Below are 144,179 nucleotides of genomic sequence, written 5' to 3'. Positions count from 1 at the left end.
TTCCCCCTCAGACTAGTGGCAGAGTTGATCAGTACTGGAATTAGCAGGTCTCCCTCCAGTTTCCAGTTAAGGAAACAAAGAATTTTATTTTGCCTGGAGCTATCTGCACCATTTCAGGCTAACTGGGGGTTGCACTGTTTATTCCTTCTGTAGGTCTGGATCATCCTACACCCTGTAAGGCTCTGACACATGAGCTACTGCCCCACAGCAGCCCCTCCATGGGAAGACCTCAAGGAGAGCCCTTCTTTAACAGAAGAAGGGAAGGAAGCTGCTGGAAGTGATTATATAGAAGGATATGGAAACCCCTGGACTTTGGCTCAGTTTAAAACCTTGTCCTCTTGCTTCTTGCTCTTCTGGAAAACTGGCACAGTGTTCCCTAAAACCAGCACAGTGGTGCCTCCAAGTCTCAGCAAGAGAAAGGAGGTAAAAGAGGGCTGACAGTGCCAGAGCTGACTGGGAAGCCCCACTTCCTTGAAATTATGCTGGGATTTGCAGAGTTATTTTCATGTGGGATTAGAAGGGAACCTCAAACAAAATTAAAGAAAGCAAAATCCTGCAGTTTTGTTTTGGAAACACGGAATATTTTGGAAGCAAATCTGGCTTCCCAGATACCTGGCAGCTTTTTGGATCAAAATAACAGAATGCCCAGGGGTCTCAGGGCTGCTCAGGGGATGGGCAGCTGCCAGGAGAGACCATGGCAGATGCCTCTGTTCAGTACAGCAGCTGCATGGAGACTTTTTACTGATTGCAGGGTTTGTTGTTTTATTATAGATATCCTCAGAATGTGGCATGAGATTTTGAAGAAGTCCAGTGGTGGAGGTTTTGGGAGGGGAAGGAGGACTAGTAGGAAAGGGAATAATCAATTTCATACCCTTCAGTGCATTTAGCCAGGCCCACCTGAAGAGCACATAGGTGCAGACAAGGCTGGGAGTGAGACTGGTACGGATGAACAAACAATTCTTTCCAATGGGTTTTTCCCTTTCAATCCTGCACTCATGGGCAGCCAGTCTGCACCACAGGAATGCTCCCACATCCCTCCCCTTGCTGCTGAGGGTCTCTGAGACACGTCAGGTTCCACTCATCCAACAGAACAGGAGCTGCTGTGAGCACAAACCCAAAATCTGCTCTCCCTCCTTCTGCTCCTCCACCCTGTGGGCCCTCACTGTGCACAAGCCCAGGTGTCCCAGTGCTAATTTGAGGCTGGGGGCTAAAGTCAGGAGTAAATATGACTGATTAAGCAGGGATAGGAGCTCTACTGCTGAGAAAGCAGCTCCATATCAGCTCCTCCATATCAGAACTTAAAATCACAGCCATGCACAGCTGTGCTGGTGCTGCTCAGCAATGAAGGAGCTGATGCATTCCCTGCTGCTGATGTGAAGATTGTACTCAAGGAGGGAAATGTTTTAAGGAAAGTGGAGGCTCAGCAGAGCTTTTGATTACAGATTTCAGTCCCTGAGTGATAACACAGTGAGGGTCCTGAAACAATTTGACACAGGAGGTTTTTAGACACAGGCTGTTATCCTTCAGGGCTGATTTGAAACAAATCTTGGGGGCTAATTCTAAAAGAGTGAACACATTGCACATCAGGGCACAGCAGGCATTAACACGTTAAAGCCTAGTCATCAAACACACCTTTCACTCATAAACACCTGAGAACTTTGCCATTTACCAATCAGCCCAGCCCAGGATGCTTTTGAGATGCCTTTGTCTGGCAGCCCAGGGCCCAGTACAGAGAGCAAGGCTCCTTTTCATTGCAGTGAGTCACGAAGGCATCCTTAGGCAATAGATCCTCCAACGATTTCAGTGCTCTTCAGGCTGGCCCTTTACAAGGCACCAAGCATCTTCCTTGTGCAACTTTACCCTGTCCTATCCTGCCCAAGCTGCATGAGTAATGATGAAACCCAGCACGGAGGCCAGCCCCTGTTTGCTTGGGTTCTCAACAAGACTGAGCCTGGGGAGAAGGGCCCCAGCACAGGTTCTGACCTTGGTGTCAATGTGGAGCCTGCCAGGGCACAGGCAGAGCTCAGTGTGCAGCTCAGCTCAGGGGGAAGGAGATGGGCACCAGAAAAAGGGGAAAGGAGTGGCTGGAGGGCACATGGAGATGGAAGGGGAGAGAGGCACTGCTGCTCATTCCCAAGGCTGCTGCCCCTGAAGCACTGCCCTCACACTATGCAGGGCTGTCCTGGCTTGAGTTATGGGGTTGCTTATTCCTCCTAGACAGCCTGACCAAATGGCAGGAGGAGCCTCTTTCCCTGTGCTCAGTGGTGAAGAAATGAGGCATGGTAAGGCTGAGGATCTCAGGGAGCAACAGCCCAGGCAACCCCAGCAGCAAATTGCTCTTGGCTTGGGCAGCCCTTTTGGAACTATGGGGCTGCCCCGGAGACCTTGAGGCTTTTTGCAAATTTTGTGGTAAGAGCAGAAATGTGAGCAGTCACTGAAGGCCCCTGGTGATGGCTGCCATGGGTGGCTTACCCATGACAGCTGCATTCAGGGATGGAATTCCTGGGATGCATCCTGGAGTCTGGGCCCTTGTGCCACACCAGCTGCCCAATCCAGCCGTGGTGCCTGGCACTGTTCCTGTGCCACCCTGTTGTGGCCATGCCTTCTGCCAAAGCAGAGCAGGTGGGACAGGAGGGAAGGCACCTGGTGCCTTCCACAGCTCCACATTTCCACCAAACTGGCCCATGAAGTGGTCTGCACTGAGATGCCTGAAGCACAGCCCTGCCCAGCCACGGTGTGGACACAGGTTCTGCACAGTCAGATCTGTCTGGGAGCTGAGGCTCCAGGGAGGATGGGAGACTGAGTTGAAAAGCAGGGCAGTGGCTCTGTAGATGGATGTAGCTATTTTTATAGTGCATGTGAGCTGGAGCTCTTTCCATTTCCCTTCCAAATGGTGCCCTGCAGTGCCCATGGGACATCCCCCAGAGAAGCTGACCCTGCTGAACACAGGGCTCTGGTGGGCAGGTGGGAATAGGCAGAGCATGGTTTGTTCTGTGTGCTGGGCATGCTGTGCCAGCTTCCCTGAAGGAATGGCTTTCAGCCACTGTCTGTCCAAATGAGCACGCTCTTGCCTTGATTTGTCTGGAATTTGTCAAGGGAGCCAAAGCTCAGCATTGCTGAGAGAGAGCATTTTTATTTCCATTTTGAAACATCATCACTTTCAGTTTTGTCTTATAGAAGTGTTCTTTGCCTTTTCCCTGACCTTGAGGTTGCATGGTATGATAAGGCTGCATCCATCCCGTTACACTTTTACCTTTTAAAGGAATGTGTGCATCCAGTTTGCTGCTGGGCATGGCTCCTGTGTTGGTAAAGTCCTGAATCCACCCCAGGAACTGCCTGGGGAGAGCTGTGGCCAAGTTTGTGTCTAGGGCTGTCCCACCAAGATGAGCATGCAGACAGCTGGGCACCAGTGCCTGGGCACTGCATTCACACAGATGGGGCCTTTGTGTCCCTCCTTGGGACCAGGCATGCTGCCACCATGCAAGGATCTTCTCTGGCAGCTCAGGGTCAAGGATTTGCCTTTGTGGAAATTCAAGTGGGAAAGTTTCTCACTTTCATTTCTCTGTGTCTTTTATCTTCATAAATTAAAACACTCAGACATAGAGGAAATAAATAGAAAAGTGGAGGTAGTGGGAGGAAAGGCAGAAGGGTTTAAAAAGAAACAACAAAACATTGGTAACAGGGTTGTAGTACCAGTTTAAGGTGAGGTTCCAGCTGAGAAATGCTCTGCAGAGGCAGAACAGTGTGTGTCCCTTGGGGATGGAAGGGCTTTGAAGGGGCTCAGTGTGGATAAAGGGGGGGTCTTTTCAGCCCAGATCCAAGGATGTGACCAAGTCCCCCATTCACAGGCAACCTCCTTCAAGTCAGCTTCAACCCTCTGAGGAAAATTTTTCTGTGCCTCTTCAGTGTAGAAATGGTGCCATCCCCTACCTTCAGAGGGGACGCAACTTCAGAGACCTTTTTAGTCATACTCTGTGTGGTGAGGGAGAGCACAAAAACCACTGTTACAGTGTCATACAAATTCCTGAAGGGGAGGGAGAGCACAAAAACCACTGTTACAGTGTAGTACCAGATTCCTGAAGGACAAAGGGGTCCAGGTCATTCTCCAGGGAGGAAATCCTAGAAGTGCAGGAGCATGCTGTCCCCATGTGACAGAAGAGGAGCTGGTGGAGAAGACCTGGCCTGGCTGAAAAGACAGCTTTGGCTGGAACTCAGGCTAAATAAATGACTTTACCAGCTCTGGAAGAAGGAGCAGGCAAGTCAGAAGGACTACAAGAATGTTGTGGGGTTATACAGGGAGAAAATTACAAGGGCCAAAGCCCAACTAGAAATTAATCTGGCTACTGCTGTAATGGACAATACAAAATATTTCTATAAATGTATTCACAACAAAAAGAAGACTAAGGAGAATCTCTGTACTTTATTGGATGCAGGTGACACATAGTGACAAAGGCTGAGGTACTTAATGCCTTATTACCTCAATATTTAAGTATTTTAAGACCAGTTGTTCTCCAGACAGCCAGGCCCCTGAGATGGAAAACAGAGATGAGGAGGAAATTAAGCCCCCCAAATCCAGGGGGAAATGGTCAGTGACCTGCTACACCACATGGACAAACAGTAGCCTCTGGGGCTGGATGGGGTCACTACCCCTGGAGGTATTTAAAAGATGTATAGATGTGGTGCTTGGAGGCATGGTTTAGTGCTGGGCTTGGCAGTGTTGGGTTAAAGGTTGGACTTGAGGACCTTAAGGGTTTTTTCCAACCTAAATAACTCTATGATTCTATTTTTAGAGAAGAAACTCAGGTTTTTTTAGATAACAGGTAAAGCTGCAGCCCCTTTTGCCAGCCTGGATGCTACTGTGTAGGTAAAAATCTGTTTATATGATTTAATCTACTCAGGCATTTGCCACCCTTGACAAACCTTCCTGATATCTCCATAGCAATCTAGGTGGAAAGGCTGCACTTTCCCCTGACTGTTCCAAGCCTGTGCTGTTCCATAAGAGTGCTTTTGGCTCGCATCCCCAACCTAAACGTGTTCTCTACGAAATGCAATTTTTGACTCTGCACGGTCACAGGAGACAAACGCCAGTAAAATGAGCTGCCAGATAAGAAAAAATGTCAAGTAGATTGGACCTCTAGAGGCTTCCAGCGTCAGGCATGGGAGGAGATGCTACAAGCCTTTATTCTGAGCTGTGTTTTCTGCAGTGTGGAGGATGGCAGCTGCCTGTTTAACCTCCCGGGGCACAGCCTGGGCAGCTGCGGTGCCTGCAGCGCTCTGGGATGCGATGCCGCTCCCGAGATGCAGCCGAGGTGCCGGGGATGCTGCGGGCAGGAGGGCAGGGCTGCTGTGCTGAGGTACCCACCCAGAGAGTGCCATCAGCGCTCAGCTGAAGCGGGATGGGCAGCGAGGGATGACTCTGCTCATCCTGGGCTGGACCTCCGGAGCCAGCAGGGCGGGATGGGCGTCAGCTAAAAAAAGAATAAAGTCGGGTTGGGAAAGATGCCAGAGAGAACAGTGGCTAGACAGAACCCGTGGGTTTTTGCAGGTTTTGGGGCACCAGGCAGGAGGCAGGAGCTGCAGCAGCGCCGCAGCCAGGCTGCCTCCCGCCCATCCCAGCCCCGGCCGCCCGCGCAGCTCCACAGCGATAAACCCGGCAGCGCCACGGCTTGCAGAGCCACCTACTGACAGAGCCTTGCAGCACAAGGAGGAATTTCTAATGGTTTTTTCCTCTCCTGTAGGTTTTTTTCAACTTTGTCCATGCAGTTGAGGGGTTTTTTGCAATACAGCCCATGGGCAGTACAGACTGTGTGGTCTGGCTCCTGCCCACAATCAGCACAGGAATTGTTTTACTCTGCCAGCCTGATACCTGCTCTTCTCTCTAAGAAATGTTCCAACATTGCCCCATCTTTAGCTATGGATCTGTTGTGCAAGACAAAGAAGGAAGAAATGAAATATTTTTTGAAGCATCCTTGGAAGCCAGGAGACAGATCCTTCCCTCCTGAAGCAGGAGCTCTGCTTGGAATCCCAGCACTGTGAAATAACACAAAACGTGGACACAGACCTGGAAGTTGCTTGAGGACACGGCAGCATCTGGAGCAAGAGGGACAGGCTGAGCAGAGCTGTGCTGAGACCACAGGGCTGCAGTCCCTGAGTTACCAAGGAGGCAGGGCCACATCTGCTCTAACAAAGTTTCTTTCCATACCTTTTCTCTGGGCGGTTTTTTATCTGCTGTAAATGTACACAAGCCCCAGCACTTTCATTTTGCATCGCATCATACGGATCGCTGCCTGCTCTCCAAGAGCAGCACAAACAAACCTCTTCTGCCTGACCTGGGTCTGAAAAACAGATTGTGTGTTTATTCCACCACAATACCCACTTCTTTATTTGTGTGCAAACAGCAGGCTTCAGAAGAAGCATGATTCTCCTTTGCAAAGTGCCCTGTGCCTTTGGGGTAGAAACTCACCTTTCCTTTCAAGCTATAAACAGATGTTGCCATTCTTGGGTTTGCAGGGTGGCTGCTTCACAGAAAGCAGAGCTTACAGCAGGCTGGAAAGAGCTGCTTTTGTAGCAAAATGTGGACATTAGGATGGGGTTTGAGAGGATCATAGAATGGTTTGGGTTGGAAGGAGTCTTTAAAAATTACTGTATTCCAACCTCCCTGCCATGAAGTTTTCCCTTAGATCAGGTTGCTCAAGCTGACCTTAGGGTGACTCTTGCTCTCATGACTGCTCTAGTTGGTGCTCATCTTGTCCCAGGTGAGCACCTATGGGTGGCTCATCTCCCCTCTGCTCCCACCCTGGCTCACATTGTTGTTTCCAGCTGCATCTATCTCCATCTAAGAGCCTCTTTTCCACCAGGAGCTCACTTGCTTTTGCAGTTTGGAGGACCCCTGGCAATTCAGTTTGTGATACTTTGGCAGAGGTGAAATGAAATCAGAAATAGAGATGAAAAAAATTAGTGACCAGGCTCAAAAAGTCATATTAGACATTCCCCTAGGAAAAACAGGGGGGGAAGAAGAAAACTTTTAAAAGGAAGGTGAGAGAAAGCTGAATCTTTGTGCTATTTTTGGCTTGCCCAGAGTGGTACAGGGTGGAAGACTGCTGCTGACTAATTAGAATATGCAGAAAAGGTGAAACTGGATCATGCTCCTGACACAAAGTCTCTCCCCATGGCACAGAGCACATGTCTGGCCTCTTTTCCCTGAGCCTGGCATATTTACACTTCTGTGGACAGGCACTGATATGCATTGAACAAATATTTCAGTTCCATGTCTGCACAGAATACTGATAGGAATGGGCGGGTTCTATGTATTGCATAAATAATAAACATGTTCATTCTCTCAAAAAATAAAGAAGTGTGAAATAGCACTTTACATACTCCAAGAAAGAGCCTTAACTTTGCCCATTATATTGAAATGCACCTTCATTCTGTGTGTCATCAGTGCATTTCAAGACCAAAGTGTGAAAAATGCCCTTTATGCATTTGTTACTTACTTATAACATTTTATTTGTTTGATTTTAAGGATTTTTTTTAAATGACCCCATAGTAAGCCCGGGCTGACCCATGGTATTTCTGGAGTATTTTCACTAAGGCAGCTGTCACTGAAGTGCTTTATTTGCCTCCCTGATGTGACACATCTGTCTTTTGCACCACATTCCCTCTAAGGTTTTATTGTCTTATTTGGTGTTACATTAAAGAACATTTGCAAGTCGGAGACATTCTCCAGTGCCATCTAACAAAAGTGGGACAGTGCTGCTCTCAGCCTGCTGCCAGTGGGAGACACCCAAAGGGACTGGTGCTGCAGGTGCCCTTCTTTGCTGGGTGATGAGAATCCTTCATTCCCTCTGGGAAGGTCTGTGTGGCTTAGGAAAATATGGAGCTGGTAACAAATTAGGATCAGAAAAGCACTGGAGGGAATCAGACAGCAGATCATAGAATCATTTAGGTTGGAAAGGACCCTTGAGATCTAATTCAGCCATTGAGCTAACACACCAAGCCCACTACTGAATCATGTCCCTGAGTGCCATGTTCTACACATCCTTTAAATGCCTCCAGGAATGGTGGCTCCACCACTTCCCTGCTCTGAGCTGGGCCACTCATCTTCATCTACTTTGCACCATCTTGGTCTGAATTGTCAATACAGACTTGTTTTCCATTTTCACTTGACACCTTTCCCAGAACTGCTGCATGCCAAAGGTGACAAACACTTGGCAGGGCCACCTGCTTCCCTCCAGCCCTGCTGAGACCTCCCTGCACTCCCAGGAAAACATCTCAGGAAAACATCTCTGAAATATTCCCAGGGAGCATTGGAGGCTGGGTCCCCACAGGCTGCTGTGGCTTTTGCAGCCTCCAGTCTCTGCTTTGTCCCTGGCAGAATGCAGCGGAGAGCACCAGGATCACATGGAGGTGGCATTGGTTAGCTTGGGAAGTACAGGACATCTCTCCAAACAACCTCCCACACATTTGTTTGCAGCCAGCCCTGCTCAGCTTTCCTCTTAGATCCATCTGGACAGGGAGCTCTCAGTTTTCCTGGTGAATTTCACTCAGTTTGCCTTGATCAGGCGACAGCACTCCAAGACAACAACCAACAATATCAGATTCCTTTTGGCCTGACCCACTGCCCCACATGAATCAGCTGGTGATGGCCCCACAGAGCTGTGCAGGAGGGCCTTGACCAAACTGGACAGCTCTGCATGGTGGGAAACTCAGGTTTGCAGGATCAGCTTCAGGCAGGTGGGTTTTGATAACACACAGGTACATCATATGAGTAAAATCATCACATTGGTTAGGTTGGAAAAGACCTTTAAGACCATTAAGCCCAACCTTTAATCCAGGAGTTGAGGGATGAATGTGCTGCCTGCCCAGCAGGAGCACCATGGGGTGGTGAAGATGGTCCCTCCTCATCTCTGGGGTCTTCTTGCATGGCCAGGGTTTGTGGGCAGGCCACAATGCTCAGCCAACCAAAAGGGCTCAGCACCTAGCTGTGGGACCAGCAGTGTGCAGAGCTCAAGCAGAAATCAGCTGTGGGGATGCTCTCCTGCTGGGTTCATGGTATTCACAGACTGAGGGAGGCTGAAAAATGTGAAGGCTTCTTGTGACTGCCTCTCCTCCATGGTCAGGAGCTACAGTGAACCTCGGTATAATAAATACCATTCCTTTGATCTTTCAGATAATTTTTTTCAGGCAGCTTCTCCATTCTAAAATCCTTTTTGAATGAGTGCCATGACCAAGACACCATGGAAAAATATGGAGGTTTTTTTTTTTTTGCCAAATACTTCCTTCCTCAGGGGACTTCTTGTGAGATTCTAAGGTTGACATGGTTTTGGATGTGTTTTTTCAAGTAATGTGACATCATCTAAGACAATGAGCAGATTGTACTTTGGGGACCAAGCCCCCTGCTGGATGTGAAAAAATGGCCAAGTGCCCTCTTAAGTGGGGTTGTGATTACATGGAAAGAATTTTTGGCATAAGGCTAACTCTGTGCCTCTAGTTTTGCTTGGAGAGCTTTCCCAATATTTACACCTAGGAAAGGATGCACAGAGACAAACACATCCCTCTAGAGAGCAATGCTGGAAGGCAAATTATTCATGCATTTACTTAACACAAGATCTTTCCTACATTAAAGTAACTTTAATATTCTGTCCTGGGGTGACTTTACAAGCAAAAATTTACCCAAGAAATTTCTCATTAAAGACATCATGTTCTATAAAATCTCCATGGTTAATTAAGGGTTGCACACGCCAGCGTTAATTATACTTTGTTAGATTATAGTTTAAAAAGGTTTAATTTCAAAAATTATGTAATTAGTGCAATTTAATCTTTGGCGTAACTTCATTAAATCATTATGAATAGGAAAAGTATTTTAAAATTAGAAAATAATATTTTTAATGCTATTTTGAGATTCATTGGCTTCCAGTCTTACTTGACTCTGTTGTACCAGAACATATGTTAGAAAGAAGATTTCAAAATTCCATAAAAGAAGGGGCTGCATGGTGGGAATGGATCAAGTTTTGCCTGTGATTAACAGAACTCCAGGCTTGGAAAATGCTAAAATGTTTATGTTCTGGGTCACATTTGATTCTGAAAAGCACAGGGATTTATTTCTGCCAGGTGATGAAAAACTGGCATTTAAAGGGTGAGCGTGGACACCTGTAAGATGTCTCATGGCAGAGCTGCCAAGCAGGTGGGAAATGACCCGGGGTTAGCAGTGAATCCTGCAGGCAGAGATGAGGAATCCCTTTTCTTGGCTCAGCCCACACAGAGGTGCTGCAGACCCAGGAACAGAGCAGTTCACCCCCAAGCAGACACAGACCATGCAGAGACCCAGCACCACAAGTTATTTGCTCTTTTTTAAAAAAGTTTTTTGTTTGGTTGGTTAGTTTTGTTTTGTTGTTGTTGGTTTTAGGGGTTTTTTGTTTGGTTGGGTTTTTTGTGAAACATTAGAACACTTTCACTTTATCTTTTCCCATATTTATTTAGAAATGATGCATTCAAAAAGGAAAGGAAGTATCAGCTGGTGTTCTTTAGCTCAAACAATATATTTCTTCTAAAACTTCATAAGCAATTCATATCTGATTAAAGTTGAGCAAAACACTTTTTTCCCCTGACTTCAAAACTGCCTTTCTATTATGCTTCTCATGAAGGAAAATGTTTGTTGTGAACAATAAAAGGAAAGTCCCACTTTCCTGTGAATAGCTGTAACATCAAACCTCAGGCTTTCATATAATGGGCTCCTGTTCTTTCCCTGGACTGAAGGGCAGAATAAGTGAAACATTCCCAAAAAGAGATGTGGAAAAAAATCCCCTAGAAACAATAAAAAATTTCCATAAAACCAAACACTCAGACTTTGTCTTGTGCCAAATCTCTCTGCTTTGCTTTTACCTGATTGTCTGCCAACAAATGCAGAGATTATCCCAGAGCAAGACACAGGATCCTTTTCCCTGCACCACAGCTTTCACAGAGAAAGTAGAGACCAAGCAGATGGGAAAAAAAAAATTAAATAGAATTTCTTTGTAAAAAGCAAGAGGACAAAGATGTGCAACATAGATGTGAAAGAGATGGATGACTCATTGACTAAAAGGGAAGATGCAGCCATTTTTACCGTCATGTAAAGATTAATTAAACCATGTTCTGTATGGGGGCACTGATGGGACTCCCTCTGTGCCTCTTCAACTCACTGTACTATTTTGTCTCTTCCTGCCAGGCAGGAAGAAAGAACTTTACCTGCATTGCTGAGCTGTGAGAGATCAGTTAATGATTGAAGAGGATTTTAAAGATGGGAAGTGTGCAGCAATAAAACCGGTAAATACCAGGTGGCCCAAGCTTTGCCCTCAGCTCACAAAGGCAATCAAGCATCTGGACTTTCATATTTTCATTCATTTTTGAACAGGCTCAGTTTGTGCTTTGAATCATGCTTAGAGAAATGTTGCAAAAAACTACGGTCAAAACTCTCAATTATGTTTAAATAAAAACATATTAAATAGTAGAAATAAGAAATATCAGAGAAAAACAGTATTATGGAGGCACTTCAGAACTGTCAAAATACTGTTTCCTGGCTAGTGTGGGAAACATTCAGAAAATACTCAGAAAATATTTGAGTTTGGGTTTATCCAACCTTTGCTAGAGCAGCTGTTTAATCACACAGTTAGCTTTCAGATATTCAAACAGAATAAAATGTGCTTTCAGTGGTCAAACTGTTCCTCTCTTGCATGACTATTTATAAAAATGAAAAACTACTATTGCAAAAAAAATCAGTGGTATTTTAGTTAAAATATACTTGCTTACTGTTATCTGTCAGAGAAAAGCTAAGCTGCTGCTCTGTGTGACAGAAGTCCTGAATCAAATAGGTTTGGGCATGATGAATTCCTATGACTACTTTAAATACAGGGACAAATATGAAGAGCAGAATAAGATACAACTAGGAAATGGAATTAAAAATAACACTAAGACATTCTTCAAAGATATGAAAGATAAGTTAGTCCAACATGTGATGGGAAAGGAGAAATAATAATGGGTGACAGGTTTAAGGCCTTTTTTCCTTCTGTAGTCACTTAAAAAAAGGAAGTTTATTTAAAATGGTAAAGTAGCTGTAGCAAGCAGGATGAGATGTTAGTGATCCTCCCTGAGAACAGTGTGGTGAGGACAGATGAGGGTCCAGGGCACTGGAGAGGAACAATCAGGGTGACTGTTTTCAGAAAAGAAGGAAGGGAGGTATATCAGGATTGTCACTAATCAACCTCATTGCATTTCCTGAAAAAAGAACAGAACAGTGTTTGTGAGATGCAGGAAACCTCTAACTAAGAAAAGTCAAGGCAGGTTTGTGGACAATCAGTTGGTTCCACCAGGAAGATGCTGAAATATCCTTGCCAGTCTAGATAGCATGGACAAGGCTGCAGAGGGAATACATGTCCTTGGTTTGGGAAAAACACTTCAGGAAAGGTATAACCAACTAATCAATTTCTAGAAACTTCTAGACATTTCTAGAAAAGAGAGCAGCTGGAAAATATTTTAACAATCCTTAAACATAAAAAGACTCCTGAGAAGAGGAAAATAATTGGTCTTGTTGTACATTGTGAAGGGAGATAGAATAATCAAATTACAGAAATTACACTTGCACTGATGTTTTGAAGTCCCAAGTGACTGGACTGTTCCAGTTTGCATTTGCTGCAGTAAATTCTGTCCTGTCTTGCACTGCAAACCAGTCCTGCTCCACAGTAAGTGATTTGTTTACACTAAATGCTCTCCTTTGTGGGAAGTTGGTCTGGCAAAAGTCATTGTTATATCTCAAACAGTGAGTCACTGAGCTTCCTCTGTAGCAGGATAAATGAAACACTTTTCACCATCAACCAAATAATCCCTGCGGATCATGAGTTCTGATTGCTGGAAATCCTTGCAGACAAGAATTATAAAATTTCCTTCCTCTGTACAGAGGCTCCTTCTGAATAATAAAGATTGCAAGGGAACCAGGATAACCATATGGTGCTGCTCCCGGTCAAAGAATATCTTCCTATGATCTTTTTTCTTTGAACCTATGCAAAAGAGGGTGGAAGATGGCAGGAACAGGGGCAGTAGTCTGGAAATCTGAAGATCTTTGGTTTCTTTCCACAGCAGGCTCCTGAGACAGACCTGCAAGGCAGATGGTAGCAGCAGACAGTTCAGGAGCATAATTCACAAAGCCTAAATTCTCTGTGGGCTGAATGGGGAAGTTTCCAGACCAGTGGATGGTGACCACCAGGAGGATGCTCCCAAGGGTAGGAGCTTCCTGAAGGTCTCTCTTTTCTTTTTGCCAAATTTTGGCTTTACAGGGCCACATAAAAAATCCATCAGGCGATTCCTTAAGGAGCTCCAGCCCCAAATAAACACCTCCCCAGTCAGAAAAAGGGCTGCATGCCATGGATGTTTGGCCCATAGGGGCCTTCCCTTACCAGAGGTGGAGTCTTTGCTGAGACAGTCCTGTAAATTAGAGTACAGTACAGGAAAACTGTACTGTAAAAAACATTTAAAAAAAAAAAGTTACTGTAAAAACTTTTTTCAGGAAAAACTTCAGCTGTAATATGAAGTCTTCCTCCTTGGCAAGAGATCTGGGCAAGAGTGGGGTTCCTACAAAAGATAGGCATTGCTCCTGCCTGTGAATGGGGGACCACATACCTGCATTCATGTTACACAACTGGAGTGAACCAGGTCTGCTGAGGGTGGCCCAATTTCTCAATTCTAAGTAGCCCTTAAATTAAGTCCAGAGAGGTTTAATCCAGACCAGTGTTTACTGTAAAACATGTGAGTAACCCTGGAATTCACATGTACCATGTTCCCACTGAAAATGCTAGGAGCTCCAAAGCAGGCTGTGTGCTTCAAATGTCCTCAGTGCTAGTAAGACTCTTGATTTTTTAAGCATCAGAATTTTAACTGAGCTTGCTGTGGTATGGAGCCCCTGACAATTAATTTTAGGTTGTGCTCCTGTGAACAGAATTGTGCCATTCTGGTGCAGCATGTGTGCAGTGGAGATATGGGCATTTTATTACTGCCACATCACCTTATTATTGTCCCTTGAGGAGGAAAAAATGTAGATTTATGTTTTGCTTGAATTCTTTATTTTGGTTGTTTTTTTCTGCCTGTTTTTTTTAGGGCAAAAATGTTCCAAATTATGTCAAGGACAGGAGAAGTTGAACTAAAACCATGATGGAAAGTTCTGCTGTCTGTGAGGGATGTTTCTGTGAACAACAGAAAGAGCCAGAGATATGTTCTGTTGCACAACTCTAAAGAGATCTATAGAGAGTGAAGCGCTGCCTCTGTTATCTCCAGAGTCCACATTCCAGCCCATCCTGGTGTGAAAAAGCTGGCTGTCAATTTTAGCAGCTGCGGGATCACATTCTCTGATGTGAAACAGCCAAATTCAAGAAAAAACACATCTGTGTAAGGACATGAGTTAGCTGGCATAGTCTCTCCCCTTCCACTGCTTTTGAAGGATACACAGTATTCAAACCCTGAAATCACTTGCAGGTTTACATCCTCTGCTCAAGACATTTAACATCACCCTGGGCTATTTGTTTTTGGAGAGAGACCCGTGGCGTTTCCCAGAAATTAATTAACAAATTCACAACCTCTTTTGCTGGCTTGGGAAACAGCAGCATGGATGAATGCTCCACGGATAAGGTTTTAATGTTGAGTTGTCAGAGGCACAGGTACCTGACAGCTCTTGGAGATTAATTACGGAGCACAGCTTTCCCTGTTCCTGTCTGCCTGCTCCGAAGAGACAACTGTGTTTCCTTCCCTTTAATGAATGTGTGCTGTAATAACAGCTTGCAAATATTTTACCTCTGGAAGCAATTACTGAGTTTGTTTTAAAAGCTGAGCTAACACTGAAGACGTGTTTACTCTCCAAGTAGACACCCTGTGTTTGAGCTATTACATTTCTCTTTACTATTTTTAAACCAGTGTTGTGAATGCAAGTTGCTTCATCTGCTACAGCAAACACCCTAATTTGTTAATAAATTAGCAAAAGGGGAATTGAGGGAGAGGTTTTAAGATCAAAACAATGTGTTGGGAAATCACCTCAATTCCAAATTCAATTAGAAGTGTGTGATGCTGCCAGACGTTGTGGAAGCCATAATGAGCTGTGTAATGCTTGAAGCCCCTCTGAATACTTCTCCATTCCCTGGTGTCTGCAGCTCCTGCTCAAGACATCTTACACTTCCTGGGCTCTTTGCTTGGGTCTATCACTTTCTGTCTCCTGTGGGAAAACAGTGGCAGCAGCCAAGGGCAAGGCTGGGACATGTTGGCCTCCACTGGTACTTTCTAAATCTTTCTATAGCACTGTAAACCTTAATCTCAAACAATCTGTACAGATTAGGGCCAATCTCCATTAGTCTGCTCTTGGGAGTAGCCTCAGACAGGTTTTCTTCTCAATTAATAATTGCCACAGGCTCTTATGTCAGGGATTACTGACTTAGTGGAGACCACCTTTGGAAGTGACCCCTGGCAGGTGTCTGAGCAACAGACAGAGTCTCAAGGGAAATTGTTCTTTTCTGAATATGAGGGAGTTTAGGAAGATGCAAACTAGACAAATGAAGTTATTTCCAATTTTTTTCTGTGTTATTTTTCCTTCCTTTCCTGGGGGGGAAGCTTGCTGTCAAAATCTTTCTGTAGCAATTAGGAAATGTAGGCAGTGTATCACACATTTTGCGTTCATGGCTCTCTGCATAAGAACCAATGGCACACCTTTGAGAAGAAGGAGGCAGCATTATATCCACAATGGGTGACATTGGATTTTGGGAAGTGGTATCCCGTTTCCCCTCAAAAATACTGTGCTACAATATCAACACTGTGTGGGAGGCATCAGAGCCACGTCCTCTCTGCCACCACCATGGCACATTCAAGGTCAGGTTGAATGGGGCTTTCAGCAACCTGATGTAGTTCAGGATGTCCCTGCTCATTGCAGGGGCCATGGACTTCAAAGTTCCCTTACAACCTAAACCCCTCTAAGATTTTATGGTGCTATTTCAACTCAGTAGAGCTCTCTACCGCCATCCTTCTTTTGCTCCTTTCCCTTGTACCTCCACTGATCCTATTTGCTCCATTGCTTGTCTCCTTTTGGCATTTTGGTGAAGAAAGGAAAAAGGACAACAGATGGAAAATAGAGGTGCAGCTCCTCCTGTCCCTGGGAGCAGAAAGCCAGTGCAACACAGCCCTGGCTCTGTTTCCTTCCTACATGGAGGAGTTTTTAGGATTCCATCGCACAGAAAAAGTACAAAACTGCCTCATTGTACTAAAAAGCCATGTAAGAATCTGAAGTAATTTTTTTTGCACAATCAAAGTTGATGGAGGTCTTCCTACCAAATTCACAAGCAGCAGGACCAAGCCTGTACAATTAAAATGGGAGCTCCAACATCAAAGGCAGACAAAGAAAGGGCACAGCATGAGCTCATGGGATTGTTTACTATGCAACTGTGCTCTCCACATTTTTAAACCTTTCGCTTGATTTTAAAATGGTTGTTTTTTTTCCTTTGAACTCCAGGCAATGTGCATGTTTAGGCCCACAAAAATACATGATGTTTTGTAACAAACTACAATGCAGATTAGCTCAATTCTTTAATCTCATGTTTTCCTCTTGAGCACTGCAATCAACCATTTTATGCTCACTTGGATATAAAATTAACCCAAGCACTTTAGTGTTATTTCAGAATGTTTTAAACTGTCTAATTTTAATGGGAATATGCCAGGGTCTTCTCATCCATAAAGGTGACCATAGCCCAGATCTAAACAGAAGGTGCACAGTTACGTTACTGTGAAAATACTGGGTGAGGTAGAATCACACAACATTTTGATAGATATTAAAGAGAGGCCACAATCACAAACAAATTTTTTGAGGGAAAATGAACAACATGGAATATGCTGGTGAATCTGAATAAATAACTTCTGAAGAAAAACCAGCTCAAGAAATTATTTTAAAGATCTGAAAACCCCAACAACAAGACCACCACTGACAATGTGAACCATTTGCAGTTACTGCTCCAGCTACTCTCTGCTAGTGACTGTCTCCTATGGGCAAGTGTTTTCCCTTAGCACATGGATAGTGTATGGTAAGAGTCAGAGAGCTCTTCTATTCTGTAAAAAAAGGTCTCAAAAGTATTGGGAAGCTTGTGATATCACAAGGTCCTTGTGATACTGGAAGACAGACCTTTATGTAATTTACAGGAAGTGCTTTTAGCAACTTTATGACTACGATTTCTATAAATATCTGTTGTAGAAAAAACACAAGGACAAAGGAAGCTTTCTCAGAAAAACAATAAACTGTCGTAGGCTGACTACACTTTGCAAAAACCATACTCAGAAGCTTGGTTTATATTTTGAAGAAGTAACCTGCAGCCTTCAGATCCTACTGGGCTAAACTTTGTTTTTCTAAAATCTGCCTGTTGCTGGATTCCTCTTTTTCCATTAAGTCAGTTTTATTCTCTTCCTGGGCTGGACTAGTACTGTTTTCTTGTACTTGGAATAAAGTTTGACCCTGGGCAGAACTGTGGCCTGTGTCATTTCCCACATTTTGGACTTTTGGGAGCAGGTTTTTGGGGACAGGTTCTTAATGCAGCTGCAGCCTTTTTCCAACACCCAAATAAACCATAAAATGCTCTCAGCTTTTCTATAATATTTCTGGAGGGCCCTGGATGGCCGCCATAAGGGCTGGCTTTGATTATCTGTGAAGGACTGTTGTAAAGATTGGTTTGAGCCCCAGCCCAGACACCTGGGAAAATTTCCTTTCCCATCACACTAATGAATCACTGTGTTAAATATGACAGCAACTTGTTAAAGGTGGAGAAGATAAAAAAATAGCATGTAATGACCAGGAGCACTTCTCCCAGAGTTAAGCAATAAACCAAAGTAAAACAATTTGAAGTTTCCTTCTGTAATTTCAGGGTTTGTGTCTCTAGTACTAACACCCCCCAGGGCAGACTCTGAGCCCTGACTCTCCTCCCAGGATAAAAAAAGCTGATGACTCAATTCTGAACAACTCTTCAGCCAACCCAAGCTCCTTCTCTCTTCTGGCTCCTCTAGTAAGCAGCCCCTTTCTGACCATTATTCCTCATCTTCAATCATTTCTACCCCAAGACCAAAGTTCCCCCTAAGATCCTTCTTACTGTAATTCCTTCTGTCTCTTGTTTAATATGAACTTTCATGCCCTAAAGCTGCAAGCTGTGAAAGATCAGACCAGTCACTCCAGGCCTGTTTTGGCTTGGTGAATTGGCTCAGGTTTTTCTTGTGTTGTAGTAATTGCGTAATTTCCTCCCCTTTCTCACGTCTTTTTATTTTCTTAATTTTTTTAACAAAAATTCTCCAAATATTAAGAACTTAAATGAAAATCCAACATGTTCCAGATGGCATCCTCAAACTCAAAAATTTATCCACTTCCCTAGGTGAAAGCCTTTGGTCTCCAAGGCTCAACTCAGATCTATCTGATACAAAGCTCTTGTGTGAGGTAAGTTTCCCCTCCAACACTTGTGCTCATTTCCTGGAGAAGGCCTTTGTTTCCCTGGTCTGTGCTGTGTGAGCTACAACTCCTTATCAGTCTTTTCCTCCCTCTGACCTCCTGTCTTTTCAGCTTCTCTGGTTTGCAAAGGAGCCTGGAGCTCCTTTGCCTTCCCAGATCATGGACTTTCTATTCTCCTGCTCTGGTATTGGCCCACTGCTGCTGGGATCAAGCTGTGCTCCCACGTGCACACTGTCTGAAATTGAGGCTAGAGGTTACTTTATGAAAACCAAGTGACTTATAAAATTGGACACTCAAAATTACAGGCAGTTATGACACATTTGTGACTGTTACAACTTCTTTGGGGAATGACTTGAGAGGGTTTTTAAGGTAGCAGGTGAATAGCTGGTACTTCAAAGACAGTCATCATCCTGAAGCTTATTGCAAAAATTATCAGCATTTCCTACAAATGGCAAGATACATAGAACAGACCTGTGGATTAGATACCAACTCTTTTGTAAATGGTTTTACAGAAAGAAATAAAAATGGATACAGAATTTAAACAAAAATGAATAGTGAATGTAGAGATGAGAAGGACAAGAAGAAAACTGGAATGGGCAAAGGGAGATTAAGCTGTTAAAAAAACCCCAAATACATGTGAAAGGTGACACAGCAGAGCAATAGGAGACTGAGGACTGCGTAGGGCAGTGCTGTTGTACTGACAAAAATAAGTAAGTAGAAGGAATAAAGATCTCATTTTTTAAGAAAAGAAGTCACCATGTAAAAATGACATAATGGCTCTTGTTTTTTTTTCTCCCTCCCTCCCTGCAAATGCAGTCTAGGAGAGTGTGATTACTACATCACATGCATCACATTTTCTCATGGAAGTTACGATGCTGTTACCAGATAATGCCATGACACTCATCCCACTACAACTTTCTTCAAGGACCTTGTAGAGCAAAACTTCAGAGTGTAGTAAAATTAGGCATATTTTGTGTCTCTTTCTTGTCTTTGGTAGGGGTGAAATTCATCCCTGTGCATACTTAATGTGTCTCGTAATAACACCCACTCATTCATTGCAGAAGAGGCATTCTATTGTCCTCCTGTGACACTTCCTTGGGATTGCAGCTGGAAGATGTGTCACTGGGACTTCCCTTTGTCCCCTTGCTCTGAGCTAGACACTTGTGGCAGGTGCTGGATTGGCACCTCACAGAAAGAGACACTCTAGGTCACAGCTTGCACAAGTGGAGACAGTTTAAGTGTCTGGCGCCTATGACTGCTGCTCGAGCACCGGGGTTAATCAGCAGCTGTCAAACAGCACCGTTCAGCACTCCTGGGCTGGGGTGGTAACACAGTATTGTGGGGCGACAGCCAAAGCTGAGAGAAGATTGCAGTTCTTGATTTCAGCCTTTTTTTTTTTCCTCTTTTTTTACCTTTTAGAGCAGGAGAGAGTTGTGGTCATTACTACAGGTCTGTGCCTCTACCTGCCCCTTTAAGGATGCCCTTCTGGCAATCTGAAGACTGTCCTTCCTGGGAAAAAGAAACAGAGGGAAAGTGGGACTGTGATAACCCATTAATAAACCCAGTCTGATGAGGAGCAGCTGAGGGAGCTTGGGGTGTTCAGACTGGAAAGAGGGAGGCTCAGGGGGAACCTTCTCACTCTCCACATCTCCCTGACAGGAGGTGGCAGCCAGGTGGGGAGATGCTTTGTCCTCTCAAGTAGAAAGCGACAGGACTAAAGGAAATGGCCTCAGGTTGCACTGGGGAGATTTAGATTTGACATTATGAAAAAAATTCTTCCCAAAAAGGTTGTCAAGCATTGGAACAGGCTGCCCAGGGAGGGGTTGTGTCACCATCCCTGGGGATATTTAAAAGATGAGTAAATGTGGCCCTTGCAGACATGGTTTGTTGGTTGTGTGAACTTGGCAGTGCTGGGTGAAGGGTTGGACTTGATGCTCTCAGAGGTATTTTCCAAACTAAACAATTCCATCCTTCCATGCTATGACTTCAGACTGCAGACTGCCCAGCTTGTTGAGATCTTTACCATGACTGCTGTCACCAGGACTCAGATTTGGCACTGCTAAGCTTGCTCTGGCACCTGTGTGCTGTGTTGGAGTTACTCCTGCATGTTTGGACCTCAAAGGCAAAACGGGAATAGAGAAAGCCACGCTGTACATTGTATCAGCCTGTGAAGGTACACAGGTGCCTGGGCCCTTTGTTTTCCATGGACTGGTAAGAGCTTGACCCTTGTGCCCAGGACTTCCAAAAGATGAATAAAGGGCTGTATACATACAGCACATGCACACATACAAACACACATTTGATATGTGTGTATGTTAATACATGGACTTAGGGAACAATGTAACCAAGCCCTTTTTCCTGCTACTAAAGCAAATCAGTGAATAATAATCCATTACGTAAAAGGAACAAGCATCATCTTGAGAACTATTAATGTCACTTCTCTTCAAACTCCTCTATGAATGTTGTTCTAGAATATCATGGCAGTGCTCTCCCATAATATCTATTTTTTAATTTCCAGTCTAAGCACATCCACCACCATTTTGTGTCTATTGATTCTGATTAGTGCTGCTTGTAAGCTTTAGTCATGAGCTAAATCTAATTCTGGATTGTCTGCACTGCACTGTTGATTTTGTTTGCAAGCAAAACAGAAGTTTAGCAGAACTTAAAGGCAAACAGAGATACTGCAAAAGGAATTTGTATGGTGGCCTTTGGTTTATCCAATTTTAGTCAAGTCCAAGGTGGTTTTTCCCTCCACAACCATCAGAAAGATACTGGAACCTCTCCAGGGTTTTTATCACTCAGGCACTTATTTGAGGATCTGGTGAAGTTTCCCATCAGTGCCTGCTTCTTCCTTTCCTTTCCACAGATTGTCAAGTGAATCTGCATCAGCAGAGTAGCTGAAGCATGCACCTAAAAGCAGATTAAATCAACCTCTCCTCACTGTTTATTTTAAAATCCAAAAGATTTTGGATTCAGAGAACGTCAGAGAACTTTATTTTAAAATCCAAAAGATTTTGGATTTTATTCTAGTCAATGACACTTGGATTTTTTGTTCATTGAGAAGAAAAGGGATCACAGGGAAGACACCTGGGACGTCAGAGAACTGTTTTAAATGAACTAACCTCCCTAAATATGGTCTTTATCAACAAGTCATGAAACAAACATAAACACTGAAAGAAAACCATGGAATGTTTAAACCAGTTTTTCTTTCCTCAGAAGCAAGTGGCTTTTAGACTATTCATTGCACAAATTTCTTTAATTACAAATTGAAACAAGAGTAAGTTTTGGAATTCTGATTTTACATGACAGAGCTCTGATTCTATGGTGAAAAAATTGCTGAAACAAGAAATTTCCTTCCTTCAACAATGTGCTGCTCTCTGCCCTTGTATCAGACAATTCTATCTTATAGGACCTCACTCTGAAAAAAACCATGATCTTTTAGCAGACCAGTGTGTTTAAACAAAACTATTCCCCCTCTTGTTTGTGGGAAAAGGTAATGAATGGAGACTGGGAGTTCCTGAATACAGCAGAAGCTCTGGAATAATATTAACATGAATTTCTGAAAAAGAACGAATTTGATGTGAACGGCCGAAGCATAAGGACAAATTAGATAAAAGAAGATATGCTGATTTTCCAGTCTGAGCTGGAAATAACACAGATGGAGAAGTGAAAAAGAATAGGAAACATCGTGTCTGCAAACTGTCCTCTCAGTGGGTGTTTTTGGGAGAGTGTCAGCTAAAGGATTCAACTTTTGATAGATAAGTATGTGTTACCCATGCCCAAATTTATGGGTAACCAACTCACAAATCAGCTGATGAGTTAGTTAAATGTTTCTTCCTTAGAAAAAACACTCAGGTTTGCAAATACCTTTGATGGTACACTTTTGGCAACTCAGGGACGTGCTGGAGCAGGTTCCCCTTCACTGTCACACATTCCCCTCTGCACTTCCCCATGGGCAAATGCAAGTCCAAAAATGCAACAAACTATTCCATATTAATTTCTTTGTCGTGTTTTCCTCTACAAACAAAAACTTGCAGTTCTTTGCACACTTATCAGGAGAAGCAGCAATTATCTCAATTCATCATCCCACTTAGAATGGGAATTCAGAAATATTTTATTTATCAGGCTGTGAATCCAATCTTCTGTTGGTGTCTCTAACTTCATTGGCTCTGAAAGCAGAACGGGAGCTGCTTTTCCCCCTTAAGGCTGAGATTTTGGTAACAGTTAAAGTGGGAATACAGAGTCAAAATTGACACTTGTAGCCAATGAGTGAAACAGAAAACATATTCTGTTGCTTTTGTGGGAGGGAATACACTGTGGCAAAATGAATAATCCCCAATACTTTAACTTCTTAGGAGGGAATATATAAGGTAATCAGGTGCTCCTGAAGTACTCAGTCTGTTGTTTGGCTCAGTTTGCTGCCTCTCTAGAAAACCTGATGTGTATTCTTGGCAGCAGGCATCAGTGCCCCGAGGGAGAGGATATACAAGCCTGCAGGAATGTAGATAAATATCTAAGTTCTTACTCTGCATAACAACAACAAAAAATAATCAGTGAAAGCCTTCAAAGTGCTGCCAAGAGGCCCTTCTTCATAGTCACAAGTACCATACTAAGAGGAGAACTTACACTTCTCATTGAAAATATTTCATATTTAATAGATTAAATCATAATTCTGACTTTTTTGACAACAGAAAAAAAATAATCTATAGGGTTTTATTTTTTCTGGGGCCAAGCAGGAAGAAATGTGTTCTTTTTCTAGCACTGGGCAATGTTTTCCTTGTAGTAATGCCTAATGGTTTCGTCAGTTGTTATTTACAAAATAACTTTCAGAACAAAAATGCAGGATACATTATTTTGTAAAATTTAGTAGCTTGTTGGGAATAATTATACACTTCACAGAAGCATCTACTGAAGCATTTACTCTAGCAGCACACACAGTTCAGCTGGTATAACTGAAGGTGAGGGTGTGTAATTGTCAGGGGAAATAGTGGTTTATTATAGAATTTTCTAACAGTGGGGATTTGGTCAACTCTGGCAATTCCACAGACGTACAGAATGACTGCCCTTTGGGAGTGCTATTTACAAACTCAAAAGCGCCTGAACAGCATTCACCAAAAGGCTGCCAGTTTCAAGAAAATTAATGACAATCTGACATGTTGGAGGATGAAGAGAAGAAGCTTTGTGCTGAGTTTAAGGCACGAAGGGTGTTTGCACTGCTTTGTCTTGGCCTCTCCGTGGAAGCCTGGGGTATTGATGGGAGCATCCCGCTCATGGCATTGTCAGCTTAGGCAGATCAATACAGGAAAATGTAAACCTACAGGTAACCTCACATCCCTTTCTCCTAAAAGCTCCCGAGAGAAAACTGTGTCTTTGTGTCCTGGAGCTTTCAGGGTGTGTCTTTGCTGTACTTCCATTAAAAAACAATCCACAAGAAAACCACAAAACCCACCCCACAAGACAATCACACCCAAAATAGTTCCCTGAGTGCAAGTAGTTTGTGCAGAGCTTCTGCACCTAATCCAGTCTTTTCGTGATAGACTGGTTTTATTTGGAATTTTAAAAATTCCAGTCAGACATAGTTCAACTACAAGTCCACACTGCTCTAAAGACTAACAATTCCCTGCTTTAAATTTTCCCAACAGATGTCAAAACTGAATTTACTGAGCACAACCATCAGATGAGCACCAGAACCAGCACAGGAGTGAGAGAGCCAGAAAGAAAAGTTCAGTGTCAAAGAGTGACACATTCCAGTTGCTGTGTCAGTGCCTCAGCTGCTGTTGGCAACCACAGCACAGCTTCCAGCACAAAGGGCCTGTACAGGTATCAGTGACTGTCTCTGAATAAAAAAGCACTTTCAGTTGATACCATCATCCTGCCTGTGGCACAGAAATGCAGGCACATATGTAATGTGTGTGCATTTACTGTGATGTGAGTATTTATGTATCAAATGTTTTAATAAAACTCACTGACTTCTGAGAAACTTTTTATCTTCTGATCACTTCAAGTTGGGCTACATTGCTGTTACTGAGTGAGGGGAAAATTATATTTCTAATGCTGTATGTTTTGTGGGAAGTCATCTCCCCAGAAAAAAGGCTTTGTATCCTCCTCGCAGAGCATGTGTGAGAACTGTTACAACAACAACAAGCAGCTTCCCCTTACTTTTATTTTGGAAAGACAAAATGGCTGAAGGCCACAGCTGTTGATTTATTCAGATGCCGAAGGAAACCATTAGCCCATTGGACCCTGAAGATGAGATTCCTTTGTGCTAAATGTTAATATAAGGAAATCCCAAACAGGGGCTGCCAAAAGGACATAATACAAATGCAAAACGCCAAATGTACCCAGAAAGGAAGGAGGTAGAGGGTTGTTTATTAGAGAAGAGAAAAAAATCCAGTGAAAAGCAGTTTGCTTCTTTTCTCCTTGTTCTTAAGAACAGTGTGATTTACAAACTGTGGGATGAAAACTCTCCTGTGTTCAAATCAAACAGAATATCTCTGAAACACACAGCTACACATATGGTTCTATGTTAACGACTGCATGTCCATGTGAACTGGTTTTTATCAGCATAATGCAGATGGAGCTGCTCCACATACTCCCTGCTGTTTGCAGCTTTGTTTTAATTAGTTGTAATAGCCCAGTATAAATGAAGAGAGGTCAAACAAAAAACATAATAGCTGTCATCAGGGTAAGGCAACTCCTCTTTCAGATTGCTGCTGTAATGGCCTCATGGCAGAAACATGATTAATCATTGCCTATACTTAGCCTGAATTTCACAAACCTCTCCATTTCCCCCAGCTCTTTTCTTTCAAGATTCAACAGTTACAAGTATTTTATTTCATACCTGTGCAGGAGTGACATTTCTAATACTTCATTCAGAACTTTAAAAATATTTAGTATGGGACAAGCTGTCATCTGCAACAGTGCTTAAATCAACATGGGATCCTGTTTGAAAAATGGATTTTTATATGTTACAATGAGACCACAGAATTGAAACTTGTCCTGGCTCCCTGTCTTATTGTCAGCCCACCAAAATGCAGCTTTTGGCACATGGCAAAGAAATGACATGAGGAAAAGGAACAGTACTCACTAGTCAAGGCTGAACTGATTATAGCAAAGAGAATGTGATTGACTGAGGAGGTTGATAATAATAGATGAAATACACCAAGAGTGGTTGAAGCAAAGGACCGAGGAATTTGTTTCCACTGGCTGATGTTCCTCCACTTTTCCAACTAAGATTTTAACCAATAAAAAACAAACCATGTTTGTGGTGCTGTCACAACAGTTTCCAGTTAAATCAAACCAGGATAAACTTCCAGCGTCCATATAATTTCCCTCATTTTGGTTGGTTGCTTGCCAAATGAGTGAGAATACAACATATAGTTGGTTTACAGTCATTTGCAATTATTTGCAGACCACTTCTTATAGAGTTCTTATAGATCAGCATTGACCCACATTCCATAGTTTGAAAAATATGGCACTAGGACTTGATTATTTCAGCAGCTTGAAAAATGGCCCCACAAATTCCTTAGTATCACTGGCTGTATTCTGGTGATCCTTGCTGTGTCCAGCTGGTGACAGTTTTTCACTGTCCTTTAGCAATCATCTTCCAGACAGACTTTGACCAGCAGCTCTTGACCAGGCTGGAGGGAGCTGTGCTGTACCCAAAGGTCACAGCCTGTGACCCTGTGTAGCTGCTAAAATGTCCCTAATGGAGAGTCTGCAGCAGGTGGGAAGAGCAGGAAAAAGCGAGTTTGCTTTCTTTTTTGAATAATGATAGAATCTGAGAATCACTGAAGTTGGTACGGACCCCCAAGATCATTGAGTCCAGCCTTTGACTGGACACCACCATGTCAAGTAAACCAAAGCACTGAGTACCACATCCAGTCTTCCTTAAGGAGTTCCAGGGATGGTGACTCCACAGCCTCCCTGGTGGCCCCTTCCAGTGCCTGACAACCCTTTCATTGATGAAATTCTTCCTGATGTCAGTCTGAACCTCCCCTGGCACAGTTTGAGGCCATTTCCTTTTGTTCTGTCCATCCCCCACCTGGCTGTCCCCTCCTGTCAGGGAGCTCTGCAGAGCCAGAATATTTCCCTGAGCCTCCTTTTCTCCAGGCTGAGCCCCTTTCCCAGCTCCCTCAGCTGCTCCTTACCAGACCTGTGCTCCAGAGCCTTTCCCAGCTCCATTCCCTTCTCTGGACATGCTTTATGTAACCACCTCCACAACAGGAAAAAAAAAAAAAAAAAGGTTCAATATTAGTATGCAACCTTCTTTTTCCCCTTGCTTGAAAATCTGCATTTTGATAAAATTTTTAATTACAAAAAACCCTGCTTTGTGGCTTTTTATTTTCTCCTTATTTTTTTTTAATAAGAGTCTTGTCTCCTTCTGTGGAATAAACAGATTCACTCTTCGCTGATTATGCAGTGAAGGGAAAAGTACTGTCTGCATTGAATGAATATTTTCCCAGTTTGTATGTTTTTAAATGAAATATATCTGCTGCTGCTTGAAACCAGCAGAGGGAGTTTGCTCATCCAAATAATTTTTAAACTTCTCAACACAATCCTATTTTTTCAGTACTATTGTTACCTGGCAAGAACTGCTGCTGAAAAGAAAAGGTGAAATTTTACCATCCAGACTGTTTAACTCAGTGCTAGAGGCTGCTTGTTTGCAGTCAATGGATGACGGATGTTATTGTGCAGGAAGTTGCTGCAATGAAAAATGCATTAGAGAACTAAAAACGTGAAAAATCAATTCAGCTGGAATCTTTGGGAGCAAGCTATTTGGTTAAAGGGGAATGCACAATTATTGCAGTGCATGTGCCGTTCAAAAGTGCATGAAACCACTGTGTGGCAACAGCTGACATACTTTTTTTTGGGAAAAAAAACCCCAGTCAGTTCCTTTATTTTTTGCACTCTAGAGAGAAGCTTTGAAAGTTCCTGGTTTAGGTTTCTTTATTTGGAAATACTGGAGTAATTTTAAGACAACCACAGTGGCAAAAAAGGTCAAGTGAAATGTTCACTTGAGGGAAAGAGTCTCATTATTATTATTAGTTAGTTAGTTAGTTTGTTTGTTTTTTGTTTTTTTGTGAGAGAAGAAGAAATCAGCTCTAGTGGTGACAAATTGTATGATTCTTATCTTGTGCTATAAACCTGCATAGCAGGAACTATACCATGTCTTGTAAAATAAAATTTTACAGTATTTATTTTACAGTAGCAGTTAGATGTTAACAGTGGATGTTATCTGGCTCTGCAAGTATATCACAACTCTTTTTCTCTCAAAAGCAAGGTAGAAATTCAGATATTCCATTAAGCTCAATCATAAAACACTTAAAATGCGAATCTTTCATTTTAAAAAAGTTTTCTTGAACAAATTTGTGAGATGATTGTGCTATTTTTGGGAACCTAATTGGATTTGAAAATACTCTGAACCAAATATATACTTTTATAATTCCATAAAGTCAGAATATCAGTTCTCTACACCTGGAACTGAAAAGAAGGTTGGAATAAAAAGCAAGAGCCAGAGTTCCCTGTACATCTGTCTGAATATGAGTACAACTGTTCTCAAAGGACTGCATAAATACCAATTATTGATTAATATTCAAAGGAAAATGGCTCATTACAATTTCAGCTTTTACTGAAGTGGAAAGTGAGGAAGGAACTCATTGTAGGCGATTTAGAAGGCAATTTTCGGTAAATAAGCATTTAGCACATCTCACCAGACAGAGCATAGAGAAAAGAAATGAAGTGGTCACATCATTTAACAGTTGAGTGAAAATAGTCAATGGCCTGGCACAGATGTATTTTCTTTACATGTGTTACAATCGCCAGCCCATATGAGATTGCTAAACACAGGTCCCCACGCTGCTCTGAGTCCCACATGAGCAGACTCTTGCACTTTTGCAAACCTCAGCGCCGTGAAGTCTTGTCAGACTCGGCAAAGCGTGGGGCAGACCCAGCTGCCAGTGCCACACACCTCACAGGGCACAGCCCAGCTCTGGACAGAAAACTGCTCAGGCTGCAGGGGATGGATTCAGCAGCGCCGCAGGCACCCACCCACAGAGAGAGACTGGGGCTCAGCGGCCTCCCACAGGGGCTCCCAAAGGAGCCATCCCATTTCTGGTACTGGAAAGAGGACGGAGGCTGAAGCACAGCGCCAGCAGATGCTGGTGCTTTATCATCAGAGCAGATGACTCAGAATAAAACTCAGGTTTTGTACTCAGGCTGCTAAGAAGCTTTGAGCCAGACCTGGCTGGAGTTCTCAAGGCATGTTGAAATGAAACAGAATTTCACAAAACCACTCTCTTACCTGTACACAGCGTAAGAACCAAGAACCAGGGCTTTTCTCTCCAGCCTGTTCTAGGCTGAAGGGAGGGGCAAAGGCAGCTTTATGTCAGCACAAGTGAATATAAACTGGAATGAGATTTGGCCAGCTTCCAGAAAGAAGCTTCCAGAAAGAAGCTTCCAGAAAGAAGGCTACATGGAGCTCCCTCAATGCTCTCTAAACATGTACACTATTGACATTTTATTTCTCACATCTTGTTCATGCGCTCTTAGCTTTGTAGCAGAGTTTAAAAAAGTAAAAACCGCTACATCAGATACAATTTATAATTCCTCTTATCATTTATCCTTCTTTTTTAGCACGTAGCTCTACAAAGGAAGTGGAAAAAAGTGGTACATTAGACAGATGAGGATAATTCATTCTCATGGAAGTTATTTTCTGAATTTTTATTGGAAGAGACTTCAAACTCTAAGGCTGATGTTTTCTTTCTGTCCCAAACCTCCTCTTAAGTACTTTAAACCTTGGGGTGTAAGAGGGTTGTAGTTTTATCAAAAATAAAATTTCCTTTTAAAGGTATCATAATGGGGCCATTTATCAGCAAACACTGCACCTGCTTCAAGGAAATTCTGACTATGACTTGGATATTCTCAGTGCTGCAGTTGAAAGAAATGGAAGCACCTGCCTCAAAGTATGGTGAAGCAGATAAAATACCATAATAAAATGTGATATATAGATGTTTATACACTCAGACTTCATGTTTTGTCTTTAGTGGTCATGATCTGACTCATTTCCCTTTCTGTGCCATGAGAAAGATGTGAAGCAAAAGCTGACTCCTGGAAATACTTGACATTCTTTTCAGGCTAATTTTGTCCTGAGCTTGGCTGAAACAGCTCATTTGGAATCACTCATAAAAGGATGTCTGCAGCAAAGAAGAGGGAATATTTTCACTTCAGAGAGCCCTGCTGTGTTATATTCCCTGATTTTCATCAAAACCAGACCATGTTTACTTGTCCTTTTGGCCTCAGGGTCAGGGTTTTTTCTTTAAATTGCTTCAGTTCTAAGTAGTTGTTTCACTCATTCTTGAGTTTCCCACAAAAACCTGCACAGTGGCAGCCTGATATAGCTTGGAGCACTTTCCTACATGCATCTGAAGTAAAAAGAAAACCCTCCCAACAAGAAAGACCCCTACCCTAAAAACTCTTCAAAAGCAGTGCACAAGCCCACAAACACGTGCATGATGTTAATGGCATTGGCCAAGGGGATGGTTAGGTTGGAAAAGTCCTCTCAGATCATCCAGCCCAGGCTGTAACCAGACAGCACCATGTCAGCTTGACCCTGGCGCTAAGTGCCACATCCAGTCTTTGCTGAACATCCCTCCAGGGATGAGACTCCACTGTCTCTGAGCTGCCCATTGCAGTGGGTAATCAACCTTTGTGTGAAGGACTCCAACCTGAGCGCCCTCAGCCTTTCCTCATGAGATTTGTGCTCCAGACCCAGAGGAAGAGGAGGACTTTGTGCTGGGAAGCAGTGCAGGGATGTGAGGTGGCCCCAGTGCTTTCCTCATGAGATTTGTGCTCCAGACCCAGAGGAAGAGGAGGACTGTGCTGGGAAGCAGGGCAGGGATGTGAGGTGGCTCCAGCAGTGAAGGGAGTGGTGAGGGGGATAGTGCTGTTCATGAGTCCTTGAGGCCAAAAAGGTGAAAGGAATCCTGTGTGCATTAGGAAGAACATTGCCAGCACATCACAGAGGTGATCCTGCGCCTCTGCTCAGCCCTGCTGAGGCATATCTGGAGTGCTGTGTCCTGTTCTGGGTTGTGTGAGAGACATGGAGCTCCTGAAGTGAGTCCAGTGGAGACTGTGGAGATGATGAAGGGAGTGGATCACCTTTCTTACAAGGAAAGGCTGAGGGAGCTGAGGGTGTTCAGCCTTGAGAGGGGCCTCATCCCGGTCTGTCCCTTCTGCAGGGAGGGCTCAGAGCAAGGCCCAGGTTCTTCTCCAGGGCCCAGTAGTGGCACCAGAGGAACAGGCAGGGACTGATCCCAGCAAGTTCCACCAGAACACGAGGAAGAACTTCCTTACTGTGCAGTGACCAAGCACTAACAGATTGTCCAGAGGGGCTGTGGAGTCTCCCTCACCGGAGATCTTCCAGAACTGTCTGGACACACTCCCATGCCATGTACTCTGGGTAATTCTGCTTGAGCAGGGAGGTGGAACCACCGCGGTCCCTTCCGACATGACCTATTCTGTGATTGCGTGAAGGGGGTGATGAGGGGAGTGATGAGGAGACTGAAGAAGGGGCTGTGAGGGGGCTGTGAGGGGGGTGATGAAGGGGCTGTGAGGGGAGGTGAGTGGGTTATGAGAGGGCTGTGAGGAGGCTGGCTGGGGAGCGATGAGGGAGCTGTGAGAGGGTTATGAGGAAGGGTTTGATGAGGGCGGTGATGACAGGAGCGCTGAAGGGCGGCTGAGGCGCCCATCGCGCCTCTAACCCGGGGGCGATGAGGGTGTGGCGCGGGGGCGGGGCCGGGCCGTGCCCTCAGGGGCGGCTCCGGGGGCGGAGCGATTTCCCCTCGCGGGGCGGAGCCCCGGCGGTGGCGTCACCCCCCTCCTGGCAACGGCGTGGGGGCGGTGGCGGCGCGCGGCTCTCGCGGGACTTGGCGCCCGCGGGACGGGACGGGCGAGCGAGCGGCGCCTCTGCCCCGGGCCGCCCGCGGCTCGGAGCCGCCCCTTTCACGCCCGCAGCGCCACGGATGGAGCCGCAGTGCCCGGCTTGAGCGTGTCGGCGGGACCCGGAGCCGCTCCGCCGAGCCTGGGCGGGCGGTCGCAGCATGGGTGAGCGCGGCGGGGCGGGCGGCGGGACCGGCCCCCTCTTCCCGCTTCCTCGGGGGCGCCTTCGCCGCCCTTTGTCTGAGGGGAGGGCGCGGAGCCGCGGGGCGCGGGGCAGCCCCCGAGATGCCCGGGCGGGAGCGGTGTCGGTGCCGGGGGACGGTGGCGGAGCCGCCGGGCGCGGCAGGTGCTCGGTGAGGTGCTCGGTGAGCGCTCCCTCCCGCCCGGCCGGGCCGGGGGCTGCGGAGGGGCCGGGCTGGGAAGAGGCTCTGTAAGTTTCCGTGGGGAGAGCGAGGTGTGCAGCAGTGCCCGGTGCTGCTTGCAGGGAGTGGCTTGGTGAGCGTAAAAGTTTTCATGGCTAAATCCAGCCCTTTCGCCTTTTTTTTTTTCCTTTTTTTTTTTTTTTCCACTCAGCGTCAATTTGAGCTGCGTCTTCGCCCATTTCTCCACCCAGGCGGAAGCACTCTGTATTTTGAAGGGAGCGAGTGTAGAACCGCTGGGAATGTTGCTGTGTTCAGGTTCACGCTGGAAACAGTCATTTGTGATGGGTCTGGTTTTTAGTGTAAGCGTCGGCATAGGGAAGTATCAGCGAGTGAACTTAAACACCGCTCTTGAGAGCTGTCTTTGCTTATAGCGACTTCCCCTTTATGGAGACTTCGGACCTCTCTGGGGTCCAGAGCGGGGCGCGGATCATTTTGTCCGTCTCTCGCACCTGCAGCCTGCTCTGCTCTGCTGTGCTGTGCAGCTCCGCTGTGTGCAGGGGCACGGGTGGCCGTGGCTTCAGTGTCCTGTGTGTTTATGCTGCTCTGTGCAAACATGCTCCATCAGAACGGGGGTAAAGCTTTTTAAGTGGAAGGATACCTGGGTTTTGGATAGCTTCTCTGCCTCCCCGTTGTGCATGAAAATGAAGAAGTGCACGGTGAGCAGATCAAACGTGCAGTTAGTGAAGCGAGAGACGCTCCTCCTGGCTGGTGTTTTGCTGATTATCAAGATCTGCTTTCAGTTGTTCAGCTCAGTGGAAGTTGTCTTATGAGGGTCAAAGCACACTTAAAATGAAATCTGAAAATAGAAAATGAAATTAGTGTTTCAAATTATGGTAGAAACCAAGCGTCTCACTTTTTGATGCTTTTTGTGATTATTCAGAATAGGTAAGACTTGCTCTTAATTTATATTCAGGCTGCATTGTTTTATTTGCAAGTGAGAAATGTCTGCCCAGGTCATTGTAGTGGCTGGTGATGGCAGTTCCTAAAGCTAAAGGCTTAGTGTGCTAATTAAACATATTGAACTCGGGCTGTAATGCTGAAATGAGAAATACCTCAGGACTGACCTATGGTAGGTTTGGGTTGTTAAAATCCTTCGTATGCTCAGTTAGTACTGTTAGGAATACTGTAGTCCAGTTCATGACTGTATATGATTTTTCTATGACATAGTTTTATGTAGTTTTGTCCTCAAGTTTCCTTTTCTAAAGGAAATCCTCTTCTGATGAGCACAATCAGCATGTTATTACTGTTCTAGATGTGACTGAACTGAGTGGGTGCACACACTGTGTCGAGTATTGCTGTTGTGTGGGTTATTTACTACCATAACAATTTGTGAGTATGTGCAGTTACAGAGCAGTTCCTGCCAGGATGGTGGCCAAGCTCTAGAAAGGATTGTGTAATAATTCCAGAATCTTTTAAGCAGATTTTCTCTGAAGGTGTTGTCCTTTATTCAGATTTCCAGGTACTTCCTTATCATGGTCAAAAGGGGTGAGGAATGTACAATAAAACATCACTAAAAAGAAGAATGGAAAAAGTAACTGTAGCTTGCTCTGCACTCAGTGTAATTAGTAGTTGCCTCCCAATTTAGCTTGAGAAGTCATTAGTTGATTATTTTATTACTGGTGTCATAGTGGAGCTGGCTCTTGATAAGAGCTTGTCTTTTATGTCAGCTTGGGGAAGGGATTTTACATGTAAGAGGCGGATTAGAGGGGAGTGTTGAGGTTTTTTTGATGAACTCAAGGATTTTTGAGCTTTATGGAGAAGTAAGAACAGCCAGTATGACTCTGGAGGAACCAAAAGGAGAAGGGCAGAAGTACAGAATGCCTTGGAAACAAGTTCTTTCATGTTCTTCTGGTAGCTGGAAATTAATGTTTCAGGAGCACGTGTCATTCAGGCATCTGAAGATGGGGAGGGGGATGTGATCAGAGGTGATACACACAAGACCATATAAAGTTATTTGCAATGTCTAGTGACACCCTTGAGCCCTGTCATTACAATTTCTACCTTCTGCACTAGATTAATCATGTGTGTATGACTATAGAAACAGCTTGGTAAACAGATTAATGGGAAAAATGTATTCAGATGTCCTAGGTAGAAAAGATTTTATTGAATTGTCTTTTGCTGTCTTGGGTTGATATTAACTTGGGGAGATTAGCTTCCAGTTAACTGTCATATGGCTTTATAACTGAGAAGGAAACATTCCAGCAGCAGCTGATAAATTGCCACAGTGGAAAGCTGCAATCCACTGAACATCTGTCAATATCTTCTTAGCTATATGTATCCCCCCATCTTTTTTATTTCCAAAAATTTGTGCAGATTTTGATTTGTGGTTCCCATGATTAGTATATCTGAATTTGCTACATGTTATCTTCAGAAAAAAATTTAATTTTGGAATACTTTAAGTAGCCAGATATACTTCTTCTTTGCCAACAGAATAAGTATAAATATATTTGGTCTACAGAGTACGTTCACTGAACATTAAACTCGTGTGAAGCCTTTTGCTAGCTTTATGTTGGCAACAAAAAACAATCTAGAAGGTTTTTGTAAGCAGGCTTAATGCTTTTAACATATTGCTGTGGGGACAGTGGCAGTTTCAGTATTCCTCAGTAATATTCCAAGAACCTGTTAGAACATTACTTCAGGATTTGTTCTTCAATTAATAAAGAAAAAAACAAACAACACAAACAAACCCTCACAGAACAATCCCAATCAAAAATCTACTTCATACACCCCTGAGCAAATGAGACAGGATAGATGAAGAGTCCTGCTGCTGCTATTTTTACCAAGAAATATGTAAGGTGGGGTGTGCAGTTGAGCTTCAGTCAGACTTTATTGTAGAGAAAAATGATTATCAGGAGTTCAAGTTGTTCAACCCTTCTGTACTCAGGTACTTGATGAGCCTGATGTTGACCAGCTGTACTTGTGGAGGTCAGCAAAGTGGCCATTTTCTTTACTGTAGACAAAGCCATAAGGGAGGGTGATGTAAAATTGACTTCGGAAGATACATGCCTAAGCTACTGGGAAACCAGTTACTGGTTGATGGATCCTGACTTTGGGTGAAGACGAGCAGAAATTGCATCAAAAGGTGCTGGAGATTCTGTCAGCTCAGCTCTTGCCTTTTTTGTATTTTGGGTTTTGTCCCCCAAGATTGTAAGAACTGCTGTGCTGAAGGTTCTGATTGTGGAGACAGGTAGGAAGGAAAGGGATATGGAAAGCAGATTTGTAGTGGAAAGTTTTTTTAGTTTCTTTTTTTTTTCTTTTAATAAAAGCCCCATGTCTGGCAGTAAGTGATTTATGAACTTTCTCAGAGGTGTTTGTGGTTTCACAAGGTCTTTTTTTATACCTAGTTCAAGTCTGTGGTTGTCCATCCCTAAGGGGTCAAAAAAGCCTTGTGGTTTTTGCCAGCCACTGTCTGTGACAGTGGCAATCCCTGTTTAACATGTATGGGAATGAGTGGGGAAAATACATCCTTTCAGCGTGAGTTTTTTTTACCCTGAAACTGCTCCTTGTTCTGCCAGACTTCTTTGTGTTTTTGAGGAATGGTGGGCGATGGTTTGGTGGCTTCATACTGAGAAGTCTCTCTATATGTACTTTTATCATGTGCCAGTCATTCCAGGTGCTGTCACCTTTACTGGACAGTTATTTTAGTATTGATCATGTTTTCATCTTGTTGAAAAGAGTTTTTCCTGTTATTCAAGAGTTAACTTCATGCAGGAATTATACTTGCTGTCTTGATTTCTTTTTTTATTTCTAACAGTTCTTAAGAGCTTTAGTTTCATCTAGGTAGAACCTTGCCCTTGAATTATCCTCACCTTCATGGGCTTTCTCCATTGTCTCCCTGTGCTTTTTTTTTTTTTTTTTTTTTTTTCCCTTAGTGGGTTTTTGTTGCATAAACACAGGAAATGTGTGGTCGGGCACACTGAGCTGTCTGGGCTCAGTGAGGTGGCTGCCTGCTCTGTCCTGCTCTGGCTGTCACAGCTCTGCTCTTCCCATTTGTTTTGCTTCCTCGAGATGCTGTCACATATGACTGCTAGTCTGGTAGATCCTTAACCTAGCTTGCTAAAAATGATTTGTTTGGAAAGAGCAGCAATGAAAATGCTTGAAGTGACTGAAATAATTTTGACAGAAGTGGTGAGTCAGTCAGGTGAAATTTGTTGCTAGTGGGTCTGGGGTGTAACGATTTCTATCAGCTGTGATTGCTGCCTGGGCACTCAAAATATATTCTGGTCCCTGGCAGGGGTTTAACCTTTTTCTTCTGCTCCTTTTAAACTGTGTGTTTGTCTTTTTTTTTTAAACTGGATCATGTATTTTGTAAGGTAGTTAAATTCCATTTGGCTTTTTCTTTCCATAACTAGACTTTCCAAACTAGACTTTCCATAATGTTGCTTTTTGTTTCTGCTCTGAGCTGTGAATGTGCCAATGATCTAAAATGTTCCCAGTGATCAGTGGAGATGGTGCCTGAGCCTTTGCTGTCCTTTGCTTTGGATCTGGGGTGGTGGGAAACAGATTTCCCCAGTGCTGTGGTGGTGGCAGCACAGCCCTGCTTGAGCAGCACCCGTGGCTGTCCTGGTGCACTGCTGACAGCAGCACTGAAGCACTAAAACTGCCTTTCCAGTTGCCTCTTTTCTGGTGTGAACTCTTGCTGTGTCAATAAGTGTCCTTTCACCCTAAATTATTCCCTGTTTCCCAGCATAAACTTCAGCCTTCATTTCACCAGCACTGCTATTTACTGTCTCTGACTAATGCCAGCAAGAGTTTTTGGGTAGGATTGTGTTTTACTTCGCTACTTCCATGCAGAATTGACTTCTTCATATACAATCACTATGAAATATTTCTTTTTTAGAAATCTTGAACAAAGAAAATGATGCATTGTAGATATTTTTGAACAAAAATTTGTGTCTTGCCACTGGCAGAGTCCTAAATCAGACTGAAGGAAAAATCACAGTATGTGCCTGTCTGCCAAATGAGTTAAATCTTTCCACTTTCAGGGTGATGTACACTGTACAGAATATAATATGAGGTAATTTAGAATATTAAGTTCACTTTTCTTAAAGGAATATTTATTGCCTATAATGTGCTCATGACCCTGAGATTGGCTCAGCTCATCAGAGCCTGGTGCTAAAAACAGCAAGGTTATGAGTTTAGTCCCTGTATGGACCATTTATTTAAAAGTTGGACTCAATGATCCTTGTGGGTCCCTTCCAACTCAGAACATTCTGTGAAATCTGTATTAGGGCAGGACTGCTTTCAGCAGAATAAATTAAAATATAATATTTTGAATAATTAAAAAATGAAGCATTTCCCTGTAATTTCAGCAGTTTGTGCAGTGCTGACCTGCCATGTTGCAGGTGAGGGCTGCAGTTGCTCTCCACTTAGTGCTGAAGAACTTTGTGATTGCAAATTGAGTTTAAATTTGACGTTATTGTTGAAGAAACTCAAAATGAATGTTATTGCTTTCTAGTTTTAACTAGATAAAGAGCTGCTTGAATTATTTAAATGGCTTAAGATTGTACTGTTTCTTAACAGTAAATAAATCTCTGTAAACATGGTACTTTTTGTCATTAGTGGCAAATGGTTTTGGAATTAAGCAGTGCTAGGCAATCTCATTATTTTTGCTTCTGCAGCCGCTGTGAATAGATTTTTGTGGATGGCAGTTATTAATGATTTTTACTTTAATTTTAAATAAGGCAGTTTTGCTAGAGTTCCTGGAAACTTGCCTGACTTACTATTTAAAGAAGACTTTTAAGTCATCAGTTTCTGCCTCCTTGACAAAATTACTAAGTGGTTGGCTTTTGTCAAATGTTTTTGACTGTGGATTTAGTTTGATCTTTTTAAGCTGGCACTGAAGTTTAGTCAGAGCCTTTGCTTACCTCTGGCTAATGAGCATTGTTCTCTTCCCTTGCTTGTATGAACTAAATAATCTGAAACTTCCCTGTCTTCCTGAATCAGCTTTCAGCCAGGCTGGCTGTCCAAAAACTGAGAGTGAGCTCATGGCTGCAGGAGGAGGATGAGGATGCTACTGACACTGATGTCAGCTGCAGCACACTTACAGCAGTTGTTTGGCCCTGATTGAAATTTTTTGTCTTCCAATTTTGGCTCTTCAGTTCAATTGTGGCTTTATTGGTAACATACCAGTGTACCTTCATTCCTCTTAGTGTGTTATTTCCCCAAGTTGCACTGTTTCTTTATTTTTTAGGAAAAACATAAAAGCAAACTTGTCAGAATGTTTCAAGTTGTTTCTTCTCAATGCATCTTTGGCACTCAGGGAGAAGGGTCTCCATCTTTGCTGCTTGAAGAAATAAAACCACTAATTTGATGAAGTGGGGAAGAATCTCATCCCTTAACTCTGAACTTGTACCTTGAGCTACGAACAGATTTGTTTTAAGGCTGCTTTGCATTTAATCTCCCTTGTCACACTGTGGGTGCAGTTCCAGGCTGTGCTTTGCAGATAACTCCAGGCTGCTGCTGGCCAGGGCCCGAGCTGTGCCGTGCCTGTGCCTGGCCCTGGCTCCAGTGAGCCCTGCCGCCTGGTGGGTGCCAGCTTTGCCATCATGCCAGCAAGCTGGATGGTCTCACTGGCTGCAGTCCTTACCTCCTGGGCAAGAGAGTGGATGGGACAGAATTTCAGGAGTCAGGGAATGTAGCGTTTTTCCTTTTCCATTTTAACCTGCGGTTACTTTGCACTGCACCCATGCTATAATTTCCTAAGTTTCTTCAGTGTGCCTGTATTAGTTGTTCTCCCTAAATGTTCATGATCCACCAAAATGGTTATTTCACAGCATTTTTTTCTGTATCTTTAAAGGTTTTTTTTATTCCTCCCAATCCATTTTAAGCCAGCCAAATGTTCCTTTTAAACTGTACCTCTAATTTGCAATTTTTTAATTGATTTAATAATACCTTTAAAGAGAAAATAGATTCTAAACAGCTAGAACCTGTTACTGAGGTGCCTTTTGTATTTCTGTAGGTGTTGATTTTGGTTGTTCTCAATAATGTTTGTCTAGAGAAGAGGAATGAGCACAGTATGTAAAAGTATGCATCTGTTCTTCTGTATCCTGAGTTTCTGCAGTTGGGCTGGACTTGCAACGTTCCCATCACTTAAATGCTTTTATGTAGTTTGGCTTTTTTAGCACTATCATAAACCAGTAAATGCAAGATTAAGTAGAATAAGCCTGCCTAAAACTTGAGGTAAATCACATTGCTATTTGCACTCATTTTAACATCTAAATGTTTCTGTCAGGGAAGTTATTAATTGCTAGAACAAACTGCCAGGAGAATGCTAGATCCATAATTTCTTGCTATGGTCAATCCCTGGATAATGCAAATATCAGTGTGTTCTTTAATCTCCCCTTTTGGCAGGTTTAGTGATCATGTGTCCATACAATGATCTAGTTCAAGACTCTGGCTAAGGCTGAATCCATCTGGAAGAGAACCAGCTGGCTGATTTGGCAGCAAGCTAGACTGACACACCCTGGAGCAGCACAACTGTGAGAGCAGCACAGGGGAAGAGGTGGTGAAATGAGAATGAGGAGGGAGAGCCCATGCAGGGTCACTCCTGTAGCCTCAGACTGCTGGAGTCAGTGTAAAAGTCTGGTCTCTGTAAGCGACTAAAGCAGTCGATCCTGAAAAGCCCTAGGGAGGTGAAGTGAACAATATTCTTTTGTTAAGAGATTTTGGGGTAAGACTTGACAAAATTAGCAGGATTTACAAGCTGCATGAGCGTCTGCAGGGTGGGCCATGGGCTGTTGGTTTGAAACCACAGTGTCCCAAACAACACTTCTTGCTGTGTTCAGCTGAGTTGGTGCTGTTCAGAAGCCAGGTGGATTGAGATGCTGTGCTGCAAGTGGGGCAGTGGAAGTGCTGAGGTGAGCAAGGCTTTTGAAGCCATGAAGATAAAAGCAAATATGTTAATCACATGCTCTCGTGGGTATGGTAGATAAAGAGGCAGCAGATTTTCTTGAGAAGTGCAAACAGCAGAGTGTAGCCTTTTAATTAAGGATAAATTATCATGAACTGTGCTGTTTTGCTCTTGAAAATCAAATACAGGGCTTCCGTTGCCTGACCCACAGGTTACTGAAAATGCATCTCATCCTTCAGCACAGGGAAGGACAGTGTCTGTGAAGGGGAAGATTATACTAAAAACCATTATATTGACACATTCACATTATCAGAAGCCTGAGTATAGCAGGGTCTGCTTTTAAAGCCTACCAGTATCTGAATTAGGATGTGGGGTCAGGAAGTAGGGAAATTGGAAACTATCTCAGCTGACACCCTTTGCAGGTTGAGGAGAGCTTGAAGGCATTTTTAAAATCATTGTGTGTTATAGGGATATATATATATATAAAATTTAACACTGTGAGGTTGTCAAGTAAAAGCACAATTAAGAGTGTATAAAATTGCTTCCCCTTGTTTTCGTGTGCTCATCACCTTACTAGATGCTTATTTTGTGGGAAGGGTTTGCTGTTTCAATCTTAGTGCTTCATCTTTACTGAGACAGAACTATAAGGCACATGTATGGATTGTAATGTAAATAGCTTCTAATATGTAGGTTGTAGGAGAAAACCTGCCCTGGTAGATAACCAGTAACAGAAAGCCTCAGGCTGGATGAACAGCAGATGAAATAAAGCTGTTTATGAAACAGGAGATGTGCTGTCAGTACAATAAGGCACAGCCTGCCATCTCCATGCAGCAAGGAGACTGTACTGATTTCCCATCAACACAGAGCTGCTGGATCCTGCTGTTCACTGCTGGATCCTGGATTTTCAGTTCTGAGCAGCGACTGAAGTGCTCAATCCTGACCTTGGTGTTTGAAAAAGCCGAGGTTGCATTGCTGGCTTCTCTCTTGATTTCACTTTTTTTTTTTTTTGTATATGTAGCTGGGTCTCCAGGATTATGCCTGTACTTGTGAATATGTGGGAGCAACTGAGAGTATTTCCTTTGTGTTTCTGAAATCCAAACTACTCCTTCAAGTGACTGTGTTGAGAACAGTGGAGGTGAGGGTTGGCTTTCTGTGAACTTGCCTTAGGTGCTTTGTCTCCTGATGGCAGCAGCTGCTGTCCCTTGCTTTTCTGCTATCCCCGACTGCTTTTCATGAACTCCTGTAAGGCCTCTGATCCCTTCTCAAATTCTTCAAATACCAATCGTGGTGTTACTATCAATTAGCTCTTCCAGACACTGCACATGCTGTAGCTACTTCCAAGCTGCATATTTGGTGATCGGCCAGCCATCAGGTTAGAAGGGCAAGTGTTGGGGCAGCCCTGAAGTCTTCCTTGGAAGGACTGAGATTTGAGTGCTTCTGTCCTGACTCTGCAAAAAACCCTAAAAATAAAAGATGTACAGCTCTTACTATAGAGATGCTGCTCTTCTGATATGTTAATCACATGCTCTCGTGGGTATGCTCTTCTGCATGTTTCAGCCACATGGGTGTACTGGGAAAGAATTATTGGGAGTGAATGGGTATGCTCTTCTGCATGTTTCAGCCACATGGGTGTACTGGGAAAGAATTACTGGGAGTGAAGCAGGAGGATGGGCAGGTAGGGGTGCTCACATAACACTGATTTATTCAAATGCTCAAGATTATGACCAGGTACATAAAAAACTCCACAGTGAATGGAAGTGCTGCAGTAGTAATGAACTACCCTACTGTCTGCCAGGGGGCACGAGCAGGGCAGTAGCCAGCAGGTGATGGGAAGTGGTTGTTCCCTACTCTAATACTGTGTCCAGTTTTGCTCCTCCCTCCCCTCAAATGCAGCTGGAATGCCCCTGAGCTGGGGAGTTGAGGGTGGTTGGGAGGCTGGTGCATGTGGTGTGCAAGAAGCAGGTGTAGCCTGGAGAGGAGAGCAACCTGCTCTCCTTGGAGGCACAGTGCAAAATTATAAACCAATGCCTGCAAGTTAGGACAGAGGTAATTCCCACTGAATATAATGTGGGAAAATTATGAGAATTCAGTATCAGAAAAGGTGCTTGGGGTGGCTGTTTTATCTCCATCCTTTCCATTTAGGTGGACAAAGCCTTGAGCAACCTGATTTGACTTTGGGATTAACCTTGCTCTGAGCAGTTTGGAATAAGTAACCTCCAGAGGTCTTTTCAAACCCTATTTTCCTGTGATTGGAAGCATTGCAAACCATGCAGATTGAAATAACGATCTTAATGAGAATTACTTAAATCCTTCTAAATACATGTGGAAATAGATATTTGAAGGGCTTGATCTCTGAACTTTTAGAACATAATTGACCTAATGAAACAATTTTGCCTCCTTTAAAACTGTCTGATTGAGATTGTAGGGTGCCCTTGAGCATTTGCTGTTTTGACTGGCTTTTGTAAAATCCATTTTGTAGGGATTTCTTTCTGTGCTTATCCATCAGATGTTGAGTTTATTGTCTTGACTAAAATGTCCACACTAAAAAATAAATTAACTTTGTGTCACAATGAGTATGCCCTGACAGCATGGAGTCAGATACAAACACTTGTTCCTGTTGTAATGCTAAGAATATTTTGTGGTTTTTGCAAAATTCCAATCTGGGACCATTCAGACTCTTGCATCATGTCTGTTTTTACAGATGAAGAGAACACTTTGTGCATGCTCCTAATAATGCTTTTAAGTTCCTGTAAATTTATTTCAAAGCCAGATTCTTGCCATGTTTGCACAAGTACTAATTGTCATTCAGAATTAGAGATGTGCCAAATTGTAGGCTGTCTGTCAAAGCATTTCTGCATTTCTTTGGAGCGTAAAAGGAGTTTTCATTTAAACCCAAAAGGCTTTCAGAGATTTTCTTGTTTTCATAACTCTTGAATTCATAACCTGGGGCTGTGATCATGATGTCCTTTTTGGCTAGGAGAATCCTGAAAAAAAAATCTGCAGGAGAATCTGAAGCTTTTATAGTAGTGTGGAGTCCTGACAGAAGAAAGGAAACTTCAAATACAATTTTTTATTTTTCAGGGGAATGACTTTGTAAAAAGAGTTCTCAGATAAGCAACAGAGTCTTCAGCTTCAAACTTATTTTTGTGAGCTAATTATCTAGTGAAGGCTTTAAGGGAACACGTACAAATACAGTGTTGACCTCAAGGTACTTTCACTGTTTATTTGGTGCTTTGGATTTGAACAAAATGTAGGTGAGGTATGATTCTTTTGTTCTTCATGGCTTTGTTTTAGCAGAATTTGTAATTCAGTGTTTTGTGACTCACCTTGAATGTTTTGCCAAATAGATGTTATAAAATTAACTTAAGGGAAGGAACAGAGGAAGAGGCATAAATCTATATATGGAACAATGTCTGAGTCATGGCTTCAAAAAAGGTTGTGTGGTTTTTTTTAAATACGTTCCCCTGTGCCCTCAAAGATCCCTGGTTTTCTCTGCAATGTGAATTAGTAACATTTTTTCACTTCCGCTTGTGGAGACATTTGCTGCCTTTCCTGCAGGTGTCACCTCTCATTTCCAGGCTGGTTTCTTGCTCTGAGCTCTGCTCATGCTGAGGGAAACAGCATGCAGCACAAACCATCACTTTCTGCTCTGTGTCACTTCCCAGGCAAAACATTTTGACCTCCTCTATCCTTATAAAGTATTAAATACCTGGGGGTGGTTGAGATTTTATTCTAATACTTCCCATTTCATGTCTTGGGCTGTAAATGGAAGAGCCCAGCAATTCTGCTCATAGAAGTGAGGGGGTAAATTAAATCCACAATTAATCACATTTATGACTGAATTTAAGACAAGTATTTCTGATAATATTGGAGGAGACATGATGGGGTACTTCTTCTAGAGTTGTTAAATCTGGAGTGAGGTATCCCTAAAACATGTTTCTTCCCATCTGGTTGTCAATGGTGACTTATCTACAGCACAGTTGTAAAACTGAGGGCATGTGTGAACACAGTTTGCTTTAGGTAAGTGAAAATTGACAAACATTCAGTTTTCACTTGTGTTTTATATACAGTGTTAAGCACTATAATGCACTCCAGAAAATTACAGGAGCCTGGAGTGGGAAAAGGAGGCATATGTGGTTTGTGTCTTTCAGAGCAGGCTGCTGGGCGGGGTTTCTGCTATACTGTTTAATTTCCTTCCCAAAGTCTCTTGCTAATTGCACCCAAACCAGCACAAGAAACTGATGTTTGAGGTGGTTGCTGTTAGAACGCAATGAGTTTCTCATTAGTTGAAATAATTTGCGAGGAAAAATCTACATTTCAAACTGTTTTCAACTGTTCATTGTCCTAATTATTCCAGGCATTCTTACTGAGCTGTAAAATTCAAGACAAACTTTTTATTAAAAATGCATGGTGAGTCATATCTTGGAGAATGCACCATTGCCTTACCCAGTCTGAAAATGCCAGGCGGATCCAGGCGGCTTCCAGATGGACGAGGTCTGTGCTGACAGAACCAAGTCTCCTGGCTTTAGACTGTCTCAAGGGTACACTGCTATTTTTATTTTGTTTTTATTTTCCTTTTTTTAGGCCAGCTATGGATGTAGAAGAATTGTTGCTTTAAGCAGAAAATATTTGTGCTAGAACTAGGTGATGCAGCACAGAGCAAGTTACAAAAGAAGTGAGGAAAAATAACAGATACTGCAGGGTGGACAGAAAGAAAAGGAAAAAGAAACTTTATTCAAGTTGCCCTGTTACAGACTTGAGACACTGGCACAGTCTGCTTGGAGAAGCTGCAGATGTTTCATCCCCGAAAGTGTACCAGGCCAGGCTGGATGGAGCTCGCAGCTACCAGGTCTGGTGGCAGGTGTCCCTGTCCATGGATGTTCTTTAAAGGTCCCTTCCCACCCAAGCTATCCTGTGATTCAGGCACAAATGTATTTTATGATGTTTTTTGTTATAAAACATACAAATAAATTAACAAATCCCTGTCATTAGCATGTTCTTTTTCAGAGACATCCTGTAACTTTCACAGATTTCTTCTGATCCGTAAGATCTCTCATATCTGTCACTGAAGTTTTTTACTTACACTTTTGATTTTACCTTTACAGCTGACAGGAAATTCTGCAGAAGTTGGCCAAACTGAAATTAGTTTCATCCACTGAATGTTTCTCACAAAAATACCTTCTCACTGCAATGCCACTGACATCCAAATTATGAACTCTCAGACAATACAATCCCCAGCCAGCTCCAGGTGCTGTCTCACCACCCTCAGCAGCAGGAGTTCCTTCCTGAGGTCTAATCTGAATTTCCCCTCTGTCAGTTTAAAACCAGTGCCTCTAGTGCTGTCACTACAGACCTTGGGAAAAAGCATATACTGAAAGGATGTAATAAGGTGCCTGTTATCTTTAGAAAGTAGAAAATGTGGTGAGACCTCATAGGAAAATAGCAGAAGTGCCTTTGTGCAGCTTGTTCCTTCCTCTCTTGCAATGGTAGTTTTTTCCCTTTAAGCTCACAGAACTTAATCAACATGGGAAGCTGACAGTAGCTGGGCTCTTGGAGCTCAAGAGGGGAGAAGCAAAGGCTTGCATGAGATGTGGGATATTGTGAGAGTTTCAAAGTTGCTTTGTTGCCACTAAGCTCACAGAACTTAACATGGGAAGCTGACAGTAGCTGGGCTCTTGGAGCTCAAGAGTGGGGAAGCAAAGGCTTGCAATGACATGTGGGATATTGTGAGAGTGTCAAAGTTGCTTTGTTGCCATTTTTTGGTTTGCTTGTTGTTGCTCGTTTTCTCTGGAGTGTGTGTTTATTCTGACTTCTTTCTTTTTTTCCTAAAAGCTATCTTTACAGCAGTTTAAAATACCCTCAGCTAAGCACTGGAGAGTACTTCCTAAGTTTTTAACAGGTCTTATAAACCATCACATATCCAACAGCTCTGGCTGGTCACCCCATCGCTGAGAAAGTGGAAAGGGGCTTGTTGGGAATTTAGTGTTATAGGGATAGTGTCTGACTGCCCTTGCTCATCTAATGCTGTTTTGAACCTGCTGAGCCTTCTGAGATGGGGTGTGTTGAAGAGAGAGTGAAGGCTCATACTCACTTCAACATGAAATGACTAGAGTACTTCCTAAGTTTTTAACAGGTCTTATAAACCATCACATATCCAACAGCTCTGGCTGGTCACCCCATCGCTGAGAAAGTGGAAAGGGGCTTGTTGGGAATTTATCCTGAGTGCAGCAGTGTCTGACTGCCCTTGCTCATCTAATGCTGTTTTGAACCTGCTGAGCCTTCTGAGATGGGGTGTGTTGAAGAGAGTGAAGGCTCACACTCACTTCAACATGAAATGACATTAAACAGAGCAAATCCTGTTGGCATCCAAACTGAGTCCCCACTGGGTGACAGCAGGATGTTTGTGGTGTTTCCAGAGACTGGGTGGACATGGCTGAGCTGGTTTTATGTAGAATCAGCTTGTGTCCAACACTGTGTGTTTGTATGTATTGGAGGCATCTTTAGTGCTTTGAAAGGATTGTTTGCTTGCCCAACAACCTGAACTAATAAATTGTATAGATGTAGGTTCTCTGTCTTTGAAATAATCCATGACTGGAATAATTAGCTTACAGCAAATTGGGAATTAATTGTGTATGCTTCAAAGAAAATGTACATAGAATGACATGAAAATATTTCTGTTGTATTGGCATTGTGTTGTATTATTATGAACTAACGAAAGAATTCTCATGGATCTGGGCATTTTGCTTTAAAGTAAGACCGTAAGTCAAAATTTGAATAAATGAGGTCAGCATTGTCTTAAACTGCAGAGAACCTCCTCTGCCACATCCCTTCCTTGTGACAGCAGAGTGTGCTTGGCTGGCACCTGGGATCAAAGCTTCAGGAGCTGGAGGAGGTGTGACTGCTTTGGTACAGAGCTGTTTGTCTGGGCTGGAGCTGGCATGACTGGTGGCTCCCTTGGGAGGAGGCACAGGTAGAAATGGCTCTGCCATGTGTCACTGCCACTCCAGGGGCTGTACAGGGCCCCTGACCTCCTTCTGAGCTCCTGTGAAGGTAAAACATCTCACTGGTGATGCTTGATGCTTGCAGTAGCCCGTGTGATGCAACTATTTGTGGTTCCTCCACGTGGAAGGTGAGTGTGATGGCTCTGCATGGCTCAGCTCAGTGAAATGTCTGCTCTTCTGTGTGGTGTGGCTCAAAACTGGTGACTGTACAGTTAAATATGTGTGGACTGTGTGGTCTCCATTAGCTAATTACACTTGTTCAGTTTCTTAATAGCATGGAACTGCATCCTTACCATCAGAGTTGACAGGAATTCAGTGGCTTTGTGTCAGTAATGTGTTATATTAGGATGTGGTTTCATGGCAGATTTTGGCTTTGAGCAAAGCAGCAAGTGGTGAGGGGCAAGATGAGTGGATCTGTAGGGGGAAATTACTTGTGTGAGGGACTATATTCAGGTTTCAAGTTTTGGACATTTTTATATCATTGTAGTTTTGGTCTTGTCCCATGGACACAATGCCTGTTAAAGATTACTGTGCATTAAGTGTGTTCCTGGGCTTAGTTTCAGTGAAAATTCCAGATTACTTTGTGAGACTTTTCCACACTGAATTGAACCACCACAAACGAGGGTGGTTTGGAGCTTTACTGAGCAGTGTGCTCCTGATCTGGGATGTAACAGGGATGTAGAGGTTGATCTAAAGTGGGTTTGAAGCAGTCCTATGTCTGACCTGCAGTGAGACATATTAAGGAGATAAACTTATAGAAAGTTGTCACTGCAAGCTTTCTCTTGGGCTGTTTTCTTTATCTGATTCACCAATGCTATAAATTACTACTAATTTAAGCAGAGGGAAAGGACTCCTGAATGAATGCACACAGAAGAAAGCAGGGGATCACAACATCTTTGGCTTAAGATGTGTTGGAAATACAGCTCCGTGGGTTTCCCACTCTCTGTTGGTGATGTAGCTTTATTGGGCACCATGAGAAGGGAAGTAGGAAGTACTGAATGTTTCCATCTGTTCAAGGTTCAGTCCCTCGGCTGTTCTCAGCTGGATGGTTATTGGGGTGTGAAAGGAAGGCAAGGACTCTTGCACAAGACCAGTGCTCAGAGTGGTTTCCCTGATAGTGGGAAATGTGAGGCACTCCCCTACTCAGCTTGAGGGAGAGCAAACCTACATCTGTACCCCAAAGGAATACTTGGATCTTGGGGGAACTGGTCATTCTGGTAATTTGTAATCAGGAGTGTGAAGCAGATGCAGAGCCTGGAGAGAGAGCCTGGCTGCAGAGCAGTGGGAGCTCTTGGCCAGGAGGGATTTGTCTTTGGTTCCCAAACCCTGGTGCTCACCTCGTGTGTGTCTTTACAGGAGAGCTTTGTAGACAAAGCTCACAGTTTTGGGGTCAGGAACTAGAATTTTAAGGGCAGTGGGAAGTCTGTCAAGCCCTTCTATTTAAGCATCTGGGTTGTCATCAGTGACTCAGGTCAGGGTGACAGGAAATTATATGGTATTGAAGTGGAAAGAAAACACTCTTACAACCACATCTTATGTTTAACACTTACGGAAGTGCTTTCATTATTCGGCGTTTAAACACCTGAGCTACTTTTTCAGTGTTAAGGTCAGTCTTAAGTGGCTGAACATATACTGTTATATTAGTATTAAACCAGCTGGAAATTCCTATAGCTCATAAGTGGTAGAAGGATTTTTGTGGGAAAGCAGTTGGAAGGATCATTCTCCTTAAGTTCAGCACCCGATTTTGAAACAGTTGTGAAGAAGAGTATGTAGTGAAAAGGGTAAGATTTTGTCCTCTGTGGTCTTTTGTCTTTGCTCTAAACTTGGTCTGCTATAAAATAAAATATCTTTGTAACTATACATACATAATAACAAAATTGATAGGCTTTGTTTCATAGGAGACTAAACTTTGCAGGTTTTACATGATAAATGTGCAAGTGGAAATAACAGTACTAATGAAGTTTCTTTTAGCCATCTAGCAACTGTCTGTTTTGCTAAATTGGAAAAGCAAAAGCTCAGTTTCTAACATAACTGCAGTTCTGCTGGCAAGGTACTTCTGGAGGTCACACGATTTTCCAGGGTTGTTGTTCCAATAAATTACTTTGAACTGGCCTGAAACCTGCCTGAAGAGACCTATATGGAGCACTGCAGCAATTCTTGCTGCTTCACATTGGACTCTGTCCCTCCAGGCCTGCAGCAAGTTTCAGCAAGGCTTCCCAGTATATACAAGGATTTCAGTTATCAGATGAATTCCTCTCCCCTCTTTTTTAAAAAAATGTATAAGCTATTAAAGTGTGTTTTTAATGGAATTTATTTTAGATCTGGCTTGTCTTTTTTTTGTCTACTACAGAAAAGTCACTGGGTTCTCACAACATTGTAATACCCTAAACAAAGTACCAAGAATGTGAAATTGTGCTCTTTGCTGGATGAGTGCCTATTTCTATTGAAGACACAGGCATGCTAAAATTTTGATATATTTTCCACTCTTCCTTGATTTATGTTTTGATTTCTGTTTTAGGGCTACCAGAGGGCCTTAGTTACCTCTTATAGACAACTTCAGAAAGGGTCTGAGTAGCTGAAGGCATCCTTTGTTTAAAACCAGAGGAGATAGGTATAATGTGGCTGTGCTTTTTGGGAGACTTAGCCTCTGCCTTGGCACTGGGATGTGGTTGGCAGAAGAGCTGGTTGTGTAATTTTGGACAAGTGGGGAGTCCAGCTGTGCCAGCAGTGACTGAATGCCTGCTGCAGGCAGTGTTGCTGTCTTGGCTGTTTTGTCAAAGAAGTGGTAGGTAGCACAGCACTTTGTGCTGTGGGGAATAATGTGGTCTGTAGCTGCTGAGTGGCTTTGAGGGTTTGGTGTGTTTTATTACAGAATCAGCCAGGTTGGAAAAGACCTCTGAGATCATTGAATCCAACCTGTGAGCAAACACCATCGCATCAGCCCGACCACGGCACTAAGTGCCACATCCAGTCTCTCCTTAAACACCTCCCTGGGCTGGCCATTCCAATATATGATCACTCTTTTCACCCTTTTGTGAAGAATTTCTTCCTAATGTCCAACCCAGTTGTTTCATTCGTGTTTTGTTAATGAGGTTGTCATCCTGCTAAAGAGCAAGGGGTGAGCAGACCTTTCCCATAGAGCCGTCTTCCCCCAGATATGTCCAGGCAATAATTTTTTTTGTAGCTGTGTTGATTTTAATCAGTCAATTGCCCCTGAAAATGGGTCAGCACCTTCAAAAAACACCATCTGGAAGGTTTCCTGAGTGTGTTGGAAAGCTGTCATTGCTGGATGACAGTGTATTTATAGATGTTTAAGTGGCATTTGTTTGTTTTCATTTCGTCCCACTGCCTCTTGTGTTTTCATTGGGCACTGCTTGATCTTTTCCAATGACTTTCCACCCTGATTGATGAGATATCCCTGAGCCTTTTCCCAGCTCTTTCAGCCTTTCCTTGTATGCAGATACTGTGAAAACTCAGGAGAAAGTTCTCTGCCCCTCTCTGGTGAACTTTAGTGTTTCCTGGATGTGCTAGAAAAGCACAGTAAACCTCAGTGTTCCTGCTTAAGCCTAAGACTATTTTTCATTTGAGACTTGATTGTTATGGACTTTAAGCTCCAGATAATTGATTTGAGTGAGGTTTGAAAAGGAGACAGCAGTGTAAAAAGCACAGGGGAGATAAGATAGGGGGGTTTGATAGCTTGTGTTGCTGAGGAGTTCTGCTGTACCTTCTACCAGCTGAGAATTTTTAAAAACAACTTTGACAAGCTTATATTACTGGAGTTCACCTTACTGCTGACTGATTGCAGTGTATCTGTTCTTGAGTAAAGCTTTTAAGTGAGAACCTGAAGCATTCAGAACTAGTACAAGCATTAAGAAGTATGATCAGTAAACTAATGTAATGTCTAGTTAGTGTTATTATAAGGAGTTGCGATTCCTTAAAAACATTTTCTGTCATCTCTGGACTCTGTTTTTACTTGGGTAAATATTATACTTCAGTATTTTTCAGAGGTTTATTTAATCTGGACTGTATTGACAGTACAGAGCTTTCTTGCCCATCACCCAGATGATTTAACTAGTGCTACTTGCTAATATTGAAAAGCAAAAGTAAGTGTTCTTGAGGACCACATGGTAGCAAGGCATGGGATGTGTAGCTCCTTGCTGATCCTCTGCCATCATATGAAAAAAATCTGTGGGATGACTGTTTTAACATTCCCCATGGTCCCTTCCACAGCTGAGGCAACAGAATTCCTGTTTTGTGTATGCATCCATGAGAATAAGAGTGGCTTTGGGTATCACTCACAAATACAGGAGGAAATTCAGCACCTCAATTTCAAGTGTAAGAGGCTGATGTCTGTTTACTGCTGTTTGTCTTTGGAACATAAAGACGTGTGGATGGTGACTGGGAGGTTCTTCAGGTTCTCGATTTGTTGTTGGCATGACCAAGTTGATGTTTTGTAGTCTGGAAAGGTGACCAAATGAATGTGCTGTGCATTTCAAACACAAATATAGAAATGTTCTCCCAAGGGAATAAATAAGCTTTCAATAGAATTGGTTCATGTTGACACAGTGTGGCTGTGATTATCTACTGCTGCTGTGGAAAAAGGACCAGGTGTTTGGCAGTTCAGTCACTGCTGTGAGCATTTGCCATGACTGGCACTCAGTTGTGATCCATTTTCCATGTTTAGCTTTGTAAAGCTGTTCTGTAGATATGCTACCTGCTTATGTGCTTCAAAACAGTGTATCATGAAAGAAATATGTCACATGGGTATTTCTTACATTTTCTGCATTTATAGGTCTCCAGAATGGCTGGGTTGAGTTGCTTGGAAGGTGATGTTTTCGTTTGCAGACTCTTAGGTGATGAATGGCTGTTGTCTTTATGATTTGTGACTGCCAGAATTCCCGGTATGTTTGGCAATATTTTGTCAGCCACTCAAGAGACAATTGTGTGCAGAAGCAAGACAGAACTACTCTGCTTGCTGCAGGCAGTAGTGGGGGAACATGATGATTTGAAACAAGTTTAAAGAGTACATTTGGCAAAGATAAATGTCAACAGTACCAAAAGTGTGCTAGAAGTTCCAGGTGTGTATCATAGGCAGGTAACTCTGATGATGATTTCTCTTCATTAGGAAGAAAATTATTGTTTTTTGTTAAAGGACGAAAGTTTAAAAATTAAGTCTTCAAATTAAGTCTGGCAAAATTAAGTCTTCATGTTTATGTCTACTGGTTCCTGTGTTAATGGGTGCATTCAGAAAATATTTTGCCTGATATATCATTCAAGCATCTCTTGAATTCATGGCACCATCATGTAGTTTTTACTAAGGGTTTTCTGGCTATCCATAGGCAGCAGAGGGATAAAGGTCAAGCATCTCTTGAATTCATGGCACCATCATGTAGTTTTGTTTTTTACTAAGGGTTTTCTGGCTGTCCATAGGCAGCAGAGGGATAAAGACTTAATTGCAATCACTGCAGCTGCACTTGTGATTAAAACTGCCCACAGATTGGAATTACATATTGGTTTAATGCAGCTGTAAGTTCAATAACAAGGAAATAATGCTTCTTCCTTTTTAATACCTTCATTTTTTGACTAATTGTTGGGTATTATTATGCACTGATAAAATAGATTAACCTGGGAAAAAAACCATAAAAAAACCAAACTTCTACAACCTAATTGTTGGGTATTATTATGCACTGATAAAATAGATTAACCTGGAAAAAACCCAAAAAACCCCAAACTTCTACAACTTTTCAGGATTTCTGTCTTTTACCCTTGTGCTCTTGTGCATTGTGATCTGCAGAGGAGAGGGAGGTTTCAGTGAGGACAGCATTTTAACATTTGGCAGTGCCTGGATATTTGACTGAATAGGGAGGGATGATGGGGACTGAGCTCTTGTGCATTGTGATCTGCAGAGGAGAGGGAGGTTTCAGTGAGGACAGCATTTTAACATTTGGCAGTGCCTGGATATTTGACTGAATTTGAGTGGTGGGGAAGATTATTTGATTGCTGCAGGTTTGTGGAAATTTCAGGCACGATCAGAATTTTTTGATGAACAAATGGGTCTTTATTACCAAACAAGCCTTAAGCTGCCAGTGAGCAACTCTCATGGATCTTGTGCAACAGATGGACAAGTGTGTGAATACACTGCTGTGTTCCTCTGAGTCTTAATTGTATCAAAAATAAAGCTCATTTGCTTATTCTACTTCACACAAATCAAATTACTCTGAAGGAGCTTTGTTACATATTTGCAATTTATGTTGTGTGATGGTAAACTTAATTGTATCAAAAATAAAGCTCATTTGCTTATTCTACTTCACACAAACCAAATGACTCTGAAGGAAGGTGCTTTGTTACGTATTTGCAATTTATGTTGTGTGATATTGTCAATCACACACCTTCAGGCTGTATTGCCTTTCTTGGCTCAAACCTGCAAAGATTCTGTGTGTGCACCAGTTAGTTTTTTGCAAACATAGTAGCAGGCTCGAGTATGAGGATTAACAAAGCACTGGAAGTATGTCCACACACAGTGTCTGATCCTTGGCCCCGGATGGGCACTGAGTCAGAAGCGCTTGCCCTGTGGGCAGTGATTCACAATTGGTAAATCTTCAGCTGGAACTTGGTAGGGAAAAAGAAAACATTGCCAGCAATTCCTTCCACCAGACATGAACAAAAGCCTACCACCACCACCAAAATATGACCTGGTGTCCTCTTCCTAAATTTACTTTATTCTAATATTCCAATTTTTTCTCCCTCTCAAAAATACGTGGGACTGTCACAGTTCACAAATGAGCATTGCTGTGAGGGAGACGCCTGTTTTTAGCATTAATTGTTAGGTTTGCCTTTTGAACATGCATGGATTTCAAGTTGCATTTCTCAGTCTGGGTTGTATTCATTGTACATGGTTTTTTTTATTTTTTTATTTCTTTTTTAGTGGACTATATTGTGGAATATGACTACGATGCAGTGCATGATGATGAGTTAACAATCCGAGTTGGGGAAATCATCAGGAATGTGAAAAAACTGGAAGAAGAAGGATGGTTGGAAGGGGAGTTAAATGGCAGAAGGGGCATGTTCCCTGACAATTTTGTGAAGGTGAGTTTTTTGCATTGGATTGATTTTACTGTGATGGTGTGGCTGGGTCATTGTTAATGAACTAGTTGAAATACACAAAAGTTGTATTTGTAACAGGATGATTTTTTTAATGGGAAGACATTCAAGGTGCTGATATTTTTAAAAATATGCTTGTGAAGATTTTTAAAATTTAAGTTCTGCTGTCTATTCTTACTTCAGCATTTATTTTGGCCTGTATCCTTGCATTGTGTTCTGTGTCACTCTGACTTCAACTAAGTTGTCTGTAGCCATGGTTACCTGCTTTAGTGGGATGAACTGATTAAGAAAACAAGAATATAAAAAATCCCTAAACCTACACCTACAGAAGACATCCAGCCATGAGAAAGTTGGCAAAGTGGGGTCACAGCTCAGCTCATCTGTAATGAAAACTGCATCCTCAGGCTGTGCTGATCTGGGTTCTTCAGCCTGGATCAAGCTGTTTTATTTGATGGGGCAATTCTGCTTTACCCTGGGCTCTGCTGCTGGCACTGCCTTTTTTTGTGAGTCTGCAAACACCTTGTTGTAACACTTCCATGTAGTCCAAGTGAATGTAGGTATTCCTGCCCCTTTTGAAGTGAAATTAGTTCTTTGCAAACCAAACTATCCAGTGTATCTTACTGTGATGCTTTCATGTTGTAAAACCTAAGGGGATATTGGTCCAGTGCTATAAACACTTCTTTACATTTACTTTAAATTTGACAATTTTTCTGAAAAAGTGAGATTATTATTTTCTGGTTTGCTGTGAGGGGTTTTAAGATTTTCCTTTTAAAACTGATGGGAACCGTCCAGTTGTTCTTACAGAGGGTCTCCTACCAAGGGAAAGTTTGTACAAATGCTTTTCACTTATCTAACATTTTGAAGTTGTTCGTAGTTTAGTTTGAAGTAATTTTTGGGTTTTGAGTCCTTTATAAATAGGAATTTGACCTCAAGTGGTGTTTGATGATCACTGTGTTGATGTTCCTTAATTAGCTCTCAAGTGCTGTATAGGGAGAAAGCATCAGCCTCGGTTCTTTGCTGGTTTGTGTGTCAGCAACTTGTCCTGCTGCAAAGATGGGTTGGATGTGACATGTTTGTGTTAATTACCATGTTTGTTGGGTGTTTTCTTGTCCTTCTGCAGCTGTGGCTTTTATAAACTTTGTTTAAAATTATTTCCATCCTGGCATCTCAGCTGCAGGTATTTTTAACTTTCCAGCTGTTCATACGTGCATGGCATGGTTGGATGTCCTGAATTACAGGGGACAGTCAGTTTTCTAGAAGGTGTAGGGGTTTGGAGAAGCAGAAGGGAAGTTGTGTAGAAGAAAATGGTCACTTTTGTTTCATGACAACAGGGGTAACTTGCTCTTGAACTTTTCTTCAAGATGGTATGTTTAGGCTGGAAGGTTGTTGTGCAGTGGTGAGATCATGGGAAAGCATTAGTTGTTAGAGAGGTGAAAGTTGGGTGTTTTATTCATGGTCAATTTAATTATGGTTTCTTTGTAAAAGTTAATTTACAGGTAGCGATAGTTTGAGAGAATATTTCTGGGAAAGCTGTAGCAGAAAAGTATTTTGGTGGTGTGTAGTTTGTTGGTTGTGCCTCCTCTCAAACCATTCTCATTGCTGCTGTAGTTGGATCATGCTGCAGGATCTATGGGATGTTACTATGACCAGACTGCTGCAAGTGCCGAGCCTCAGCAACTAAACTCAAATGCCCCTTCTTGGCCTGGTGTGCTGTTAACACCTGCAAGGTGTGGGTGGAGGGAGGTGGAAATGAGCTCAGGCAGAGCTGGACTTTGGCCCCGTGAGTGAGGAAAGCCCCTGGAGAGATGGATTTATTTGTTTGTGCTGAGGGCAGCCACCACCATTGGGAGTGGTAAGAACAGTGAGGGTGCTGACAAGAGATGAGTATTGCTGACTTCTCATGACCCACGTGATGTGGAAGGGAAGGAGCACAAAAGTCTGAAAGAGGACAGGAATGTGACCAGAGAGCACACATTGCTGTGGGCAGTACTAAAGGTTGCACCAAGTTTTACATCTTTGGTTGCAAAATTCTGGAGCTCTGCTTAAATATTTATTACTTCCTGAGAGGATCATCTTACTCTTCTGTTATGGTTGTAATTTCATGCATTGAATGAGAATCTGGCCTGAATGCATTATGTGGTTAAATTTGTGGCTTTTTGGTGACATGTATATATTTTCACTGGTTTGTTAAGAATTGAACTGTGGCCAGGATATAGCCTCTCCATGGATGGTAAATTTTAATTTGTGCTGATCTGGAAAAGATTAAAATTTGAAGCTGAAAGTGCATGTGTTATCCACTAGATTTGCCTTCATGTGTAAAATTTCAAAACATAATAAATATGACAGATTAAACTGGGTAAACATGTTTTCTTTTTCAAATGTTAGATGTTATTAGAGAAGATAATTTTTTTTTTTGAGAAGAAATAAAAGGCTTTGATTTTCATCAGCTGGAAGAGAATTGGGAGGACGGCTCTAATTCAAGCTAGTTTGTTTTTGCTAATGTTGTTAGTTTGTCTCTTCATCCTGTGTGAGGGCAGGAAAAGAGCTTGTTGCCTTGGTGCCAGCTGCAAACTGTCCTTGGTTGTTGGGCAGCACAAGACTGCTTCTTGCCTGTTTGAAAGACAAGCAAAATGTGGACAGGAGGATTATTGCTTCCTGAATATGTTGGATGCCCCAGATTCAGACTGTATCCTCACTGCTAAAGCAGATCAGTCCCCTTCTGTTCCCTCCTTCTGGGCTCTGCCCATACATTGGATTTACTGCCATTTTATGCCACTTCTCGTGCTTTGGCAAATGCATCTCTTCTGTCTGAAGTACAACTAAGTGCTGTCAACTTCATTTTGGGTTTTTAAAGCAGGAAATAGATTTTTGATTATGTCCTCCTTTTATTTCTCAAGTCTTCTAAGTATGCAGCATAATTTTAAGTTGTGGTGATAGGCTTGTTTCACACAGTGGTAGTGCAGCAGAGGAAGCTGAGAGTGTGTTTTTAATTGAGTTAATTTGTTGCACAGTGTGGGTGTGCTGAGCACTCTGTGACTTTGAAACACTCCTGTGGAGAAGGGAATTGATGGAAGCTTCTTGTGGATACTGATGTGATGCTGATGCTTGGTACCTTATAACATCATCTGGTAACTTTTTGTTTGGTTTTTAATTGTTTCTACCCAAGCCTTTTGGGTATTGATGGGGAGATCCTGGAGAATGACCAGAGCTTGGTGATGTCTGGTTTCTGGTGCCACCTGAGACCAGGATATCTTCTGTGAGCCCATCACTTGCTGGGTTAATGAGCAGTCTGAGATGGTCTGTCCCAAAAGGTGCAGTTCTTGGTGCTGACTTGCATAATTTTGCTTTAAAAGAAAGAGAACTGGTAGACTCAGCTAGAAGGAACCCCATAAAGCTTCTGAAACATCCTCAGATATCACTGTGCAGTGCCACTGTGTGGGGTGGGGAGTGGGAGGGGTTGTAAAGGTTGGCTGTGAACTCTGTGTGTGGGATGTCCAAAGCAGTCCTAAAACCAGGAGATGGTGGTAAATGTACATTGAGTACAAGCAGGTTAAAAAAAAAAAGTGCAAGCGATTATACTGCCTACTTGTGAAGCTCATTTCCTTGAATTCACTTTTCAGTGCTGCAGCTTCTTAAGTATGTTCTGCCTGTATTGCAGAGCTGGGTTTTGGAGTGCAAAAGTTTCCAGTGTTATTAACAAAACCTCATCTGAAATTCCTGTTTAAACTGTGTGCATATCCTCTTTGAGTAGGGTTGAATTGGAGTTCTTGTTTCTGACATTGTTATTGCCATTTTTCTGCTTCTTCCTGTATGGGCAATTTAAAATAAACAACTTCATAAATTCCTGAAAGGATTTAGCAATGAAACCTAGCAGACTTTTATTGTTTTCTTTGAGAGCAGCTTTTCCTTTCTAAAGCCCATCCCGGTTAAAAATGTGCACGCATTTGTTTGTTTCCAGTGTGATTTAGAGAAGTGTAGTAATGCTGTTAGATGGAATGTGTGAGGTTTTTTGAGATATTAATGTGTGTGGAATGTGGAAGACTTTTTGATTTTGGGTTGGGTTTTACTTCTGTTTGCTTCTAGACTTTATATAATATACAGGAACGGTTCTCTGAAAGTAAAGGTTAAGAGTCCAGGCCTCCCCTCCTTCAGGAAATCCCCCTCCCTCTCTTCTCTGGCCCAGTGAGTCTTAACTTCTTTTTTGCATTTACTTTGACAAAATGGACTAAGATTCATTTTTGTTGATTTATTTGTTTTGAGTAATTCTCTTCACTCTCCAGACACCTGTTGTTTTGATAAATGAAAGTGATGATTTGGTGTTCATCCTTCTGCTTATTTTCTTAAGCTTTTTGTCTCTACATAGCTGAGAAGTTTTTTAAGAACTGAAGTTCCTTGTTTTATTTCATTTATTGCTATCTTAGTTTAGTAAATAGTTGTATTGTGAGTAATAGGCTTTACATGGTAGTAAAACCAGTTTGATCATAAGCTCACGGCAGCAACTCGGATGAGGGAGGAGCAGTGGATAGTTTAATCAGTACCTTTCATCAGTTAAGGCAGAGAAGGTTGCCAGCAGGCTCTGGGGACATCGTGGTGAGCGAGCTGGGCACCGCTCTGAGCGCGTTTGGGCCATGCAGCCCCTGAGCCTTGGAGCTGGTGCAGGCACAGCCTCCTGCCTGCACAGGTGTGAGCAGCTGCTGCTGCTCTAGCGCCGAGCCTGGATCCTCTCCAGGTTAACATGTGAACTTTGCTCACTGTGACATTCTTCCTCCCCCTAAATAAAAAAACCTCCAACACTGGGCGTGTTCGAGCAAATATGTCCTTGGAAGTGGTAAGCTTGTTTTATTTTCCATATGTTCTTACAATCAAATGTTGTAAACAGACTTTGTGTTTCGGGGGCAGTGAATGGAGACAGCATGAATTTAAAAGTTTTCCATATGTTCTTAACATCCAATGTTGTAAACAGACTTTGTGTTTCGGGTAGTGAATGGAGACAGCATGAATTTAAAAGCTATGCTTGCAGTATGATTTTGAGAGTTTATTTAGTATATGGTGTAAATTCTTGGTCTTAGAATTGTTTGTGTAATAAAATTAATTTGGGTTGGTTTAGCTCGTGTCCCCTTCTGTAGTATAGGGAGATGCTTATAGATTGCATAGAACTACTTTGCTTGCAGAAAGAGTTCCTTTCTAAAAGGATGATTTGTTTTTAGTTGATTCTTTCTGTTCAACTTCCTGGTCTGTGTGTTTGTGGAAACTAAATACAGCCCAAGCCTCTTTTCTTGCCTTTTCATCACCCCTAGATGAACACTTCAGCGTAGCACTACCTTCTTAAGCCTGTCTTGGCTGCTGCCTCTGTCCTGTGTTCTCACTGTTGGGATGCTGTTAAACACAAGTGTGCTGTGAGCCAGTGAGAGAAGTTTTGGCTGAAAGCTCCTTCAAGCGTAGCATGTTCCTTAATTTCTTTTCAAAAATTGACCTCACCCAGAACTTTAAACAGGAATCATGGAGTTGGGAGGGATCGCAGACAAGACAGACTCTTCTAGATTAGTTCTAATCTGGGCATGATTCAAAAGTGTAGTAACATTAGTTAAAAAAGTAGATGAATAAATAAACTTTAAAGCAATGGGTATAGGTCTTTCTTTTCAAAAATTGACCTCACTCAGAACTTTAAACAGGAATCATGGAGTTGGGAGGGATCGCAGACAAGACAGACTCTTCTAGATTAGTTCTAATCTGGGCATGATTCAAATGTGTAGTAACATTAGTTAAAAAAGTAGATGAATAAATAAAGCAATGGATATAGATTAAGCCATATGCATTTAGTTTGAAATAAGTAGGAAGTATTTAAGGAATAGAATAAAATACCTATTTCCAGAATGTTGGCATCTGCTCCTTAAAGTATTCTGTCCAAAATCTTTGCATCCGAGTAAGGCTTGGAGAAGGCCAGATATACAGCAATTTATCAGTCCTGTTGGCCAAATTACATTTCAGTTTATATAGCCTTTTCCTTTGCTTTATTATTGTTTTGAAGAAACTGTCATCACTAGCAGTGGGTTGTGCAGGGAGGTGACACTGGGTGCTTGGAGCAGCACTGCTTCCCAGGCAGAGTAGGCAGCCCTGCTGGTAAGAAGGTGATGTTTGCTTCGCAGCTGGCAATTCTTGTTTCTCAGAAACAAAGATTACATGCAAGATTGAAAGCCATATTAAGTAATTTCAGTTTCAGTGCTGAGTATATGAGAGAAGCACTGGGTTCTTTGTCTTCAGGCAAGGAGTGAAGCTGAGCACTCAGGCTGGTGCTTTAACACCTGTTGCCAACACTGTGGTGTCAACTCATTGTTTCTGCTGATTTTTCTTCAGCTTTTGGGGGAAACAGGGCCACTGGAGGAGGGTGTCATTTCAGGGGGCACCTTGTGGGTTTGCCTGAGCTGCACCTGCTAATCCCATCCATTGGCAAATTTTGAGGGATTGAGAGAATGGGATAATGATGGGATTTTGAGAATGGTGATAATGATGTCTGTGCTTGTGGGGTGAGAGACAAGTCTCTGCTATCTAGCTGTTTTGGCCGGAATAAACAAGGAAACAGGTTTTTTTCCAACTGAAATGTTGGTAATTGGCTTGGGTGAGCCTTGCTTAGGATGTGGAAACTATTGTTTCTAAAAACAGCAGTAAAGAAAATTAAATCAACTGAAAACATTGACAGATACAACCAATGGTCAGCATTTTCACTGTCTTTCAGAGCTCACTGTGATTTATTCTTACTTATGTGACTTTTCCCGTTAAGTCACTGGATTGACTGCCTGGGCTCAGACCAGTTGGGTCCCAACCCTGTGAATTCCCTCTGTGATGTGACTGTGTCTGCCATGAAGAGGGGAAGTGTGGAGGTGTGTTTGATTTAGCATTGTAGGGCTGCTGCTGCTGATCCAGCTCTGCCCACACAGCCACTTGTGGGTATCTGTGTGTCAGGATGTCTTTTCAGCTGTCACCACATCCACACAGGAATTTCCTTTGTTGGTATTGGTTGGAGATGTGTAAATTATTTCATATTCCAGGGCAGTGTAAGTGTCTTGTTTGGTAAAAAAACAGCATGCAAGTGACTTGACTATTTGAAATATTTATCTTGATGTACTGTTAGATCTGAAATGTCACAGATGCTTTCCTCAAAAGTGAGCTATTTAACTGCAGGAAATTTGTTGAAATTATGTGCCCCTTTCCCTGTCCAAGATGACCTGTGCTTTAAGATGTTGAAAAAAATCACCTGAGAAAAAGATTTCACTGTGCATTCACAAACTATTGTTTTATTGTATGAATAAAAATCTGTGGTGTTGCGAAGTCTTCAGTGGCTGAATGTGAACACAGAATGGGGAAAACACTGGTGGTTCTTGTAATATTTAGTATCTTTTCAAATATGAAAAAGATACATGTTCATACATGTTAAGAGCATGAGAGAAATGGAAAGAGCTTTTAAGTTTTGGCTCAGTGGCAGCACTGATATGGAACTTCAGGGAACTTAAGGTGCTGTTCTGAAGGACAGCAGGATAAAGTGTGTTTAATGACCTGTGTGAATACTGCTTAATATGCTAATCATTCCCTCTGATTTGAGTTATCTAAGTTTGTAGATTGTACCTGTGCCTCTTGCTTTCCTAAATGTCATATCAGCTTGTGATGCTGCTCTGTGGTAACAGCACACTCCTGGGTACTCCCAGAGCTGCTCTGATTGAGCACGATGGTTTGTGTGGAAGGAGCAGCAGGTTTATACATGTCCTTATTCCTGTACTCACGTGAAGCAGTCTGCTCCTTTGTCTGTCCTTATTTAGTTGTTACACTTGATTTGTGTGTAATTTTATAGCTTTCTCTCCAAGCACAGGAGCAAGGCAGCCATTCCCTGCCTGGAGGCTGCAAACAGGGTGTGCTTCATCAGAAGGTGTTTGCAGCCATCACTGAGTAAACTGCACAAAGCATTGCTGGCGTCTCGGGCAACAGGGACTGAGTGGGCTTGTGCAGGAACATGACTTTTAAGTTTAGAGTTTCCCTGTGTACAGAAGTCTAAAATACAGCTATAAATATACGCTCTGGAATTAGCATATGTAATGAGACCAAAGAGGTCACTTATCCAGGTGCTGTTTGCTGTAATGTTTGTTACATCCCAGGAGGCTCTGGCTGCACATTCCAGCCATGTCATTGTAGTCCTTTGCCATATGTCTCATAAATCAACATCTGTGTACACCCAGCACAGTTAATATTAAATCGGTTCTTTTGCTTTCTATGAGGTGGAATGAAGTAATCTAAGTGTGAACTTGAAGCTTAAACCTGCACAAGAGTAGCTGATCTCTGTCTTGTCATCTTGTAATATTTGCACCAATTGTGAATTTTTTGTTCGGTGGCTCATCATTTTGGAGGGGGAACTTAGGTCTTCTCTATTGTAGTGCTTTCAGTATTGAGTTTCAAATGTATGTGTTCCTTGAACGCTGTCTTTATTCAGTATTATGAGCTGATCTGAAAGTTTATTGTGGTAAATATTTCTAGTTTAACAAGCTTTTTTGATGCTCTTCACTTTGTAAAAATACATTTTGGTGTATGTATGTGAATTCATTAGCTTTGGACTTGGTGTAATAAGCTTTTGAATTCTTAGAAACCGATGGTGATAAGCATGTTACATAGATGCTTTCAAAACAGGAGTAGAAAGAAAGCAAGATGCATTTTCAGTTAAAAATATTAGTTAATGTTTGAATCTCTGGTAATTCCTAATAATGCCTAATCCTTAACCTTTTCTGATATCTGCTGAGACTCCAGATTTATATTTTTTGCCCTTATTTGGCAATCTCTTAAGCATTTAAATTTGTGTCCTAGGCAAGACTTGTGAAGGGATGTGGATGTGTCAGTGTTTTAACTTGTGGCCATGAGTGAAATGCTGAAGGTTTTACAGGGAAGGCAAAGAGGTGGTGCCCTGGAAAAAGGATGCAGGGAAGAAGAAAGCTGACTGCAACAAAGTGGAGGTAGAAAGACAGGGATGGAACAAGGAACAAGGGATGTTCTGAGCTGAGCATCACAGTGAACCTGTAGTGGTTACTGGATCCCACATTTCTCTGGACCAGCAGTAGAGGCAATTAACTGGGAGAAGGGAAAGGAATGTCTTCCTGCCTTCCCATGTGGGGGTAGCTGATAAAACACATGTGCTTTGGGAGCTGGAGCTCTGTCTTGCCTTCTGCCACGTGTGATTCTTGATTTCATTGATCTGAAGCACTATTTTGTGGCTGGTGGTTGACAGGACATTAACTGTTATTCTATAAAACAATTACAAGAAATATAATTAAATTCTCATATATATGTATTAGCAAATATAATAAAGAAGAAATGCAATCAACATTTTAAAACGCTTTTAGCTGGCTATGAACATGACAAGACCATAAAATATTCTTAAGGTATTATTTTCAGAAGTGTTTTAAAATGAACTCTTTTCTTAATTAAATGGTTGGGAAACACTGATGTAAAGATCTGTGCTTCCTCTGTTTACTCAGGTTAATTTAGGTATCCTTGCTCTGCTGTTGATAGACCTGATGAGCTGATTGCTGAGCTTTCCTGCATGTGGGCTTTTAAGTTTTGCTTGAGGTCTCTTGTATTTTGTCAATATTAACAAGACTTCATGTCAGATTCTGTTTTGACACTTGCTTGGTGCAAAGTTTATACGTATCCAATTCTCCATGAGAAAACTGAATTATTTGTATATATAAAAACTATGTGCATGTGTTTTTATAATCTGTATCAAAATCTGAAACTTCAAACCTATGTCTACATTACCTCTGTAGAGTGCTCCTTATGTAGGAAGGTTCAGCTCTTTGTCTGTTCTTGACCTTCAAGTATCGCAATTATTCGATGACTCAGGTTTTAGTCTGTAAATCTGCAGCAATTCAGTTAGTTTTTTATGCTTCCTGGACATCCCACTTATTCCACATGTTGCATATTGTGAGAAAGTAGTGATGCCTTGCCTGATTGATGATTTTTTCCTCCCACGCAAGGAGACAGTATGATTAAAATATCTATATTTAGCATAGATTATAACACATGTAAAAATGTTGGTAACTTGTTAAACAGTGTTGTGTGATGTGGGTGTGGTTTAATAGAAAGCAACAAGTCAGACTATGAAGAGGCAGAGCCAGGGAGTGATGCTGCCTCTGTTGATTCAGCCTGATGCTGGGTCAATACTTAAACCCACTGTTAAACATTCCCTACTTTGACCATAAATTAAGGCCCCAAAAATCAACCCATGACACCTGTTACACTCTCCAGGAGGTAAGTTGTCTTGCAAAACAAAGGTTATCCATCTTGTCTGTTCTTCAGATGGTAGCTGCTTTCATCTTTAGGTGATTTGTTTCTATTTTCAAGAATAATGTTTAATTCTCTGGAGGGTCAGGGACAGCCTCTGACCTCTCCCATCCAAGCTCTTCTCTTGCTCTGATCTCCTGAATGCTTCAGGGAAGGAGCTCAGCACTTTCTCAGCTCTTTTGGTCCATGGATTTTCTTGATGTTTCCCATTAGCTCAGGTAAAGTAATGAGACAGGTAGGAATAGATGCACATTACTCATCTTTCTTTCATTGGATTTATTAAATATTTTGCCTCCAGGCACCAACATTGAGGATGAGAAATCAGGTTTTCTACTCAAGGAAGAGACACAGGTAAAATGAAAGATGTGGGATATCTAAGATTTAAGTGACTGGAGCTGTTCAGGCTGCCATGTGCTGTCTGTGTATTGCTGTTACTAAAGCTGGAAATGTAGTGCCTAAATAATCAGTTATGTGAAGATTTTTGTGCTCCAGGAACTGAGGTTTCATTGCTCTTGAACAGGTTACAGATGACAATCTCTCCTCTGTAGGCAGCTGTACAGATTTTTATATGTATTTATGTACAGTCACATTTCTATGTGGTTTTTTTCAGGAGTGGGATTTTGCAGGCTGTGAACTTGTATAAACAGAACTATTGCCTGTTTCCAATTCCTCCCTCTCCCCTAAAAAGACAGGTCCAATTCTGAGTTACTTATTTTCTACTCAGTGATGTGAGTCATGGACTTAATTTGTCAGTCCATGAGTTCTTCATTGCTCTTCTTATGGAGAAGAAAAGAGACGAGATAATTGTATGTATAGGCTCAGACATTTATCTTTGTGTGTTCTTTATCTCAGCCTCTTTAGAGATTGAGACCATTATCTGCTTCTTGAGATCTTGCTTTAAAATGTACTCAGCCACTAAGAGTAATGCACATCATTTTTGCACAAACTGATGTTACAGTGGAATTAATGTAAGAAGTCTAAAGATGATTGTTCCTTGTATAATGGCATACATAGGAGGAGATGGCAGCTGATGCCTTAATATTTATGCTTGAAGAATCTAGCTAAGGATTTAGCTTTGCTGGATAATGAACTTCTCTGTGCCCTATAATTCAGGAATAGACTTTGTATTTTTAACTCTTGGCCTTTCAGACACTCTGACCTGCTTTCTGCATCTCCAGTGCCTGCCTGATGTGAGAGCTCTTGGCTTCTGGCGGGGGAAGCGGGGAGGAGCAGCTGTCCCCGCTGGAGCCGCGGGCGGGCAGCGCTGCTGGGAGAGGCTGCTCCTCTCGCTCGGAAATAGGTCAGGACTGCCCGCTCGTTCTGGCAGCATCGTGGGGCTCTGCATGCATTTGCATGTGTTGCATTTTTGGCTGCATATAAAGGATAGTTCTTGCATCACACATTGCTGCACTTAAACGATTTTGAGAGTTTTATTTGTAAACATACACATTTCTTTGAGGGATTATTAAACCGCGACAGATGCAATTAAAGCAAAAGACACTTTTATTTTTGGCTAGTTAAATTAATATGCTTATATCCTTTTTTTTTTTTTTTTGCCTATCAGGCTGCACTGAGTTTGTAACTGTTGTGAAATACACATTTAGTGGAGATTATGAAAACTTCAAACCTTTATGACTACTGCTGCAGTTCACAACAGAACAAGTGGGTGGTTGCTTCCCAGTGGAGTGTGTTTTACGCCAAGACACGGTCTGTATTGACCTTGTACTGCCAAGTCATAAATGCATAAAATCTGCTCTGCTCATGGAAACACTGACAAGCCTTGAACTGCAATGGACTGGCAGAATAAAAATATTAAAATTTCCAGCTGCAGTTAATGTCATATTTCCATTTTGGTTTTGCTGGCTGGCAGTGGCCTCACCTCGGAACAAGATGAAGTGTCCTGGAGCTTTTTGTTGGTATTGTCACAACACAGACTCTCTTTGATAATTTGGGTATCAAGGCTGACTTAAAAGCCACCAAAAACAAAGGCAGAAAACTGCCTTGTGAAACCCATGGACAGGAGTCTTGGGCATGCTCAGGTTGGGTATAGTGGTACCTCAGAGATGAGACCTGTGGTAGTGTCATTTTCCAACACTGAATTCAAGCAAGCTGTTTGGAAAAGATGTAAGAATTGCAAACTCTTATTAATGTTTTTACCAGGGCATGAATTAATGTTTGCATCGATAACTGTCAGTTTTGAGATATCCAGTTGGTCTTTGTGTAGAAATTACTTTCTTTGTGAAAGGAGTCATTAAGATGATACCCAGGGTGAAGATGCTGGCAGGGGTGATGGGTGTGTATGTCAGAGGATCCTGAAGTGTGCTTTTGAAAATGAATCTTGGAGCACTTCCCTGCTCTTAGAAGACTGACGTGAACTACAGGGTTGTGGTGAAGTGGATCACATGCAGGTGTGGAGACCAGGGCTTCCTGAATTTGTTTCAGTTTGGTTTAATTTTAATATAGTTTGTAATGCCCCAAGGAAGGATAATTAATGTTTCAGTTCTTCTTTACCAATGAGAACAAAAGAATAGTTCTTGCTTTACAAGAGGTTTACAAAGGGGGTAGAGGGTTAAATATGAAAAAAGCTGTTCCTGACCCATTTAGGCATTGCTTACTGACACCTTCTGTAGTTCTTTGTCACAACTAGATTTATGCCTGGCTGCTGTGGCAGAACTCTCTCGTGTGGTTGTTTTTTCTCTCCTTGCTGCAAAGCAGCTCCGTGTGATGCTCCAGTGCTGTGTTCTGATACACAAAGTAAAACATCACTGTCAGCTCTGATTCAAACCTGGCTGGTACCAATCCCATACCCACATCTATCTGTTGTAAATCTGACATTTGCAGTCTCTCTGCTCCTGTTTTTATCACAATCACCTTGAACTTCTCCTTTCATCCTCTTTGCTTTTGTGTGTCTTGGATTAGGATGATTTCTCTTAACTGTGTATTGAAGTGTCACAAGCTGGCTGTGGTAGGAAGGTACAGAGAGTGCCTTCCTGGTGCTGTCGGGCTCTCCTGCTGATTGTTCTTTTTGATTGTTCTGGCTGCTGAGGAAATTCTTCATCAGTAAATCTTCAGCCTTTGCATCGGGCAACAAGATTTTCTGCATGTAATGACTACACACAAAATTATTTTAAATCCTATTTTTTTAATGTGGATATTTTAAAATGTAATTCCATTGTACTTTCTGCTAAAATTCTCCATTGTCTGTGTTAGACCCACAGCATTTTCTACCTGTCACTACTTCAGGTGGATACTCAAGCCTGGCAAGAAAGTTGCTCAAGCATTCCTCTTTTTAGTTTTGGATCCTTGGTCATTTGTAGTGGGCACTGCTTTTGTCTGAAATAATTTCCTATTATTTATACCCTATCCATTATTTTGCTGCCTTTGATGTTGGACTTAAAAGCATATTGTCTGTTTAATTCAAATTGCTGATTAAGGTGGTGCTTATCTCACAATATTTTCTAGCATTTGGAAGTGGTTGTGTTGGTTTTTGTTCTTTTTTCTTCTAATAAATAAATTTTAAAAAAAAGTCATGTTTTTGAACAAGCTGCCTGTGTGGGGTTTCCCCACTTCCTTTTTGTATTTCTGTGCTTTTTACAAAGCAATTGAAGCAGCTGCTTCTGAAGTCTTTTGCAAAGTCCTGACCTCGGGAAGGAGCCTGGAGCTGTCTCCTCACTAGAAAGTGTCACAATTGAGAAACCTGGGGAAGTACTAGTTCCTCGAGCAGCTTGGAGATTTAAAAACCTGTATAAATTGCTTAGGAAAAAAAAATTAAAAATCCAGAGGCAGGCAGAAGCACTCTAGGCAGATTTTCAAGTGCCAGTATGCTTTTAAGATGAACAGAATGGCCTTGTCAGCAATGCAGCCAGAAAGGCATTTTGGAGGTGACAAGCTCTTCAGCTGTAGCCAAATTTTATTGCTTATGGTTTTATCAGACTTCTAAGTAATGGGCCAAAAAACAGCTGTAGGCATGAGAATGACAAAAATCTTTGAAATATGAAATGTCTGCTCAAATGAGAGGTAGACACTATACTATGCTGTTCCAGAGGGGTTAGTTTTTAGTTTGTTTTGGGGTTTTTTTGAACTTGGAAGATGGGATGGATCTGAGCAGAGCTCAGATCTCCAGGGCAGAAGTCACCATGGAAGAAGGAGAGTAACAGCAGGAACTACTCCACTGTTTTCTAAAAAGCCTTTTTTATGTAATGGAGATGAGTGGGAGGAAAAATCCTGCTGTCTGTAGTCTTGCTCTGTTCTTTTGAGAAATTGGAAGATGCTTTGGTCTGTTTAACTTGAGGTTCATAGTATGTTTGAAAGCATCAGTGAGTGTTCAAACCTGCTGAATTTTCCAGCTGGATAGCTACAAGTAAGAAAGCTGGGCTGTAGTAGTCCAAAAAGCACCAGACAGACAGGTCCTAGGGAATATGTTTCTCATATTTTTGGCATTTTATCAATGTATGGGCTTTGTTGTCTTGAAGCTCATGTTCAAGAGTTCACATGACATGAGTAAGTGTACATATATGCCTTGCCAATTCTGTTTTCAAGTATTAAATATTTTATTGCAGCTGTAGCTGCAATAACTCATGGAGTTGTTGACCAGTGGCTACTGATGGTGGATACAGGAATTGTTGTGAAGTGGATCACAAAAAGCTGCAAGTACTTATGGGTGTTTGCATCCCCAGGGGTGCTGTGGAGGCAGACAAGACCATGGGTGCAGAAAGGGATTCAGCAGCTCCAGCTGCAGGCACAGGAGGGAGGGGAGGTGATCCATCTCCCTGATGGAGTCCTTATGGGTGCTCTGGGAACGTGGGAGGATCTGAGCTGCAGGAGCTCTGAAGAGCATCTGGGATTTTGGCTGCTGGAAGCAATAGATGGGCCATTGATCCGACTTAATGGGTTTGGTCTTGTGCAAAGTGATGATTTCCTTCTTTCAGCATATATGTTCTCCAGTGGAATCCTATTAAATGAGCTGATGCAGTAGAGTAACTGTTGCTGCTTGGCCTTTTTTACTGCTTGGTGCTTTCATGTTGATAGGCTTCTCAGTCTTGTTTGGCACAATCAATTTCAATGCTAACATTCTAATTTAGAAAGATTAGGAGAGTGGGAGACATTAACCAAAAAAAATGGCATTTCTGTTATTTTCCTCTTAGATCTTCCCTCTCACTTGCTCCCACTCTGTTTTTTGGGGCTCCCTTTCTTTTCTGCTCACATCTTGCAGCAGTGCAACTGCATGTCTCATCTGTAAACACATTGGAGCTTTCTGGGGCAGAGATGATCACCTAATATTCTTTTATGTATGAAAATATTTTAGTACCCTACCCTATGGTCAGTCATTCAAGTAATATTTATATTCTTAAAAATGTTTTCAAATACAGTCTGTTATATAAAGGTTGTAATATGAGACTTCTGGATTCAAAGCTCCTTTTGTGAGATTTAGAGTAGATAGCTAAAATGCTGCCCCTGTTTCTGATTTTTCTCAGCATGTTACCTGTTTACTAACACAATTGTATGGAAAGGTCAAATTTATTCCAGTCTTGGCTATGTTTAATTGTAGGATGAAGGCCATGATTTTTGAGTATAATATGTCATTATACCCCAAAGGGTAAGTACCTGAAATGTATTAGCCTATGGTACACCTGTTTAAAACCACTGACCTCTTGGGTGATTTAAGTGGCCTCTGAATCTTTTAATCTCTTGTTTCAGGAAGTTAAGAAGGATGTAGAGCCCAAGGATGATGCTGTGCCACTCAGGAGGGAGAAATCTGGCAATGTAGCCAGCCTTGTGCAGCGTATGAGCAGCTATGGGCTCCCAGCAGGAGGATTTCAGCCTCATCCCCCGTCCAAAGGCTTCAAGAAGAGTACGTGGTCTTTCCAATTCCTTCAGTTGTGCATGCTGCTGACGTGCATTTTTAAAACAAACATAAATTATTTAATGCATGACTTAGTTTTAAGGTTACGTGGAAAACTAGTAACATAGGAGGAAAAACTTATTCAGAGACAAATTTCGCTCCTGTATGTATGAGCAGAAAGCTTAAATGTAGCTTTTAGCATCAGTAATAGGGATGAATTTTCCTGTGATCAGGATTTAGTTTCCTTCCAGATGTCAGAGAGCTCTGTTTGTATTATCAGGTACCTAAATGGAGAGCTCACTTCATGTGAGCTCTGTTTGTATTATCAGGTACCTGAATGGAGAGCTGCAGGCCTGTTCATGATAATAAAGAATTTTCCTGTGGCCTTTTTAAAAGAAAAGTTGAAACACGAAAACATCAAGTTTTACTACAAATTCAAGACTTTGACAAGGAAACGCTGTATAGTTCAGATTCTTCCTGATAGGCTTGCTTCTGGTGTGAAATAAAGTGCAGTTTGTGGTGTTAACAAAAACTAGTAATTTTCCTTTTGTTCTAACAGACAGGATGGCAGGAATGTAGCACTGGTGCTTCTGTATCTTTTTAATGCCCATTTTTATATCAAGGTGACTGAAGCCTAGAGAAGAAAGCTTACCATTCCCTGCATCCAGCAAATAGGCTTGTGATTTGTATTTGGTCATGCCAATCTGTTGTAAGATAGTGCTTTAAATTGCTGTGGCTTCCTCTGTCTTAAAAGGTTTTGAAGTCATTTATCATTTCAGCTTGCTTTAAAAAAAAAAAAAGTTCAGAACTTACTGGTTCTGGCATGTTTATGCTTTGAGGTTTTGCCTATATTCCACTAGTTGTTAATTAAAACCCTGAAACAGGACCACCACCACCTTTACAAATTTTTTGAGACTTCGTTCCAGGAAACTAAGGATATAAAATCACTTTTTAGTGACTCTGATCTGTGTGTGCATGTTGGCAAAAGCATGTAGCTGCCTGTTGGGTGTTTACACAGCAGACTTTGGAAAAATCCAACCTGAAAGATTAATGCTGGTCCTAGATAAATACAGCCAGGCTCTGAAAAGGAAAGAGTGTGATCTTATGGGTCCTTCCAACTGGAGATACTGTAGGATTCTGTGAACATGATCTGATGTCAGTTCAGCTGTCAGATGTTGTTCTGGTCACCCTAACCCTGGAATGTTCCTGTATTTTCCATGTCACATCCTCATGCTGGTGGCTGTGTCCAGGGTAGAAGGTACAGCTTGGTCTCAAACTCTGCAGGGCTCTGGCTGCTCTCATCCTTCTGGAGAAAATGGTGTTCAAGCACTTCCCTTTAGGCACACAGCTGTTTACCTGGTGCAGTGACAGTCTCTGCATTTCCATTTCACTTGCTGTTCCCTTTTTCCTGGAAAACTGTTTGAACAGCTCCTGCAGATCCTATTTGCTATGTGCCTGGGCAATCACTTGCTTTCCCGAGCTAAGTTGTCTTTGTGTTTCTGGTTTTTCACTTGCTGAAATGAGGTTTACAATGTTAAAAACAGAGTTAAGTTTCTTTCATGCAGCTCTCCCTGAATTCAGGTATTTTTGTGTCAGGTGGGTGGTAAGCTGCAGGCAGAATTCCTATCAATTAGATGTCTGCCTGTGTTTAGCAGAAAGAAGATACAGAAGGTGTGCTAAGTAACAGCAACAAAGAGCTAAATTTGGTTTACCCTATACAAAACAAACAAAACCTGAAGCCAGACAAGTTGTTTTGGAAAGGGACAGAATTGCCTGCAGGCTGCCAGCCCAGCAGTCCTGCAGCAGCACGTGAAGCTGGAGTTCTGTTCTCTGAGAGGACAGGTTCCCTTCCTGGGTTATTCTAGGGATTTTCAAAAGTGGGAGGCAGTACTTCCTAAATTGTGTCACTGGAAACAGACCTCAGAGGAGAGGGAGGTTTCTGGATGTGAAATGCATCCATGGGTTCCCTCCCACTCCCATTTAGATATAATTACACTATGAAAAGGAACACTGAGATCAAATTTATGCCAAATGGCAGTGACTTTTAAATTTGCCTTTTTTTTGGTATCAGTTAATCTCCTACCAAACAGAAGCCTTGAAAGCACTGCAGGAGGCAGTAAAGGCTATTGAACCATTTATTGCAATTACTCTGAACTGAACAATCCCTCTGGGCTCGTGCATGAGTTCCAGTGGAGGTAAAAGCAGGGTATATTATGTGGGCAATTATGTGTTACTAGAAATAACCCACAAAGCTTCATATTTCTGGTTTATTTGTTTCTTGCATAGACATATACCAGCATGTAGAAAATTCTCAATTTGGTGAGCTCTCTCTCAGACATTTTAGATGCTGGTTCTTACTCTGATGCCTGGTCTGCTTTGTACTGAGATGCTGGGTGTGGTTTTCTAAATGCCTTGCTCTGGACTTTGAACAGTGCTGTAAAAAGACAAGGATCAATCTTGGAGGCAGTATCTGTGTTTTGAAATGCTTTTACACAGCTAATCTTAATTGCTGAAGCTTGAGTGTGGAAGGAGAACAAAGTATGAGAGAGAGAGCATGGAAATCACACAGCTCCTGTAAGCTTAGGCTTTACCACCTCAAGCTTTTGACTGATATTTTCGTTTAAACTGCGGCAGATTGTTTTTGAGGAGGATAGGGAGCATGCATGGGTCATAACTCAAGATGATAATTGTATTCAAAAGCATGCTGGCTGCTCTGTTGTGGAAAAGGTCTGAAGGCATGGCCTCTTGTTTGAAGGAGAAGTGCATAAACTGTCTGTGTTCAGCAGCAGCAGCGCTCCAGGATATGTGCAGGGTAATTAGGCAGTGTGGGTTCACACCACTGTGGCTGCAGGGCTTGAGTTCTCAGAAGCCACTTCAATGCCCTCCCCTCTTAAGATGTCATTTTGCCTTTTTAATGTGTGCAGCACTTTAATGGTATGGAGCAAACAGCTGAAAACTGCACTTGATTTTAATCTTGCCTTTGTCAAAGACTGCTAATTGATAGTTTGAATTACTAGATGCCATACTGGCACTGAGAAAAGGTAGGGTTTCTTTTTTAATTCACAGATAAAAAATAGTTCAGATTTTGAAATATGAGCCCAGCAAATATTGGCATTACCTCAAAGCTGTGGTCCTTGTTAGAGGCCAGAAGGTCTGTAAGCTCTCCAGTGTGGTGCATAACAAAAGTTGTTCCTGCTTTCAGATTACTTAAGGACTGGAGGCTCAAACTTGCACTTTTTCTTCCAAGTGGGTACTAACTGGCAGTGATTGCCATTCTTGCAAATTTTGGTTGGGAAATAGCTTGAGAAATCACTGTAGTGGAGATTTACCTGACTTGCTTGTGTCAACATGTTTTTTATAGCAGGTTGGTAATTGGTGCAGGGTTCCTTTATCAGAACTGTGGCTCCCTAGCCTAAGGTCACCCAAGCAAACCACAAAATCAGGATCAAAAGCTACATAGCTTTTTGGAAGTTTTTCTGGGTCTTCAGGACCAGAGTGTAGGAAAGATGAGTTCTCCTGTATGAGTGATCTTACTTTTGGTGTTTCCCTTGGATCAGGGTCCAAGAAGCGGCAGTGCAAAGTGCTCTTCGACTACATCCCGCAGAATGAGGACGAGCTGGAGCTCAAGCTGGGGGATGTCATTGACATCATTGATGAGGTAAGCTGTTCTGCAGAGCTGGCCTTTCATGTGCTGAGAGTCAAACCACTTTTTTGGCTGATTATTTGTATTACAAACATGTTGGGAAAAGAGCATGGGAAGTAGTGTTTTTGCAGCTAAAGTTAATAATTCTGGAGCTTTTTCTCTCAGGATCTAATACTAAAACTATGAATACTAGATGTTTAAAAGAAATATTTGATCATCACAGTAATAAATTGTGATCTGTTACACAGATTCATTTTTTTGAAAGGGTTTTGCAGTTCTTTGGCCCTGTCTGTGTGATCCTTGGCTTTAGGATGCTTGTGTTAAAACTGTTGGACCACTTTCTTTTGGCTGACATACTCCAAATTGGTATAGATGAAAAATGTTATTTGACTTGATTTGGCAGTTTCAAGTTCTCTTGTAAACTCATTGAGTTGGAGTGGTGGTTTCTTATCTTTTCTTACCCACGTGCTTCCTTGGTGTCTGTTCCATTCAATAGCACTGAGTGTCTCTTCCAAATGTGAAATCTGTCAGGGAGGGTGTGGAAAAGATCAGAGTGATTGTGGAAGGAATCATTTTAGAACTGGGTTGAAAAGTTCTGCATGGCAGGCTCTGACCTTCACTGGTGCCATCTCTTCCTCCCTGAGGCTCTGAGGAGGGAGAGTGAAGCTTTCTTTCTGTTGTTGGTGGTGCTTTTTCAGTAGCTTTATGAGACTGTGCTTTTCATGTGCCTGACCCTCTTGGGAAGAGAGTGCTTAACCTAACAGATGCCAAGGAGACTTCCATTTTCCTAGCAAGGAAAAACCTATGCCCTTAGATGCATTTGCACTCATAATTCCAGAATTTAATATCTGAGAGTAAACAGAGCAAATGACTTGCAAAACCTGCTCACTAAACTCGCAGTTTCATAAATACCTGAGTGTGTGGGTGTTTGTAGAGGAGTGTTCCTGGGTAACCTCAGCAGTTTAATTTGTGGATGGTGCCTGCACTGGCAGTTGTGACTGGATGGTCCAGTGTAAGCATTTATGAGAGAGCACGTGCAGTGAACTATTGTGGAAATGACTCTTCTGCTTGCACATGTCAGCATCTGCAATTATTTTCAGAGGGGTGTGCAGCGTCATGTACCAGAGATGGCCAAGTACCAAACAGAATAAAAAAGAGCATTTCCTCATCTGGTTTCTTAAGAAAGTGTGGATTATATTTTATTATTTAGATTTTTTTTTGTTATTTGCCATGTTTATTCTTTTTTTAATGATTTGAAAATATGTTTTTGTAGTACCCAGTCTTTGCTACTTATTTGACAAATTTTTAGGGAAATGCTACCTGTTAGAAAAATAGTGCAGTTTACTATGATCACAGAGCTGTTTGCATTGTTTTCACGTGGTGTAGAAGAGACCTAACAGGTGTAGACTGGATCTGTCTGCTTCATGAAATGTAAAGAATGGTAGAAAATACTGTCCATTGGTTGTGTAATATGCTGGGATAACTTGCCTTAGGTAATTTGTCCTCAGTGCTATGAGATAGTTTGCTTCTGTGAATGTATAAAAGGTGCTGTTTCTGTAGATGCAGATGACTTGTAACTGTTACTTCAAGGAAAAATTGTTTGGTCACCTCTTTCTGTGGGGAAAATAAGAAAATAAGCTCTGTGAGGGGATCAGCTCTGTCAGTTACTTGAAAATAATTCAATATTTAGCCCTAGATTGGTTTTTGTAAATTGAGTTGATATAAATGACACCACTGATCATGAAATCAGAGGTGAAGGCAAATGGGTTCAGAAATTAAATGGTTGATATTGATAGGGCAGAAGTAACTTCTTGGGAAGAAAATTGTGCTGTGTTCTGGCTGAATCCACAGAGCTTTTTGTTTATAGAACATCATGTGGGTTTTACACATGAAGAACATGCACAGAGCACACGTGGTGACTGTGTCATTGCTCTAAAACCTTTGTTTCTGCTTTATATCTTCCCCTCTCTCCTGTCAGGAGCAGCACTTAATAGCAGAGTAGTATTATAGTTTTAGTATTTGCATGCAGCTTTTTCAAGTGAAATAAAATATCATATAACATCATTAGGGAAGATTGTAGTAAAAAAAAAAATAGAACAACAGATTGATAAAGCTGCTTATTTCAGCTTTCTGCTCCATTTTTTCTGTGGAAGTCTGAGTTTCTTGTACAAATAAGTCAATGGATTCACATTGAAAAAAAAGTTCTGGTGTGTGTACCAGAGCTGTACCTCCCTCTTGTGGAAATTGGATCATATGATAATATTTTGGAATGGAAGAGAAGGGTTATGAAATTGTCATCTGTGTTGCTGCTGCTAACAGATGTGCAGCTGTTCTCCCCCAAAGCATGGAGAAATTTTTTAACCTGTCTTAATGCTGATGAAAGAAACCTTTTCTGGCAGTAGTTTGTGTGTAGTCAGGGATTTATATGAAGGCAGTATGGTGAGGAGGCTGAGTGAGTGTGCCCAAGAAATTTTGGGTTTGTTCCTGAGTGCCTCTGAGTTGGCATCACTTTGCTTTGCTGTAAAGTGCTTTGCTGACCATGTCTCTTGGCAGTAGAATAAATGGATGCTCAAGTCACTTTCTGTATTCTGTAACCATTAAAAGTCCCTTTTTCATGGCTCCTGAGTGAGTGGTGGGAGTGAGTAAAGGCATTTTTACTTTAGTTTTCTGTTATGTGTTCCATTAAATCTGAGGTGCCAGAGCCTGGCAGCACTTGCCAGAAATCTGTGCTTAAAATTTGTTTCAGAGGACCAGTCTCTGAGTTTGAACCATCCACAACAAAGCTGTGTTTTTGCACCAGGATGCCTTTAAAAGCAACAGTGCTCTTTTCATTGCCTGTGTCTGCAGCTGCCAGGTTCTCCTTGGGCTCTGCTTGCCTGGAGGTGGACTGGCATTTAAAAACTGTGCCTGTGTGTCAGGCATAGTGACCTAAAAAGCCAGGCTAAAAAAAGATAATGCAAACAGCTGCTGCTTGGTTTGCTTTTTCCTTTTCCACTTGCTTTCCTTTCTTAAAAACAGCTATCCAGTCTCAAAACAGGGCAACCCAAAAAAAAGATTCTGAAAATTTACCTTAATTCTAGTTTTTAACTAGTGCTCATTAGGTAAATAAACTGAATTTATTTAATACATTTTGAAAACTGTTCATAAATTCAAAGGGCACAATTCTTTGGCATCATTTTACCCCATCACCTCTTCCTGCCCTGCTTTTGCTTGTTCTGCTTTATACCATGTGGGGTATTCCTGCTAAACTTTCCAATATATTGCTGGCCTTAGGAGTGCTGTGTGCCACCACAAAATTCTCATGGACTTGGTGAGGTTGGTCAGCTCTGGTGGGCAAGTTCCTGTTGTGCATGTAGGGCTGGGCTGTGCTGGTCAACCTCCTGCTAGAGGGAGTGGATAGCTTAATTTTCCATTTCTCTGATGTCCTGAAGGACTTTTCTCTGTTCTACCCCACATGAAATTTTATCTTTGAAACTTTTCTTTTGATCAAAATTGTGTGAAGCTCTTCTGTGGATATGAGGCCAGTCAGAGAGCAGGACTTGTGGAAAGTGGACAAGACAGAGGAAAAGACAGATGGACAGCAAAAACACATAAAAATTTCCATGGACCCACAGACTCAACGTTTCATCTGTATTTCATGAACAGATTAATACCTCTTTGTTGTGTTAAATGTGCAATGCCTCTTACTCTGTCTTGAGAAAGTTGATGAACATACTGCTGCTTTTTAGGATTCACTGGAATGGGGCTAATCTCCTGTTAGGATCATTGCTGTAGTGATACAAGTAACATTAAATTGTTCTCTTCCTCTTCTTTTTGTCTAATGCTTCTACATGTTTGGTAGGTTTCTTTATAAAGAAATTGTGATAATTTGAACTTTCCCCAAAGTTGTTTGTAGAGTTTGTATGGAATTTATAGGAATTTCCTTTTACTCCATTGGTAATGTGCAAAATGTTTCTATACAGGTAGAAGAAGGATGGTGGAGTGGAATACTGAATGGCAAGGCAGGGATGTTTCCTTCAAACTTTGTGAAAGAATTGGAATCAACGGATGATGGAGAAACACAGGATGCTCTGGATGACACAGGTAGTGTTTTGTTTGTTGCAAACTCTTAGCAAAGTAATTTTTGGTTTCTGGTATAATTTGGAGTATTATGGTTAAAGTACAACAAAGTTGTAAAGTGTTCAATCTTCCTAAGAATGATGTTCCAATTTCTTTCCAGAAAGTGTTAATGCTGAGGATTCCTGTCTGCTCCTACCTTCACTCATAATAAAATTGCAGTCACAGTCTTAATCTTGCAAATGTGTGTTATACACTTTATCACTAGAAATTTTATCATATTCAAAGTTGATATTTTTTAGACTTGGATATAAAATTATTATTTTAATAGCTTTGTTCAGTCTTATTGTCACAGACATGAGCTCTCTAAAACAGAAAATTCAAGTGTTTAACCAAGTAATTTGGGAATCAAAACAGTGTGGAGAGTCTCAACTTAAAATGAGTCCAGGGAAAGAGATCCCAGTTCTTAGGCCTTAGATTATGTTTTAATGTAACAATAAGGTGTTTCTAAGACAGGATTTACATTTGGCTGTCCTTTTCTAGCCATGACTGTGTAGCTGGGGCAGGAGATGCTCTGTGGCTGAACAATAGCTGAGTGGTGCCAGGCAGGTCTGTGCTTTACAGGCAATTACTCCATTCCCTTGAAAATGCACTTTAGAAACGTTTCAGTCTGTGAAGATCAGTTTGAAGAGGACTTGTGATATGGTATTGCTGAAACAGGAATGGTTTTTGGGAACATCATAGCAGGAGTTAATTGATTTTTAAAAGACAGTGGGCTAACATTTGAGAAAAACAGGTTTTTTTTTTTTTTAACTTGTGATAATGTGCACCCTCATTTACATGGTGTCCAGTACTGATTGCTTCAAACAAGGGCTTGCTCAGACACAGGGAAGAGCCTGGCTTGGAATTTCTTTTTTTTTTTTTTGAAATGTGGAAATCACAGTAGCATAAAATAAGAGTTTGACTTGAGCAGTCCCAAATAGCTCAGTGGCTATTTCCTTGGAGATCAAGTTCCCTGAGTTTAGTGGGGTCTGGTGCAGTGAATTTACAAATGGGTATGCATTGATCTTACTTCCTGAATACTGAGATCAGTGACACTGCACAGTAATTTGAAGTAATTGTATTTTCTGTCAGTACCTAAAAGGTTGGAGTGTTCAGCCCCCCATCCCCCAGGGGTTATATTTAATGCTCATTACTTTCACAGTCAGGGTCCCTCCTCACCCTTGGGAAACAGGAACTTCCTCTTTCACTCACTTGTGGTCATTCAAAGGTGCAGCCTGGACTTTGCCCACCAAAGGGATGTTTGGCTGTCCTGTGAGGTATAAGGGGGATATAACTAAATAAAGAGCATCTGGGTAGGCAGAAGGTGAGCAACTGAAGTCAAGAGCAACTTAGCTTCATGGTACCACCAAAATATCATAAACTGATGATAGAAGGAAGATGCTTTGATCTTTATTGCAGTTGATAGGCTTGCATGTGCTGGAAAGAACTTGACCCAAAGGCTAAAAGATGTGGAGGCCATTTTGACTTTGGTTTATAAAAGCCCTCTGTTTTCACATGACTGTCTCCTGGAATTCTGCTTGCAGAAGTTGCTTGTCTATGTATACTAATTTGTGGGCTTTATCTAACCATAATTAAAAAAACTTAAAAAAATAAGGTTGCAAAGCTTTAGTAACAAAATTAAGTTATTCTCTGAAGTACATTTTTGGGGGGTGGATAAATGCTGTCCCTTAAAACTGAAAGATTAACAGAAGTGTAAATAGTTGAATTATCCAGCAGTGATTAATTTCCAACAACTGTATGTGGTTTGAATGCTTGGAGCATTTTGAGCAATAAGAAAATGTCTCTTTGGTTCTTTGAGAGGCATCACTGCCACTGAAATACACTCTGTTTTCCTGTGACAGTTGAAACATGTTTGGATTCATTATGGACCTTTATTGATTATTGCTTTCTGTGGTTGTAGCCGTTCAAATGAGAAGCTTTTAAATGTTGGACTAAAATACCATTTATGAGAGTGCGTAAGCAGCGTTTCATAAAACTAATGGAAAACACTGTGGAGCCTGAGTGCTAATTGAAATAGCAAGAATATTAGTGAGCTGTTGATTTAGTTGCCAGAGTAATCAGGACAAAACTGGTGTGATTTAAGTTGGTCTTACATTAAATACAAAACGAGAACAAATGTGAGGTGTTACTAGAAAAGCTCTTTATCAGGAGCAGTGCACAGTGCTGTGCTAATTCCACTTTTTTCCCAGAAGAGCAAATGAATAATTTCAGCTTTTAAAATAGCTTTCCCTTTCTTATTTTATTTTCAGAGCCTGTTTTTAATAGTCCTACCTCACCTGTGACCTCTCCAGGAAATGGGAGTGAACCTGCTGTGGGACCAGCACAGCCAAAGAAAATCCGAGGTGTTGGGTTTGGAGATATCTTTAAGGAAGGCTCAGTGAAACTTAAAACAAGATTATCCAGTAATGAATCAGAAGATAAAAAGCAAGATAAGGTTTGTAGTGGTACATATTGTTCTTTTGAGATTTCCTTTAAAAATAATTTAGGAGATGTGGAATCTGACCATTACCCTCTCATAGGGCTCTTGCCTATAAAACAAAACAAAACAAATCCTCTTGAGTATGTTTCACAGTAAGTTGTATTTAACATTGATTCCAAAATGTCTATTCAAATGTCTTGGCATTTAAACCATTAGTGACTAAAAACCAAGCTGATACATAAATTCTCTTTTCAGCGCCATGTGGTAAAATACACAGTGGCATCTCAACACATCTGCAGTGTGAGGTCCCTCTGGTTCACCTTGTAACAGACTTTATGTATAGTCTGGGAGAAGATGAAGTCTATCAATATAAATTAAACTTGTCTTTTAAAACAAGCAATATTTTGGCATTTCTTTGTGTTTTGGCTTATTTGTTTTTTTTCCTCAACTTTTGGTGGATGTTGAGATTGCTGTTCTCAGTGTCAACTGCCATTACCTTCAGTGAGTGCTGCCAAGCTTCATAAATTACTGGTTGTGTAAACCTGTAAGCCTGAGAAATGCAGTTCCAGAATTTTGCATTTTCTTTTTCCCATTTTTTATGATTGAGTGGGAAAAGGAGCACTTTTATTCTTCAATGTTTGAATTTTGTTTTGATCTGAACTCAAGGGCGCTCTTACCCCTTGGAAGCACAGCAACAATACTCAGTTCTTTAACTTGAACTTAGTATTCTAAGAGTTTATATATGGATTTTCAGCTTTTGGTAAATTAAAGGCAGCTGAGATAGTCCAGAGTTTCAGTTTGGACTCAGGTGATCAAGAAGGCTTTTAAAGCCTTTGTCTATTTCAATTTTTGTTTGTGGGTTATGATCATTAATGCTGTTTTGGTGAGTGATTTGTTTTCCTCTGCCATGGTAATAATTGTAATGGTGTAGGGCAAAAAGTGAGGCGAGTCCCTGGGAGGAGGGAGGATCAGAGGCTTCCTTGAATGTGTTTTCCCTCAATAGCAATGCTCAGAGCAATGGCACGGTGAGTGTTGTGTTTGTTTCTGGTCTGGTCAGAGCATCAGATGATTTGGAAAAGTTGCAAGTGTGTTGCCTTCTGCTTAAAGCTTGGGGAATGTTGCTTCCTAAAGAAGGTGTTTAGAAAAGGAGGTCGGTGGCAGACCTTACTGTGACTTTTCAATATAATATAGGTGGATATACAGATGGAGAGACTTTTTACTGAGGTCTGTAATGAGAAGACAAGGAGCAAGGGCTTAAATTAAAAGAGGAGAGACTTAGGAAGAAAAGAGGGGCGGTAAGGAAGATGTTCTTCATGGTGAGGGAGGTGGGATGCTGGAACAGGTTATGCTGGAACCACACAAATTATGGTGGTACCACATCTTTGGAATTGTTCAAGGCCAGACTGGATGGGGCTTTGAGCAGCCTGGCTCTGTGGGAGGTGTCCATGCTCATGGCAGGGAGTTGGACTTAGATGGTCATTGAAGGTCCCTTCCAGCTCAAACTTTTCCATGATTCTGTGAAGTCACATGGATTCTCCTCATTCCTCCCCTTTGTCCCTTGGTGTGCCAGTCTGTGATCACTACATGTTCATGTGAATGCTGTTAGAGTAGGTTTTCAGGGCCTAGCTTCCAGTTTGCTTTCTTGTCATGAGATTGATCATTCAAAAGGGCTCTTCTCTACTGTCTGCCTTGTCACTTGGGAATATAAAGAGCCTTTCCAAACTTGTGCAATTAATATGAAGTCTGCTCAGACCTTTTGAATTGTTCTATTTGACTGTGTATGTGCAATGACATATGCTGGTTCTGTGCAGTTTTGGTTGGCCTGTTTGGAAAGGTCTTGTAGATAATTTCTCATCAAGAGAGTAAATGAAGTGAGAAAACAGTTTTGCATAGCTTAATGTCAGAGAAATAAACAATTTAGTTTAGCACTTAATATTCCACTTATATTTGTTGCCAAAGTCATCCTAAAGGTGGACAGACTTAACAGAACAGCTTGGAGAGCCCAAGGGAGATAATTCTCATGAAGCTCTTGTAAAAATAGATGGCCTCCTTGGATTTGTGCTTAACTTGCTTTGGGGTTAGCCGATGAAATGCTCGGAGAGCACTGTCAGTCTTTTAAGAGTAAGAAAAAAAACTTTCTTTTAACAGTAAGAAAAAAAAAAAGGAAGCTGTGTAGAGGAGAGAGGTCTAGAGGTCTCCTTTCCCTTGGAAAATTCAGGCTGTTCAGCCCAGGAAGGCTGAGCACTGATGGATCTGGAGTGCCCAAGAGTGTATATGCTGCTGCAGGAGATCCTTCCAGCTCTCCCAGCATCACGCCTGGGCTCAGGCTATTTATACCCTGTCTGCCTAAACTTCCTCTCTCATTCCTAATTGCATCTTATGTTGGAAGGGGGAAATGCAGAGAGCTGTTTCCATGTTGGAGGTGTTTAATCTCAGAGGAGGGTTATTTTAGTGCTTCCTTCATGTATCATTCTGGAGAGAGTTAAATTGCATAGGTACTGCAGGAACATCCCAAGTGACCTTGGCTTCCTCTATGGTATGTCAGAGGCACCAAGCATCAGCCTACAGGCATTGTCTGGCTCTAGGAGAGTAAATCCAGTTCCTCTGACAGTAGAAGATCTGCAAAGTTGAACTGTAGATGAAAATGAGCAGAGTAACTAAAGGCAGTGGGATTTTTCATATCAGTAATGCTGTTAGGGCTGCTCAGGTGAGTACTGACTGTAAGATCACACTCTGTGTGTAGCTCTGGGTGTGAAGAAGTGGATGCAGCTGAAGCTGTCAAAATCTGCCTGGCAGCTCAGTAAGTTTGAGGGGCAAAATAAGCTATTCTGTAATTTATTTTGGTTAAATGTTAACTCTGAAACTTGTGGCAATGCCTCTTTGTTTTTTCATTTAGTAGAAATCTCTAGTGACACTTGAACTGTTCTGTGCAAATTTCTGAGAGTGAAGGGAAGCTGGGATGGGTTTTCATGCTCTCTTTCATTTGTCTGAGTAGTTAAAAACTGCTTGTCTGAGGTGCTGTGTGGCTGCTGAATATCTCTGCCTTATTCCAGTACAAAGTAAGCGTGGCCAGTGAGTTACTGTGAGCAGAGCTGTTAAATAACTGCTTCTGTTATGTGCTGGAGGAGGCAATATTCAGGTTAATGGGAGAGTAACACCTGCAACTGCTGATATGCAATTGCTGAAGTATATTTGGCCCTATCCTGAGATCAGCTTCCAGTTTGAAAGCTGTGCTCTGTCTTTAACCAGTAGACAAACTCTAATTGCAGTGTCTGTAATGAAATAAATACAGTAAGCTGAGTACTTAGTGGGAAAACTTATTAAATCTCTTGGAGATGGCAATTTTCATCATCTCAGCTAATGAAAAATTCAGTGTGTTCTGTAGCCTAATACAAAACAAAACTCTAAAGAATTTTTGTTTTTTTTGTTAACAAAGTTCTTTTCCTTTATTACAGCCATTACCTACGCATCCCCCTGGAACAAAGTTAATTCATTTTCCCAGTACAACAAAAACTGAAAACACACCTGAAGTAATAAAACCAGAAACTGAAAGTAAACCAAAAGGTAAGGCTGATGGATATTTACATCTGTTACATCAGTTATGTGGTAGTCCTTTCTTATGAACTATTTGGTTTTTTTGTTTTTTTTTTTTTGTTAAAATTGAAAACATCTGCGTGTACTGAAGTTTTGTGTAATGTTCTGTACCTTTGAGGAGTTATGTAAGTGCAAAAAAGTCTAAATGAATTTTTGCTTACATTTCTTTAGAAAAAGAATCAAAAACATTTGTAGGGTAGTCTCCCAGAACAAAATAAGGCTGCAGTAGAAACTTTTATTGCAACAGTCATTTCTCATTAATTTTCTGTTGACATGTTGTTTACTTCCTGCCTGGTTTGATTCTGATGGGATGCTGGAGACCTGTTTCCATGGAACAGTCTCCCAGCACAATTTCTGTCCCAAAGTTACACAAGTTCCTTTGTAGGCTCAGGATTTTCTGTGGAGGTGGAAGCATTCATCAGAAAGTTGGTGTTAACGTTGTGTTGAGGTCTGTTCCCTTCATAATCCAGTTCCCTTGTGGTTCTGTTTATACTGGTTTTTTTTATTTTTCTTTTTTATCTCTTAAGAATTTATGACTTCATTTAGTTGCCAAATTGCACAGTTTTATCAAGAGAGATATTTTTAAGCCAACCCAAAACATCTTGTGGGAGTGCCAACCCCGTATGAAAAATTAACTTTGATTATGTGATGTGTAGACTGCTCATTTCCCTGGTTCCAGAGCAGACATTTTGTCAACTTCTGTATTATAATTTTAAGTATATTTTTGTTTTATGTGGAAGTACCTTATTTTGGTGTGTTGTTTTCTATGGAATGCATAATTTGCAGAAATAAGAAAACTTGCTTTTAAACCATTCCAGTGCTATTGCTCTGAGAACCAACAAGACAATGTGCAGCTCTGAGCATTGTGAAATTTGACTTGTCTAAAAAGATGCATAAAAATTAACTCAACTCTGCCTAGAAAGAAATCGCCACATTCAAAGCTGGACACCTAAAACATTCAGGATTTAGCTCCTTTGATAGTTTCAGGTGCATCTCATCCTACAAGCGTGGAAGTTGATCTAATCCTGTAGCCATGCTGAGTCTTTCCCACAAAGCTGGACACCTAAAACATTCAGGATTTAGCTCCTTTGATAGTTTCAGGTGCATCTCATCCTACAAGCGTGGAAGTTGATCTAATCCTGTAGCCGTGCTGAGTCTCTTTCCCCGAGAAGCAAATATATCAGAGAGGAACTTAAATATGACAGTAATAGAAGCTGTAGGAGAACATCAGTAGGTAATTCCTATAGACACCAGATGAGAACATCTTAAACCTTAGGAAGACAGCTTGTTATTCTTCCTTAGTGTTTTATTTAAATATGCACCATAGTGTAGTTGATGTGTCTCATCCTCAGTTTTGAGTGACCAGGTTTAAAAATAAACTGTGTTCATCTCTTAGCAGATAAATGCAGATCTCTGGAATGTTTAGGTTGGCTTATTTTGCAGTGAGGTTCTGCTGGTTTTGGAAGTTTGTTTTGGCCTCCAATGCAAGTATATAAAAATATTTTCTTTAAAATGTAAAATAAACACCATTTGACCCCTCTTTCCCCCAATTATGTTAGGATACAATATTTATATATATAATCTCTTTAAACTTGGCATACTTTGGCATTTTAACATAGTGGTTATTACTCACTTTTATTTGTGAATACAATTTGTGCGTTTTTAACTAAAGACGTCTATCCTGATTAAACAAAACACAACAAGAGCAGAAAGGTTTGCCTGCAACTGATTTATTCTCTTACCACCCAGCAAAAGCTGTCATTGATAATTGCAGATGATTTTGTGATTCTGTGACTTGATGGTGTGCTGCTCTAACTGGAGGGTGAAGCAGCTGCTGATTGTGGTGTCAGTGCCAAACACCTGATTGCTTATGGCAGCACCTAAAGAGTCCTTTTTGTCTGCTTCCTCTTTCTTAGTGTGCTAGATACAGAAATACAATCTTTTTATCTGCTAAATTGTTCTAAATATGCTGGGGTTAAAAAGTCTATGTATTTTGGCCTTTTCATGGTTGTTTTTGTGCCAGTGTGGGGAAGAAAAACAAATCATTTTGCCTTTTCAATTGTTACCACAATTTAAAATAGATTAGTTTTGAACTGTTCCAAATGAAAAGAATTATTCTTTCTGCTTTTGCAGAAGAGGCTGTGGCTGAGACTTGATGGCTCAGATGAGCTCTGGTTTCAGGTGCTTACCCAAGGAATGCCATTGCTGTAGTTACTTGATTTCACTGCACAATTTCTGAAGGCTGCTGTCTGAAATTTCTGTAGCTGTACATGTTAATAAAGGATGTCACTTGAAAACAGCTGCCTGTATTTAATGAAGATTGCAAATTTGAAATTTAGATCAATTTTGAGAAAATAAATAAAAACTCTAATAAGCTTGAAATCATTGTTGTGTAGAGTAGCTCAAAATTTAATACATAAATGCTGTGGGAGGGTAGATGTGCTATTACAATTTTGACTGTTACACTTAATGCCTCTTTTCTCCCTCTGAAATAAGACGGCGTGAATTAAGTTGCTGTTGTGAAAAAACAATGCTTTGGGGCTTACACTTTTAACTTCTCAAAGATCTATTTCCTTTGCTCAATAAGTATATAATCTTATTTTTCCTTTCATTTGAATATTCGTAAATCAGTCTCAGGTGGCTGGTCTAGAAGGAAAGTGTGATTACAGTGTGAATTTCTCAGCTCTCAGACACCATAAGAGAGCTGTTGTAATGAATGTTACTGCCCATGGTATCCAGATTAATTGTGCTCCTCTGTTCCAGCCAAGGAATATTGCAGGACAATATTTTCCTATGATGGCTCAAATGATGAACTTAGCTTTAAAGAAGGCGAGATCATTCAAATAATCAGTAAGGTAAGAAAGTTTGGTCTGCATGACCATGTGTATGGCTTTGGTGAATTTTGTACAGGGAGGTTGTGTATGAGTTGAGAAGCAGGAGGGTCTGCTGGAGCAGATACTCCTGTAGACTGATTTCTCTTGTGTGAGAGTCAGCTCTTTGCTTCTGCACTTAATGGAGATACCGATGACTTCAAAGATTGTTCCAGAGTGGGAGGTTATCTTGGGGTCCTCAAAGGCCAGTGGGATCAGTGTACACTCAGTACCAAATGCCTTTTCAGTGAGGAAATGGGAAAAGCTTTGCAAACTGCCCCTTTACCTTCAGAAACAGTTCTTGTTCCCTGGGGATTCAGAATAACCAGACAGAATGTAGTGATACTTTCTGTCTGTAAGAGAAACATGACTATTTAGTTGAATGTTCTCATTTGTGTTGAATTCTGAAAGCACCTTTTTGATGGATCATTTTGATGCAGAGATGGCTCTAAACAGAAAATAAACCTATGCATAATTAATTTCCCTGCATTATTCTTCAGTCTTTTGTTAGTTTATATGCTTGCCTATATTAAGAAATAATGACTTTCCTAAAAATGTGGAAAGTTTAATCTTCAACTTTCACTCACTTGCAGAAGAAGACTGAACACATTTTTCTTTATTAAGATCATAATTTTATGGAATTAAGTAATTGATATTATGAGCATCATTGATCAGAAGTACAGTGGAAAAGAGTAGTTATGGAAGGCCCTTTTGTAAACACAGCAACCCTTGCCCCGTCTCCACTCTATCTCCACTCAATCTTTTGCCTCTCTGTTGTTTTAAACCAATTTATCCCAAGCACACACTGGTCCAAAGTGGAGATAAGAAGAGTTGTCCAGACTGAGTGGCACCCCTGCCCATGACGGGAGGTTTGAACTGGGTGATCTTTCAGGTCCCTTCCAACCCAAACCATTGTAGGTTTCTGTGATTTTTTTTGGATTTGAGGCGCAGAGGAAAGCTGTTATTTATGCTGGTAAAGTATTACATCATACATTCTGTTATGGACAAAGGCCTTCACCAGTAACATCATGTAATGGAGTTCTCTGCCACTGAATTCATTACCCAATATTGTATTTTCATTTCTCATAGTATGGTTATTTTTTCTATCAGGGAGGTATATTCTTCTGCTTCTCCACCCTTTTCAGACCAGTGGAGCTGATCCATCACATCAGAATCACTTTTATTTAGTAGAATTGTGCGTCATGCCAATAACATTTGGAGTATTTACTGAATAACTTGCTGGTCAAGGAAGCTGAGAAGATCAAATGTTGTGTGTTAGGTCTTAACTAGGTTTATGTACTTCCCTTTGCAGATGTTATCCTTATCTTATATGATGTAATATAATTTCATCCTGCATTTTAGAAAACAAAAACTGACCAAGCCTGATCTGATCTGTAGCTGTTTCCCCTTGTTAAGTTGCCCAATTTCAGACAAACAATTACTTTGTTGTGAGTAAAAAGGAAGAAGCTGTTGTGTAGCTGTGTGTGTTCTGGGGAAGAAGTAAATACTGGTTGAAATGACCTGTTGTTTGTTTTAGGACACTGGGGAGCCAGGCTGGTGGAGAGGAGAGCTCAATGGTAAAGAAGGAGTCTTCCCAGATAACTTTGCTGTTCAAATACAAGAGTCTGATAAAGACTTCCCTGTAAGTTCTTACACCTATTGTTTAGTATCACAAAAAAACTATTAATGAAAACGCAGAGAATAAAAGAGGTCACAACACATTATGCTGCTTAAAATATTACAGTTGTGGTAGTTTTAACTTTATCTTGACCTAGTTGTATAAAAGAAGAAAGATGAAAAGGATCTTTGTGTTTAACTTGTCCATAAATACTAAAGTGAGGCATGCTTTTTTGAGATTACCTCTAATGAATGAGGATGATCAGGTCATTTAGAAAAGGATGTAGTTCTGATAGCATGGTGTTACATGTTACTGATTACTGAATTAAACCCTTACTGTTTAGGAAGGAGATAAGTTGTTGGTTTTTTCCATCTCAAGTCCTTAAGTAACTGTAATTACAAAATGCTGAGTGACCCTTCTGGGATTTTTCCATGTCAAAACTAGCTGCAGTATATGAAGGATATTTTTTGGGTGGGATTTAGAAATATCTTTTCACCATCTCATGTCCTAACTTGTAGAAATTCATGTTTTCATGTGGTACTCAATGATCCTGTAAGCTTGGTCCTTGTTTTATAGTGTGGTTTTTTGTTGAGATTAGTGTGATGTTTTGGTTCTGTCATGTTTGTGTAGCAAAGATGGTTGTGTTAATTCCCAAATGTACACCAGCCCCAGGTGGAATGGATTCAGCTCCAGATCAGGAGTTAATAATTTATAATTTATCCTGAGTTGCCTCACATACACAGAAACCTACCTACCCCCAGTCAGAATTTTCTTTACAGATGGATTCTCAGCTGTGCAAGGGCGGCATAAATGCAACAAAATACAAGAAGAGAGAGTAGGTAGGGTTGCTATTTCACAATACAGAATTGTTTCCTACGGAGGGGCTGACACCATTCTTTTACCCTAAACAGCATTTCCCTGCTTTGATCCTTTATTCTGCTTTGTGTGCAGTGTCTCAGCACAGGGGTTCACCTTGCACTGAGCAGCTTTCAGGTTCAAGGCATTGGATGGCTGGTGATCATAATCAGCTATTTGATACTGACTTCATGAAAACACAGAGCAGAACTGTACAATGGCAAGCTGATGCTGAACTCTGTTTAATTGTTTTTGGTAGAGGCAGCAATGCTGCACAGCTGGATAATGTAGTTACTTTTTTGGGAAGAAAGAAAACTAGAATCTTGTTACTTAGGTACACTCGCTTTTGTGTCCTCTGAAACCAGAGAAAGAAATTGAATATGGGTTCTCCTGCTTGCTTAATTACATTTCACATGTTAGAATAAAATCTTGTTGCATTAAAAAGAGCTTATTCAATAGCTGTAGGGGCACAGAAGTGAAATCCATCCATAACAACTGTTTGAAAAATACCCACTGCAGGGTGTTTTTGGACCCTGTATGGTTTCAGCAGTACCTGTGTGAAGAACAAGTGGTTTTGTAGGCTTTTGTATCATTTTATCAGGGAATCTTGTCCTTAGTACAACCAGAAAGGCCCCTCTTCTAAAGCAATTTAATGAATCACATCTGAGGACGAGTGGCTGAGTTCTCTCCTGTGAGGTGTCAGTCTCCTTTTAGTAGGACAGAGATTCAACTTCCAAGTGTATCAGAAAGTGATGAATAACTGTTTCAAAACAGTAATTTCAATGTACAAACTGTTGCATTGTGATATTTTGTACATTTTAAATGGCTGGCATAGTTTGTCCATCTTTCCCACTTAAGTATAATGGTAAGGGAGTTCAAATCAATGTTTTTCATGTAACTGCAGTCTTTGAGACAAATGCTGCCAGCATCTGTTAGTTTTTTCTTACACTTGTAATTTAAAAGTCACTTAATTGAAGCCATTCCTCTGATACTCAATTCAGAAATCTGTTTTTATTGAAAGTGAATGCTTTTGGTTCAAAAAATTACTTGGTTATTCTTTTAAATTGGCATTGTACTAAGATTTAGGTTTACATATTGAAATCAAAATGCGTGTGATCAGAGCAATTCTTTGGACTACAAAAGATGAAATTACTGGATTTAGGTTTTTTGTTTTTTTTTTTTCTTCCCTCTGTTTATGCACATTGCTGAAGCACTGGTTACATTTGAACAGACCTGAATTTTGTTTCTGAATTTTCATAACTGGTTGTCTGGGAGATATCAGAGGAATTGTTCCAGGTCTTTGTGTTTCCTGTCTGAATTGATTGCCTCCTTTGTGAAATACTTTGAAATCAGCTGGTAAACAAGCTCCACGTTACAGCATGCAAAACAAAACACAAATGAGGCTGTCTTGGATACAGAGAATATCTGCTTGCTTGCCTGTCTGACTTGGGTTTTTTCCCTCTTCATTTTGCAGAAGCCAAAGAAACCTCCACCTCCAGTTAAAAGTCCAGGTATGTAGTACATGTCTGGTGGTCTGAAAAAATACTAAATTGCAGAAACAGTGCATGACTTCAAAAGAAAATTTAGAAGTAGCTTTTTATTTCCTAGTAATGCAGCCATAGTCACACTTTGAGCTTACTTTTCATACTTTATATATTTTGCTGCTGCTGTGTATTTTTAAAATTATGATGGAGCCTACTTTGGAAACATTTTAACAATGGCTCACCATTTTCTGGGCTCAAGTGAGTGTTTATAAATGGTATTACGCTCCTTGCAAAAGAGGAGACACAACTTGGCATTAGTCTTATTTTTAGTTAGTGACCAAGATAATTAAAGCTCTTTGAAAAATGTCTGTGGTTTGTATTTGCATTCAGCTGCAAGACCTGAATTGCCAACTGGAGAGAAGAAATTCCTTTCTTTGAGGCCAGAAGAAAAAGGTAAGGACAGTTTTCTTCATGGTGACTTGGCTGCTCTGGCAGTAGGGTCTCTGTTCAGAGTCATCATGCAAACTCCCTTGACACCATCTACTGAAGTTGTTGTGTCTGTGATGTTACAGAAATGTCTTTGGAGTAGTTAGAGGAACTCCTAAACTCTGTTAAAATGTTTATTTCTTATTATTATATGACATTCTCAAGATTGGTTATTATATTGCACAATAACATAGTTTCTACTAAATTTATAAGGTATAGTTCTGTAACAGTGGCTGCGGTTTTGAGCAGCAGTAGTAAGTTATTAGAAAGGCAAGGGTTAACTGCTGCAAAAATCAGTCTGGTCAAAAGTATTTTGGAAGAGCTACACAGAACAGATACAAGACTCCTTAGATAGATGCTACAGTCTCAGAGGTAGAGATTTCTTATACTGATAATTCTTGCTATATTCCATATTTTGAAGTTCCCCTGAATTTGGAGACATTTACTACTTTATTTTTAAAATTTAAAGAACACCCTTTTCCAGAGGCAAAGTTACTGTTGTCACCCAAACAGATTCTAAAAAGCTTCTTTCCTTGTTGTAAAAAACTTGGCAAATGAAAATGTTTGATTGTGTTTAAAAATGAGGCGATTAAACAAATGTGCTGGTTGGGCCTTGCAGAAGAAATGCTGATGTTCCTGCAGCTTAACCAAATTACAAAACCACTCTGTCCTGTGAATGGAGAACTGTGGCTGACCAGCATTTCTACCAGTGAGGCTGCTGATGGGTTTCTTGGCTTCCTTGGGCAGTTTTTATTACCCCCATTTTAACAAGGCACCTTCTCAGGTATTGAATATGAAAGGCACTTGTTAAAGTCAGTTCTGTTTGTTCTGTATGTGAGCAAACAAGTAATTTTTATCTGTTGGAGCAGTATCTTCAGGTATGAATTGAGATCAACTGTATGATTCCAGAAATGTGTATCACCTGGTCTTTTTAAATTCTTCTAAACTGAAGCCAGTTTAATTTTAAACTGGTTCTGCTTGGACTATGGTGGTAATCTTTGCATAGTTGAGCTCAACTGTTCATGGAGGAATAGAGGAAAAAATATTGAGTAACACCATCCAAAAAACATAGGAATGTGAAATCTTGTACAAAATTATGTAAGGTAGAGAGCTCTTCCTTACTGAGCTACAGGAAATGAAGGAAGAAAAATTTGTTTGGATTCAGTTGCAGATCAGGTAATAAAAATTACTTTTTTAGATAGCACTAGTGTTTTACTGGAAGATATGCCCATTTATCAGTGCAGTTGTACTTGTGGAAAAATATCCCTGTTAATACTAGTAATTGAATTTATTAAGTATGAAATTGTTCTGTAACAAGTTCTCAGGAAAAAAAAAAATTAATTGAGCAGCTCTAATCAGAAGCTGTCAGACCATGTCATCTTTTATGCCTATTGGGAGACTAATCTGTCTTAAATTGCAATCAAAAATTGATAAAAATTAGAGTTTCTATGAGTGTTTCTGTATTTATAGTGAAGAGCACTTAGTGGTGTCATGTGGAAATTTTTTTCCAGTGTAAATGTCTTCAGATTTCTATCTTTTATTTCCATTACTAAACTATTCATTTTTAGCCAACGTTCTTTTTCATTGAGGAGCAAAATCCAAAAAAGATATGTCATTTTGTCCAGCAGAAATTCCCAGTTTCTGTGCTCATGGTGAACCTTGCCCTTTGATATTAACTTATTCCACTTAGCTATAGACATTTTTTATATTCAGATTTTGAGTGGGAGTATTAGAAGGGAGAACTGACAGATGAGAGTTCAGGATAGGGTTTGATGACAGCATTTTTTTCTGCCCTGTTTATGAACTCTCTTTTTTTTAAAAGCAGAAGGGATAATTCTCAACTTGTGCTCAGCACAGCTCCGATAAAGCCGATTGATCTGCATGGTGCTGGCTGCTGTTGGGTGTTTAAAAGGGGCAGTGTTGTGTGTTGGGTGGGGAGGCAGGAGAGGCTGGTGCTGCTGCTGTGCTGCTTTTCACAGGGCAGGCAGCCCCACCGTGTGGCAAATCCTTCCACTGCTTCAGCATCCTTGTTCTTAGCTCCATGCTGACACCCTGCAGGGAGATGGCAGCCCCTTCGTTTTTGCTCATTTCTCCTCCTGGTGTTCAAGTGTTCCAGAGCAGGAAGACAATTCTGCCCCTGAGCAATGCTTTTGGCAGAAGATTCTCTAGGATCTGTTTGCTTCCCAGTACTCCTGTGACAGAACATTGGCTTCTTCCTGTTTGGGGTTGGAGGGGGGCTCAGTGGCTGCAGGACTTGCCCAAAGGAAATCAATCCTTGACCTGGCAGTTCAGGCACTTTGCTGGCATGGAGCTGAAACAAATACCCAGCCCAGCTCCCAGGTCCATAGCATATATAAACATTTCACACCACGTCAATACTTGGTTAAAAGCAAATTGCAGGAGGGGAGGATGGGGAGAATCAAAGCTGAAGGTCACTCTCTCCATCCCAGTTTACTGATTTACTGTCCTATAAGGGCAGTAACTGTAAAGAACTGTAACCCCTTGCTGTGACCTAAATTATCTTTTAGAATATTCAGTACTTTGTGTATAATGAGCTGTGATATGGTTTTACAGGGCAAAGTAGAAGGTTTGCTCTGGCTCTGTCCAGCAGGGTAGAGTTAGGACACATGGATTCAAACCTATTCAACTACTGCTTGTAAAGCAGCTTGAATTTTTCAGTCTCCTGTATGTTGTATGTCAGCTCCTCTGGACAAGATTCAGTTAGGTCATGCAGTCATTGAATAAATAAATACAGCTTTAAAAAACATTATTATCCATACCTAATTTTTACCTCTTTGTAAGAAGGTAGACTTTAGATAAAATAAATTCAGCTATTCAGATGAAAATTAATTTCTCTCCTCCCCTTCTTCCACAGATAAATTATGCTGCTGCGTGTGTAAAAGTCTAGTTCCAACAAAATAAAAACCCCTACCTCTTTAAAAGAAAATCAAATGAATTTGTAGAAAAGACAAAGCAGTACAAAGACTTTTGGTTCTTAGCTGTCATTTGCTGTGCAATAATGTGAATCCATAATTTATTACTACTGTTTCATGTCAGTAGGAAGATTTATCTTACTCTAAGATAAATCTTTTTGAGCTCAGGTAAGTAGTTTGTGTGTTTTGATAAGGTGTCATTTAAGACACTTGCATATGTGCTTTTCATTTTGATCTTCAGAGAAGGCATTTCTGACAGCAGGTGCTTTCTAACTGATTAGCAGAGTAAGAATTCTAGATATTGTGGGTTTTTAAAATGTGACTTCCTTTGTCAGATGAAAAAGGAGCTTTGGATCAGAAGCCTTTGAAGCCACAAGCTCCTCAAGTACCACCCAAGAAGCCTATTCCTCCAAGCAAGACCAACAGCCTACTGAGAGCAGGACTCCTGCACCCAAAACGTCCAGACAAGCCTGGTTTGCCATCGTCTGCATCCAAGTCAGTATGACTGAAACTGCAGGCACCAAGTATACTCAATTTGATTTGTTGTGTGATCTTCCCTCATGGATGAGTTGGGAAAAAATGTGTGCTTTAAAGGTGAAAAGGATGCAAGGATAAGTTTTGCCTTATACCTACCATTTTCTTAGTTCTCCAAGTCTTTATCAATGTGAACTTAGGCCTTTCAAATCCTTTGAGACATTGACTCAATCTCAGAGTCAGCATTAGAGCATAACTGACCATGGGGCAGATGAAATTGCTCATCTGGTGACTGCTGTAGCTGCAGTAACAGGATGGAGTAAAAGAATGTGGGCATGGCCCTTGAGAATTATTATTGTGTTGAAAAAAACCCTGAAAATTTGAGCTGCCTCAGCGTTCAAGGCTTGAGCACTTTGTATGGGGTAAGACAGATGGAAGGGAAGAACTGAGCACAGGTACCTGTGCTAAAGGCACTCACTGTGGCTCATGTCTGCTCCTGGGGAAGGAAGCCCTTATTACAGAACCACATTCAACTTCTCTGCTCTTGAGCCTTCTCACTTGGCTTACTGGATAAATAGGTACAAATACTTCTTCTAGATCCACTTAATTTTTTTTTCTCCTCATGACTATGAAACTTTCAGTAAAACTAATTTTGCATCCATGCAGTCTCCCATACATAGAATTTTCCTTTCTGTCTCCATTGCAGCAGTTTTTAGGCCCTTACCCAGAAGTGTAAACCAACAGCTGACTGGTAACTGTCCCTTTGGGATGTTCAGCTGACTTGAAAGAACCATGAGAAAATGAGGTTGTGATACACTTGGCCTTGTGCAAATAAAGCAGACAGATGCAACGTCAAACTGCTTGCACCTTAAATAACTTTTCAGTATAGAATTGTGTTATCTTCACTTGGTATTTTGGAGGCTTTCCCAAGTAAATACTGTTTTTTTAAAACTACAAGTCATATTATTTTCCAGCTTAGAAAATAATTATTGTTCTAAGGGGATGCACATGTGCAGTTAAATAGAGGTCTGTAGTGAGCTGTGGGCCTTTAATAATTGAAACCTTTACATCTTAGAGATATTTAAATGTTTTTAGCATTGTTTCAGGAAGATCAGGCTGCTGTCTCTTTTTCTACTGCGATAAAACTTACAGGCTCTGGCAGGTGAATTAATAAAAGGGGCACAGTTTATATATGGCATGTACAGGCCAACCCAACAGCATAGGTTTGTGATGGCAACAATTGTAAAGAAAAAGGTTTCCTATTTTTTTTAAAATTTATTTTGGTGGGGGTTGCATTACTTGGATTTTTTCATTGTTGTTGGGGTTTTTGTTGTCTGTGAATGATGTGAGCAGATATGGAAGGAATGCATGATAGGACAAAAGCTACAAGGTGGCTTTTTCCCTATCCAGCAAGAAATAACTTGGTCTTGTCAGCCCTTTTTCCTGTACAGAGAGATTTCTTTAATGTCAAGGAGTCAGTTTCTGAATTATTTCAGGAGGTATTAGTGAAAATGTTATTCAGCTCACCTGTCATTTGAAGTGTAATATTTTGGACTGAATGCCAAAGTGTGTCCTATAGTAAAAGTTCTGGATTATTTTCACATGGGTTTGTGCACATCTGACAACTCTTCAAGGGATGGAACAGAAGAATTGGTTTTCATAGGATAGAATTGATCTCCAGAAGCCTTGATTTTAAAACAAAGCTTTAGAAAGTGATAAAATCGACTATAATTTTTCAGTTTGCTTCTAATTCTTGGTATTTTTTCCTTTTAAACTATTCCATCTCTTAACTAGGCAGGTTTTGTCTTTTTCTCTTACCACAGAACTAATGGAGAAGTTGTTACTCTTCGACCAAAATCTGAAGTTGAGCCAGTAGCAAAACCAAAGTTAGACTCTGAACCATTGCCACTCAGACCAAAATCAGTAGAGGTAGATTCACTTGTGGTAAAGAGCTCTAAAGAATCAGGTAAGAAAAGCAATATCCTTCTGGCCCTTTCTGTTTGGATTGCTGTGTGTTACAGGGTTGGAATAAGCTTTTTGAGTGATTTGCTCAAAATGCCACTGCGTGCATTTATGGCTCTGTATTCTTTTAGAAATGCTGGAGGCAGCCAAAGGTAAGAGCCAGCAGGGGATGAGCAGATGTCAGCAGGGTATTTGCAAGTAGCTGCTGAGCTCTGGGTTGGAACAGTGGGTAGGAAGGGAGACAGAGATAGTGGTTTGTCCTTCTAATTTGAAAGCTTGCTTTTTTTGCTGCTACTTTCATCTTGAGTTTTTATGAAGTTGTTTTCTTAATGGCTGCTTCAGTTTGTTCTGCTCTTGCAATTCAGATAACTGCTTTTCTAGCTAACTTCAGAACTCTTAGTAATGCCATTACCTTTGGCCTCCTGTGATTTAGTTCAGAGCTGTTCTAGATTTTGACTTTATCATACCTTAAATTGGGGCCTTAAAAAAGCATGGAGCATTGTACATTTGAATACATGCTTATGGCTTTGCTTAAAGCACCTTGAGCCAAACCTGGCATCTCCTTAATTCTAAATATATCCACTAAAACCCTTGTGATAGTGGTTAAAGCACCCACATTTAATGATCAGAATCTCTGAACTACTGTATGGTTACCATTAGCCCTGGACTGACAGTGCAATTGATACCTGACCTCTGTGTGTCACTGAGGCAGAGATCAGCTGCTGTGGGCATATTTTTCTAAACTCTAAATTATTTATATTTTATGATTAACCACTTCAGAAAAAGCTGTAGTGAATTATATCTGCAATGTTTCTCTCGCATATCTCAAATGCAACTTTTTGTCTCAGAAAATATTTTAGTAATAATAAATTTAAAAATAGTATAAATATATTTATTTTTAAGGCAAATGACATATTCTAGTTGTAGAATAGTTAGTCCAAAGTATAATAAATTCATCTGGAAGATAAAAATAATGCATTGAAAGAACTGAAGCAGTTAAGGAATGGAAAAGAATACTCCTGACTTTTTGTCATTGAGCATGTTAAAATATGCTTTATAAGTTTAAATGCTTTATATGAGGAAAGGTTAATTCATGTATGTTTCTAATACAGAAGTTATGCTACTCAGGTTAGATAGCAGAAAAAAAATGTTTAATATGAGGTTGGTGAGGCCCTGGCACAGGCTGCCCAGAAAAGCTGTGGCTGCCCCATCCCTGCAAGTGTCCAAGGCCAGGGGCTTGGGGCAGCCTGGAATAGTGGAAGGTAAAGATCTTAAAGTTCCCTTCCCACCCGAGCCATTCTATGATTATCAGCTTTCTAGTGAGTATAATAAATTCTATGATAATCTCTAGGGTTGTGTTAGATGTGTTACTGTATAGCATAGTATCATTTAAACTCAGGAAAAACTCCCTATGAAAACTGCTGGAATATCTTTTTTCTTTACATTCAGTTACCTTGACATCTTTAATGACCATAGTGGCAACATAGTACCTGTGCTGTCAGGTGTTCATGTATATACTGCAATTCAGTGATAGAAAAAGAACTTTACACAGATTGATTAAAAAATTTTTTTTTTTTTTGCTAACATAAGTTTTTATGGTCTTCTGGAGAAATTAAAGATTTTAATACCTAGATGGGGTAGGGCACAGCAGGGCACAAGGGGCTCATGAGTGAGGTCTGTTCTGTTGTGTTTGGTGCACAGCAGGCTCAGGTAGTTCATGTGGGGCTGCAGTGCTGAGAAGGGTCAAGGAGCTGCAGTTGAAGGAAAGTGTCAGAAATTCTCTGTTTGTCAAACTGACTTTCCTTAAAAATCTGCATAAGTCAGTCCTACTGCTCCTGTGAGAAGGGACTGATCCAAACTCCTACCAGTAAAATGTAATGAATCTCATGCTATAACTCTCTATATACTGTGCTGCTAAAGACATAACACCCTGTGCAGCCAAGGCTGTATAAAAAAAAAATAAGATATTGGGTCCTTATATAACTTTTAAGACAAATGAATCTCATGCTATAACTCTCTATATACTGTGCTGCTAAAGACATAATATCCTGTGCAGCCAAGGCTATATAAAAAAACAAGATGTTGGGTCCTTATATTATTTTTAAGACTGTTTAACCTTACAATAACTAGAATAGGTATTAATAAAAGATGAGGGAACATGGATGGCTGGGGCTGGCAACTGCTTTACCAGAGTCTTTATTTTTTATTTCTTCCCCCCTCTTCAGATTATGATCCTGGAGTAGATGAATTTTTAGGATTTATTTTTTATTTCTTCCCCCCTCTTCAGATTATGATCCTGAAGTAGATGAATTTTTAGGATTTTTTTTTTAAATGTGGGTCCTGGGTTTTTTGCAACTTAGTTCGACCATGAAGTGAGGTTTAGATTAAGCCACTTTCAGGTTAGCATAAGAAGGTGTAAATATTCTGTTAAGAAAAAAACAGCCCACCCTATGCCAAAATTATGTCACCAGCCATCAGATAAGGACAAATAATCAGAACCATTTAGAAACATTGATCACATTGAAATAAATGGATGGCTGGGGCTGGCAACTGCTTTACCAGAGTCTTTATTTTTTATTTCTTCCCCCCTCTTCAGATTATGATCCTGGAGTAGATGAATTTTTAGGAAATATTTTTTTCTTTTCTTTTTTTTTTTTAAATATGCGTCCTGGTTTTTTGCAATTTAGTTTGACCATGAAGTGAGGTTTAGATTAAGCCACTTTCAGGTTAGCATAAGAAGGTGTAAATATTCTGTTAAGAAAAAAACAGCCCACCCTATGCCAAAATTATGTCACCAGCCATCAGATAAGGACAAATAATCAGAACCATTTAGAAACATTGATCACATTGAAATAACTCCTCTTGAAGTTTAATTGAAAAATTGCATAAATGTTTCTCTGTTTGATTAGAATCAAGTACTGTAAAAGACTAAAGCTGTAATGCTGGCATGCTGAACATGTAAAGCAATTCTGTTTTCTTCTACAAATGTTTCTTTTTCCTGCTTTGTAAAATAATTTTTTTGTTCAGAATCTTTTTCTAGACATTCCTCTCCTTGACTTTTCTTTCCAGATTTTGTTTCCTATCCTGTTTGCCATGTTTCCCTTCTTACGTGTCAGGAAATTACCCTACCCTTCTCCATTTTGGTAAGATAACAATCTCTAAGGAAATCCAAATGCTTTATTCCATACACATCCTCTTCTTAACATCGTGAGAGTGGTTTTCAGTTGCAATTATTTGTACTAAAATTTTGGGGTTTCTATTAAAAATGCACTTTTTTTTGTTTGTTTGAATGCCTGTTTTCCTTAGCTGTTAAAAGAAGTTACTTTAAGTAGGCTTTTCCTTTAGGAACTGGTGGGGACTAAAAGTAAGAAAAAATTTATAGTTGAGCTGTTGATAAGCCAAACTTTCTGTTTGTTTGTAGTGAAATGTGTTCAGTACCTTTAGCACATCTGGTGTATGAAGGTTGAATGGCTTTATCATTCTGTACACACAAAGAACACAGTCGTGAAGCTTTTGGGTACTTAAATATTTTATAGCTTATAGCTGTCCCCTGAATTTTTGGGGGGAAATCTCAGCAAGATGAGTAATATGAGAAAGGGCAGCATCTTTTTACTCCAAAGATTAATGTGAGTTCTTATCTTCTAAAATATTGGATACATGTCACTTGTGTCATGGGTATTTTAACCCCAGCCACATGAGATGGTGGAACCATGATTTCTTCAGCCACCCTTCAGCTTTGCTTCTTTTTGTGAAGGCTTTTTAAGACAAGCTGCTATGAATACACTTGAAACATTCACAAATCTTAACAAAGCCTCTCATTAATTGTACCTGTCAAAGCTCCTAACAGCTCTGTGGTGGAACCATGGTAAGCTTGTAGAAGAGACATTTCTAATATTCCATGCTATGTAACTTTAGGCTTAGCTCATCTTCTTAGAAAGATGCTCTTGCTCAGTCGTAGTCCTTTTTTGACCCAGATTATCTCCAGATGTGTGGTATTGCTCTTCTGGCACTGTGATGGGATTTCCTTTAACAATTGCTGACAGGCTGTCTGTAAGAATCCTATTTGATAAATCATTTTATTGATTGAAGTGGGTGTAGACTGTGAACTTGCAATGGATTTCATCAGTATCTCCATTGGTTTACTGGTTTACTGGTTAAATTTTTTCTAAAATAACTAAAAGTGTTGTTTAAAAAGAAAAACAATCAAATAAACCCCCTAAGCCCACAGCCACCAAAAAACCCAAACCCCAATCTCCACCAACCTGTGTTTTAATTTCTTCCCTATACCAAAGCAATAAATTGGAAGAGTAAAAACAAAACTTCAAGTAGAGTCAGAATTCCCTCTGTCTGGAATCTGCTGGCAAAATCTTAATGTTGAATTCTCTCAGTTGTAACAAATTCCTTTAGAAGCTCTTAGAAATATGAAAAAACTCCTGGCTTTTGTATTATCCCACCATCTATATTTAAATAGTACACAGTTCAGGACTCTAGCAGTCTTCAAGCCTTGTCAAATATTGTGATTTTTTTTCAAACTTTACATTTTTCTTAATATATTTTTAATATGCCTGATGTTTACTGTTTGTGGAGACAGGACTGGCATTACAATCATAATAGCAACCAAATTTATAATTCTTACTTAAATTTCTTGCTAAATGATTTATCATTTCTGTGGAATGACAAAAGGATCATTTAAAGTAAGAAATTAGTGAGATGAGGGGAAAAAGGCATAAAAATTTTTCTTGTTACCTTTTTAATGATACCTAATTAACATAAATCCTAATTTGCCATTTGGCAGCCTGGTCTAGTGGAAGGTGTCCCTGCCCATGGCAGGGGCTCGAACAGGGTGATCTTTAAGGTCCCTTCCAGCTCAAACTCCTCTATTGCCATTTGGCAGCCTGGTCTAGTGGAAGGTGTCCCTGCCCATGGCAGGGGCTCAAACAGGGTGATCTTTAAGGTCCATTCCAGCCCAAACTCCTCTGTGAGTCTGACAGCTTTGCTGGGATTACTGAGAATTGAGTGAACACCATGCAGATGACCCCATGGTCACTGTTGTTTGCAGTGTATTAAATGAAATATTTTATTGGCACAGGCTGGAACAGAAATCCCTTCTCATTTATTTCTCCCTCATCCTCTTTTCCGTCATCTGCTTGCCATTCATCACTCTTCTGTTTCTTCTTTCTTTTTTTTTTCTTTTCTCCCTGCTTGTTTAATTGCAGGTGTGATTGCATGTTTTCAAAAGTCTGTCTTGACATTCTCTTGAATAGAAGTAAAAAGCAGCAAAACTGATTGGTAACAGTGCTATAAAGGAATGGGTGATGAAGTAGATCTGGTCAGGGCTGTCCAAAGGAGCTGAATGTTCTAAGACCTTCAAGGATATTAATACAGAGAGCAGATTAAAATAAATTAAAACATTCAGTGGAAAACTTAATACCTACAGGTATAAAAGAGCTTTGACAATGTGTGAGTAAAACTTGGGTTAAAATTATTTTAAGACATCTGGACACTGAAGGGGTACGAATGGTCTGGCTCAGTGTACCCAAGGTTTTTTTCTTATCTGACCTTTAATGAGAATGCAGGAAAAGAGATATCATAGGTTCTGTTTGCTAAATCATAATGTCAAGTAAGAATCAGAGGTCATGAAAAAAATCAAACCCAAAGTCTTGAATGTTGTTTATAGTGCCTGTAGTAAATACTGTGTGGCATTTAAGTTAGTCTATAGAATAAGTGATGAATTTGGGTTGTAAATTATATATAATAACTGTAATCTTATGTCAATGCTTAAATAAAAAACACATCTCAATTTCACTAAACATCTGTTGCCAGGTAAGTATGTTTATTTTTGTGGAGAAAAGGCCAAGTCCTGTTGTTACTTAGGTGAAGTACTTACATTACTAAGACTAGTTGTGGTCAGTTTTTCCTATTATCAACTTTTCCCCCGAAGTTTCCTGTTCCCAGAGGATGTAAAGCATTTCTGCTGATCTGAGAGAGAGTTTTCCTAGAGGTGTGAGCGTAAAGAGCCTAATGAGCAGAGATCTGTGTGATTGAATAAAGTACAAGAGTGGAGTTTTGGAGTTTTTTATTAAAGTCTTTATAAAGTTGTGTATTATCTTTAGACATTCAACATTAAAAAATCTACCCTGCACAGACGTAGGTACAAGTAATGTCTTGTTAGCTTTCACCAGTGTGTGGAGTACACCAGTATGTAATTGACCATTTTGCTTTTATTTTTGTCTGTCACTAAACTTGCATTTTCCTGCTTTTCATGCAAGTTCAGTGACAAGAAAACACTCTCTCAAGTAGTTGAATATGGCAGCTCTTAGAAGAAGTAATAAACATATTTTCTGCAGATGCTGCCATGTTGCTAGAGCATTTCTTCTGTTCACACAAATTAACTTAAATTCAAGTCCTAGCTGAATTAATTCTTTTTTTTTCAAGGGGGAAAATACAGTTTCCCAGATATGTCAAGGTCATGCAGTTGTTTCAGATACCTCATGTGTTGTATATGCTGAAAATCCTCAAAACAATAAGAATTCTGATAATTCTTGTTTTGTGTCTCAAGTTAAAAAAAAAGGGATAAAAAGAACTCAGCAAAACTCTCTGGTCTTGATGGTGGTCTCTGTTTTCATCTTGTTGTAGATCTGTTAAGCTTTGATGATGTCATAGCTACCTCAGATAATCTGTCACACCCGACCGCGAACCGGCCCAAGATGCCTGGTAGGAGGCTGCCTTCCCGTTTCAATAGCAGTAGTCCTGTGAGTATTTTGGGGGTGTTCTCCTAGTAGGGAACTAAAAACTGGCTTCCCAGGAAACAGGACTACACTGGGGAGCAGTCTTTTGAGCCATTTATCTGAAGAGCAAAATACTGCAGGGGTTCAGTTCCTGGAGGTTTTGTGTGCAGGGAAGTGAATGTAAGAGAAACAGCTGGAACTGCGTTGCAGCTGAAGGAGTGTTTCTGTTCCATGGGGTTTTGCTGCAGGAAATGCTCAGCTCTTCTGGCCTCACTGATGGTGCAATAGGTGTTGTACATACACAGATCTGAAAGTGTCTTTAGTGACTTTGACAATTGGGCACTATAAATTTGTAATTTTATGCTGCTGTAACGTGGGGATTGTGATCTTAGTGCTGATGTGAGGCTGGCAGATAATGAGAAGCAGTGTCCTTGAAATCAGTTTTTGCCAGTGGATGTTGCATAGTTATGCCAGTTACCATCTACAGTTAGTGCCCATTTGTGTTTTATGGAAGCACCTACAGGCTCCCAAAAGTGTCACAGACTCAAATATTGGCAAATATGCTTGAAAATCTTGCCCAAGATCCCTGTGTTTCATTTAAGTTCAGCTCAGTGTGGGGAAGGAAAGTTCTGACTGTCAGGGAGAGAAGTCTACTAGTGTAGCAATTTAAGTTTTGTTACTTGGTTTTCCCCTTTAATATTGCATTTTTAGAAACACGGGAAAGGCTTTTTTTTATTCGTTTACTTTTAAGTTTTGTTGTTTTTCTTTTTAATTCTGAAAACTTTTTCATTCCTTATGAATGGTTTACCAGGCAAGTCAAAATGTGGGTCCAGAAAAAATATTGAAGGTGCAGAAAGAAGAAGAAAGTGCCAAACCAAAGCCAGTTGAAACAAAGAAGGTATGATGCTACCAGGGAGCCAGAGGAGTACCAGGGAGCTTGGTGTTCCGTTCATCCTTTTTGCATGTCCAGTACAGGTTCCCACAATCATCTGAATGCCAGTGCTTGTAGTTAAGTACAAGTGAGCTCAGTCATTTAGTATGAAGTTCATGTTAAAAAATTTAGTATTGAAGTTTATTTATGCTTACAAAGTGCATGAGTTCTGATGAGAACTGCTATATCAGGTGGTATTTCCCAAATAAGTTCCATATCTGCTCAGCCTTCAGTCTCCTGACAGACAGAATAACTGAGCACATCAGCAGAGTGCACAGAAGTTTATAATGATCCAGTGAAATCCATTAAAGCACTTTTTTTTTTCTTTAAGTGAAGAGGACTGAAGTGTAAGTGCTTTTTTTCTTAGTGACTACAGGAACCTCAGGAAATTCTTAATTAAGAGCTGTATCAAGTAACTATCTCATATATTCCAGTAATCCAGTAATAAAACTGGACCTTTTTTTTTTTACCTTTTATGTAGAAAATTAAGGGAATTTATGCACATTTAGCTCCCATTCTGGTACACTTTGTGTGCTGTAAGCATTCAGTTCATAAAGATTTTACATCTTACCTTTCTGCCAATTTATTTTTTAGCCATCTGCATTCAGCCCACTGATTCCACCTTCATCTCAGAGACCAAGTTCTGTCATACTCGACTTTTTACCTGGAGACCTCCAACTGAAAGGAGAAACATATGATGAAAAAACTTCTGTGGAAGAGCTCAGGACTCAGATTAATGATTTAATGGGTTTAGTAGATGCCCTGAAGAAAGAGCATGGGTAAATATTTCCTTTGTCAATCTGCAAGGGTTTAATGACATCTTATAAATGTCTTTAATGCCAGACTTTAAAATAAGAAAGCTATTCTATGCCAATAACATATTAATTATTCTCTGCTAATAACATATTATTAATATTGTTATTTTCTATTGAAATTGATCCTATTAAATGTCCTAAATACCTACAAATTTGATGTCAGAGTATTTTTGGAATTTGTACACATTTTTTCCCTCCTACTTTGCACTCCTGCGTCCATTACATTGTTTTGAAAGTATTTCTTAAACAGTTTGTGCTTTCATTGCGAGGAAAAGTAGTTAATTTTTTGTGGTAATGACATAAGTACATGGTACAGGCCTTGTGTAACACTGTGCATAAGTACTTGCAGTATTGACATGAATTATATTCTAAGTAATATATTCTCTGTGTAGAAGTAGCCATGTAATTTAGGTTATTTTAGCTTGAATTCAACTTTAAATACTAAATGACAGCACAAATGTTTAAGTAGCTTCCTTAAAACTGGGATTAAAAATTAGGGATAGGTGGTGAGTAGTAGGTGAGAAGTGTTGAGTGATGGTGGAAACTTGCGGTCCAGCAGATGTGAGTAACAGTTCACTGATGGGCATGTGCCTTGTTTTGTGAATCCCACTTGTAAAATTTAAACAAGGCCTGTGCATCCTGTCCTCACTAATGTGAAGTTTCTTTTCCCCCTGTATAACTTCTGTTTCTATCTTAACTGTTTTTAGGAGAGAACTGGAAAAGCTAAAGAAGGATTTGGAAGAAGAGAAGCTGTTGCGAAGCAATCTGGAGGTAAAGTTACCACTTTGGGAGGGCATGGGGAGTTCAGGGGTGTGTAGGCTTTGTTCTGGGATTTGATGTCACAGGAAAGTCTTAACAAACCTGTTCAGTCTCTTTTTGTGTTGCTGTTTTATTTTGTGATTGAATGAATGCCCCATGAGGCATTTTGATATATAGAGAAGATCCAAGTTCAGCTTTCTTTTTCTGGAATATTATTTGTAACAATCAGTGTGGTGGTTGGGGTGGCAGTTCAGTTTAGTGCTGTTGCATTCTGCTCTTTTCTAGAAATATGTCCAACTGGACAAGTTCCAGGAGACACAGTTAATACTTTGCATTTATAAGATTGAAAGTCCTATTTCATTTAGGTAATCAAAAGAAAAACAAAGGTAAACTCCTCTAAAATTTTGATGAATTGTTTCAATATTGTGGATGATTTTCCAAAAGAACAGAATGCATCTGAAAAATTCCCTTATGAATGAATGCCACTCCTCAATTTACTGATGAAGAGCACTACCTGCAGTGCAATATGATGCCATTAAGTAGTTAATAGGATGAGGTCATTGTAGGAAATTATTTCAGTCTGGTACAAAAGGGCACTTTATTTGTGAAAGAGTACATCTTGCTGGCTACAAAGCTACTTGAAACACGTGAGAGAAACTTCTGGTGAGTCTCTCTTTAATGTGACTGTAAAGCAATCAATGAGGATGCCTTAAATATGCAGTGGAGATGATGAGGATGCAACTCCAGTGTCCTCTAAGTCCATGTCAAGAAATACAAATTAATCCAGGCAGTGTTTTGCATGAAAGACTGTTTTTTAGGAAGCTGCTCTCAGGTGATGGTGCAGCATTACGTGGGGACCTGTCAGGGGATTGCATAACCCAGCTTTGACTTCTTTTTTCAGAGAGAATTTAGCCAGATAAACTGATTTATCAATCAGATTTTTTTTTATTTTAAAAAGATTATACCAGAATTTTTAAAATTATTTTAAATTCCTGTTCTTTTAGCAATATAGTGGTACAAAATCAACTTTAAATACTGTACTGTCAGATGCTTCTGTGGTGTAATAAATGTCTTTGCAATGTAAAGGTGAAAGCTCAGAAGATTTTATAGCTACTTTAGTAATGACTTTCTTTTCAAAATGTTTGTTTTTTCAGCTTGAAATAGAAAAATTGAAGAAAGCAGTGATGTCTACATGAGACAGTTATGGACTCAATGTTTTTAACTCGCCAGGAATTCAAAGCTGAACACAAGGAGAACTGACTCTTATTTCATTATAATGGATGCTCTGGAGTTCTACAGTCTTAAAGAAAAAATATAGTAAAAAAAGGAATATAGTCTTATATTCAGAAAAATAAGAAAACAAAAAAGAGTAATGGTGTAATTTTTTTGCCAATATAAAAGAGGCCTTATTTCTTACTGTGCTGGAATTGCAGACCTTATTTTTTTGGTTTGCTTGAAAATACTACTGAATCTGTATAGAAAGGAGAGGGAATTCTTAATAGATTTTTATTGAATACCTGTAGCTTGATTTTTAAAGAGATCTATACTATAAATAGGGTGATCTGTCTTTGCAACTAATCTGTAAAATAGTCTGTTGGAAGGGATGGAATGACTGTATTGTAATTGTAGTCACTACTTTTCCCCTACAAGCAAAAGGGAATATATATTTGTATAATTTTGGCAGTCTTACCCAGGGTTATGCTGTTGTGCCTGTCTGCAGTGAGAATACTCAACTTATGAACAGCATAGTATTAATAATAAGATAGGAATTTGTTAGTGCAATGAAGCAGGTGAAACTCCTATGCATTGTAAAAAGATTGAATGGTTTAATTCCAGTAGTTCAGCAGAACGGTTTGTCACTTGCACTATTGGATTAAAAAGGGATTTAAGTCTTAATTGTGAAATCATGACAAAATTACCTGTTAAACTACAAAATGCAAGGAATACAGAAACAAAGCGAGGGTCCAGTGTCAAGTCAACCTGTTGTGCCTAAAATATTACATTGTAGAGCATGAAAGAGTAAACCTCAAGTCACAGCATCTGTACTTCTGTGTTTCCGAAGTCATCAGTCTTTCTAGTGGTTCAAGTATGCATCTTGATTTGTTTTTACAATAGTCAGGTTTTGTTTATAATATATCTCCAAATAAATCCCTTTGGAACTTTGATACTCTCAAAAGCTCTCAATATTTATATATTTATGCCATAAACTTTCTCAATATATTACGTACCTCTAAACTTAGTAACATCTTTGTGTTTTAATAAGTGATTGGAACAATTGCTTTGACATCATTGTGCTGGTGTCCAAGGTGGTGTCTTTATGGAAAAGAAGTTGAGATCTTGTGGATTACCATTATCTTTAACCCCGGGCTCAAAACTTGGACCAGAATAATACATAAATAATATGCAAAGTGATGGGAGACAATGGTGTTTATTGCTGTGTTTGTCTGATTAAAGAATTTAAAAACATCCAGCTTCAGAAAGTCAAATTCATTAGTTCTGTTAATCAGCTCGACTCCCTTAGGTCTGCTATAACTTAAAAGACAAAAGCATGCCCACATAGTTTGTCAACTTCACCAATAAAAGAAGGTGATTAAACTTCTCTTCATGGGAAGTCATAATATAGTAATTATTCAGTATGTCGCTTGTTCAAGTGACACGGAAGTGTTACTTCTTGAGAGTAATGCCACACCATGGGATTCTTCCACAGTTTGTGTCATAAAATACAAATGTCAAAAAGTTCATTGGGAAACGTTTGTCCATTACTGTTTCAAATAGTTAATGAAATCTCATTGAAATCTGATCAATACACTATGCAGGTATGGAGTAATATTTGCTAGTCAAATTGCTAGTAAGCTGATTCACTCTTAATGCTTTTAACCTTGAATTGCCCAAGTGTATCACAAATGAATTGAGGAATCATGTGCTTCTCATCAGACACTCAACTCTTGCCTGGAATTCATGCCTGTAAAGCAGGTGATAAAAACAAGAATTGAGCCTAATGGAGGACCCAATTTTGTTATACAAGCTCTTCACTGTGATTGGAGCACGAAACAAATCTCAGAAGGGGTTGCTCTGCAGAAATGGTGCCTGTGTGTGAGCTTGCAGAGGATGAAGAGAACAAGACAATCAGCTAAAGCCGCAAATGAGAGGTGTTTGTTATTTAATGGCCTTTGTTCGCTATAGCAATAAATGACCCAAGTGCAATGACTTGATTTAATAAACCCTCCTTTAAAAGTCGCTGCTATGAGTATTTGTAGCCATAAGGAAGTTGCCCTGATGTGTGTCTGTCTTGTCTTCAGCTAGTGTTACGTACTGGAGTGGAGGGGGAGAGGGTAATGGTTCTGAGACATTCCACAGTACAAGTTCCTGAGAGCAGTGTGCTTCACTGACTTGTCTACCGGTGCTGTAAAATGATGCATGCTATCCAAACTCAGCAAATAAAATGAGTGTGAAAACCTCTTCAGGCATCTGCTCAGTTCTGTTCAGGATTGTTTTGTATGCCCTGAAATTCTTTCCAAGGAGGAGTGTGGGGGGTGGAAGCAAAGTATTTACAATAGTCCCCTTTAAAGTTTTCATATTTCCATTATCTCACTGGGATGCTCTGGTTCCTGATTATCAGGGTGGCTTAGGATCCAAAGAGATGGAAAGCTCAGTTTGCCTTTGCAAACATAACTGGGAATTTTTATCTTCTCAGGATCTGTTCATTCCCCTGCTTTTTTTTCCTTCTTGGCCCATATTGAACTGACCTTACTGTGCATCTTCAGAGGCTTAATTTAATATCCCTATTTCCACTCAGTAACATGGATAAATGCATGTATGAATCCCTTCTTAAGTATATAGTGAAGAACTGAAAACTGAGGGTATGTCATGTTTATTAGGGATATGGAAAAGGGAATAGGCACATAAAGAATGGAACAGCAGAAGAGCATTTTTGAACTGCCAGGTTTTCATTCAATCTTAAGACTCTCTAAAAATCTTTTGGTAGTACACAAGGTATAGTTTTAAAAAAAGGCAAAATTACAAGTGTACTTGATTTTTTTCCACAAAGATGCTTTTTTTTCATTAATATTCATGGAAGTGAATTTCTGATGGAAACCTGTGATTATTGCAAGAATTGAATTGTACAGCAAAGTATCTGTTGAACTTTTAAATAAATACCTTGTATTCATTAAGATAGCACAAGTCTATCTGTTACCTCTTTCCAAAGGAAATGGTAAACCCAGGTTCACACAGCTGCCTTTTGGCTGCTCTGAAAGTTACCTGAGATGCTTCTGATCTCTGAGAAAGCACAGCTGGTTGCAGATCTTGGGTAATTGGATTTTGCAAGAGCTGAGAAGACAAACCCCTCCCTGTATGTGCCTGAGGAATGCAAACAACCCCAACCAGCTTGTAAAGCAGCAGACTGATGCTGCTGGGGTCAGGGTTTGCAGTGCCTCTTTGTTGGGACTCATGGTTTTAATCTCTCCAAGCCCCCTGGGAGCCCAGATTGGCCCAGCTCCCATCTGGGAGAAGCGTGTGGGTGTCTGAGGGCTGCAGGATGCTGGACTTTGTGTCCTTCAGAGAACTCTTGATGTTGAGGAGGTGTTGAGAATCAAGGGCCATTCAGTTTTGCCATCACAGTAAGGGTTCAAGGAGTGTGTAGAAGCACAGCTCCAGGTGATATGGTCAAGAAGCCCTTTGGAACATGTCCATACCTTGACATGATACGGTTTTTAGCATTTCTTACTTTATTTTTTTAATTGATCTCTGTCTGGTATTGTATGAAGTACAAGTGATTTCCCCTTCCCAGGTGGGTTGTGTTGGCTGTGCTTGATTGTGCCTGACTGAATTCCTACTTGATCCTGGTGTGAGGCTGGCTGTATCAAAGCAGAACAGTAAGTAATACCTGTCTTTAGGTAAAAACTGGAGACATGCCTGTGACTGCGGACTGGCTGGAGTTGTGACAGCAGACAAAATGACAGGAAGCCTTATAAGCTCCTGACAAACACACTGCAGGAATGTAGAAAAAAAAATAAAAATTAATGACCAGAGCTCTTCCAAGTCAGTCCTGTGTGAGCAGTGTTAGGAATTGCCCTTCTGTAGTGATAAACTGCTTGCTGTACATTTCTGGCTATTGGAGATCTGGCTCTTGGAGGTGAGGTGATATTTACAGATCCAACAGTGACCATGGCACAAGGTTCAGCAGATAACTATCACTCCTTATGATGGGGTAGCCCTGAAGGAAATGTTATTATTTCCCCATTGAGCTTTTTAGCTGCACCAGGTGCTGTCAGTAGTGTGCTCTTGCATTTATGAAGGATAGTGTGTTAACTTGACCAGATTTTGATTATTAATGTTTTGAAGTCTTTAAGAGGTTGTTGTTCAGAGAAGTTGTGGATGTCCTATCCCTGGAAGTCTTCAAGAACAGGTTAGAAGAGCCTTAAAGCAACCCAGGACAGTGGAAGGTGTCCCTGCCCATGGCAGGGGGTTGGAACTGGATGGTCTTAAAGGTTTCTCCAGCCCAAACCATTCCATGATTCCATGAAAGACAGGAGAGCAGGAGCTGCTGCCTGCACCTGGAGGAAGGGCACCAAGCCCACAGGTGTGACTCATCCCTGTGGACTCCTGGCAGAGGTGGCAATCTGGCAGATTTGTGGGTGTGTTGGTAACATGTTTTGTCATTTTGCAGTGCAATACCTTCATCTGCAGGTTCCTCAGCCTTAATCCAGTCAGGCAAGAAAAGAAGCAGCTGCTGCCCAACATTATTTCTTCATGGGAAAACTCCAAGTGAGTCGGGGCACCCAGGCAGGGCTGGGTGAGAGTGAGACTGGAGCAGGATGGCAGCAGAGGAGTGGTTAGAGAGTCACATCTGAGACCTTGGGGATCCCTGGCTGGGTTAACTTTGCTCACAGTATTCCCCAGACTTCTGAAAACGGTGAGTATTTCCACAGAACGTCATTATTGCAGAGCTGCTGGAGGTCTGTGGTCTGTGAAATTGGTTTATTCATAATCTAAAATGCATTTAATTACTAAGGCTGTTTTTACTTTACACTTCTTTCTTTAATTTTGTTCTCTTTACATCTGTGAATATAATTAGATATTTTAATTAACCTTTGGGGTTTTTTTCCTTGTAGTTTTTTAATTGGTCTCTAATCAGTGTTGTCACTTTTAAGAAAATGTGGAGTTTTCTTATGGCTACATATAAAGATTACTCTCCTCTTAGAACTTGCTTCACTTAAAGCTACACTTTCCAACTATGATTCCTTTAAAAATACAAATAACACCATTCTGAAGAATGAAGAGCTTCACTTTTTATCCTTAGACGGCCATGTGAACACTAAAGCCTTCTGCTGCAGCCTTTACTTGCTTGGTAGCAATGGCAGGTTATCGTGTTATGGTGGTTTATTGAGTTTTAAGCAAGCCATGTGGCCATTCAAGCCCTAAAACCAATAGAATTAGGTTCTGTAATAATGGGTTTAATACTTCCAATAAATGTTGAAGTTACGAGTTTGTAGTATTTGGAAAAATATATTTCTCTAGCAAATTATTGCAAGGTCAGTATAAATCTTAATTTTGTAAAAAGTGTGCTTGTAATTTTTTTGTGGAGGACACCTTTCCCTGTAAACTTTGCTGTAGTTTGTTTTTGGAGCAGTGGACAGGGGAGAGAGGTGACTCCAGGTGATGAAGGACCCTTTGGCCAGAGACTTTGTGTCCAGCACTGGGGGGTGTAACTCCCATAGTTGTCATTGTTTGGACAGATCCCTCTGTTTGCTGTGCCCACATGGGGCCAGACTGCTGTGCAGTGCATCCTGCCAGTAGTTAAAATCAAGAATCTGCTTGGGGTAGAGGAAAGGAAGATAGTTCTGTGGAGTTTTACAAGATACTTCAATTTTACACCAACAGGAGTCAGAGTAAGGGATTTTTAACGTAAGGCTGTGAGCATTAACAAACATAGGGATTACTTTTTGAATTCATGGGGTTTCTTTGTTTTTTGGTTATATTTTTTCTCTTTGCTCTCTTGTAACCACTGTCTATCCATTCTCTCCTTGTTCTTTCCCTTCTGTTGAGGGCTTTGGAACGAACTGGAGAAGGAGGATCATCAGCTGGTGACAGTGAGCTGGGTGTGGAAGTGTCCCCTTACTAGAAACTCCTTTTCACATGAGAGGGTATTGATACCTCAGCTGCTCATGTACCTGTGTCCTGGTACATGGAGGGAGCAGAAACCTTTGGAATAGAGGAGTTATCATGCTTACAGCTTCTTAAAAAGGCAGGGATTATCAGCAGTAGATTATGATAAGAGATAAATCATCCTCTCTCTGTTTGTGCTTTCATGTGGCCCAGTGCCACTATACCCATGTTTTTTTCCTAAAGTAACAGTGACGTGCTGCTGCCTTGCTTGTTTTGCCCCAAGTTTCTCCAGCTGCACAGTGGCTGCTTTGGCAGGCTCTTGCAGTGCTGGACTGGGTGGTTTCCAAGATGAGTCAAACAATGCAGCCGAGCGAGCTCAGTGTTCCACCGCTGGCAGGGGCCGGTGTCTCGGTGAGCCCGAGATACTTGGAGATGTCCCAGATTTCTGCCTCACTCAGAGGTAACAGCCCTAGGTGGGGTTCCACCTGTGATTAAATACAAAATGAATGTGAACTAATTAGTGGTGAGACACGATGAGCTCAAGGATTCCGAGCTGTGCAATGGAATTAGGGCTAGGAGCTGGCAATAAACATTTAATGACTGCAGAAATCAGAAAGGAATTCGGTGCAGCCTTTCACCCCAAACCTGTAGGTGTTTCCCAGCCACCTCCCCTTCTTTGGCAATATTGATCTGAATATTCTGCTTTGTTTCTCCTGATCCATTTTATTTCCTTAGAAGAGCTAGTGGCTGCTAGCTTTATACCTAGAAAATGCTTTTCATATTAACAGCTGAATTCAGAGGCTGGCATGAGATTCTCCTTGAGAGCTACCTTAGAAATTCAGTGCATTAGTTGAACTCTTTTATGGTAATTTCATGATTAAGTAATAAACCCTACAGATCTGAAAACAGAGCATGATGGACAAACATCAGAGATGAAAGGGGCAGCCAGCTGTGTGCCTGGGCCTTTGGTGCTGTCAGATGGGAGAGCCTGGAGCCTCTGGATGGGAAAATACATCTCTGCTCTCCCAGTGCAGGACCCCTTCTGCTTCTGATCAGCATCATCTGTGCTGATCACTGTGTGTCAGGGGGAAAACTGATGGGCTCCCCTCAAGGCATGGTAATTTGATGATGTTTTTCATGTTGCCTTCTCTTGAGATCAAGCTGTCATCCTGTTTTGTCACTGCGCATTTGCTTCTTGCTTTAGTGCTTTAGCTCACTAACCTTTATGCATTTTATTTTATTTTTTTAATTAAATTAATCTACTTATACTTGTGATGATAGAAGATCAGTGTCTCAATTCTTCTGAACCCACAGCAGCTGTTGCTTTTGCCTTGGATGTCAACATGTCTGACATCTAATAATGAGATTTGATGTATCGCATTTTTTTTCCTTCATTCCCTTTGCTGGATTATTTTTCTCTCAATAAATATGCCTGTAACAAGTTGCATCCCAGGATGTTTAGCTTTTATTAAGGACTGTGGGAAACTTCATGGAGGGAACTGAGGTCTGAATCCTTCTGCAAAGGACATAGCTCTTCACTATGGCCCTTGTTTACCATATTTTGATTTCTGGGCCCTGAGTGCCCACATTTCCAGCTCATGTGGCAGGAACTGCCCAAGGAGAGCACAGCATTGAACCCAGTGGAGATGAGACCATCTTAAATCACTTCAAAAGAGACGCACAGGCTGAAATGCTAATTAATAAGCTCTCCATCTTGCAGTTTACAGCATTGAACAGTTTTTTTTTTTTTAAAGAAAGAGTTCACAAGTCATTCTCAGTAAAGGAACTCAATTATGAATGCCTGAAAATCACCTTGCAAGTTCAGTAAGGACCGTCTCTGGCATAGGTTTAGCTGCTTTTTTACTAATAAGATTGTGTTCAAAAAGTGGAAACAGAGATGTCTAAACTTCTTTAACATTTTTATTCCAGGAGGAAATGATGGATGTGAGGGTGATCTACTACCTGCTCTTTTGGGCTGCACACTTCTTCCTTGCTGTGCCACACACCTTTCCCAGGGTAAGTTTCACTAGACCAGGCTGCTCAAAACCCCATCAAGGGACCTTGAACACTTCCAGGGATGGGTCAGCCACAGCCTGTCAGGACAGCCTGTTCCAGTGTCTCACCACCCTCATCATAAACAACTTCCTCATCTGAGATCTGTGCATGAGCTCAGTGTCACTTCAGTAGCAGGGTCCAACTGAGGACTTCATATATGGAGACATTTATGTTAGAGAGTTTCAGTTGGTCTGTACAAGCAAAGAGCCACAACTCTGCATTCTGGACCTCAAAAGGACTATTTTCCTCTTGAAACCTTTTCTGGTTTGTGCCAAGGAGTCATCTTTTACTTATTTATGTGAACACTCACTCTACGTTCCACTTCTTATTTTTCAGGTTCTCAGTAACAAATCAAAGGCTGGTGATGAGCAAGGTACAGTGCCCTGGTTAATGCATTGTGAGATGTTATCAGTTATCAATACTTCACACCCCTGATGCATCACAGACCATGGTATGCTGTCTTTCACCTTGTAACAGTGTCTGCTTGGTTTATTTTCCAGATGCCTGTATAAATCTCATTCCCTGCCAAGATAATGGAGCAATTTGTATTCAGGCTTGCTCTCCCTCCTTCCATGGGGAGACAAGCTTTGTCTGTGAGGACAGAAAGTGGCAGATGCTGTCAGATGCTTGTGCAAGCCTGGATGTTCAGTCCCTTTTTCAGGTGAGGAAGCTGTTGTGCACCTTGCCCTGTGCTTGTAACTTCTTGGGAAGACAGACCTTCCTTCCATGGGCTTTCAGTCTTGAGCAAAGGGAGAAGGGATCCTGAAACACACAGTACTTTTATAACAGGCTCTGGCTTCGTGGAATTAAAGAACTGTTTAGGTTAGAAAAGGCCTCTAAGATCCTTGAGTGAAACCATTAACCCAGCAGCACCATTCCACTGCTGAGCCACGTCCTCAAGTGCCACCTCCACACCCTTTTTGAGCATGTCCGGGAATTGTGGTTCCACCACTTTCCTGGGCAGTCTGTTCCAAAGCCTGACCACCGTTTCAGAAATTTTTCCTAATAACTAAACCCCCCTTGATGTGACTGGAGACCATGGCCTGTTGTCCTATCACTTGTTGCTTGTGAGAAGAGCCTGACCCCCACCTCATCATTACCATGTTTCAGGTAGTTGCAAAGAGTGATACAGACCCCCCTTGAGCCTCCTTTTCTCCAGGCTGAACATTTCCAGATCTTCAGCCACTACTCATCAGACTTTGCTCTAATTCTTTTACAATCTTAGATCAGGTGATAGGAAATAAATTTGGGGGATTCTTGTGTGGAAACATAATTCAGAAATGAAGTTACTTTGTTTACTTGGCTGGTGTTCCTCACGTGGATCTAAAGCGAGATAAGAACACAGTAGGATGAAACTGAGGAAAGGACAACAGCAAAGTGTGTAATAAGCAGATGATTTATGACAAATTCTCCTCTGCTGCAAGATCCTTAATCAAGTCATTTCAGGAATGAATTTCACTGCATTTAGTTCTTGCCCCCTATGTGTGTAGTATAACTATGATATTCTTCTCAGGTGAGCTTTGATCCTGGGTTTCAGTCCATCTGACACCTTCTCTGCACACCCAGCACTGCATCTCTTGCCTTGTTGTAGCTGTGGCTTCATTTTCATGCTTTTCATTAATTTTCTCAAATCTATTTTCTCCCTCCAGAGGATATCCCAAAATGAACTCCCATGCTCTGAAGGGCACGGTGGTGGTGCTGGAGAACACCTTCCTTTTGTAGGAGGAGGAAAGCTAGGGCCTGGGAAGCCTGGAGATGGAGCAAAACATTTTGGTGCTGGGAATCATAGCTGCCAAGCTGATTTTTCATGCATCATCCCAGCTATCCTGTCTTCACCAGCCATCCCAGGAAATATTGCTGATATAGTGGAATTGCTAAAGAAGATTTCCCTGCTGCTATCAGAGAATGTCACTAGAAGAAAAATGCAGGTATTTACTTTTATTGTCTTTGGGAGGTGCTTCTGAGCTTTATGGAGCATCCACAAGTATTTTGTCCTTACAGCCACTGTCCCATGAAGTGGTGGCTGCAGGTCACATGGAGATCACCTGGAAAGAGTTTCCAGAGTGGGATATTTTGTTGTCAGGGAAACTTTTTGACTTGTTCATGTGTGATGAAAATAGACTGTGGAGTTAAATTTCTTTAAAAGCAAAGGTTTCCAGGAACTGCTGTTATAGGCATGGGCTAACAGTACAAGGAAGAATTACTTTCTAAAGTATGACACTGTAGGGAAGGCAGCCTTCCCTACAGTACAACAGCTGATGGACTCAGAAATCAGAGAGCAGGGGAAGAAATACAGAGAGGGTGGTAAAAATCAGACCTGCATGGTGGGTCGGCATCTGGAATAGAACTAGGGTGTCCTTTTTGCTTTATATTTACTTCTCTAATCACCTTTTGATGGAGGATATGAAGAGGTTAGGACAATTCTAGTAAGGAGATGTTTGGGTTTGACTGGGATGAGTTGTGGGAATATATTCATTTTCAAAAGGATTATTCATTTTATAGAAGTCATTCATTAATTAAATAAGCCTTTTTGGAGGCACCGTCAATAGAATAATTGGTTTCTTCTAACATAAAACAAATTCTGTTTTGCTTGTTTGTTTCAGAGCTACAGCAGGATAGCAAACCATATTCTGAACAGCTCCATCATTTCCAACTGGGCTTTTGTAAAGGACAGAAATGCTGGTTCAATATTACTGGACTCGGTGAATTTATTTGCTGGGAAACTTCTCCTAAGAAATGGGTCAGAAAGTATCCAGGAGCCCTTCATTGCTACCAAAGGCTACAGCATACACAGAAACACTTCAGAAAAGAGCTTTGACTTTTCCATGGAGTTCAACAGCACAGGCAATATTACTGGGCACGTGGTGATTCCAGAGGAAGAGCTGCTGAGGTTGCCCAGGGCTTCCAGAGCCATCAGCGTTGCATTTCCAACACTGGGAGCCATCCTGGAGACCAACCAGCCGGACCCCGCTTTCGTGAACGGGATGGTGCTGTCGGTGTCGCTGCCAGAGGAGCTCCAGAACGTTTTGCTGACCTTTGAGAAGCTGAACAAGCTGGAGCAGGCGGGGGCTCAGTGCGTGGGGTGGCACTCGGCCGAGCGGCGCTGGGACCCCCGGGCGTGCCAGCTGCGTGCCCACAGCGTCTCCGCTGTGGTTTGCCTCTGCGTGCACCGGCGCCGCACCTACAGATCCTTCTCCATCCTCATGGCCCCGGCCGCGCCGCGCAGCGCGCCGCTGGCCTACATCACGCAGGTGGGCCTGGGCCTCTCCATTCTCAGCCTGGTCCTCTGCCTCCTCGTCGAGGCTGTGGTCTGGCAGCACGTCACGAAAACGGAGATAACCTACATGCGCCACTTCTGCTTGGTCAACATCGCTGTCTCGCTTCTCGTCGCTGATGTCCTGTTCATCCTGGCTGCCATTGTGCACAACACAGCCCTAAACTACCAGCTGTGTGTGGCAGCCACTTTTTTCCTTCACTTTTTCTACCTTGCCCTGTTTTTTTGGATGTTTACCCTGGGACTCTTAATTCTCTATGGATTATTATTAATTTTTTTTAAGATAACAAGATCTGTATTCTTAGCCGCAGCATTCTCTATTGGATATGGATGTCCCTTGGTCATATCTATCCTCACTGTTGCTATTACTGAACCAAAAAATGGGTATTTAAGGAGTGGAGCTTGCTGGCTCAATTGGTATGAGACAAAAGCCCTTTTGGCTTTTGTTGTCCCTGCCCTGAGCATCATTGTGATGAATCTCATTGTGGTGGTCGTAGTTGTGGTGAAGACTGGGAGATCCTCCATTGGAGAAGGCTGTAAGTCACAAGATTTGAGCAGCATGATCCGAGCCTGCAAAAACGTTGCCCTTCTGACACCTCTGCTGGGCCTCACCTGGGGGTTTGGGTTGGCCACAATCATCGACAGCCGCTCCCTGGCCTTCCACGTCGTGTTTGCGCTGCTGAACGCCTTCCAGGTAAGCTCTGGGTCACTGGGAGTAGTGTGTGCTCAGACCTTGAGCCTGGCATAAAGGTACCAGATCAGAGAGGGGCTGGCACTAGGTGTGTGTGAAAAGTAGGATCTTAGCTCTCCCTTCCACTCTGTGCTTTCCCATGGCACACACACGAGGCATCCCGGGTTGGTGTTTTAGGTGTAGATTGGTCATGGGACAAACTGGTCTGGTTTGAAGTGGGATGAAGAATTAACCCCATTACTGATTTCTGTTAGATGTAAAGTGCACCAGTAAATGTCTATAACTACAAAGATGTCTGATCCTTATCAATTAACAATTACACAGAAAATTCTCCCTTCCAGTGAAGATGACACTGGCCCAGGTTTCCCAGAAAAGCTGTTGATGCCCCATCCCTGGGAATGTTCAAGACCAGGCTTGATGGGGCTCTGAGCAACCTGGTGTAGTGGAAGGTGTTCCTGCCCATGGCAGGGGGTTGGAATTGGATGTCCTTTAAGGTCAATTCCAACCCAAACTGTTCCGTTCCATAGCTGATTCCATGGTTTTGATTAGCTCATCAGCATAAACACCCAGTGTTACCTGACACACTGCTGCACATCCAGTCTGCCTTAGCTCTTCTTGGATCAGGCTGCACTGGGTGGGCTGAGAAAGTCCTGGTTTGTTACCCATCCATCCAGTTCTTAGTCAGGATTAACACAGGTTATATCCATTCCTGATGTTCCCAGAGAGCCTGCATGACCTGGGTGGATAAACCCATTTTGTTCATTGCTGTTACCTGAATCACAGGTGATGAGATCTCTCCTTAGTGAAAAGACATCTAGAAACACTTAGAAATATCATGTGCTTATGCTGGTTTTGTTAACTGTTTTTGCAATTTCTTAGGGTTTCTTCATCCTGTTGTTTGGGACACTTCTGGACAGAAAGGTACTTATTCTGGATTATATGAACATTTTCTACACCTTGATAAATTGATCCCTTTAATATTATTTATTTAAATCTTCAGACAAGAGAAGCCTTAAGGATGAACTGCTTTTCATCAAGACGGAAGTGGGGTCTAGAAAAGGTAAAGTTTATTTATTTTCCCATTAATGGCTAATTTACCAATTTACAAACCTGATTTGTATGTTGGAAGAATGGAACCATCCATGACATCTTACACCATGTAACATTTTTCAAATGTAAATTCTTGCTGAAGGACTTGCAGGTATCTCAAAAGTCTGCTCAGGATATTAAGCTTCTGAATATCAAAAGTAGCAATTGATAGATTTATGTGACTCCCGTATAACCTATTGCTGTTATTGCAAAGTTAAAAGTGGTATTTTTAACCAATCTCTTCACGTGCAGATGTCAAAGCACTTTTGCTAGACAGTCCCAGTAACTTTTTTCCTCATGTTAGATTTACTTTAATGTCATTGAAATAAGGAAGGAATGAAATTAGGAATCAGAAATCCCAATACAATTACCTGTTTTCTGCCTTCACAAACAAAAATATGGATCTGTATGCCAGCAGGACTGCATTGGGATGTCAGAGGATTATTCTGCTTTTATCTGAGGAATGGAAACCACTCAGAGCCCAGCCAGTGTCTTTGGTGCTAATTGATGTGCACTCATGAGAGCTTGAGGTTCTTTCAAATATCAGAACAATTCATTAAAGCAATTCAGCCTCAAGGAAACACACTGTGTTTTAGCAGCTTCCTACAAAAACTTTGGCAGAACTGAAGTGTTGACATCGCTGAGCTGGTGTTTCCTACCTCTACAGGAAAACTTTTGTTTGTTGTCCTTAAATTTCTTTTGGTAACAAGGCTTAGTGGTTTCACATAGTATTTATAAAGGGTGTGCCTTTAAGGTGTCTCAAGAATTACCTGCAGTGTTTTTTTCTGTGTGCTAAAAGAAATTGTGTCAGTCCAGTTTGGTCATGGGAAAAATAATTTCTTTGCTTTTTTTCCAGTCTATTACTCAGTTATGATCCTTGTATTGAAAGCTGCAGAGGGTCTTCCAGTGACTCTGTGTTCAAATGTGGTTTATGAGGAAAAAATAGAGGAGTTAAGGCAACTATTCCACCTCTCTGAAATGGGTCATTTGGGGCAGGAGAGACTGTGCAATTTTGAGATTACAATTCTTTTATAAATCCAGGAACATCCAATAAAGATGTTTCACATCTTGTCAGGCATTAGGTCAGGACTGAAAGCTTGAAAGTTAAAATTCTCTCAAGACACCGTCAATATAATAGTCTGGAAACAACAGATGTAAATGTCACTAATCCCATGACTCAGCAACATTTGATAAAAATACTGAGTGATCTCACTGGGCAAAACTTGATGTGGAAACTATGGCTATGTGTGCCTGGGAATTCAGGTCGGTGTTGTCACTCACCTGGTGGAAGAAACCACGTGTAGGTGTTTACTGTGGCATAACAGAGGGGAAAGATGTGAGTCATCCACTGTTGTAAACTTGGGTGCAAACATGGAGTTTGACTCATTAGAGCTGGAGAAGTTTGTCACACCTGAGATGATTGTTTAAAAAAAAAGTCTTGTTTCAGAAAGCTTCAGAATCATGGGATTATTTAGGTTGGAAAAGATCTCTGAGGTCGAATCCAGCTGTGAACCCAGCACTGACAAACCCACCACTAAACCATGTCCCCAAGGGTCGCATCTGTTTGACTTTCAAATTCCTCCAGAGACTTCATGATGACTCCCCCAGTGCCCTGGGCAGCCTATTCCAATGGATGACAACTCTTCTGGGGAGGGAGTTGTTCCTAATATCCAATCTAAATCCCCTGGCACAAGTTGAGGCCATTTCTTTTTGTCCTGTTTCTTGTTACATGAGAAAAGAGCCTGACCCCACCTGGCTGTCCCCTCCTCTCAGGGAGCTGTGCAGAGCCAGAATATTCCCCCCTGAGCCTCCTTCTCTCCAGGCTGAGCCCCTTTCCCAGCTCCCTCAGCTGCTCCTCATCAGACCTGTGCTCCAGAGCCTTCCCCAGCTCTGTTCCCTTCCCTGGACCCGCTCCAGCCCCTCAATGTCCTTCCTGAACTGAGGGGCCCAAAGTGGGACTGTGTGTTTGAGGGTTTAATAGTCCATGTGAAACACTCAAAGGGTGATGCAGACTCTGGCTCAGGCCTCTGAGTTTCCCCAGACCTGCAGCAGCCTTTCCTGCGGGTCACATTTTAAGGTGACCACCTTGTGGTGTTTCTCAGAGGATGCAGAGGCACCTCCTGTTTGAGATGGACCCTCCACCTCCACAGATGATACTTTTAATCTGACCTGATTGTTTTCCCTCCTAGTCCTAGCAGTGGGCAGTTGTCTTCAGTGGATTTGACCAGCAAGAAGAAAGGAGCACTTCTTGCAGAGAGATGCTGCTTTGAGGGGAGCTGAGGAGCCTGACCAGCCCAGAGCATGGACAGCCCTGTCTGGGAGCACCACCACAGGAAGCATCATGAAAACCAGAAGAGAAAAGGCCCTAAACCTGCTGTCAGGAGCAGGAAACCATCAGTGTTGCTGCAGCCCTTGGAGGAAACATGCTGAAACACAAAGCTTGTTTCTCACCTTTGTGAAAACTGCTGTGAGGAGAGTTTGTCCTTGTTTGCCATTTCAGTCCAGCCCCTCTTTCTTCTTTTCTACTTTTATTTTTTCTTTTTTTTTTTTTAATTTTTTTTTCTTTTTTTTTGGCAGTGCAATAATGAGCTGTACAGTATGTAGAGCTGTTCTAAAATTATTTAATTCATCATGTGATGTACAATGTTGAGCATTATCTAGCTGATTTTGGTTGTCTTTTGAGCAAACCTGATTCTATTTGTTGCTACTGTATTCATCATTTCCATTTGTCCTCCCAGACTGATGTCCAATTCTGTTTCTGCATTGCAGAAACATTGTTCTATCCCTCCCAATATTTGTTGTCTCCATCTCTGTACTTGTGTGTCAGAGGAATTGTACAAAGCCCTTTTCTGATCTGTCAGGACAGAATTTTCATTCTTTGTCCTGTCCTGCAAGACAATGACAGAGGTGAACAAGAAAGAGCACTCTGCAAATAATCAGTTTCCTCCTTTAGATGTGGGAAAGCAAGCAGAGCTGAACCAAATGGATGGAGGTCTCAAGGAGATTATTTCTCCACATGAGATGGGGTGTCTGGTTTAATTAGAAAATCTGTCCTTGTTCTGAGAAACCCTTTCTAATGAAGGCCTTGATAGAAGCATTATTGACTCCTGTCATGATAAATTTATGGTTTAATATGAAAATAAAGTTGAAATTTTGTCATTGTTTCTAACAAGTGGTACTTATCCTTCTCTACCAAAAGTGTAGATTAGTAGTATTACCTCAAGTCAGAAATCACTTAAACCCATGTGACTTCACATACATTTGAAATATAGAAGATTTAAGCAAAATAACACAACTTAATGTCATCAACAAGCCTCTATAGAGGGAGAAAAATGCCCTGGAAAACCTACAGCCAGATGTTCTGGTGGGAAAGGCTGAGGAGGGTCTGGAGGGCAGAGCTGTGCCTGGGCCATGGGGCATTTCTTATCCTCTGCTGCTTCCTCTCCTCTCTTCTTTCCTTGTGGATTGATCTTGTTGCAGGAGTCTCTGCCTGCTCCTTTCACACAGCCCATCTGCACACTGGAGAGCTTTATTCAAATAGAGGTAAAATTGGGTCTGTCTGCTGCTGTAGCAAATTTAAAAGACCATCACCCCAAGGTCTGCTTCTTGGTGTCATTTTATTAATGAAATTATTGGATTATTTTTTCTAGCACCTGTAAATTGAAGCAAACTTACCATAGCCCAGCACCTGCCCTCCTCTCACATGTGTGCATGTTAAACCATTCTGTTAAACAGTGGAATTTATAGATGGTCTTGGGTGAAGCTTCCTTTATTTTACAGACCCCTTCCTGAATCCAGGAAATTCAGCAGGAGTCTGCCCCAGCAAAAGCACCATGAAAGGAATCTGTTTCACCTGCTGTTTATCCAAAGGTGTTTGAAGCATGGTGCTTATTTTCAGCACCTGGCACATATCAGTATTTCCCCCTGTGTTTTATGGTCATTTAGGTATTTAAAAATAACAGGGGTGGGGGAGCTTTACAGAGAACCAGTTCATGGTCCAGGATGAGGAGGAGAACTGAACTTCTATTTTTAATACCCCAAACTTAAACTGTGCAGGAGCATTTAATGAATAAATATATTTGAAGGGTGAAAGCTGTAGCTGTCCTTTGTGGGCTGTAAACTGGTGTTTCTCTGAATGCCATGGGCTGACAGCCCAAATTTAATTGCAACTGAGGAGAGGGAACCACCAGAGCTGGGATTGTCCCAGTTTAACAAATTACCTGTGTAGCTTAATAATGTCAGTGTTGTGTGGGACAGCTGGACTCCCTGATGTTCAGGAGCTTGGTTGGAGCTGGCTGCCAAAGGGGTGAGCCCTGAAATCCCCCAGTGCCCTCCCTGCCAGGGTGTCACATCCCAGTTCCTTCCACAGCTTACAGCACTGGCCATGCATGACCCACACAAACAGGGTCTCCAGGGCCACGTCCTTCCAAAGTTAAGTCTCCTTTCAGGAGGAAAGCACAGTTTGGGACATGCAGCACTATTTCACCTCCTGCCCCACAGGGAGGATGCTCCTAAAATCCCTGGTGGATGTGCTCCCAGGAAAGGGCCCCCCTAGCACTGCCTCCTTCTCTGGCTCACTTCAGTGGTTTTGTTTAGGCCAACAGCATGATGGGAATGTATTTCTGGCACAGAAATCTGTGAATGCCATTGGGTCAAAATTCTAAATTCACCAGTATTCCCCTTCCCTGCCCCCCAGGTCAGATGTCCCATTTGTATCCTGCAGGCAGAGCAATGCTGATTATGTAGTTTACAGTTTCTAACACATTCTGTATCATGAAGCAGATTAGTTTTGTTTTCATTCTCTCAAGAGGGGCACAATCAATATCAAATTGATACTGGTTCCAGCTGAACCTGTATCTTATCTGTATCTATAACCTGTAGCTTATCTGTCTGTATCAGCTGAACTGATAGAAGTTCCAGCTGAACTTGAGGATGAACTTTGCTGTGCAGTGAGTGAGAGTGTGTGGAGTCTCCCTCACTAGAGATATTCCAGAACCATCTGGACACAATCCTGTGCAGTGTCCTCTGGGATAATGCTTGAGCAGGAATGTTGGACCAGATAACCCCACTGTGGTCCCATCCAGCTTGACCCATTCTGTGATTCTGTAAAATGCCATTGGAGTTCTTTAGAATTTTAACTTCCGTGTTAGATGTTAATGCAATGAAATCTTTCCATGTTTTTTCTCTGAACACTGTGCTTGGAGATGTTTTTCCTCAGTAACTTCCATCTGGACACAGCAGAGAAACCTTTCCAATGGTGTAAAGCTTGTGAACATGTTTCCATGCCCTCTGTGTTTCAGATCAGATGTGGCTGGACACTGGGTGTTCCTTCAGGCCCCTCAGTTCCTTGTTGTATCCAAAACCCAGCCTGGCTCCAGTGACACCCTGGGGCTGCTTCAGGCTTTGGGAAAAGGTGCATGTCCCTTCTGATCTGACAAAAATAGTTCATCTGTCACTAATTACTGCAGCCATGTGCTATGGCTTTTTTTTTTTCTTTTTCACAACTGGAAAACATAATCTGAGGTCTATTTATTTACTTAACTGCAGCCAGTCAGTGGAATGGCACTTTTATTTGCTCAGCAGTGCTAAACTTTAAAAGCTCTGTGCCCTCTTGCTTACTTAAGCATCAATCTCTAATTATAGCTCTTCAACCCACATGTAAGATGTATGTGTACCCTTGGGTACTTTTGTTTCAGGTTGAGACCAGTAATAAATCATCTCTTTGGGCTGTTTGAGGATTAGGTGTTGAAGAATGGATTGATTAGCAAGATCATTCCAAGCCTTGGGCAGTGCAAGTTGAGTTTTATCATGTACTTCCTATTCATGCTGCAGCACCTCTGGGCAGGGAACAGCCAGACTGCTGCAATTACTGGGCTGTTGGAAGATGGAGCTATATTTAGCTTGAGTTTGGCTTTAAATATCCTTATTTAAGAAGGGTAAGTTAATAGAGGAGTGAGTGTTTTGAGAAGCAGTGAGTTTTCCTTACCCTGGTGTTGCTGCACAGACTTTCAGTAAACACCAATTCCTGGGCTCTGTGCAGGGGTGTGGAGGCAGATCCCAGCCTGGGAAATGGTCCCTGGTGGCCTCAGCACTTGATCCCTGTCCCAGGCTGTCCTTCCCTCTCCACTATTGATATCAGCAGCCAAATGGGAATTTCTGGGGTGAGAGTGGCCATCTCCAGGCAGAGCTCTCTGGAAAAGGAAGCTGGGGCACTTCTTTCAGTATACCTGCACTGATGCCAACCCTTTCAGGACACCCTGATGCCCATTAGTTGTGCCTTTGGCCCACATCCTTACTCTCAGAGTGTTTGTCTTCCAGAAATGCCCCACTGGTGTCAATATTTCATCCTGCCTTCTTGTGCTCCAAAGGAGCACAACTGGGCTGGGGTACCCCTGGCCTGCTTAAATCCCATCAGATCCCTCACCCTGCCCTGTGCCTTTCTGCTGTTTCCACAGGAAATGATCCATGTTTTCCTGGGTAATATTTACATTTACTCATGTAATTTACTCATGCAATCCTTGTTTCTGTTGTGCTGCAGCTGAAAATCTCCCACATTGCTGAGGTGGTTGGGTTGGGAGCCCTGGGACAGCCTGGATTTCTCCTGCATTATTACAAAATGTTATCTTAATCCCTGCTCATTGCAGAGAGCCTGGGGGATTCATCTGTGCAGCTGGAGAGGTGCAGCAGAAATCCCCTGGTTATCTGCTGTGCCCCAAGCGCAGAGCAGGGATGGGGCACTGGAACAGGGATTTTGACTTCTTTATCCATAAGCTGTAAAGCTCAGGGAGTGTAATGTGTGTCAGACTCTGTCAAAAGATCTATTGAAGACAAGACTTGAAGGCTGACTTTGAAGTGTGCTGATTAGCACTAAAATTTCCTTTAAAATGAACTGCCAGGCTCTAAGTGTCTTGAAAATGTCTGCTTTGGGGAAAAGGCTCACTGATACTTTTTTAAAGCTTTTATATTCTAAACCAGAAGTAACTGCTGAGATTAACCAGAGCCTTCTCTTCTTTTATGTGATCAAACCACCTTTCAAGTTTTTTTTGATAGATTGACCTGTCTTTGCCCTTTCTGAAGAGGAGTTGTGGTATTGAATTTGTATTGACTTCCATTTTTGGTTTGTAGCAGAACAATTAATTTAGTACACAAATGCACCCATCAGGTTACAAGCTGTGTTAAAATAATAGGAATTTGGGTTTTCTTCCTGTAATGAGTGTGTGTGAAAACCTGCAAGGAAAAAGGAGCTCTCCCAGGGGATCTGGAGTGCTGCAGTTGTTTGGCAGCAGCAGAAGGCAGCCCCTGTGGAGGGTGCTTCACTGTGGGGTGTTTATGAGGAATAAACATGCAAAATGTGCTGCTCCTATGAATATGTGTTTCCTTTTTTCCTAAAGCAATGGTTCCTGTGCTGCTGGTTAAAATCTTAAATTACAACCATAGAATGGTTTGGATTGGAAAGAACCTTAAAGATCAATTAATTCCAACCCCCTGCCATGGGCAGGGACACCTTCCACTACCCCAGGTTGCTCCAAGCCCCATCTGACCTGATCTGGAACACTTCCAGGGATGGGGCAGCCACAGCTTCTCTGGGCAATCTCCTCCAGTGCCTCAGTACTCTCACAATAATTAATTTCTTCCTAATATCCAATCCAAATTTTCCCTCTTTCAGTTTGTACCCATTACTCCTTGTCCTGCCACTGCAGTTCCTGAAAAAGAGGTCTCCAAAGAACCTTCTCTTCTTGCAGAATTATTGTTAGTTAATAATTTTGTGTCATTGTGGTTGTGTTGCTTCTGGTGAAAGGTAACTGAAAGACACCAATTCTGAGGTTTGAAGAAGCTTTTGCCTCTGAAATATCCTGGGGAGGGTCAGTCTATCTCAGGTTGCACATCTCTGTAGCAGCTTTTGAATGAAGTTGATGATTTTGCTTTCTCTAACATGTTTCTCTGTGTGTTAACTTGATTTTTTTTTTTTTTTTAAGTAAGGAGTTGTAAAGGTAGAAAGGGGTACATTTGTTCTTTGGCTTTGTCACCAGACTTAAAGGTGTGTGTAGGTATGCACATGTATCAAAATACACTGCACAACATTTGTGCAGTAAAAAATACATCTCTTAATGCAGTATCAGTGGAGGCTGTGCCTGGAATAATTAATTTTTATTAGTGTTTTCATATGGCTTTGGATATGTAGAGCCATTTAAAATAAATCACTGAACCCATTAAGCAAAGTGCCTTTAATAGGACTAAAATTTCCCAATTTGTGATGGGCAGCAAAGATGTGGTGTCTGTTAGAGCTTGTATGTATGGCTGGGGCCTCAGAGCAATGCAATTGTTTGTTGCCTGCACTCATGTCAGGAAGATGAGGAAAAACAATTTTTTTTTTTTTGTGTCTTCAAAGACAGAGGCAGGGTAGCTTAGAGAGGCTGAAGTAAAGGAAAAAAGTTTTTCCCTAAGGGCAAACTGAAGGATTTTAGAGATGGAAATTATGTGGAAAATATGGAAATATGAAAACAATATGGAATACAATAAAATAAAGTCCTTCTGCTTACAAAGAAGTCATAACTTTTGGTTAAAACAACTGAATGCTTTAGAGATTTGCTCTTTTATTATCAGCAAAAAAGGAATTTTCTGAGAGAAGCAGAGGGATCCTTTGCCCCTTCAAAATATTCCACCAAAAGAATTGGAAGCAATCACATGATGAAGAATCAGTGAAAACAATTTTTTTGGTATCTTTTGACAGTGTTGAATTTGAGATGAAAATCTGCTTTTGAATCCTTGTTCAATATTTCCTGGCTGTAGTGTGGACCCAACACTGGCTGTCCTTACCCTTTTGTTTGCTGTTTTCTCTCAGGAACTCTGTGGGAGATTTCCAGATGTGCTGTGACTTTAGGTTCTCCTCAGTTCTCAGCTTGTTTACTCAATGTGCTCAGTGCAGGGCTGAAAACCATCTCTGGAATTAATTTTGTTTTGCTCAGTGTGAGCTGAGCACCTTTGGAAACAGGTGACTCTCTGTCACATGGAAAACACTGTGTGTTCTTCAACCTTGTGTACTCCCACGTGAAGCCAGGAGGAGCCCAGGACAGGCTGAGCATCACCCAGGGAGCAGCACCCAGGTAAAACTTTGGGCTCCTTGCGTGACCTGGATAAAAGCATTTTTTAAAAGTCAAAGTCATCTTGCTCAGCACATTCACACTTTCTTTCTCCTGACACGACAGACTCGGAAGGTGCAAATCTAATGGAATCTGTCATGTTAATGTCATAGATTTTCACCCTCTCATCAGTGTGAGCACAGGCCTGTGGGGAATTTGTAGTGTGAGCTCTGAGCTCTCCATCCTGTGAAGAACCTCATTTATTAACCAGAGCCAGCTGCACAAAGCAAATCCAAAAGGCAGTGGTTTTTTAAAGCACAAAATTACATATTCCAATGAATAATAGCCACAAACTTGTTCTCTTTTTTGACCTAATCCAAAACCAAATAACAGGTTTTTTCATCCCTGAGACTGTGGCATAATCTTAAATAATTTTTTCAGACATTAACAATTTTGAAGATGAATTAGAGATCTACATAGTCTCAGATCTTACAGAGGTTCTTACAGAAGTCTGTGAGAAAAATACAGGGAGTGTGTAAAACAATTCTCCATCTCCCTGAGCCAAACTCCTCACAGGGGTAGTGTAGCAGAAAGCATGCATGAGATTGTTAAATACAGGCCATTTTCACTAATTTATAATCACTTCCTGTCTTTCTGTGTGCAGGGAAACAATCCATGCTCAGTGCTAAGCACCTCCTACACTACCCAAATATATCAGGAGTAATTCCAGCAAGCACCAGCCCTTTCTATGATTCCATGATGCTGTTGGTAGGAAAAGTGTTGTAAATTCAGCCATGTTTCACTGGGAACTTTCAGAAACTTCAGATATCTGCATTTGGCATTGTATTTTCTGCAAATATTGACCTAACTATTCAGAGCAAAGGTGCCTCTAGTCACTCAGGCAAAAATTCACCCAGCCTTCAACCTGCACCTTGCCATCCTCTCCCTGGGACTCTCAAACAGGTTAATGCCTTTTCCCACAGGAAAATTTTGAGGAAATGGAGAAATTTGCAGATGGAGGCATTTGCAGCTGAATGCTTTCCTCAGCTTCTGTCCCTCCCTCAGCTCTGAGACAAACTGTGCAGCATTCCATAAGAAAAGTGAAATTGCCCTGGAAAAAATCCATGCCTGTCTTTTTTTTCTGGAAGGGTGAGCCAGGAAATGCTCCAGAGCATCACTGCAGGTGTGGGCACCATGAGGATCTGCTGGGGCCATGGGTGGGGTCAGACATGGGCAGGGAGGAGGAAGAGAAAGGAACTCCTGGATCATCTGCACGAGAAACTACATGGCCAGTACATGTGGATTTGTTAATTTTTGGGGTGAGTGTTGTGCAGGATGAGTCTTCTTTCTGCATCTATCTGTAGCTTTCTGTACCTTTCTGTGTCCTGAATAAAACTTCTAAAAATGACAGAACAACAAGTGGATAAAACTGGAATTCTATTCTAAATTTCATTGCACGCATATTTTATGGAAAAAGTCAGGGCTCTTTCAAATTCATGAACATTTGGCTAAGCAGTTTATTGGAACAGTGAGCCACATTCTCCCTGTAAAATCTTTCATTTCCAGATTTACTTGCTACCAGAACTTGGCTCTTGTATAGTTGTACCACAGATGGTAAATACAACACAAATAACAAATGTCATTGCCAGGTCTGCTTCTGTGTTATGGGCAAGCATGAGCAGATGTTTTAGAAGGCCAGTTCATCCTCTCTTGTTCAATTTTCTTCCCCAACCCCTGTATTTTTTCCAGGCTCTTTTCACATGGAGTAACTGATACCAGTTTGGTACCAGTCTGACTGGAGGTTTCACTGAAATTTAGCCAAAGTGTGTCTAATCTAAAAAAACGCCCAAGACACACATTAGAATTAATTCACAAACCTCCCCCTTCCTCCATGCCTGACACATTTGTCTTTTTTTATTCATATTAAAGTACAGTTCTGCTGATTTGCCTCTGTGACTAAATGTACTCTCAGAAAATCCTCTTTCCTTAATCAGTTCTCTTGATTTTTCTGTGCTATTTGTGATTTTTTAAAATACTCTGTCATTGGAGCTGCTTGTTGCATTCTAAGATACAATCACAGCTAGAAAAGGTTGAAAGAATTCTCTAGGCAAAATAATGGAAACATCTTTTTATCTTGGCAAGTTAATGCACAGTTTCACCTTTGCATCTACAATGGCTACAGGAGCTGAACATTTTGTGCTGTTGGTACTTGCTTTCATTAGAAATGCGAGGTGATGTGACTTTTCCTATTATTATCTGATTTCTCTTTAGGGGAAAATGTCAGTGTGACCTGATTAAATTAACATTCTTGAGGCAATTTCTGGCTATGAACTTTTCTCAGGAATAAATCACTCATATGTGCTGATCATCTTGAACTTTATAAGGAATTAGGCATGCACTAATTTTGCTGGCAAATTGTTAATTAAGAAAAACCCTAAATTATGCCTTGCAAAGCTGTTTAAAAGCCAATTACAAAGGTGCAGATAAATATCTTTCTTTTAGGGTTCCCTACAATGACTTGTGAACAGTAATCTTAGAGATAGTTTAGTTATATTTCAGGATTCCAAAAATCTCAAGAAGATTGAACGGATGGTATAATAATCACTAGTTAACTAATTTTAAAATTGATTTGGGGTGTAAGGAGAAAATGTTGCTGTGAAATATCTGGGACCACTTCATCAAATTCTGTGGGAGCAAGAAAGAAAATCTTACCTGTAGATTTCTGCTCAAGAGTAGTTGTTACAGGTTTAGAATCTGAAGTAAGAAACAAGGATTATAATATCATAAATTGTTTAGAAAAAAATAATTGTGCACAATCTCAACCTCATGTAGTGGGCAGACTATAGATTTCAGCCAGAAAACCTTTCCAAGCTTGAACAGACCCTGATTCTACTGGGAGTTCAGAGGACCATAATGCAGTAAAGAATCAAAATAAAATTATAAGACATTTCTCAACTGTGCACATAAAGGCAGTCTGTGGTGGATGTGTTTCCAGGGATGCTGTTGTGGTTTGAAAAGACAGGTGTCCATTCATCAAATTCTGTGGGAGCAAGAAAGAAAATCTTACCTGTAGATTTCTGCTCAAGAGTAGTTGTTACAGGTTTAGAATCTGAAGTAAGAAACAAGGATTATAATATCATAAATTGTTTAGAAAAAAATAATTGTGCACAATCTCAACCTCATGTAGTGGGCAGACTGTAGATTTCAGCCAGAAAACCTTTCCAAGCTTGAACAGACCCTGATTCTACTGGGAGTTCAGAGGACCATAATGCAGTAAAGAATCAAAATAAAATTATAAGACATCTCTCAACTGTGAACATAAAGGCAGTCTGTGGTGTATGTGTTTCCAGGGATTCTGTTGTGGTTTGAAAAGACAGGTGTCCACTAAGGAAGGCAGGAACCTCCATTGAAATGGAGACTGTAAACCCCCTCCACTGGAATTATTATAATTTTGAAATTAAGGGGCTCTCAGGCAAAGATATGGGAGTAGGAATAACAGTTCTTTATTAGGGAAACAAATAAAAATAAGATAAAAATGCAAGTAATACAAAACAACACTGACAGAGTCAGAAGATACCCTGACCCCCTGTGGGTCAGGATGTTGGTGGCAGTCCCATTCCATGGTGGCTACAGCCCTCCTGCAGTGCCAGCCGTGGTTCTGCTGGAGCAGGGATCCTGGAGAAGGGTGGAGTTTTCCTCTGAAGGTCCATTGCTGCTGTAGATGGGCCTGGTCTTCCTCTGGGAATGCAGTGGAGAAGAAAGCTGCTTTTCTGAAAATCCAGCGGGAAAAGGCTCTCTCTGCTGTTCCAAATCTCAGATTATATCCAGGTAGGAATGCTTGGCTCCTCCCCTGGGTGGAGCATCTCCCAATGGGATGATGTAATTTCGTCAGCCATGCAGTGACTCTCAATAGCCCATTAACAGTAGATATCTCCCCTGAGGGAGGATTGGTCTTGGAAGAGCTAAAGAAAACCGTCCCATCTGGTTTTAACAGGTGGCCTGATTAACAGAAGAAAACTGCCCCACCTCTAACAGATGGCAATAGAATACACACCCCAGCCACATCTTGCGTTTCCAACCTAGGACAGAAGCTCTGGAGGCTGCAGCTCTCAGGGCTGGTGTGGAGCTCCAGGCAGAGTTAAACACATTATCCTGGCAGAAATAGTTTAATGGCTGAGCTGTGTTAGGTTGTGACAGAGCAAAGGTAAATCTGTTTTCTTCTCATGGCATAGACAGACAATGGACTTTATCAAAGATAAAAATTTAGTGAAGTATCTATAAATATTCATTGTTTTATGAATGCCTGTCTCCTATTTAATGGTTTAAATTCCCTTAAAGTTCTTGGGAATGAAGGAAAAGCACAGGTTAAACACATAATCCTGGCAGAAATGGTTTAATGGCTGAGCTGTGTTAGGTTGTGACAGAGCAAAGGTAAATCTGTTTTCTTCTCATGGCATAGACAGACAAAGGACCTTATCAAATATAAGGATTTAGTGAAGTATCTATAAATATTCGTTGTTTTATGAATGCCTGTCTCCTATGTAATTGTTTGAATTACAGTTAAAGTTCTTGGGAATGAAAGAAAAGCACTGAATGCTTCACTCACACCTGCATTTTTTCCTAGTTTCCAAAGTAGCTCTGTACTTTATTTTTGTTACAATTACTCAGAAAAAAAAAAGCTGGATAAAAGTAGAAAACTTTTCTGTTCTTATTGCTAAAAGAAATTGTCAGTGTGCTGTTTCAGTTTGATCTGTTCTTCCTGGATTTGGTCAGGTTGAAATAGTGAATTTAATCGTGGCTCCTTTATTTTTCTCTGCAGAAGTTAATTAAACTCTTTTTCCTAGAGAAAAGCTCAGGGACCTTGGAAATATGCAATACAGCAGCTCCTACCAGCACATTTTTGTGCAAATGTGCAGCTTATATATATTTTATGTGGATGCCCTTGGATAATCTGGGCATGTTCAGCAGTGGCTGGTTAGTGTGTAATTCCCTGTCATGATATGCCCAAGTCTTTTTTTTAATATAATTTATCAGTCTTCAAGGGATTGCTCTCAAAGTTCTAAAAATTCCAGCTTTCATTCCAGTAATTGTCTTTTATCCTTCCTTCTGAGCCTTCCAGGGGACATTATTTTCAAATGCTATGTTTGCACTTCTAACATAGTTATTTATTAAATAATTTTCTGCTTCTTGGGTAGACTTTTTCTCAGGTTCCAGTCTGTTATAAAGTCCAGCCTTTGACTGGGAGCTCCCAGTATCCCAGCAGAGATCCTAACACTGGTGTGTCACCTTTTAGAGGGAGAGACTGCAAACAGCAAGGGATTTAAAATAAACAAATAAATCCTTCCTGAACACTTGGAATGCATGAGGTGAAGGCTTATCCACCATCATGGGTTTGCCTGTTTTCAAATCTTTTATTCCTTTAGGAAGAAAATGTTTTTAGAGGGTAACACTTCAGGTTGCACATTTTTGACTGGGACATTACTCAGTTGCCATGGGGGACATTAGGCTCTTGTAATGTGAAGGCTCTAAAATTAATCCACTGAGTGTAGAGGGCTCTTACACAGCATTTTCTCCATGGTGCTGATGGTATGATTTATACTGCAGTAAAAATATCATGAAATGGGGTTTTAGAAAACAAACTGGGTCTGTTCTCATTGACCTTTCCAAGACTGAGCCAGGCTCATCTGCTCACCATGGCCATCAGTTCCATCCTCACCGCTCTGTGCTCCAGCTCTCCTTTGGTCTCTGTCTCTCAGTGAATATAATCTGTTAGGACTATTTTTTTTTTCACTGCTTCATTTGTTTTCTCACCTTTTAATTCTTACTCTGCTCATTTTATCATCTCTCAATTAATCTGCTTTGGTCTCAGAATATCAACCATCTTGTTAAAAATATACTGTCATAGTAAATTATTTAAACACATGCTAAATTTACTTACATTAAACATGTTCTTAATATCTGAGATATATAATCAGAAAATAGATTCTCTGCTTATTTGCATGTTGAAATAATGAAAACCTCACCTTGAGCCATAGTTTGATTTATATAAAAGCTTATTGGATTTGATCATAGCTTACAATTTGATTCTCTGCTTATTTGCATGTTGAAATAATGAAAATCTCACCTTGAACCATAGTTTGATTTATATAAATCTTTTTGGATTTGATGATAGCTCACAATTTGAGGACAATAACAGGACAATAACAGCATTAGCTTTGCAACCCTTGGTGTAGTGTGAACAAGAATTAGTCATTAAGAGGTGGAGAAAAAGTACAAATAATACAATGCCTGTTTCAAGAATTAGGCAACATTTTTTTGTTGTTATCAGGACATACTTTGTATAGAAGCAGAGGAACTTTTGTTTCCTCTTATATTAATGATCAAAAATCCCTTAAACCCCAATTTATCCTCATTCAGAAGACTTAGACTGCCTTTTTTTTTTTTTTTTTAATACTGCAAAGGTTCTTGGTTCTGCTTCCCTTACTAAAAATTAAAGAAGCCACTCTTTTATTACAAATGCATTGAGAGAATCATAAAATCATTAAAATTGGAAAAGGCCTTTAAGATTATTAAGGCCAACCATCAACCCAGCACAATGATTAGTCAAAAAAGGAGATTTTATTTGCAGGGCTTGCTCTTACTACCTTTAGCACCTGTGTAATATTGCTGTGGGATGACAAAAAAATGCCTCTCAGGATAATTGGAGGACATTATTTTAATTGCTATCTTAACAAAGAACTCTAAAAAAGAATGCAATCTCTTATTGACTTTGATATTTAAAAGGACAAAGTGCTCATAAACCCCAAAGACCAGGAAATTAAAATGTCAATATTTTCTCAGAAACTGGGGTACTTCTACATTTGTAGTTCCATATAGTCACATCTAACTGTCACAGAGACAAAAAAATCATCCTTAGTCCAAAGGCAAATATTGCTTTTGACTGGTTTAAGCTGCCAGGAATACGCCAGGTCTGTACCTGTCCCTGCTGCCCATCAGGAGAAGATTAAACCACTGCAGGCAGGGTGAGTGGGCAGTAGGAGCATTACCAGGGTCACAGCAGCCCTTTGGCCCTGGTGCCAGCCAGGATTTCCATTCTGTGAACAAACTCTGGTCTCCAAAACGATGTAGCTTCATCCAAGTCCTCTTTTGGCAACATTTCCTGGCCCAGAGTTGGGATTTTTTGGTTGGGTGCTGGTTTGTCTTGGCCAACAGTGTGGTGAAAAATTCAGCTTGAGTGCAGGTGACAGATTGAGTGCCAGGGAAGGACTTCCCAGCAGTGGTGTGGTCAGTGAAATCTGAGTCACCCTGAAGTCTGAAATAAATGGAAATGGGGTGAGGTAAATAATGTCCAAGGACAAGGGAGGAACTCAGGAAATTATGTGAGGAACTGCTCTTATGTTTTTCTCTGGGCTCAGCTTATCTTGACATGAAACTCTTCCCAACACAACCAATGCTCTCAACACAGTCCTTGTTACACTGATGTCAAAAAGCTGGATGGTCTCTTATGTTTTATCACAGAAATCTTTCAAAAACACAGAGAAAATTAATCACTCAGGTATGGGATATAAATGCAAATAAACTATATAAAAATATAAAATTGTATAAAATATATAAAATATGGAAAATATAAACCCTGGGTGTAGTGTCTCACTCATATTACAATCAAATTCAAGTGGAGAAAGAGGAACATTTCCTTCGTACTATTTTCCAGAACAAATTATTATTTTTAAGGCAATAATCTTCTGCTGTGATTATATATATATATGTATATATATATATATATTTTTTTTTTTTACTTACTACACCTTTAGTTTTTAATTAATCCACTAGAAATGGATCAGTGATAAAAGCTCCACAAGCTAATATTTCACATCTCCAAGCACCTCTCCAATGCCTTCTAAGTGACATGAGAAACTTACAATTTTTCTTTGTGGCATTGAAGGTAATCCTGTTTAGGACTGGCTTTTTTGGTGGTAAATTTGTTAATTTGATGATAGAGCCCTCTTACCACTGTGCTGCCTGCAGACTTGCCTGCCTCCACACCTGCTTTTACCCAGCTGTGACAATCTGTGTTGGCAGCAGGCTGTGGGCATAACCCAGAACAGGCACAACAGTCTCCAAAACACCTCACAGCTCCTTGGTTTTCCTTCCAAGTAAATAGAGCACAGTAAATAAACTCCAGCCTGGTCCAAGGACTAAAATGTGTAACATGCACAGGGAAGCAGGGAGAGAGGGGAAAAGGGAAGGGATAGACAGGGCTGAGTTGTGGAATTGCACAGGGGGCTGAAAAGAGATGTCCCTACCCTGAAACTCTAAAGGGGATTTTTTGGGGATTGCTGCATCGTAGATGATGCAGTTTAAATGAATAGGAAGTATTTTCAGAAACTCTCCTTTTTCTTTTATTTCTTTGAGCCTCTTTCATCTTCCAACCCATTTTACTTCAAGAGTTTTCTCTCGCTTTTACCAGTTTGAAAATGTTTCTTTTTTCCCCCCTACCTTCTACTGCTGTTGCTGCATACTTTTCATTTATTTTCCTTTTCCTCTCCTCTCCTCTCCTCTCCTCTCCTCTCCTCTCCTCTCTTGTGTTTTCTCTTGTTTGCTGTGCCCAAAGTGTACCCAGAGTAAAGAATTACTTGAAAATACAATTTACACATGTAGTTGACATTGCACATCTCAGCTGGTGGCCTCAACTGAGTCATCCTTGTGTTAAACTGCCTGATCTGGCTGCTGCAGTTCCTTGATCTCTGCTCCTTTTTGGAGGCCAGGCAGGCAACAATCAAACCTTCTCATCTTGGTGAATAAACCAGTGACTCCAGGGGAGGCTCATGCGGCAGCCTGGGAATCAGGTATTACCAAATTTTGCTTTTAAATGAACATGTATAATAGAGCATGAATCAACAGAGGTGGATAAAAAAAAAAATCCATGTTTCTTTCCCCTCCTTCTCCCATGAGAAAGGAGCTGAAAAAAGCCTGGAGTAATAAGAAAAGATAGAACATCTTCAAGGATATGGAGTTCATAAAAAAATTCCAACTTTTCATGGAATCACAGAATCATTCAGGTTGGAAAAGACTGAGTTACAAGGTGAATATCATCAGGTTCAACCATTAACCCACCACTGCACCCTACCACTAAACCAGGTCCCTCAATGCCACATCTACATGTCTCTTAAATACCTCCAGGATGGTGATTCCATCACTTCCCTGGGAAACCTGTTCCGGTGATTGGCAACCCTTTTGTCAAAGAAATATTTCAGATCACATTCATTAAATTAAAAAACCAAAATAAACAAACAAACAAAAAAACTAAAACAAAAAAAACCAAAACCAAACCTTGATTAGTTTCATAACTTCTGCCAAGTTCTGCAAACAGTTTATATTTTTTTTAGGATGTGATACCAAGACAGTCTCAATTCTCTCTGCTGCTGACTCAAAAGGGTGTAGTCCGACCAGGCTGCCAGTATGTCCAGAAACTGAATAAACAGGAGCTGAAATGAGAACCACAAAGTTAAAATCATTATTATCCCCCAAGGATTGTGTTGGAGCAGTGGAGACTCCACAAGCAGAGTCTTATTTCTGCCAATTAGGAGAAATGCTTTGGATGGAATCTTATCACAACCACTTGCTAAACCAACTGGTGTAAGTTGGATTAGTTTAACAAAACTTACACAAATAGCAGGGAGGGTTGCAGCTGAAAGAATGGTAGGTACAAACCCAAGCACATCTCTTCAGATAAAGATGGACAAGGGAAAGGATTTGCGGTTCCAAAAAGGGAATTTGGTCATTCCCTTTGCTTTGCTTATGGTTCTGCATCTCCTTTATCCATGTTTTTGCTGTTTTTTTCAAAGCATTAAAAGATATGTAATTAGAGATTTCCACTAGTTTCTGATTTTGAAGGAATCAACAAGTTCAAAAGTTATTGTGGGCAGTGTAACTGTATAGTCCTCATTCCCCTAAGAAACTGAGAAGCAAGTTGACTCCATAACTTTCATTCAATTTTCAGAATTAATATGTATTTTCAGAGATGAAGAAATTAAAAATTAGTTTTTTAGGAAGTATCTAACATCAGAAATGTTAATTTCAAATTTTTACTCAAACTATATTTATCCTTTTCTCTTTAACCAATTTTCTCTTTTGAATGATTCCATGATAAAAGTGGTTTCTGTTTTTTGCTTTTTGTTGTTTGTTGTTGGGTTTTGGGTTTTTTTTTCCTCATGCTCAAAGATAAAAAGCTGACAGATATTTAAATTTTGATGTTTCACATTTCACCAACTCCCATTAGGTGGGATGGATTTTAGCTCGCACATAAATTATCTTCATATGGCATAGGATAAACTCTGGAATTCTGCTCACCTGCACTTCACTGGCTGTTTGTTTGCTCTGTGCCATCCCTGTCCCTCCTCTCAGGAGGCTGGGGACCAGTGGTTGGAAGCAGAGGATCCCAAGGTGTCCTCACTGCTGGAGAGAAGCCTTTTTTTAAGTGAGGTGTACCCAGATGGCCTGAGAGAACTGTCAGCAGGTGGCCTAGTTTGAAGTTGTCTTTGGCAAGTTCTGCACACCCAGAGGACAGAATTAGTGGCTTGATTGATCACACAGATTTTATATGCCTTAGTAAGAGAAATTCATTGCTCCATGCAGGCATGCTAAAGGACAGGTTGCCTACGTTTGCAGTGGAGGTTGGTGCAAGGTGTTTTGGAGGGATGTGTGAGGAAAAGTTAGTTAGGACTAATTTTAGACCTAGTTCTCCAGTTCTAGAAAACTTGGCATTTTTAGAGGGCAATTCACTTGACTACTCTCAGCTCTTCGTTCTTAGTGAGACGAAATGGCCTCTGTGATTACATATTTAAGAAGGAAGGAAAAAAGCCTCCCAGTTGGGGTGAGAATGTGTGAGAGGAGCAGCTCTGCAGACTCCAAGGTCAGTTCAGAGGGAGAAGCAGGAGCTGCTCCAGGGGCTGGAGCTGGGGTTCCCCTGCAGCCCAAGGTGAGGACATGGAGATGCAGCCATGCCCCTGCAGCCCAGGGGGACCCTGGGGAGCAGAGATCCACCTGCAGCCAGGGAGGAGCCCACAGCAGAGCAGGGGGATGCCAAAGGAGGCTGTGACCCTGCAGGGAGCCTGTGCTGGAGCAGGGTCCTGGCAGGACGTGGAGCCCCATGGAGAGAGGAGCCCACGCGGGAGCAGGATTTGTGAACCTGCAGGGGATCCTGCTGGAGCAGCCCATTCCTGAGGGACTGCAACCCGTGGGAGGGATCCACGCCAGAGCAGAACTCCAGCTCGTGGGAAGGACTCACACTGGAGCTGTTCATCCTGGATCTGTCTCCTGGGAGACAAAGGCCACACTGGAGCAGGGGAAGAATGTGAGGAGTCCTCCCTGTGAGGAGGAAGGAGCAGCAGAAACACCATGTGATGGACTGAGCACAGCCCCCTTCCCTGTGCTCTGCTGAAGGTCAGAAAATGAGGGTGGAGCTGAGCCCTGGAAAAAGAGAGGGTGGGGGAAAAGTGTTTTGATATTTTATTTTGGCTATTACCCTATACTTTTGCTGAGCAAGCTATCTCCCTTCCAGAGGCTGGGCACTGTGGAGAAGGTCTCAAGGGTGAGGGCAGTAGAGCTCCTCCAGTGTCATGCCAGCGGGGAAGACCTGGGCATGACCAAAACTGCTCCACTTGGCAAATCCTGCCTCAGCAGGGATATTTAAAATATCATTCAAAATGGAGTGAGTAGACCCAGCAGAGTCCATGGCTCAGTTAACACGTTCTGGCAGACAGAAATGAGCCCCCAGGGAGGATGGCACCCACCTCACCCAGCCCCTCTGGGCCTCAGGCTTGGCACTGGCGTGGTGTTAATTGACTGTGTCACATGCTGCAGTGTGTGACAGGGAGGATGGCACAGCCTGGCCCCCTAATGAGTCCTGGCATCTGTTTCTCAATGAGACAATAACAGGAATAGGAGCAGTTTTGTTTGACACATCCAGATGGATGAAGCCCTTGCACTCACATCCCCTTCTTTCATTCCAGTTCTTGTGGCTGAGGATGAAATCACTTAAGCAGAGCAGGGAGTTAATTTTTATCTCAGCTGACCAGTGTGACATTAAGCATCAAGCCACAATTATTATTTTTTTAATAACCATGTGAGCAAATGCACTGATCATTTCAGACACCCTGCCCCTGGCACACGACCACGTTTGCCCTGCCTGGTGTTCTTTGTGCTGCACCAGGATTCCCCACAGTGCTGAGCAGTGAGCATGGAGCTTGGCTGTGCTTCATGGGGTGTGTTGAAAAGACACCTTGCAGTGCTGTGGTGTATCATAATGGAAATGCTGCCGTTCTAATTTGTTCTTTATTTCCTATTGCATTAAATCAATATTTTTTTAAAAAGCTGCTTTAAAAATAGAAAAAATAATTGAATGAATCAACTGGTAGGCTGAAGGATATTTTTCTCTGTACTTTTTTTTTCCTGTATATATTTTTTTCTAAAAAATCAATAAAGTATTCAGTTTTCTGTCCTTACAAGCATGTTCAATGTTGGTTTTTATTCCTCTGCTTCTCATGGTACATGCCACTTATGTTCATGCAAGCTTGGGGAGACCAGCAGTTTCTTAGTTTTCTTCAGTCAGTGGAACATTTTCCAAACTGTGGGGTTTTTTCCTCTGAGATTCCTGCAAAAATTGTTAAACAACTTGAATCCTTGAGTCTCACCCCTTCACTAGCCTGAACTAGCTCATGAGACAGTTCACAATGTTCAACAACATCCTCAGCCTGGCCTGGCACGACCAAAATCTTCTAAAATTCCTCAGTTTTGTGGTTTGCCTGGGAATATTTTTGTACTATTTTTGTAAGTGAACTTCTTTTCCAGCCATCTATGAACCCTTACTGTGCCAAGACTTTCACTCACATGTGTTTTTTTGCTGAGATTTTGCCATGTGTAGTAAGACTGAATCTTACCAAATATGAGCAAGTCCAAGGTTTAAAGCTACTGGACAAGGACTGTGATTAAAAAAATAACCCTCTCCCCACTTTGTTTATTTTGCTGTTCAGACTTTAGTGCCCTGACTACTTTGCTGCTTGAGCAAGGAAAGCAAGTCAGGACCAGTCAGTAAGACCAGTTAAGATGGGAGCTAAGAGGAGGACAACATCATTGATCTGTTACTAACAATGACAATGTCACCACCTGCAATAAACTGGGGAATAAACTCAATTTCCTCCCATGGCCAGCTTTCATGAGTTGCTAGCCATGATTTCTGCAAACTCTTTCCTCGATATAAGTGACATGCCCCAGAAGGACTTTGATTTATATTTCACATTTACTGTTTTTTGACTCTGTAGCAGCTATCAAAGTCCTCTTTAAAGCAATTACTGTTTGGAGCAGAACTATGTTCCTGCTCTCTCCTAGTGCTAAGAGCTCTGGATGATGCTCTAAATTACACCCATCTTTTCCTTCTTTTCTACCTGTGCATTTTCCAAATCATGCCCATCCTGAGTTATGCTGCTGTCCTTCACTAAATGCTGATGTTTATTGCTCTGCTCCATGTTGATGTGAAGGACTGGAGGTGAAAAGGACACCAGGTGTCCCTGCCCTTACACCTACAAAGCAGGCAGTACCTTGGGCTCTTCCCCAGGCTTGTGGGGCAGCAGCACAGGGAGGTTTTGGGGGGCTCAGAACTCCACATCCCAAGAACTTTCCTGGTATCTGCACCAGGTTCCTGTTTTGGCACACACACTGACAGTTTGGAAGACTGAAGTTCTTACCTAGAGTGAAATTTCTCTTTGGAAAATCATGTACTTTTCACCTTTCTCTGCCAGGGTTCTTCACCCCCTGAATAAAACATGGCATTATTGATGAGTGTGTTCTGCAGAGCAGCCTCCAAGCAGCTGAGCATAAAGCTCTGTGCTCCTGTTAATCCTGCAGTGAACTGGCCTCAAGGCACTTGCCACACGGGGTCTTTGATGGTGCACCCTGGATTTTGGGTCGGTTAGAAAGTCCCTTTCTGGAGTTTCATGATTCCTCCCTTTGCATGCCGTGCTTTTGGGCTGAAGGACCCGAGTGTGCCAAGGAAGGGTGAACTGACTGGAGCCAGTCTGTACCCAAAACTGGGCTGCTCCCAGTTCTTTCATAAGGAAATGAGAAAACAAGTTATTTTTCTTTTATATGTAACCATCAGAGAGTGGTATCCTGTCTTACTGTGAGACTCTGCCCTGGCTCAGAGGAATCTCAATATTTCTGGAAATCATTTGCTGCCTCTTATCGTCTTTTACTATTTTAGGAGAGAATCCTTTTTTTTTGTCTTTTACTGCTAGAACACAATCCTTCCACCTTTGGCAAGCATAGAAAGACACCCTTGAAGTCATGACAATATTTTTTTTTCTTTTTTTATGTAACCGTCAGAGAGTGGTATCCTGCCTTACTGTGAGACTCTGCCCTGGCTCAGACAAATCTCAGTATTTCTGGAAATCATTTGCTGCCTCTTATCTTCTACTATTATTTTAGGAGAGAATCCTTATTTTTGTCCTTTACTGCTAGAATACAATCCTTCCACCTTTGGTAAGCATAGAAAGACATCCATGAAGTCATGACAATATTTTCTAAAATGAAACCAAAAGTGTCATAATCTCTATTTATCTTTAATATTAAAATGTCAAGAGAAGTAATTTATTAAACTCTTTCAGTGACTTCTGCAGCTCCTTAATTCCTAGCCTCTGCTAGAAAGGAGATGGGGTAAGTGTAGTGTTACAAAGCATCTAAAAATGTTTGCTGCAATATTCTTTTTGTATTCAGGACTGGGTTCAGTTTGCTGTGTTACCTAGGAAAGTGATTCTTCACCAGAGCTTATGAAAGAGAATTGACTCTGAGGTTCATCTGTACAGACTCAGAAATCTGCCTCAGTGAAGAAAAATCGAGGATCAATCCCTGTATTTCATCTTTCCAAATTTATTTTGCAGGCTTCAGATTTCATTTTGCTGCAGTGAAGATTGAAAGAGTTCCACTTAACATAAAATTTTCTGAGTTTGGGGTAGTGATGGTGATTTACACACACCTTTTTACCATCCAGAAATGCAACACTGAACAAAGCTTTTATTACCTCTGTGAGAGCAACTTTTAGTACTGCAGGTCTTTTTTCCTGTCTTACCAGAAAAGTAAGAATAACTTGGTGAGAAAAAAGCACCTTCAAGTTTAAAACATCCCCCATTCTTTGGGGGAGGGGGCATGCAGAGGATTCCAGCAGCCCTGGCAGGAGGGACCCAGCAGG

At 41.2% G+C, this 144,179-nt stretch overlaps 2 protein-coding genes across 2 annotated transcripts; both read left to right on the top strand.

The window, feature by feature from the left end:
• The first annotated feature begins 31,402 nt into the window (after positions 1-31,402).
• On the top strand, positions 31,403-109,101 carry LOC120508222 (CD2 associated protein). Its single transcript, XM_039721606.1, has 18 exons — positions 31,403-31,582; positions 53,618-53,778; positions 69,808-69,961; positions 73,510-73,610; positions 77,558-77,678; positions 79,964-80,148; positions 83,589-83,697; positions 86,491-86,582; positions 88,135-88,239; positions 90,545-90,581; positions 90,945-91,007; positions 94,309-94,468; positions 96,271-96,413; positions 103,046-103,161; positions 103,949-104,035; positions 104,663-104,847; positions 105,591-105,654; positions 106,797-109,101. The coding sequence occupies exons 1-18, from the start codon at positions 31,579-31,581 to the stop codon at positions 106,836-106,838; spliced, it is 1,929 nt and encodes a 642-aa protein (XP_039577540.1). The 5' UTR covers positions 31,403-31,578; the 3' UTR covers positions 106,839-109,101.
• A 2,044-nt stretch (positions 109,102-111,145) lies between these two features.
• LOC120508223 (adhesion G protein-coupled receptor F4-like) lies at positions 111,146-122,353 on the top strand. Its single transcript, XM_039721607.1, has 10 exons — positions 111,146-111,223; positions 111,311-111,556; positions 114,679-114,765; positions 115,141-115,177; positions 115,305-115,465; positions 116,454-116,732; positions 117,408-118,772; positions 119,649-119,690; positions 119,770-119,829; positions 122,048-122,353. The coding sequence occupies exons 3-10, from the start codon at positions 114,685-114,687 to the stop codon at positions 122,051-122,053; spliced, it is 2,031 nt and encodes a 676-aa protein (XP_039577541.1). The 5' UTR covers positions 111,146-111,223; positions 111,311-111,556; positions 114,679-114,684; the 3' UTR covers positions 122,054-122,353.
• The last annotated feature ends 21,826 nt before the right edge of the window (positions 122,354-144,179 follow it).

This window comes from Passer montanus, unplaced genomic scaffold (assembly GCF_014805655.1).
Source record: "Passer montanus isolate IOZ18808 unplaced genomic scaffold, ASM1480565v1 scaffold46, whole genome shotgun sequence".
NCBI lineage: Eukaryota > Metazoa > Chordata > Aves > Passeriformes > Passeridae > Passer > Passer montanus.
Note: the sequence above shows the minus strand (reverse complement) of the source record. Positions and strands in the feature narration are given on the sequence as shown.

What these genes read in the sequence shown, in the direction of transcription:
- LOC120508223 (XM_039721607.1), top strand. Translation starts at nt 114,685, where the DNA reads ATGATGGATGTGAGGGTGATCTACTACCTGCTCTTTTGGGCTGCACAC. An exon ending in TGCCACACACCTTTCCCAGG is followed by an intron (nt 114,766 to 115,140) that starts GTAAGTTTCACT and finishes CTTATTTTTCAG; the next exon opens with GTTCTCAGTAACAAATCAAA. An exon ending in TCACTAGAAGAAAAATGCAG is followed by an intron (nt 116,733 to 117,407) that starts GTATTTACTTTT and finishes TGTTTGTTTCAG; the next exon opens with AGCTACAGCAGGATAGCAAA.
- LOC120508222 (XM_039721606.1), top strand. An exon ending in TCATTGACATCATTGATGAG is followed by an intron (nt 73,611 to 77,557) that starts GTAAGCTGTTCT and finishes GTTTCTATACAG; the next exon opens with GTAGAAGAAGGATGGTGGAG. An exon ending in TCATTCAAATAATCAGTAAG is followed by an intron (nt 86,583 to 88,134) that starts GTAAGAAAGTTT and finishes TGTTTGTTTTAG; the next exon opens with GACACTGGGGAGCCAGGCTG.